Source organism: Pelobates fuscus, chromosome 10 (assembly GCF_036172605.1).
Source record: "Pelobates fuscus isolate aPelFus1 chromosome 10, aPelFus1.pri, whole genome shotgun sequence".
Classification (NCBI taxonomy): Eukaryota; Metazoa; Chordata; class Amphibia; order Anura; family Pelobatidae; genus Pelobates; species Pelobates fuscus.
In genome coordinates, this window is record NC_086326.1 from 91,446,600 (window position 1) to 91,590,778 (window position 144,179).

Genomic DNA, 144,179 nt, shown 5'->3' on the forward strand with positions numbered 1-144,179 from the left:
AGCCTTATCTCCCTACTACCATTTGCCTACAAGATCCTTAAGAACGTTGTGTACCAGAGATTGATTTCCTTGAATCTTACTCTCTGTTTCACCTGCTTCAGTCTGAATTTTGCACTTGTCACTTTGTCGAAGCAGCCCTGACCAAAAAACATCCAATGACTTAATTGTGGCAAAATTCAGCAGTCACTACTCCCTTCTAATTCTCCTGGACCTCTATGATGATTTTGACACTATTGATATCAACTCTTTTTTTCTTATCCTTCACAACTTTGCTTTATAAGACTCTGCTCTTCCCTGGTTCATTTTCTATCTCTCCCAGCGATCTATCAGGGTCTCGTTCTGGTTTTTCCTCTCCTCCGCAACCCCTCTCTGTTGGTGTTCCCCAAGGTTCTGTCCTCAGCCTCCCACTATTCACAAACTATACTGCCTCCTTTGATAACCTAATCGGTTCTTTTGGCTTCCAATTTTACTTCCTACGACACACAAAGCTGTCTACTGATCTTTCTTTATCCCTCTTGATTTATGTCTCCGACTGCCTCTCTATTTCTAACTGGTCATTAGCACTTACATTAACTCTACCTCACAGGCTTGCTGTCTTGGTGTTCTTCTTGATTCCAACCTCTCCTACAAAGCTCACATCTAATCAAATCATGGTGCTTCCATCTAAAAAATATTGTTCGCATCCGCCCCTACCAAACACTGGATGAGGATAAAGTACTTGTCCATAACACTATTGTTTCCCACCTTGACTACTGCACTCTGCTTCCACTAGTGCTATGTGCTTCCACCTTGCCCCACTACAGTCTATAATGAATGCTGTGGCAAGGCTCATTCTTGTCCTCCCACACTTCCCGTCTGTCCTTACATTATCTTTCCTAAAGATATAGGTCTCAATTAAAAATGCTGGTTCTCACTTACAAATGTCTCCATAACATTGCTCCTGTCTACCTGTCCTCACTAATAAAGAACTATGTCCCATCCAAGCCCATTTGTTCAGCTGAAGGCCTGTGCCAATCCTCTGCTTGTACTTGCACCTCTGACTCTCGACTTCAAGACATCTCTACTGCTGCGCTGCTAATTTGGAACTCCATTTCCTACTCCATTAGACTTTTACAAAGTTTCTATTCCTTTGTATGTCTATCATGTCTTGTTGAGATCACTTGTTAGTCCACCTATTGTACAGCTCTGCGGAATTTGTTAGAGCTTTATGAATAATAATACACAAGTTGAATGTGCAGCACTGGTGAATATACTGTTGAAGCTGCTCTAAACTCATTTTATAGGTTGAGCGTTATTCGTTAGAAAAGTACAATACAATATACAAATACGTATGTATTTAGAGCTAAACTAAAATAACCGACTCCACAAATTTAATGGATATAATTAAACATTCATTGTAATACAGGGTATAAATACCAATTATAATATGTAAAATCCTTCATTTTAAATATGTTCCAACTGGTTCTTGAGAGATTATGTGTATGCTATGATCACCTCCTTCAGTAAACCTTCACTCATTTTCTATTCCATTAATTTGTCAAAAGTAATCCACATGTATCGTTATGGAAAACTATTCCCACCTACTATTAAGACATTGGCTTGTTTTGTAGATGAATTGTCTGATGCCTAACAAGACTTGATTTAGCAGTAAAATTGTTTCCACAAATAGAACATGTAAACGTTTTTACTCTTGTGTGAATATTTTGATGTTTGAGAACATTTGAGCTATTACTAAAACATTTTCCACATATAGAACACGAAAATGGTTTCTCTCCTGTGTGAAGCCCATGATGTATTACAAAGTTTGATTTGCTGTTAAAGCATTTCCCACATTCAGAACATGAGAATGGCTTCTCTCCTGTGTGAATCCTTTGGTGTATCACAAGACTTGACTTATCTGCAAAACATTTTCCACAATCAGAACACGAGAATGGCTTTTCTCCAGTATGAGTCCTTTGATGTGTAACAAAATTTGATTTACTGTTGAAACATTTTCCACATACAGAACATGAGAATGGTTTTTCCCCTGTGTGAATTCTCTGATGTGTAACAAGACTCGACTTGCTGGTAAAATATTTTCCACATTCAGAACATGCAAATGGCTTTTCACCTGTGTGTATTCTATGATGGTAAACAAGACCTGACTTATCAGTAAAGCATTTTCCACATTCCGAACATGAAAATGGCCTCTCTCCGGTATGAATCCTCTGGTGTTTAAGAAGTTTTGACTTATCAATAAAGCATTTCCCACAACTAGTACAAGCGTATGGCTTTTCCCCTGTGTGGATCCTTTGATGTATAACAAGATCAGATTTATGAGAAAAGTGTTTGCCGCAGTGGGAGCATGGAAATGGTTTCTCTCCTGTGTGAACTCGCTGGTGTTTAGTAAGGCTTGACTTATCAATAAAGCATTTTCCACACTGAGCACATGAGAAAGGTTTTTCTCCTGTGTGAATCCTTTGATGTGTAATAAGATGTGAGTTACTGGCAAAACATTTTCCACAGTCTGAACAAGACAGACCTTTTCTTTTATGAATTCTCTGATGTTTTAAAAAATCAGGGCTACAATCAAAATGCGTCTGATGCTCTGAATCAACTGCAGGAGTGTTGCTCCTATCACTGTCCTTATTCACTGTTTCTCTATTTGTGTATTCTGACTCTGGATTACCTGTAGTTCTACATATGTCAGTGTCTGTTAAATCCTCTTCACACAAGGTTAATTCCTCCTTTACATGAGTAGATAAACAATCTGTAGTATAATATTCGTCAGTGGAATTATCTTTCTCACAGGAGGCAGACTCTTCCTTTATATTAAAAGATATATAATCAATCTCTGCAGTGATTTTGGCGTCTGTGAGCTTTCCTTTTCCAGAGGAGCATTCTTCCTTTATTTGAATGCATGGATTTATTGTAGGACTGACTTTGCATTTAGGATTTACTAATTGACAAGAGCCAGATTCCTCCTTAATAACAGTAGATGCATATTCTGTTAGTGTAAGTGTGAAAGTGTTTGGAAGATTATTTCCTTCATCTGAGGCAGATTCCTCCTTAAAATCAGTACATGCATATTCAGGCGGAGTATTTGCTGCAGGTGTATATATATTGGCCTTTGTGGACTTCCTTTCTTTACATGAGGCAGACTCCTCCTTGATTTGATTTGATTTACATCTAATCTCTGAAAAGTCTGTTGATGTATACATATCGGTGTCTGTGGGATTGTTTAGGACACATAAGAAAGGAGATTTCTCTTAATACCCCTTGATTTCTTCCTTAGTTCATTTATACAAAAGGAATTTTGCTCTTTGCATACTTTTAATGTTACATTTATCTTCATTTACACAATTCTATGAAAAATCGTGAGTGTCTAATCATTCAGTTGTAACCATGTGATTTGATCCATCTGTTGGGATTAATTAATTTGTGATTATTTTTGCCTTAATATAATAACATAAAGACTTAAAACAAGAAGTTTCTATAACCAAAATTAATAATTCACAATAAAGTAGGAAAACAAAGAACTGAACAAAAAAATACATCACTGACAGAGATATTATATGCACCAAAACAACTTAAGTAAGACATAGATCAAGTTACTCAACTTTTTTTTTTTTTATGCAGCCCTAACCAAACATTCCCTGACTGTGACTCACATAGTCTCCATGAAAAAAAAGTTTCATTTTTAAACTTATCTTATAAGCACAGTGTGCTTTCTTTAGAAGTTATTATCTCTTGCTGTTAAAGGGACACTATAGTCACCCAGATCACTTAAGCTTAAGGAAGTGATCTGGGTGCCAGGTCCCTCTAGGGTTTTCCCTGCCTGATGTAAACATAGCAGTTTCAGAGAAACTGCAATGTTTACATTTGGGGTTAAGCCAGCTTCTAGTGGCTGTCTTCTGGACAGCCACTAGAGGCGCATCTGCAACCCTGGAGGTATTTAATGCCTCCATCACGCAGAGCGTCCATAGGAAAGCATTGAAAAATGCTTTCCTATGGACACTTTGAATGCGCATGCGCATTCCGCTCCGCTGACGTCAGACGGGGGAGGATAGGTAAGGGAGCCCGACGGTGGAACAAGGTGAGTAACTGATGGGGTTTTAACCCCTTCAGCACCACGGGAGAGGGACCCTGAGGGTGGGGGCACACTCAGGGTACTATAGTGTCAGGAAAACCGATTTGTTTTCCTGACACTATAGTGATCCTTTAATTGAACTAAAATCACATAAGGTAACAGCCAAAGGTAATTAAAAAAATCCTATAGTGCCAGGAAAACAAAGCCGTTTTCCTGGCACTATAGGGTTACTAGGCCCCCCTCCCTGCAGGGCTGAAGGGGTTAAAACCCCTTCAGCCACTTACCTGAATCCAGCGGCAATGTGCCTCGGCGCTGGGCCAGGCTCCGCCAACGCATCTTTCCTTCCAACATCAGCCAGCAGGGGAGACCTAATGCACATGGCCGCGCGCGCGTTAGACTTCTCCATAGGAAAGCATTATTCAATGCTGACGTTGGAGGTCTGTGAGGAAGCCCTTTATAAAGTGCCTTTTTAATGGGATACTCTTTACCCATAAAGCACTTCAGCAAGCCGAATTGGTTAATAGGTGTGCAGTGGTTCTTTAAATTATGGTGCAACAAACACAAATTCCAGGTTTTGTTTTGGTTCAGAAATTGGAGAAATGCATCAGTCCCTAAGGAGTTAAGTGATTCATACATATTATATATTGTTTTTTAAAGAACATAAATACGATTTTTAAAATGGGGAAAAAATACATATTTTTTCAGTTTTGCTTATAATAATTTTTATACAACAAGTGCAACTAAGAAAAAAAAAATGCAAAAAAGATACACTTATTGGGTACTGCAGTGGCCATGGTGCTCGGAGTGTTCCTTTAACATTGGAAAGTAAGAAGGTGCCAGGGGACTCCACGCACCATAAACACTTTGAGTGTTTATTAGACATGCTTCTTAGAGGGGAAATGTATGTAAAGTGGCCAAGAATCAGAGCATTTGCTAAAGACATAGTAAGTGTTCATGATAAAGTCGGTTTTTTGTTTTGTAAATTTTGACTTCCTGACAAATGTTCGTGGCAAAAAGTATGCAGGTATTTTTTTTATTGCTACAAAAGATGTAGTTATGGGCTTATTCTTGTTATGATGGAGAGGCATTTTGTTTTGTATTGAAACTGTGAGGTAATCATTAAAAATACACATTCGTAAACATGCCTGGCACTATCTTTTCTTACTGGTCCTTTGGTATTCCAAATTGGATATACGACTGAAGATTTTCTCTGCCATTACTAATCGCTCATTGTTCTACACACAGTGTTCTAGTTATAGCACGACGGTTTAACCCTGTGGGGACAGCAGCAGTGAAATGTACAGAAGCAAATAAAAGAAAAAAAAAGAAAAATCACTCCATGAGTGTGTTCTGCATCAAGAAACACTATTTATTTACATTAAATAATTGTCTGAATTTGCCACAGTTTTCACACTTAAACCAACTTACCATTCACCCATTCTCAGGCATGAAGAATAAAGTTCTTGTTTGTTCATTTCTAATAAAACAATATTTGATATTGTCACATTATTCTCAGTGTGTCTCACAACTAATATATCTGTCTTGCTCAAACACAGTTATACAAACAAAACATCTCATCTTATACAAAACCCAATATCTTCTAGGTGCCTTCAAACTCTTTTAACTGAACAATTGTATTTTATAAAGACAGAAGAAGCCCATGCTTACACAGATACATACCGCCTGCCCCACTCCTGGGTTAGCTTCCCTGCACCATGTGTGCCTCATACTGACAAGGCAACAATGACAGCTCTGCTTTTTCTTATTTATTTTTTTCAGGGCTGTGCGCTTCTTTGTGATGTCACGCCGCTAGCATCGGGGACGTCGCATTGGCGCATTACCTGCCGGGAGATGTAGTTCCATGTTCCAACGCACCTGACTTGCGCTTTCTTGCGGACATTTACAGCGATGGTTTGTAGAATAGGGGAAGATTGCGTTAGCCCGCAGTGTGAATAATGGCCACATATTCCTAGTAATGGGAGGCTTTGGTGGCCGTGCTTGTTTAGGGTAAAAGGTTTCTGTGTACCTTAATGTAAATCCTATATATTTATTAATGGAATTGTCAATACGCTATTAAAAACAAACAAAAAAATTACCTTAAAAGTATCTGCAAGTGATACACATGGCAGACCCTCCCTAGACCAGAAAACGTCTCATTCTGCTAGTTTTTTAATGAATGCATATCCCTGTCCAGAAGAGGTGTGGTATAAAGGTAATTCAGTCCCAAGTATAGCTGCCAAAATGTAAACTATTAAAAACTTCCATGGAAACTTTTGAGGAGATTTATCAAAGTGTGACAGTGTTCAGGGTTCCCAACTATCCTGCTTTGGACAGGACAGTCACATCTGGGGACACCAGGGGAACTGTGCAACAGCGCTAGGACAATGCAGGTAGCACTTTAACAGGATTCTCTGCATTGTCCTGTATGATGGGGGCTGACTGGGAGGCAGACTGTCATCCTGGGGTGCTTGACATGCTTGACCTGGGGTGCTTGGTGTAACTGGTTATGCAAGTGCATCCCAATATTGGGTGGCATGCGTTTACCATGAATATTTGGCACAATCTATGATATGAAATCTGTCCGTTTAACCATCATTTTTGAATATACACCATTTTTCAGGTTGGCACTACAGATTTATTGATCTTTTTATTTCTAAGAGCTTCCTTATTATTCTCTCATCCAGTATGCTGCTGGATACGTCTTACAGGGTTATTAAAGGCTACAATAGCAAACTGGCAAAATTCTCTTAAGTCAGCTATGTGTCCAGTGAGGCTACTCTGGCCGTAAACTTGAACTTCACTTTGAATTCTCACTTTAGTGAATAACCCTCTTAGTGTATTTAGTAGTCTACAGAATCTCTGATAAGAAGGAGCTCTGAACTACTGTACTCTTATCAAATCTGTGTATTATACTGAACAGAACCCCCACATTCAAACTATCCCCAGATAGCTTGGATCTGAGCGCCCAATATATCCGAACAGCGCTCAGGTCCCAAGAACAGAATAAAATTGCCATGGGGTTAAAGTTTAGCAAGTGCTGATGAGAGATTGAGGAGGGACAAAGCAGCCAGTTTAAAATGGTCTGGCAGTGTCCCAGGGACAACGCCCTGCTGGAGAACAATGGACAGGAAAAGGGGGAGGAGAAGAGGCACATTCTCCCATGGAATTAAAGGGGCAGAAACAATGCAATAAAATCCAATATGCCCAAATAACGTTTTTAAAGGGCAAACTCTCTCAGGGGCCATAGTCACAAGGCAAGAGGCTGGCAATTAGTCCTCTCCAGGCACAAGTGGTGAAGGGCACTTCGTCACACATGGGTTTAATTATACCAAGTAGGTAATCAGCTTCACACTCGTGTTGTTCTGTGGGGTAACTTCCTGGCAACCTGCTTAGATTAAAGGATCACTATAGGGTATAGTGCTAAACCCACCATTTAGGTGGCTTGCCCCCCCTTAGCCCTCCTATAAAAGTGTAAAGCTCACCTTATTTCCAGCGCTGTGCGGGTCCGCTGGCGCTGGTTTTGCTGACACTGGCTCTGCCCCCTTTGTGACATCATCAAAATGGTTGATTTTTAGCCAATCCAATGCTTTCCCCGTAGGGCTTTTCTTTCTTGTATTGTAAGACTACAACTTTTTAATTTCAGTCATAACCATGGTTTCGAAGGTCACTATTTTTTCTGAGATCATATGTTTTGGGTAGAATTTAGATTTTTCTTTTAATTTGGTATGTTTTAACTCTTTCTCGTTATTTAATTGGAGTTCTATTGGGTTTTTAGCAAAATACTTTTTTAGACATACATTCCTTTTAACTCCTTAAGGAACAAACTTCTGGAATAAAAGGGAATCATGACGTGTCCTTAAGGGGTTAAACTTATTTAAGTCGATATAGAAGTCAAATTGATTAATAGGTTTGTTTGGAGCAAATTTTAATCCTTTAGTTAATATTTTTTTTATGATATTCTGTTAAATTATTATTTTTATTTTTTTAATTTTTTTTTAAATTCTTTATTTTTGGTATGCAGGTAGGTACAACAGTGCCTGTTTCGCCCCAACGGCATTCGCAGGCTTGTTATTCATTTACATATTATAACAGTTGTGGCTGATTGAGTATGCATACTTTTTAAAATGGGTATGATAACAGTACAGTGAACGTATAGTAAATAACATAAGGCAACATGGATGAATGACATAGCAGGTATTGTGAATGACAAGATATGCTGTACTTTTGCTTTTTTGTAATAGTTAAGGTTACAAGAGTAAATAGCACTATTGTATAGCGTAATAGATATCGTGACATGTCGTTTGAACAGACAACGAGTGCTATGGATTATGCATGTATAAGATACAGTAGTTTAGTTCATGCTAAATTGCAGAATGAATAACTTGGTTAACATTATTGGTATTATCAGGGAAGCCCCCCCACACACTGGTGGCCAAGTTGGAGGTAATAGTGTGAGCTGTTATGGGGCGGAATATACAATCCGCTTAGATGGCTTACAATCAATATGTTCAAACTTAAACAGAACTTTTAGTAACGGCTAGACAACTTGTGAGGTGGAGATACCAGTAAAGGTAAGGTAAACGTGTAAGTCAGCTGGTGTACATTGGGCATGTAAAATGTAAAACAGGCTTGTTAGCATTCAATGAACCTAATCTACTTGCCTGACTGTAACAAATGAGTATGTGTCTAACTATGTGGGCTCTATGAGACTGTGGAGACACATGTGCACTCTGGTGCTAAAAATGTGATAATGGTACACTGGGTGAATTGTATATACACAGAAGGGACTGGCTTACTGCTGGATTCAGAGTCCTGTATGAATGGGTCACCCCACTCCCACTCTCACAACAATAGTCCCACTGTAGGACCAAAGTCCAGCTTTTTGCTGATGCCCCCTCCATGGGGTCCAGGTCACCATTGTGTAGTGTGGTTCCGATTTGGGTCTCAGTTGCCTCTTGTTTTCGCCCTGGTGAGTGCTGGCCTTTCGTAGGGTTGTGTGGCTGTAAAGGGGTGGCCCCCGCTGGCGTGTAGGGTGACTCGCCGCTGGTCTAGGTCTGCCGTTTAGGGGATTGTGTCGGATCGTCCAACGCTGCCTTCCCACCCACCTTGCTGTGCTGGAGCGAGTGTGTATACACTGCGAGGACAGTGAAGCTTTCCTTTGGCCCTGTGCTTTGTGTGGGGCCTGCATCCTGATGCCACAGGCTCGGGTGCTCGTGGAGGCCGGGCTTTTCCCCGCTGGGGTGCTGTGATGGGTCCTGGTAGTCTGCCGCTGCCCATGGCGGTTGGGCCTCCGGCGGTGTGGCCGGTGCTGCGGAGTTGATCTCCTGACGACCCTCGGTCCGTGTGGGCAGACGGTGCGTTGTGCTGGCGCTGGAGGGCGTGTAGTGCCCGGGACAGGCCTGTTCCGTCTCTGCTTCCCTGACCCCTGTGTCATACCTCCATGTGGCAAGGAGGGCCTTGTGAGTAGGCGTTCCAGTTCATTCCAAAATTTCTGGAATATAAGGTCCAGGCTCGTGGGTTGCGGTGGTGAGGGTTTAAGTTCTGCGGGCCGTGGTGTTCCCGCCATGTGGCTGGGCCCGGGGTATCCGGAGTCCAGACTTGGGTGGGGAGCTACAATCTCTGCCTTTACGTGTGTCCAGTTGATGGGGACCGGGATAACCCCCGTCGGTCCATAGGGGGGGGGGAACGAAGGCACAAACTTTGTCTCATAGCTTGCTTCAGCGTCGGGAGAGCGGCCGTCTCCCTCACCGCCGCCATGCTTGTAGGCCGCAACCTCGGGCGAGTCGGAGCCGCTGCAAACATCATTCTGCTTGGTGTCTACACGTACGTCTCGGTAGCCCCAGTCGTTTGGGATGTACAAGAGGGTGGTTGACAGCCTCGGTTCGTCGGTAATCGACGGTGTTCACGTTTGAAAGCTGACGCAGCAGCGACATGCGACTGCTCTGCGGTCAGGCCCCGCCCCCTGTTAAATTATTTTGACTTAAGTTGTAAATCCCTTTCACGGAAGTTGGTTTCTCTGTAACCTCTCCTGCCTTTTTTTTTTTTTTCTCTTGTAATTTAATAATTTAGAAATAGTGAATCTTAATTAAGGACGTTAAAATTATTAAAACGTAAAATCTGGTTAGAATTATTCTTATTGGATGGACATAGGGATGATCAATGATCAAGTATGAGAAATATTGTAGTTGTAAAATTTGCAATGTAATAGGATATCCTGCCTATGAGGATTGTAGCCAGTAGTGAAAGAGTTAATTCAGTGTGATTTGACTGTCAGCCAAAGTTTTTATTGCTTTACACTGTGCTGCTGTGAAATGCTGTGAGGTGCTGTTCTGTATTAAGTTGATTTCAAAGTAATGTCCTGTTGTAAATCTTATTGAAAACTGCATACAACTGTTGCATATAACTGTTGCTATTTAGCTATCTGTAATTGTGTTAAACCACTGCCATATTGTATACTTATGTTATACCTAAATATTCACTGATATTATCACGCATGTTACATATTATTATTATTATTATTGTCACAGTAAATTATATTTTAATAATTAATTTGTGATTAATGTATGAAATAAAATCTTCAAATGAAACTTACTCCAGGATCTAGGAGAATTAAAATAGTGGGTAACTCTCAGTTTTAAATAATTAATCAGGGAAACAGTGCCAAGATATAAATTTTTGATATAATAAAAATTATTAAATTAATTTTTGATAATTTTTATGAAAATATTTTTAATATTTATCACCCCATAAATATCCTCACAACACAATTGAAATCTCCCATTAGTAAGATTTCCCCTTGTTTAATCCTTTCCACTCTTTTTAATACTTTTTTTTTTATAAATCTAATGGGAGAGTGGTTAGGAGCATAGACACTGGCGAGGGTATATATTTTATTATTTATTTAGTATCAAATACCTGCCTTCAATATCACTGTCCTGATGTAACACCTTTACTGAATTTTTTTTTGAGAATTGGATAGTGACCCCCCCTTTTTTTCTTTTCTATTAATGATGAAGTATATAAGTGCTGATACTGATTTGACCTAATTCTCATTACATCCCCTTCTTTCAAATGGGTTTCTTGTATTGCACATAAGTGAATTTGTCCCTTTCTCAGAAATTCTAAAAAAAATACCTCTTGCCACAAGCAATTATTGTGATTATTTGAATATTAATATCTGGTTAATTATTTTTACCTTTGAGCCTATGGCAAGTACCATATCAACAGCAATCCCTCCCTCCCCATTTGTGCACAAAAAAAAAAAAAAACAAAGAAACCCAATTAAAAGAATCCTCTAAGAAATACTCTCCCTGTTCTCCTCAAGGAGTAGAAAATCCCCTTCAGTAGAATCCAGTTTGTGGGTCTAATGAGAGGAGCAAACGCCCTTCCCATCCGTCTAGACTCTGAATCAAAATGGTCCGCAATTTGTGTACATTAATAATTTAAAAGTGCTTTTTTTAATTTACGGTATATCTCCATGTAAAAAAGAAAGACAAAACAGACAAAAAAAAAAGTCTCTTAGGAACAACTTTATCTTTTATCATCCATTCTCTCTCTATCTCCGCCTACCAGCTATATATTCTATATTATATATAATATTATTATATATAATATAATAATAATAATAATAATGTGAACTTACTCATTTAGTCAGTTTCATCTTAGTCTTCATACCCTCTTACATTCTTATATTGTGCATTATAAATTTCATAATTATCCTGTTAATCTAATTTCTTATTGTGACAATTGATTTCGTAATATGTATCCTACTCAGTGACATATTTTAACCCTCTATATAATCATAGCCCTTTTATCATTATACCATTTACTAAACATCTCATGTGTATCACCATCTGACAAATAATTATATTTAAATTCTTATGTCTATATTACCCTTCTTTCTTTGTATACCTTATCATTCCTGTCATGTGTATCGAACATCTATTGAGTGATTGTAATTTAATCTTAGTGACTATTAATTTCCTCATATTTCAATTATTATGTATAAACTTTGTTTTTTTTATCTAGGATCACATTTATTTTGTAAACTTAACCCTTAAATAAAAAGAGGTGGAGATAGAGAAAAAATCAAATAAAAAATATACTAATATAAAGTCCATGTTTATCTCCTATTTCTTTTCCAATATTTTCTTTTTGTTCATCCATTTCTTCAGATCTTCTATATCTGGATAGGATATTCTTTTCCCATCTATTATCATTGGAATACCCACTGGGTATAGTCACATATATTTAACGTTTTTACTTCTTAATATAGCAGTCATTGGAACATATATTTTTCTCTGCGGTCTTGTATAGTTGGATAAATCTGGAAACAGTAGACTTCAGACAAAATGTCTCAGAGAACACTTGTGAGATATAGAACTGAATTGTCTGCCACTGAAGTATTGAAAATAAAAAATATATTTAATCGGTATACGGAACCATGAACAATATAAAACGAACAAACAAAAAAAGGTGAGTGAAAAATATAAATAAACCCACTCAAAAAACAGGGGGGAGGATAGATAAATAGCTCAGGGAGCAAGGGAGAGGCTTAAATGGACGGTATGTATAGTGCTTAAATAGGTGCACACAAACAGTGGCTATCTAGAAGCTAGCTCCTAAAACCCATATAGCATAGGGGACCCCGCCAAAAAAATACTGAGACCAAATGAATACTCAGTAGGGAGGTATATGCTAAAGGTAAGGAGACATACTCGTCACAGTTGAAACGGCTATACTGGAGGATACAGTGACTCAAAGATTACAAAGTAGCTAAATACTGTCTGTTAATAATGAGGTACATCCATAGTAGTGATAGTCGTTATGAGCAGAGCAAAAGCTCTTAAAATGCCTAAATAGATGCACACAAACGGTGGCTCTATAGAGGGTCCCTCTTCAACCCCATGTAGCACAGGAAACCCCCACCGTATGCTGAGATCGAATCAAACCTCTTTGGGGAGATGTAAACTACAGGTGGAGAGGCATCCCAATTCAGACGGCTACACTAGAGGATAAAGTTTACTCAGTATAACACAGTAGCTAAATGTAATCTACTAGTAATGAGGTGCATCCTCAGTAAGGATAGTCGATTAAATTAGTAAAAGCTCTCAATTCCCTACATAACGCTCCAATCAGGCTAACAATCTTCCCCCCTCAATAGCACACCCCAAACCATGTGAAGTGAATACAGTGCTGTGGAATTAAAAAGTCATAGTCTGCCTAACGCGTTTCGGCGCTATAAAGAGCGCCTTTCTCAAAGGCTATCAACGTGGAACTGTCCACGGACTAGTGTTAAATATGTTCTGCAGCCGGGTATTAGCCAATGAACGGTGAGTAGAGGCGGCGTTTATCTAAATGACGTGATCGTTTCTGATTGGTGAATGATCCGTCAATCTTGTATGAGTGCACCACTGACAAAAGGGGGGGAGGGTACAGAGGCGGAGCCAAGTGCCGATCAGGACCGCAAGTGTATTGCGTTGCCAAGGACACTGGCTACAATGTTAAACCCGATAACCAATTGTTCGTAAATGCCCAAAAGATGATCCTACGTAGGATCAATCTTAGATGTAATGCCCTCATGCTCCCCATGGTTCCCAGATGATTAGGGGGGTAGTGCAATAATACTGTATGCTTATTACTTAAAGAAATATTGTCAAATTCTTTCAAATGTGACCTGATTGTCCCCTATAAGTATTTAGGACCTGAGGGTAGGATTTGGACAGTGCAGTGATGCTACAACCTAAACAAGGATAAACGCTACAATGGCTGTCTATAGGTTCCTAAGGTAATTCAGAATTAAATAGTGATCAAATAATGGTGTTGATAATTGTATAAATTATAAGGTGACAAACAAAAATATATATAACCATAGGAAGGATTATCATGATGCAATAAAGGGGGTGAATGTGAATCCTTCGTTAAGGCCATTGGGGGATAGGGTGTCTAACGTCTGAATCCAATAGCATTCACGCTTTTTTAGGATCAGGTCCAGATCACCTCCTCTTTTCCCCACATTGACCTTTTCAACCCCTGCAAATTTAAAGCATCTAGATGTGTCGTCATGGTGTGTTCTGGCATGTCTAGCCACAGGGGTGTCCCTGTCAGATGAAACAGAATGAATATGTTCCATCATTCGTCTTTTTAGGGGGCGTATTGTTTTCCCCACATATTTTTTACCGCATTTACAGGTTAGGAGATAAACTACACCCATTGAATTACAATTGAAGAATTGTTTTATTGGAATTCTAACTGTTCCAGAGGAGTCGGTTATGGACTTGGAGTCTCTATCTATGTAGCGACAGGCTACGCAGCGTCCACACTGATAGGTACCGTATACATTAAGCCAGCATTGTTTGTTTGTATTTCTTTTTGAAAGATGACTTGGTACCAACATGTCCTTTATATTTTTACCTCTTTTAGCTGTTAATGAGACACGTGGGGGGATCACATCTTTCAAATGCTTATCTTGGGTAAGTAATGGCCAGAACCTAGCTAGGATCTTTTTAGCTGTGTCCCACCCTGCATCAAAATTTGCCACACACCTAATGGTTTTAGGGGTGCATGGTTTAGGACTATTATCAAGGAGGACCTCACGTTCGCTTAAGAGTGCCCTTTGGTATGCCTGTTTCAGACATCTGTTCGGGTAGCCTTTGGCTTTAAATCTTGCTCTTAATAAGGCTGCCTTCTCTATAAAATCATCCATGGAGGAGCAATTCCTTTTCAATCGCAAGTACTGTCCCACTGGAATACCCCTCTTAAGGGGATTGGGGTGGTAACTCCGCCAATTAAGCATGTTGTTAGTTGACGTGGGTTTCCGATATAGGGAGGTCTTAATCTCGAGTTGGTCCGTGATGGTGAAAGTGCAGTCTAAAAAGTTCAAAGAGGAGGTACCAATTTCCATCGTTAAACGTAGATTCAAGTCATTTTGATTCAAAATCCCCACAAATTCAATGAATAGTTGTTTGGTACCTGTCCATATCACCAGGATATCGTCTATATAGCGTTTCCAAAGATGGACAAAAGCCATGTAATGCTTTAAACGTTCCGAATAGACGACGTGTTGTTCCCACCAACCCAGGTGCAGGTTCGCATAAGAGGGCGCACAAGACGTCCCCATCGCAGTCCCCTGCACCTGGTGGTAGAATTTGTTGTTGAACAGGAAAAAGTTATGGGTCAAAATGAACTTGAGAAGGTCAAGGACGAAGGTTGTGTGACATGAATGACTAGAGCCTCTTGTTTCGAGGAACGATCCTATGTGTTGTATACCCCCCGTATGAGGTATCGAGGAGTATAGTGCCTCCACATCGAGGCTACACAGGATGGCCCCCTCTGGTACTCTGATTGCCGTGATGCAACTTAGAGTGTCTTTGGTGTCCCTAAGGTAGGACGGCAATTTCTCAACATATGGGCGCAGAATTTTGTCCACGTAGACGCTACCTCTACATGTTAAATTATTTGTGCCTGACACAATTGGTCTTGCTATCAACGGTTCATAACCCTTGTGTACTTTTGGAAGGCAATAGAAGGTTGATATAACAGGATTTTGAACAAAAATACTCATATGTTCTTCCTTAGTCAGTACACCTTGATCAAATGCTCTGTCAAGTAAAGTTTTGAATTCAGAGAGGAATTTTGATGTGGGGTTAGATGGCAGGACTTTGTATGTGTTAGCATCTCCGAGGATCTTTTCGGCCAGCTGAATGTAATGTGTTCTATTTAAAATGACAATGTTGCCCCCCTTGTCTGCTGGTTTAATAATAACATGTTCATTGTCCCTTAGGTCCGTCAAGGCTTTCCATTCAGTTCTTGTAAGATTATCTCTGGGTTTAGCCTTAAAAGTGTCAATGTCTAGATGTTTGATCATATTGGTAGTGGACTCAACGAACATGTCAATATTTTTAAATTCGCGGAAGTTAGGGGTGAATCTGCTTTTTGGGCGCAAATCTGTATATGGTGGGGGGGAGGCATTGTCATTTGATTCTAGAAGGGACACCAGATCAAGAAGGCATTGATATTCTTTTGTATCAAAGCCTAATTCTTTAGCTTTTTTCTCATCTCTTATTTTAAAGAATTTATGAAGTGCCAACTTCCTCCCGAACAAGTTAATGTCCTTTATCCATTCGAATTTACAGAATGGTGGAGTGGGGACAAAAGATAGGCCTTTCATAATTACTTGTTTCTGTGTGTCAGTGAGAGGAGTATCTGAAATATTAATTATTCTGGTGTCTACTTCTAGTAGCGTCTGCGAGTCCTTCCCCGGTTGCGAGTCTGTCTGTACTGCATTTGATGTTCCCCCTCCCGCAGGGGTTGCCCTAAAAAAGACACCCCTTTTTTGAGGATTCCTTTACCCCTCTGAGTGGTTTGTCTCGTTTGGGGTGCTACTGTCTGTTCGCCATCCGTGTCTGAGGTCTCATACTCGGATGTAGTACAGTAATCGGAGTCTACTTTTGAAATTTTCTTGAAGTGTCTGTAAATTCTACCTGATCTGTAGTCTTCATTATCTCTAACGAATTTCTTATGTTTACGTGATTTTATCACATTCTGGTATTTGTTTAAATTCTCTTGTAGTCTCTGTTCTTGTGTTTGGAAGGAAGGGTCGCTAGTACATTTTTGGATTTCCTCAATGGCCGTGTTCACTTTTACATCAATTTGTTTTAATCTATCGGATTCAAATTTTACTAAGATTTCCATATATTTTTTTGAGCATATATTGGATGCGTCTTCCCATTCCTTAAGTAAGCCAGGGTCATCCATTTGTGTATTTGGTGTGGTTTGTATTCTCAACCCCCTTGGGATCATGGACTTGCCCAGATAGTTTTTTAAGGATGTGATTTCCCACCCAACTCTAATCTGTTGTTTGCATAAATTGCTTAGCGTCCTAAATTTATAATTGATATTGTCATTTTCAGTTAGCAGAGTAGGATTGCTATCTGAAAAGACAGATTCGGCATCTATGCACCAGGAGTTAGGTTCTTTTAATTGGGATAGAAAGTTCGCCATGACGAATGTAGGATAGATACCTACTAATGGAAATATACTGACACACTAATAGGTATTAAAACCTCTATATACTAGATATACTAAGAAAAAGGAAGAAAAAATCCCTAGAACAGGGATAGATTCAGTGTGTCCAGTTTATATCTCGAAAGGGGATAACCCTTATAATGTTTAACGAAAAAAGGAGAAAGTGTAGACTTCAGACAAAATGTCTCAGAGAACACTTGTGAGATATAGAACTGAATTGTCTGCCACTGAAGTATTGAAAATAAAAAATATATTTAATCGGTATACGGAACCATGAACAATATAAAACGAACAAACAAAAAAAGGTGAGTGAAAAATATAAATAAACCCACTCAAAAAACAGGGGGGAGGATAGATAAATAGCTCAGGGAGCAAGGGAGAGGCTTAAATGGACGGTATGTATAGTGCTTAAATAGGTGCACACAAACAGTGGCTATCTAGAAGCTAGCTCCTAAAACCCATATAGCATAGGGGACCCCGCCAAAAAAATACTGAGACCAAATGAATACTCAGTAGGGAGGTATATGCTAAAGGTAAGGAGACATACTCGTCACAGTTGAAACGGCTATACTGGAGGATACAGTGACTCAAAGATTACAAAGTAGCTAAATACTGTCTGTTAATAATGAGGTACATCCATAGTAGTGATAGTCGTTATGAGCAGAGCAAAAGCTCTTAAAATGCCTAAATAGATGCACACAAACGGTGGCTCTATAGAGGGTCCCTCTTCAACCCCATGTAGCACAGGAAACCCCCACCGTATGCTGAGATCGAATCAAACCTCTTTGGGGAGATGTAAACTACAGGTGGAGAGGCATCCCAATTCAGACGGCTACACTAGAGGATAAAGTTTACTCAGTATAACACAGTAGCTAAATGTAATCTACTAGTAATGAGGTGCATCCTCAGTAAGGATAGTCGATTAAATTAGTAAAAGCTCTCAATTCCCTACATAACGCTCCAATCAGGCTAACAATCTTCCCCCCTCAATAGCACACCCCAAACCATGTGAAGTGAATACAGTGCTGTGGAATTAAAAAGTCATAGTCTGCCTAACGCGTTTCGGCGCTATAAAGAGCGCCTTTCTCAAAGGCTATCAACGTGGAACTGTCCACGGACTAGTGTTAAATATGTTCTGCAGCCGGGTATTAGCCAATGAACGGTGAGTAGAGGCGGCGTTTATCTAAATGACGTGATCGTTTCTGATTGGTGAATGATCCGTCAATCTTGTATGAGTGCACCACTGACAAAAGGGGGGGAGGGTACAGAGGCGGAGCCAAGTGCCGATCAGGACCGCAAGTGTATTGCGTTGCCAAGGACACTGGCTACAATGTTAAACCCGATAACTAATTGTTCGTAAATGCCCAAAAGATGATCCTACGTAGGATCAATCTTAGATGTAATGCCCTCATGCTCCCCATGGTTCCCAGATGATTAGGGGGGTAGTGCAATAATACTGTATGCTTATTACTTAATGTTGGTGTTGATAATTGTATAACACCCTATCCCCCAATGGCCTTAACGAAGGATTCACATTCACCCCCTTTATTGCATCATGATAATCCTTCCTATGGTTATATATATTTTTGTTTGTCACCTTATAATTTATACAATTATCAACACCATTATTTGATCACTATTTAATTCTGAATTACCTTAGGAACCTATAGACAGCCATTGTAGCGTTTATCCTTGTTTAGGTTGTAGCATCACTGCACTGTCCAAATCCTACCCTCAGGTCCTAAATACTTATAGGGGACAATCAGGTCACATTTGAAAGAATTTGACAATATTTCTTTAAGTAATAAGCATACAGTATTATTGCACTACCCCCCTAATCATCTGGGAACCATGGGGAGCATGAGGGCATTACATCTAAGATTGATCCTACGTAGGATCATCTTTTGGGCATTTACGAACAATTGGTTATCGGGTTTAACATTGTAGCCAGTGTCCTTGGCAACGCAATACACTTGCGGTCCTGATCGGCACTTGGCTCCGCCTCTGTACCCTCCCCCCCTTTTGTCAGTGGTGCACTCATACAAGATTGACGGATCATTCACCAATCAGAAACGATCACGTCATTTAGATAAACGCCGCCTCTACTCACCGTTCATTGGCTAATACCCGGCTGCAGAACATATTTAACACTAGTCCGTGGACAGTTCCACGTTGATAGCCTTTGAGAAAGGCGCTCTTTATAGCGCCGAAACGCGTTAGGCAGACTATGACTTTTTAATTCCACAGCACTGTATTCACTTCACATGGTTTGGGGTGTGCTATTGAGGGGGGAAGATTGTTAGCCTGATTGGAGCGTTATGTAGGGAATTGAGAGCTTTTACTAATTTAATCGACTATCCTTACTGAGGATGCACCTCATTACTAGTAGATTACATTTAGCTACTGTGTTATACTGAGTAAACTTTATCCTCTAGTGTAGCCGTCTGAATTGGGATGCCTCTCCACCTGTAGTTTACATCTCCCCAAAGAGGTTTGATTCGATCTCAGCATACGGTGGGGGTTTCCTGTGCTACATGGGGTTGAAGAGGGACCCTCTATAGAGCCACCGTTTGTGTGCATCTATTTAGGCATTTTAAGAGCTTTTGCTCTGCTCATAACGACTATCACTACTATGGATGTACCTCATTATTAACAGACAGTATTTAGCTACTTTGTAATCTTTGAGTCACTGTATCCTCCAGTATAGCCGTTTCAACTGTGACGAGTATGTCTCCTTACCTTTAGCATATACCTCCCTACTGAGTATTCATTTGGTCTCAGTATTTTTTTGGCGGGGTCCCCTATGCTATATGGGTTTTAGGAGCTAGCTTCTAGATAGCCACTGTTTGTGTGCACCTATTTAAGCACTATACATACCGTCCATTTAAGCCTCTCCCTTGCTCCCTGAGCTATTTATCTATCCTCCCCCCTGTTTTTTGAGTGGGTTTATTTATATTTTTCACTCACCTTTTTTTGTTTGTTCGTTTTATATTGTTCATGGTTCCGTATACCGATTAAATATATTTTTTATTTTCAATACTTCAGTGGCAGACAATTCAGTTCTATATCTCACAAGTGTTCTCTGAGACATTTTGTCTGAAGTCTACACTTTCTCCTTTTTTCGTTAAACATTATAAGGGTTATCCCCTTTCGAGATATAAACTGGACACACTGAATCTATCCCTGTTCTAGGGATTTTTTCTTCCTTTTTCTTAAATCTGGAAACAGACAAATTTTCTCATATTTCGTACCTTTTTTATCCTGTAAATTATTTGACTTCATTATTTGATCTTTAAATCTAAAGGAATTGAAAGACGCTATTATGTCTCTTGGAAGAGACGCATCAATATTTGGTGGCTTATTTACCTTATGGAATCTTTCCATAAAGTTGTTGTTTGTATCTGGTTGCAGGCCCAAGAAAACAAAAAATTCTTCCAAATATTTTTCCATTTTGTATGTGCTCATTTTTTTGATACTCCTCTTAATCAGAGATTTCTTCTACGTGATCTGTCATATTCACTTAGTTTGATTTTTAAAGTCTGCATCTTTTTTTCCAATGTATGGATCTTATCTTCCATTTCTTTATTTTGAAATAGGAACTTCCATTTTTTCTTCATTTTTTTCCAGGGAGTTTGTCCTAGATCTTTTTTTACAACTTCTGATGATGTTGTTATTTGTAACTTGATCTTCTCATAGTGATTTTCCAGGCACGTATTGAGGTACTCTGTTGTAATGCTTCAAACCAATATTACTTGACCATCTGTTTCCAGTTCTCCTTGGGAAAATTCTGTTTGAATATGAATCTGCCTTTCCTGGGCCTTACTTGATTTATACCTCTTATCTAGGTGGGAAAAAATATGACAGTCTTTTCTATTCTTTAGCATCATTATTTTTGTCTCTTTTTGCAGGATTCTTAGTCTCATTTCTTTTAAATGCCATTATAGTTTAGATGGTCTCCCAATAAAAAAAAAACAAAAAAAGCCCTCTCTTTTCTTCTAACCTTTTTCTCCTTTATGTTGTATGTTATATTTTCTTTAACTTCTTCTCTCTATTCCAGTTACATCAATATTTACATTGAGCAGTGATAGAATTTTTATTTTTATAACCAAATAGCCCCGTGGTTAACTATATCAATATGCACTTTAGTATGCTGTATAATATGGAATCTTGGATTTATCTATGGTTCTCTGGTTCCTTCTTTTTCCTTTTCTCCCCTCCCTTTTCCTTTCTCCTCCTTCCTTCTCTTATTTCCCATTTTTTTCCCTTTCTTTTCCTTTCTTTAATTCAGGGTGGGGATGTAGTTATCCACTAATGGGGTTTATCTTTTCATTGAGTTTCCACTCTTTATTTTCCCTTTTCCTTCTTTCTTTCTAAATCCCCATCTTTTCTTCTCCATCTTCATCTTCTGATATAATATGAATATAAGGGGATTCACCACCGTGAATATTTTTTTGTTATCATGTCTTTATCTTTCTCTATTTCTTTCCTTCTTTATAAGTTAACACGTTTAAAAAAAAAAAAATATATATATATATATATATATATATTTATATATAAATATATATTTTCCGGGGGGCGGGGCCTGACAGCCAAGATGGGCGGACGTGTTCCCTAAGAGCTCCTGCACCAGCGGATAAACAAAAGCGAATAGTGCCAAAAATATCCACGATAGCGGCACACAAAGCCCCACAAACAAAGCAGGATTGCACGGGGAGCATACAGATACCAGTCATGTACCACGGCAAACAATGGGCACATGGTCCGGCCACGCGGCCTACATGTGAGCGGAGACTGAAGCCTGAGGGAGGCGGCCGATCCCCTGGCGCGATTCCCGACAAACAAGCGCGGACTACAGCTCTGCTACCCCCCCCTCTGGACCGGCGGGGGATATCCCGGTCCTCGCTGGGGACGGTTACCCCCACAAAGCGGTCTGACCAAACAAATAAAATTGCACTTCACAGTGATAATGGAAACGCTATCAAGATGGCGGCACAGGCGCGCCCGACGCCACGAGGCACTCTCCTTCAGCCACCCAGGCACACCCAGGAGTTTTTTGCCCGGCTGTACCACAACCTATGGACGAAGCTCCACAACAAGGGCCAGTCCTTTTACCTAGCCATAAAAGCAGCAGCGGCATGGATTCGGCCGATTACACGGCGGCGCCTGTGCAGCAACGCAACACGGGCCTCCGGGCCGACCTCCAGCCAAAAACAGAGCCGGGAAACTAAGTGGCGGGAAAGGAAGAAAACCCTGAAACTCAGTCTCGCACGCACCACAGCGGGACCACCAAGCTCACTCACCACACAGCAGCAATGGGAACCGTCCATCAGCGCAAGGCATCCCCACAGATGGCGATCCGGGCGCTCCAGACTCAAGCCAGTGACGGACACCTGCGGAAAGCCTCTCTGAGACGAAGGGAGGACGGGGCCCTACAGCGGCAGCTATCCCACCGTTGTCCTCGGGGCAAATGCCAAGCCCCCATCGCAGAACGACCGGAACGGGTCGCGCAGAGACTAAACGCAGGAATCGGCTGAGTGCTGATAAGGGGCCGTCAAGCTCCATATTACGAGACTCTCGTAAGCCAGCCAAACGAAGCATTTAAAATAGCTGTTTTACCTATATGTTTATATGTCTTGTAGTTTAGCATGGTCACAGTTTAGGATGTTTGCTATTTTTTTAGAGTTTGAGCATGCTGAACGTGTAATCGTAACATAGCACTTGCAGACTGACTTAAAACGGAATCATTTCAACTGTACTGACAATAGCTCTACTCACTGACACCCTAACAGGCATTACTCATACAGATGCAACCTATTTGTGATAAATGCCCTTCTGCCTCCAAGCACCGCTTAACTGACTCCTTCTCACATGCACATTCCAAGAATAAATATAGTAATCCCTCGGGTGTAGAGAATGGCAGAGATTTAACCATATTTAAGAGATAGTTAGCTAATGTACCCTATCAGAGTTAACATTGCATGCTGCCAATTGCATCCCTTTATAATGTCTCCCAGAGCTGTGCACTAGAGCAGATTACTCAGAACAGGCAAACGCTGCTCACTTAATTTAACCTGACGACACATTTTTAGGAGTTACCAAACATACGTGACCTACTGTTTTCACCATGATAATCCTTGCTATAAGTAGCTTAACAATGTACCTAATAGAGTTAACACAACCAACATGACCAGCCGAGTAGCATGTTATTGTACCTTTTATCCTGCGATTACATACGTTACAATACTCGTATATCTACTACCGCTGACGTAACTTGATGCCACACTAATATCTAAGCATGTAACCTTCTAGTATTTGTAATCTCGTTCAATTTGTTGAAGACACCTTGTCAATTAAGCTCATAACAAAAAATTGTGTGCAGATACCCCGCAGACCACAAACTTGTCCCTTTTTATATGAAACGTACGCTTGTGAGAGCTGTTGTGGCTGTGCAAGCAATGTTGTAACACTTTATGCACACCAAAAATAAAGAATTTATAAATAAAAAATAAATAAATAAATAAATATATAAATATTTTCCCTTTTTTGCCATTGTACTTAAAAGAGCACTATAGTGCCAGTAAAACAAACCCGTTTTTCTGGCACTATAGGGTTATTAGGTCCCCCCCTCCCTCGTGGCCCTTCAGCTACTTACCTTAATCTAGCGCTGGGCTCTCTCGGCGCTGGTGACCTCTCCTCCCCTGTCGATGTCAACTCTCGAGTGGAGCCAAATGCGCATACGCGGCCAGTGCCATTCAAACCGCCTATAGGAAAGCATTACTCAATGTTTTTCTATGGGGATCCGAACTCACGCTGCTTGAGTTTAATGCGATTTTCACACTGAGAATCGCGGAAGTGGCCTCTAGTGGTTGTCAGGGAGAGAGCCACTAGAGGCTGGATTAACCCTGCAATGTAAATATAGCAGTTTCTCTGCTGCAGGGTTGAGCTGTAGTGGTCTGGGTGCCTATAGGGGTCCTATAATTCAGGTTTATTACTCTCTTCCACCTCTTCTCTCTTTCTCTATTTCATTCCTTTCTCCTTCTGTTTCTTATCTTTTCTCTCTCTCTCTTTCTCTTTTTTTTTATAGTTTGTCAGCTGTTTACATTCCCCTTAAACTCAGCAATTTAAATGTTAAGTCAGGCAAATAAAAAATAGTAAGTTTATGTCGGAGTATATAGGAGTATATAGGAACTTTTTAATGGGTGTACCCATTTGCTCCTGGTGTCCTTGTGGACTTTCAGTTATACATGAACTTTGACTACTTAGTTCATCAGGACATCCCCACCGCTCGGTGTTATATCGTTGTTAATGGGAAGTACTTATATAGTGGTTAGTGCCATTCTTTATGCACATGTTTAGCACTTTAATTGTGTAGGGATCACAGCTGCGACCGGGCCCAACAATCCAGGGGTACCCGGCGCAATATTTTGCGGCCTCACAAAATATTGCGACGGGGCCGCACATGAACGAGCCCATCGGGTGGCCCATGCTGTTAGGGCCCCCCGATGGAGATGGATTTTCAGGGGGCCCGGTCGCGCTGTTAAAGCGCCGCAGCGATGACCGGGCCCCGGTCACTCCTCCCAGCAATCAGAGAGCCACGCAAGAGGAAGCAGGGGAGGGAGTCAGAGTGGGAACTCTGACTCCCATCAGACTGAGCCCCCACTGGAACACAGGGAAAGTCACCCTCCTGCAAAAGGTAGGAAACAGGAGGGTGACCTAAACATTTTGTATATATGCGTGTTTGTATGTGTGTGTGTGTCTATCTGTGTGTATGTGTGTGTCTCTGTATGTATGTGTCTGTATGTGTGTGTGTGTCTATGTATGTGACTATGTGTGTGTGTATGTGTGTGTCTCTGTATGTAAGTGGATGTGTTTCTGTATGTATGTGTGTGTCTCTGTATGTATGTGTCTGTATGTGTGTGTGTGTCTGTATGTATGTGTTTATGTGTCTGTGTGTGTGTGTGTATGCATGTGTCTGTGTGTGTGTATGTGTGTGTCTGTGTGTATGTCTGTCGGGTGTGTGTGTCTGTCTGTATATATGTGTGTGTCTGTGTGTATGTGTGTCTGTATGTATGTATGTGTCTGTGTGTATGTTGGGGGTATGTGGGTGTCTGCCTCTATGTATCTGTCTGTCTGTATGTGTGTGTCTGTCTGTGTGAATGTGTCTCTGTTTGTGTGTATGTGTATGTATGTATGTGTGTATGTGTGTGTGTGTGTCTGTATGTATGTCTGTATGTATGTGTCAGAGGGGGACCCACGGATCGGGGGGGCATGGATCGGAGGGGACTGATCATGGGGGGCGGGGCCCATGGATCAGTTTAGCACCGGGGCCCCATGGCTTGTGTGTACGCCACTGAACCCTAGTCACTTTAGGGTTTCTATATCTTCACTCTCCTGATACATAAATATTAACACCTTGTTTAGGCGTTTGGCAATGTTCTGCTAATAAATCTGCATTTTTTTTCTTTACATTGAGTGTGGTATAATTTTTTGTATTTGTATATTCAATATTTTGGTCTATGAGGGAGGCCAGGATTCTGATACCTAGTGCTAACACACTTTGTACTTTTTGCCGTTCTTCCCTGTCTGGATATTTTTGGAACTCAGAGTCTAGCTGTCTGGGGGACGGTAGCACCATGCACCTTACTCTCCTCTGCCAGACCTTGCTCTCCACCGTCTCCTATTAAACACCGACCATGGTAGCAAGCCCACGAAGCGTGGCGTGCGTGCGTCACGTCATCGCTCCTCCCCCCATCATCGTCATTGAAGTTATGTGGCCAGAGTATCTTATTATGCCTAGTAGATGTTACTTAACCCCTTAAGGACCAAACATCTGGAATAAAAGGGAATCATGACATGTCACACATGTCATGGGTCCTTAAGGGGTTAATGGGACACTATAGTCACCAGAACTACAGGGTATTGTGTTTGTTCTAGTGAGTATAATCTTTCCCTTCAGGCTTTTTTTGCAGTTAACACTGTCTTTTGAGAAAAAAATGCAGTGTTTACATTACAGCCTAGGGATACCTCCACTGGCCACTCCTCAGATGCAGTGATGTATTTAGTATCTGTGCTGCCCTAGGCATGACGGAACTCGGGCACCCCCTAATTTACATTTGCCCCACCCCTTCCTGTCAATGCCACACCTCTTCCTGTTAAATGACTAACACACACTTTGACTGACAGACACACTCTCAGATACACTGACATGCACACACTGATTTGACACAAACAATCACTGACTCACTCACATACACACAATCACTGACATACACACACAATGACGCAGACACACACACTGACAGGCATACACAATCACTCAGACACACATTCACTGACAGACACACACACACACACACACAATCACTCAGACACAGGCGCCCTCACAGACGCAATCACTCAGAAACAAACACTATTAATAATATTCACTGACAGACACACACACACACACTCACTCACTGACAGACAGCCACACAGTGACAGACACACTGACTGACATACACACACAATCACTCAGATACACACTGACAGACATACATGCACAATCACTCAGATACACACTGACAGACATACACACACTGACAGCCAGACATACACACTGACAGACATACACACAATCACTCAGATACACACTGACAGACATATACACACAATCACTCACATACACACTGACAGACATACACACACTGACAGCCATACACACAATTACTCAGATACACACTGACAGACATACACACACAATCACTCACATACACACTGACATACATACACACACTGACAGCCAGACATACACATTAACATACACACACTGATATACACACACTGACAGCCAGACACACATTCACTGACACACACACACACACACACACACACAATCACTCAGACACAGGCACCCTCACAGACGCAATCACTCAGAAACAAACACTATTAATAATATTCACTGACAGACACACACACACTCACTCACTGACAGACAGCCACACAGTGACAGACACACTGACAGACATACACACACAATCAGATACACACTGACAGACATACATGCACAATCACTCACATACACACTGACAGACATACACACACTGACAGCCAGACATACACACTGACAGACATACACACAATCACTCAGATACACACTGACAGACATATACACACAATCACTCACATACACACTGACAGACATACACACACTGACAGCCATACACACAATTACTCAGATACACACTGACAGACATACACACACAATCACTCACATACACACTGACATACATACACACACTGACAGCCAGACATACACATTAACATACACACACTGATATACACACACTGACAGCCAGACACACACAATCACTCAGACACACATTCACTGACAGACACACACACACACACAATCACTCAGACACAGGCACCCTCACAGACGCAATCACTCAGAAACAAACACTATTAATAATATTCACTGACAGACACACACACACTCACTCACTGACAGACAGCCACACAGTGACAGACACACTGACAGACATACACACACAATCAGATACACACTGACAGACATACATGCACAATCACTCACATACACACTGACAGACATACACACACTGACAGCCAGACATACATACTGACAGACATACACACAATCACTCAGATACACACTGACAGACATATACACACAATCACTCACATACACACTGACAGACATACACACACTGACAGCCATACACACAATTACTCAGATACACACTGACAGACATACACACACAATCACTCACATACACACTGACATACATACACACACTGACAGCCAGACATACACATTAACATGCACACACTGATATACACACACTGACAGCCAAACACACACAATCACTCAGACATACACACACTGACAGCTCCCCCCCCTCCCCTCCCCTCCCCTCCCCAAACATTAACCAATTACTTTTTCTTTTTTAGTTTAAATCCGCCCAGTCTCCCTACCTTTGAGAGTGCTGGGTGTTTTTTTATTTACCTGGGGTCCAGTGGGAGGCAGAGAGGGAGGCAGGGAGGCAGGCATGCACGCGGTTGTGCAGCTAACTAACAATACAGGCAGGCAGCGCTGGCGAGGAAACACTGATTAGTGAGCTCTCTGCTCAGCTCCCTCACGCGCCGCAGACTGATGCCGGGAGCTGGAATATTACATCATATTCTGACTCCCGGCATCACTCTGCGGCGCGTGAGGGAGCAGAGAGCTCACAAATCAGTGCTCCCTCGTCTGCCCGCCTGGATTGCTAGTTAGCCACCACCAGGCTAACAAGGTATTTGCCTGGGCATTTGGGGGAGGCGTTTTTTGCCGCCCCCTGGAAAGTGCCGCCCAAGGCAAATGCCTTGTTTGCCTCGCGGCAAATACGTCCCTGCTCAGATGACTGCTAGAGGTACTTCCTGTGGCAGTGCTGCACAATGTGCAGCAGTTACATTCAGTGTCTCCACCCTCTGCATGGAGACACTGAACTTCCCTCATAGAGATGCATTGACTCAATTCATCTCTATGAGGAGATGCTGATTGACCAGGACTGTGTTTGGCTTGTGCTGGCTCTGATCTGACTCCTTGGCAATATCAGCCAATCCAATGCTTTCCTATGGGAAATGTTATTGTTAATTGCTCAAATGACCCCTTATGATGTGAGCCAAGGAGGCAGATCAGTGGCAGAGCCAGCAGCAGCAGGAATAAAGGTAAGATTTTACTATATTTAGGAAAATAAAGGGGTGGGGAGGCTGGAAAATGTTTTTATCACTATAGAGTCAGGAATATGCATTTGTGTGGGATTCTACACTTATATGTTTTTCTGTTTGGGGTGTGTTTGGTGAAGAATACATGGGAGATTTCTCTTTGTTTCACTTTCATCTCCATATCTTTTAGTGATTGGTATTTTGTGAATGAGAAACATGCATTAATTGAATTTAAATCATAAATGCAATTTGTGATAGAATGTCAAAAAGATGGCAATTACATTAAACATTGACATGGATTGTAAATGTTGTGGAGCAAAGAAAATATTGATGATCTTGATGCCATGGAAGTGGAGCCAGAAGGGGCAAGCAGCAGCGAGACCAACGCAGCATGGATGAAAAGGTGAGTAAACTCACCTAAACAGCCACTTCAGGACTATAGTGTCAGGGATACATGTTTTATCCCTGATACTAAAGTGTTCCTTTAGGGTCCCCCCAAATCTAATAAAAAAATGGAAAAAGAGGTTTACTCACATTTTTTTTCAGCACCCTTACCCAGTCCATGCAGTCGTTTGAGCATCCTCTCGATATGTGGTGCCAACTCTTCTCTTTCCTTCAATCCAATGCTCCTTATAGAGGAGCATTGGGGACAAAACATGCTTCACTGATCAAATGGTGTTTGGTTGTGAGAACCGAGTTTGACTCAGTTCTAAAAGTGGTAGTGCCTCTAGTGGCATTCAGGAAGACAGTCACTAGAGGTATATTTCCAAACTATTATCAGATAATTTGATGACTTACCTTGGGTGGATGCCAGTGCACTTCTGGCACCATAACTACTTTGTCCCTCTTTAGTGGTTATTGTACCAGAAGTGCACTGGCATCCACCCAAGAAAAGTAATCAAATCATTACCTTCTTATCTTCTAGTGTTCCTTTAAGTAGAAGAAACTGATTGCTAAATCAGTGATACAAAATTGCAGTAGTTGGTTGCAAAGTCCAGACAGACACCGACACTCCTTTGTTATCCACTCACGATTGCAGTTGATTCTTTACAGTATTGAATTGAGAAAGAGAGAGCAAAAGAAAGAGTAAGCGAACGAGAGAGGATTACAGCTACCTGTAGTAAGTATGTATTTTCTACTTTAATACCAAAATATGTTTTGCTGTGCAAAGATTGAATTGTAAAACATATTTTACAAAAAAAAAAGATACCACCGTTATTTTTGGGTTCAAATGTATTGCATACGAAATAGATTTATTTTAAACATTATTAATATATCATGTTTAGATTTTTCCTTATTGATAGGTAGCCAACATAATTAGGCTCAAAGGCACAAGAAATCCACAAATACATTTTTACTCCTTACTTATTTATGTATTTATATTTACAAACATCTCTTTTATAGTTATCCCATCCAGTGCATTTTGCAAATATGATCAATTATATACAAGTTGAAGGAACACTATATGCACTATACCACTACAGCCCCGGCACCCTTCCAGAGTAATCTGTCTAACCATTTTATAATGGTTTGACAACTTACCTGAGTACACTGGACATCCATGCTTCATCTGGTCTTCCCCTGTAGCTAACACACTCATATACTGGTTACTAAACTTCTAGGATCAGTGACAGGAGTTTGAGGCACTGGCATACGTCGGGACATAAGTTGTCAAATCATTCTAAAATGGAATGGTGGTAGGAGACAGTGGGGCTGTAATGGTTATGGTGCATGGAGTGTTCTTTTCAGGGTTAACAGAGACTACTTTTATTATTAATTATTTAGGATTAGTTCAACCACCAGTGATAATAAGTGGTCATGGTGGTAAGAGTCTGTACGTGCAGCATTTCTGCTTGAAACGCTGCACATACACGTAAATCTGCACTTTTGTACCTATGGCTAGTAACACCTTTGACACATGTGACTTAGGTAACCCGGAACGCTAATGTCAGTTCTGTGCATATTTTATGTCTGTTGTCAGCATGCACAGCACGCTGGCAACATACATAATAATCTTCTCCTTTGCAGGCAGGGTGCCTGAAAAGGAAAGCTACCTCCCTCCTTAAGTGAAGATCTCTTGCTTTCCTAGAGCCTCTGTTACTTTTTAAAATATTCCATAATATTATCCTAATGCTATTGCGGTGTTAGCTGCGCATGCACATTATGTCAGCAATGCCATGCTCTGTTGGGGGGGGCATGGTGGAGCCTGTCCCAGTGAGGGACATTAGCGCTGGATTTAGGTAAGTGAACTAACCCTCTGTGCACGGGGGGAAGAGAGGTGGGGGGATTGGAGGGAGGGTACTATAGTACTAGGAATACAATTTTGTATTCACAGCCTGTAGTTTCTCTTTAATGATGTATGCCCATTTGTGTTTCTTTTGTTAGTTAGGTTTTGCAAAATTGTCCACGTCACTGTTACATACATCACCTTCATAATATTGATTTACTTATCTGTTCTGCTATTGATATGGGCCATTTGTTTTCCACAATTAACTTTGTTAATATAACTACCTATAAATGCAAGCCCCACCTGAGGGCTTGGCTTCACTGTTTACCTATAGTAAGATATCACTTAATTATTATTTTTTTAAAAGTCTCAATCAGTAAAAAAGGAAAAAGGAGAAAGACAAATAACCAACACCAATATTCTAGTGATGATAATGTGAATGTGTTAAAAGTGAGACACACAGTTGAGGGGAGGGGGAGAATAATCAACACTTATTCTAAAAAAAAAAAAAGGTCAGTATTAACAAAATCGAATTCCTCGTAAGTCAATGGATCTAGAATGGCTAGGGGGAATATAAACTGTAACTCTCTTACTCAGTATATGTTTGCACACTGTATCAATCTAAAAAAAACAACAATGTTTGTGCCAAGACTCAAAACTATCAGTACAGAGTTGTTTAGAATCTGATTTAATCAGAGATATTTTGCACAATAGAGCCATGAATTAAGATTAGATTTTGGTTGGGATCTATCTCTCTGCCAAGTATAATCAAAAGCTTAATATGTATGCTAGAAATACACTGTCAGTAACACAACGTTACTTGTTACCAAAGACATTACAGACTTTAATTAACCATAGGTGATAAAGTATGTAAAGTTGCAAAGGGCCTTTTACATATTAGTCATCTATCTATATATAAAATTTTAGTAACAATGCACAGTTACTGCAGTTGAATATTTCACAACATATAGCTTGAGATGAAATATCAACAACTAATGGCTGTTAAGACTAGAAAAGTGCTCATATAGTCCAAGGGTGTATATATCGTCTGGGCTAGTAGCATGCAAAGGTAATGTGGCAGGGAGCAACGGAGAAATAGGGGAACAGAAAAACAACTCCCAGTTATCTACTAATTCCTATATTGCTACTTAAAGGGAAACTATAGTGCTTGGAAAACAAAGTTGTTTTCTTGGCACTACAGCTTCCTAAAGGTGCCCCTCTCCCTTGCGCTCCACCGGCCCTTCCCCCACCGTGGTGATGAATGGGTTGATAATTACTTTATCACTTACCTAAATCCAGGTCCCTCAGCACTGGTTCAGGCTCCGCCTCCTTTCCTCTTCTGCCGACATCAGCTGGCTGGGAGTCTACTGCGCATGCACGGAGATCTCCGCAATCACATTAGGACTTCCCCCATAGGAAAGCATTACATATTGCTTTCCTATGGGGTTTTGGGTGATGCGATTCGCACTAGCATCCTAATGCTTCCCTATGGGGAAGTATTGGAATGTCTGAGATCCTCTAGATTGATGTGTGGTGATGGAGAAAAGGTAAGTAAATCTACATTTTCCGTGCACTCGGAGAGTGGTTAGACACTTAAACAGCTACAGGGTACTGTAGCATTTGGAATGCTTTGTTTATATTCCTAACGCTACAGTGTTCATTTAAGTTTGACATTAACTTTGAATTCTCACTTTACTGAATAACCCTGCCAAAGTGCATAAAGATATCTGTCAAAAAGGGGGAGTCAGAAAACATATTTCTTCCAATATTTCAATATACATAATTATATAATTTTGTGGTATCACATAAAGATTATAGGAAGATATAACTTACTGTACACTGAACACTAAAAACCAGCCAAGCTCCAAAAAAGCATATGCTTAAAGGAACAGCTTAGGCACCATAACAACATCATCTAAACTAAGTTATTATGATGCCAGGAGGCCCCCGGGCGCACTCTTACCTTAGGGGGTTAAACCGTAAGTTTCTTTGCAAGTGAGTTTTATGAATGGGGAGTCACTGATTAGCTGAAAGCATTACCTGTTCTCTCTGAGCCAATATATGATGCCCCTGCCCGGCAGCACTTCACACTTCTGCCTGGGGGACCTGAGTGTCTGGCTTCTTCAGCATTTAGATGAAGTAGTTATGGTGACCGGAGTGCCCCTTTAAATAATTGTCATAGATACATCATAGGTTTCCATCTTTTAATAAAACGTGGGTTTGGATTATAATCCAAGCTAATCAATATGTTTTTTAAAATGATTTTCATATGTAAAGTATCTATTAAAAATCTGATTAATGTAAGTAATACGTTGCTTGCCCACTTTTACAAAATAAAGAATCATGAAAGTTATCACAGGTATAACATATCAGTTATTGGCAAAGAGTTTGAACAAAAGGTTAATTAAAAAAAAAATTCTGATAATTTTATTGAATTTTTTTATCAATAAATATTTATTTTAGTCAATAAAAATAGTGGGAAAGTGTATTTCCTGGCTAATTGCGGCAGCGTTAAAGTGGATTTTGTCCCTGCTAATATTTGTATGTCAATTTCTTGTTGTCAAATATCTCTATTCTATAATTGTGAAGTGTTGTGGAATATGTTGAGGCAGTACAATTATTAACCCTTTAAGACGGAAGCAATTATCTAACTTCTGAGCCAAAAAAATAATAATAAAAAATAGAATTTGTGCTATGTGTCTGCTCCACCGAAATGTAAGGGTTTTTATTTAAGTGCACCTATATTTATTATATATGTAGTATATTAAAATATAGCTCTTTCTGTCTTTTAAGAACAATAAATATTTTTATTGCTACATTAAAGAGCTTATCCAACTACTACAGCAATTTCTGCTTTTAGAAGTTGTCATGGTGCTAGTAGTCTATATGTGCAGTGTTTCTGCTTGAAATGCTGCACATAGTGATATATTTGCAGTTCTGTGCGGGTGGCTTGATACACACCCATACACGTGACGTGGCAGTCTGGTACTCTGTTCCGAATTGCCAAATGTCAATTCTGTGCAAAAATTATGTCTGTCATCAGAAAGCACTACATACTGGCAATGGACATAATTAGCTTTCCCCTTGCAGGCAGAGACAAAGTGCTGAATTTCCGAATTTCCGAAGTGCACGAAGTGCCAAATTTCCAAAGTGCCGAATTTCCGAAGTGCCGAACCGAATTGCAGAAGTGCAGAATTGCCGAAGTGCTTCGGACTTCTGAAAACGGGTAGGAGTTGGATAGGGTTGGATAGGGTAAGGAGTAGGGTTACGGGTAGGGTTAGAGTTAGGGTAGGGTCAGTGTTAGGTTAGGAGTAGGGTTAGGGTTTGGTTATGAGTAGGGTTAGGAGAAGGGATAGGGTTTAGGTTGGGGTAGGGTTAGGGTTAAGGTTGGGTTAGGAGTAGGGTTAGGGTAGGGTTAGAGTTAGGAGTAGAGTGGAGAAGGAGTGTCTGGCCTTGGTGTGGGCGCTGGAAATACTGACCCCTTATATTTACGGATGGGAATTTACTCTTATAACTGACCACAACCCGTTCATGTGGCTTAACCGTGTCGCGGGCGACAATGGTTGCTGTTGCGGTGGAGCCTGGCACTACAACCCTACAACTTCACCATCTAGTACCAGCCCGGTAAGCAGAACGGCAAAGCCAACGGGTTGTCCTGACCAACAGAACTCAGCTTGTAGCAGAAATCCGGACATCCCCAAGTTGACCCGAAAAAGGTCAAGCTGGGTCTGACGGAGTTTTCCACATGGGGGAGCAGTGTAACAGATGCTCTGTTGCTGGAATTTAATTTTACTTTGTCTGAATCGGTATACGAATCTAACCGAACAGATTTGCCCCAGCTTGTTCGTATGTCGAATAATGTACCGAACACTTGGACCACCCAGAGCAGTCGTGTGCCACTAATTGACCCACTTGACCTTACTAGCGCTTGCTCTAACCATAACACTTGAATGTTCTAAGTGGTTCACTGGGTGGCTGTTGTTCGTATGTACAAACAGGAGGCGGCGACCATCTTGTTTTGTCGACCACGTCCAGCGGTGTTTGGTCGTCGAGTGTATAGAACTATTTTCACTCAACGGCCCGAACACCGCTGAGACTTCAAGGATCACCTGTGTTCGTTCCAAGTCATCTAAAGGAGGCGGCGTTCGGTGAAACCAAACTCCCGAACGAAGGGCACACGACTAGCTTTCTCAAGAACAGTTATTTGTGATATTTTGTTGTATTTGAAGCTCCCGAAAGAGAGCGGCCGCACAACCTGAAATCTATGGAATTATTCTGAGCAGGAGCCTCGTGTGCGGTCGGTCAGAAATAAGACTTCCATAAAAGTCCCGAACCCCTTTACAGTTGGGAGACCACAGGACCTGCCTAGGTAAGCTCATTTCGGTCAGGTCCGTCAGGGGTTTGGCAATAGCACTATAATCAGGTACAAACCGTCTGAGGTACCTGGCGGTCCCCAGGAATGGTCTTGGTGCGAGGTGTGGGCCAGTTAGCGACCGCTTCAATCTTAGCAGGCTCTGGTCGCTGTTTCCCACACCCCACCCGATTGCCCTTGTACTGGACCTCTACCATCCCTAGGTGACATTTGTCTGGTTTCAAGGTCAGGCCGGCGGCCCGAATCTGATCCAGCATGGTCCCATGGTGGTCAGATAACGTCCTCTGGTGATACGGTCTAGCAGATCATCTACTCGGGGCATCGGGTACGCGTCAGTCACTCTCCGGTCATTTAGTCATCCGTAATCCATGCAGAACCATGTGATTCCATCCTTCTTGGGTACCAGAACTATTGTGGAGGCCCAGGGGCTGTCTGAGGGTTCAATAACTCCTAACCTTAGCATTTCCGTATTTCCCCCCGCATTCCCTCTCTGACTGCTTCAGGGATACGGTAGGGAGGCTGTCTGAGTGGGGGTTGCCCTGGGGTTTTTACTTGATGAGTAGCTAGGGTAGTAAACCTGGGTTCTTGGGAGAAGGTCCATTGCTTCTCCTCTAATAACTGGCGTTATCTGCTTCCTCTCTTCAGGGGTTAGTCTGTCTCCTAGTTTCACCTGACTGAGGGGGTCACTTTGCAAATTCTTGTGTAATAAATCAGGTAGGGGTAGACTGTCAGGGTCATCTGTGGCTGGGACACATACAGCGGCTATGTCTTCCTGCCTCTCCTGATATTCCTTTAACATATTGACGTGAAAGGCTTTCTGGATTCTTTCGTCAGTTCAACTGGCAATGATATAGGTGGTGTTGCATAATTGTTCTACCACTCGGTAAGGGCCTTGCCATGCCATCTGTAGTTTATCCTGCTTGACAGGTTTTAGTACTAGGAATTTTTGTCCCACCTGGAACGTACGATGTCGGGCACCCTGATCGTACCACCTTTTCTGTCTCCCTTGGGCCGCCTGGAGGTTCTCCTTTACCATCTTAGCTAGCTGCCCCATGTGGTCCCGGAGTTCCAATACATATGATACGATGGAGGTCCCCTTGTGTTCCGTTTCCTTCTGCCAGTGCTCCTGAATGAGCTCAAGGGGCCCTCGGACCCTTCTCCCACTCAAAGGGGGAAAACCCAGTGGATTCCTGTGGCACCTCTCGATAGTTAAAGAGATGCGGTAGGAATCGCTCACAGTCTTTGTATTCATCTGTAAAGGTCTTTAGCATTTGCTTGAGTGTATTTGAAACATTCACAGAGACTGTTAGTCTGGGGGTGGTAGGGTGAGCTGAGTAGGGGCTTGATACCGCAGATCTTCCATAGCTGATCGGTAAGATCTGCTGTAAAAAGTGTAGGGTATGAGAAAAACAGTAAAATTTGGTGCTGCTATCACCTAGTGTGAATCACTCAACCACACAAAATTAAAGTGCATAAGAAATATTTGGTGAGAGCACTCAATATATACAATTGGAACTTTATTACCAGAGCCGTCCTGGATATATATCTAAAACAGTAAGACATAAAAGAGAAAAGGAACATAGGGTAATATTGTAAAAATAGATAAAATAACCATAGGTAACTGGTTAAACTCACATGCTTCTGAGTCACTTATAAAAGCTGACTCAGACTAAGGGCTTGTATTGGAGATGAAAAGCTTTTAGGCTGGACGTCTTGTATAGATGTAGAAAATATAGATGAGTTATCCCTGGATGTGAACTTTCAATTATTCCAGGATGCAGGATCAAAATAAAACTATTTATTTGATATAAACTCAAAAATATTAAAATTCAAATACAAGTTAAAAATTGTCCATAGGTAATACCACGACGCGTTTCGGCAGTAGAGCCTTTCTCAAGTGGTGCTGTGTGTTCATCTCCAGTATTTTCCTTTTATGTGAGTACGTTGGCGCTCTTTTCCGCTGTGTTTGTGTTCTTTTACTTCCGCTTTCGTCATCAAAAATTGTCCGACGTGTCCCGCACGTCATGACGTCATTCCGGCGCTATTTGCCGGAAATATTCTCGGCACCATTTTTAAAAGTCCTTGTCATATATTCTTTGCCAGTTCTTAATAGATACAGTCTTTTAAACATAAGAGCATATAAATATTATATATAAAACCTTCTAAAAGAGGAAAATAGAAGGGAAAGAGAAATAAATATAGTGTTAAATGGGGAAATAGCTGTACTAAAGAACTCAGAGAAATAAAACCTATAAGAGAACAACAACAAAATCTACAATTGTATATATTGAGTGCTCTCACCAAATATTTCTTATGCAAGATCTGCTGTAAATTGAGTTCCCTGGTCAGAAAGGATCTCTTTCGGAAACCCTACTCTGGCGAAGATCCGGACCAAAGCACTGGCAACAGTGTCTGCCTGGATGTTCGACAGGGCAATAGCCTCCTGGTAGCAGGTAGCGTAGTCCATCACAGTGAGAATGTATCTCTTACCAGATGGACTGGGTTTAGAGAGGGATCCCACCAGGTCAACAGCTATCCTGCCGAATGGTTCTTCAATAATGGGTATGGATAGCAGTAGAGCCTTGGGGTGATCCAACCTTTTCCCCATCCGCTGACAGACGTCGCAAGTCCTGCAATATTGTCGCACATCCCTGGAGACTCCCGGGCAGAAGAAGGTCTGGGTTACACGATGAGATGTGTGATTTACTCCCACGTGTCCTGCTAAAGGGATATCGTTCACAATTTGAAGAAGCTCCAACTGGTATTTTCTGGGATCCACTAGTTGGCGTTTCTGAGATGGGGCTTGCCCTGTTTTATGGGATTCGGTCAATCTGTACACACTATCTTGTTCCCATATAAACCTCTTGTTCTCTAGTCCTGCTTGCTCTGTCTCTGCTTTCTCTCTATATATATGTAGGCACAGTGGTGTACACACGATCCATGGGGCCCCGGGGTGAAAACTGATCCGTGGGCCCCCCCTGCGCTTACTCTGCGCGGGCCGGGGCCGCAACACATGGCGGTGGGCACCTAGTCACAGGGGTCGCACGGCTGCGACCACGGTATGTACGCAACTGCATGCAGATACATACACGTAAAGGACCACTATAGGCACTCATATCACTTCAGCTCAATGAAGTGGTCTGGGTGCCAGGTCCCTCTAGGTTTAACCCTGCAGCTGAAAACATAGTTTCAGAGAAACTGCTATGTTTCACTGAGGATTAATCCAGCCTCTAGTAGCTGTCCTACTGACAGCCGCTAGAGGCACTTCCGTGATTCTCACTGTGAAAATCACAGTGAGAAGACGCTGGACGTCCATAGGAAAGCATTGAGTAATTGTTTTGACCACACACACACTCTCACGAACAGACGCATACACACTAGCTAACAGACACACACATTTACTGACAGACACACACTCAGTAACAGACACACTGACCCTCACTAGCAGACACACACTCAATAACAGACACACACAAACTAACACACAGCTAACACACAGTAACACACACACTCTGACCCTCACTAGCAGACACACACTCAATAACAGACACACAAAAAGTAACACACAACTAACACACACAGTAACACACACACAAACGAACACACTCACTGACACACTAGCAGACACACACTGAATAGCAGACACACACAATTAACACACTCAGTAAGACACACACACACTGACATACAAAAATTAACACACACACTCTAACACACATATACACACACACTCATATATATATTTTTTAGATTTAATCCCCCAGCCTCCCTACCTTTGGGAGTGCTGAGGGGATTCCCTGGGGTCCAATGGGGCTGCTGCATGGCCGGTCCTGCAGGCGGCGAGGGAGCACTGATCCCCCTGTTCAGCTCCCTCATGCACCACTTACTGATGCCGGAGCCGGAGTGACGTCATGTTCCTGCTCCGGCATCAGTGTGGTGCGCACGAGGGAGCTGGGCAGAGAGCGCTCAGGGGGGATTGCTCCCTCGCGCAGCCAGTGACACCACTGTCAGCCTGGGGGGCCCTGAGGTGGCCAGCTCCTGGGCCCCCCAGGAGAAGATGTTGGCAAAATGGTGTACATACTCATGGCATGGAGGGGGTCTCATAGTAGACTGCTCCGTTCGCCTGGTATCAGCGTACTCATCCACCAAGTGGGCAGCTTCGGCCAAAGAGAGGGGTCCTCGGTCACGTATCCACTCATGTAGTTCGGGTTGCAGGGAGTTTAAAAAGTTTTCCAGTAGAAATAGTTGTAGTACCTCTTCTCCCAATACAGCTTGACACCCAGCAACCCAATGTGAGGCAGTTTGATGTAGACTGCAGGCCCACACCATGTATGAATCTCCTCCTCTCTTTTTGGATTGACGGAACCTCTGACGATATGGGCAGAGAGCGCTCAGGGGAGATTGCTCCCTCGCGCAGCCGGTGACACCACTGTCAGCCTGGGGGGCCCTGAGCTGGGCAGAGAGCGCTCAGGGGAGATTGCTCCCTCGCGCAGCCAGTGACACCACTGTCAGCCTGGAGGGCCCTGAGGTGGCCAGCTCCTGGGCCCCCCAGGAGAAGATGTTGGCAAACTGGTGTACATACCTGGTCGCAGGGCGGCCGGGCCCCCTGGTGGGCCGGGCCCGGTCGCAGCTGCGACTCCTGCGAATGCGGTATGTACGCTATTGTGTAGGGACGGGTCTCTCCTGGTTTCCCTCCCAAACTCCTCTGGGGTGTCCCAGGCTAAGGGGTCTCTGTCTACTGTCGTAGTCGGGTTCTCATTAATTCTTACCTGGGTCTCCCGGGCTGGTGAGCTGGTTCTGGCTTGAAGGCGAGTGGTAACTGTGTAGGCAGTAGCAGGTGTAGTGGGGACATATGCAGAGGTTAAAGGTCCCAAATCATTTCCCAACAATATTTCAGCAGGCATATTATCCATAATCCCTACATTCACCAGGCCAGATCCTGCACCCCAATTCAGGTGAACGCGGACTGTGGGGAGGCGAAACACAGCTCCCCCGACCACTCGCACAGCAACTGTGTGTCCAGTGTGTGCCTTTGCGTTGACTAAGTGTCGCTGGACCAAAGGTAAGGTAGCTCCGGTGTCCCGTAATCCTTGGGCTGTTTGCCCATCTACTCGTACCTCGTGCCTGTGGTGCTGACAGTTATCTGGGGAAGCAGCTTGTATTGGGTCAGCTTCGTACAGGACCCCCAAATACTCCTCAAAATTGGCCTCCGTCTCCAAACAGTAGTGAGCAGCTGGGGTATGCTGTGGTGCAGGTTGTGGTAAGGGTCGCCCCCTGGATGGGTTGGGAGGTCCCAAAGGGCAAATAGCAACAACATGCCCTCACTGTTGACACTTAACATTGGATTGGTCCTGGGGATATCTAGGTGGCCCCTGGTAGCAAGATGGGCCTGAGGAAACTGGTGGCCCTTGATAGCGAGAGGGACCTAGGGGAACAGGTGCCTGAAACTCATGGCATGGAGGGGGTCTCATAGTAGACTGCTTCGTTCGCCTGGTATCAGCGTACTCATCCACCAAGTGGGCAGCTTCGGCCAAAGAGAGGGGTTCTCGGTCACGTATCCACTCATGTAGTTCGGGTTGCAGGGAGTTTAAAAAGATTTCCAGTAGAAATAGTTGTAGTACCTCTTCTCCCAATACAGCTTGACACCCAGCAACCCAATGTGAGGCAGTTTGATGTAGACTGCAGGCCCACTCCATGTATGAATCTCCTCCTCTCTTTTTGGATTCACGGAACCTCCGATGATATGCCTTAGGAGTGACGGCATAGCGGGTGAGCAGGGCCTCTTTAACGGAGTGATAGTGTTGAATTTCCTTGTCTGGTATGGCTCGAAAAGCCTCCGCTGCTCTTGTGGACAATTTGCCCGACAAAATGGTGACCCATTCCTTGGGGGTACCTTATGTAACACACATTGTCTCTCAAAGTCGGTGAGGTAACCATCTATTTCCCCTTCTGCCTCCTGGAAATGCGTGAAGGCTGCAAATGGTACCTTTCTACGTTCAGTTGTAGACGCAGTAGTAGTCTCCCCTGTGTTCCCGAGTCATTGGGCTGTTATTAAACGTAAGTGGTACTCTCTTCTCTCCCGGGCGTCAGCTTCCACGGTGCTGAATATTTGGGCAATTTGCTCCTCAGAGGGATTCGGCCCATATATCGCTAATCTTGACCGAACTATTCGTAGCGTTTCATCCTCTTCTGTGATCGGGATATTTGGTTTGGCCCTTACTGCTGTTTGGTCAAGCTCCTGTAGTTTGGCAATCAGCTCTCGCCGTGGTCGATTACTTGCCGTGCGTCCTTGGCTCTCCAGCAAATCTTTCAACGTTGGTACTGATATAGTAATCTTTTAAGCAAACCAATACGTTTGAATGACTATCTGTTCCTGACCAAATTAGAAATAGTTTAAATTGCGTATACGCAGAAGTAAATTCACACTGACACAAGGTTCAGGTTAAATGAAAGAACTTCAGAAAATGTAATGGCATCTGTTAAAAAGTGGGTGCGCAGACCCTTATAAAGGCAAAATTACATCATTGAAAGAAATCAAGATATCAACAAGAAAACATTATCAATTGGCTTAGGTGTAAAGTGGTTAGTTAAATGCCCTTCCCACTGGGTGTTACATCTCATGTCATAGCTGACGTCATGACGTTCTGCTCCAGGTTTCAGCACCATCTTGCTGGCACGAGGAGCTCACTCGATGGGAGGGGGCTTTGGCAGCTATCCATTTTGAGTAACTGGCACGTTAGTCTTTCAAGGTTAGTTCTTCAAGGCCTTTTTAGCAATTATACATTTTATTAAGACTATCTGCTACAATGTTTCACTTAACAGGATCCTAGCATTTCCTGCTGACACACTATTTCTATGAACAAAGCATTCTTGTAAGATTTAAACTATGAGGCCTATGAAAGGAATATAAGAGTATAGTATTAAAGGGGCCCAGTAAGGGTATAGTTTATGAGGGGCCTAATAATTCTACAACAGTCCCCCCTATAAAATGTTAATTACTAAAAAGAATAAACTTTATTTGTTAATATCAGAAGATTTGTTAGCCCAAAGACACATAAACCCCATGACCGCTAACTTGGTGTTAATGCAAAGTGCAAGTCTATCCCTTATCTGACCCTAACAGGCTGCAGCTCATCCGTCAGTACGGCTCTCGAACACTTCACTCCATGGGTATCCCACGGTGGCTTGTCTACCACTTCTCCACACAGTAGACTAACCCATACAGACGGAAGCTGTCCCTTAGCTGTCCCTTCCTAGAATTTCTGCATTTCATCGTCATAGGGGAGAGTTTGTAGCTGTCAGGATCGGGACAGGGATCCAACACGCAGGGTACAAAGAGTGGAAAGGTACGTATACCGGGCCTTAGAATGGCCGGACTAACGTACCGAGAGTAATAGAGAATAGTCAGAGACAAGCCGAGGTCGAGGGAACGAGAAGACAGATAAGCGAGAGACAAGCCGGGTCAAGGGATAACAGAGATAAGCAGGGTAGTACAACAAGCCGAGTCAAAACCAATAGAGCAAACTAGAATACCAGAGCACTGAGTGACTAGACAAGCTAGAACCACGACAGGGCAATGAGCTGAAGTGAGAAGTAAGCTTAAATACCCTGGCTCCGGATGGTAGACACGCCTCTGACAAGTACCGATTGGATATCGGACACTTGAGTGGCAGGTCGCTCGTGATAGCGTCATGACGTCACGTATTGAGCGTCCCGCTAGAAAAGGACGTGGATTCCTCGCGGTCGGTGTTTAAGTGACTGGATGAACCGCGAGGAACGAAGGAAACAGCTCGTTTGGACGGATAAACTACTAAGTCTCTACCTCTTTTAGAGGTAGAGACCTCAGGTACCCTGACAGTACCCCCCCTCTCAGATACGCCCACCGGGCGGAAGGAACCGGGACGAGATGGGAAGCGGAGGTGAAATGCTCTGCGAAGGCGAGAAGCATGAACGTCCTCCTGAGGTACCCAACTCCTCTCCTCAGGACCATATCCCCTCCAGTTGACCAGATATTGCAATTTTCCCCTTGAAATTCTGGAATCAATGATGGAGCTGACCTCGTACTCCTCCCGACCCTCCACCTGAACAGGACGAGGTGAGGAAACCTTAGAGGAGAATTTGTTGCAAATAAGAGGTTTCAACAAGGAGACATGAAAAGAGTTAGGAATGCGTAAGGCAGGTGGCAGAGCAAGGCGATACGCAACCGGGTTGATACGAGTGAGAACCCTGTAAGGACCTATGTAGCGAGGAGCAAATTTCATAGATGGAACTTTTAGGCGAATATTCTTAGTACTCAACCACACCCTATCCCCAGGAACAAAGACAGGAGCCGCTCTTCTATGCTTGTCAGCGTGTTTCTTGAATAACGAGGAATTATGTAACAGAATTTGTCGAGTCTGATCCCATAATTTCTTCAGGTTGGCGACATGATCATCAACCGACGGTATCCCCTGAGAAGAGGAAACCGAAGGAAAAATTGAAGGATGAAAGCCATAGTTCATGAAGAAAGGGCTAGAACGAGTTGAATCACAAACAAGGTTATTGTGTGCGAACTCCGCCCAAGGAATCAAACCGACCCAATCGTCCTGGTGTTCGGAAACAAAGCAACGTAGATACTGCTCGATCTTTTGATTGGTACGTTCAGCAGCTCCGTTAGACTGAGGGTGATAGGCAGAGGAGAAGTTCAATTTGATTCCCATTTGAGAACAAAAGGATCTCCAGAAACGTGAGACAAATTGAGAACCTCTATCAGAAACAATCTCCGAAGGAATCCCATGTAGGCGAAAAACCTCTCTCGCAAAAATCTCTGCCAATTCAGGAGAAGTCGGAAGTTTAGGTAATGGCACGAAATGGGCCATCTTAGTAAATCTATCCACCACCGTGAGAATAACAGTCTGTCTCTTGGAAGCAGGCAAATCTACGATAAAGTCTATGGACAAACAGGACCAAGGTTTCTCAGGAATGTCCAAGGGGTGTAACAGACCACAAGGAGATGTATGAGGTTGTTTAGTCTTGGCACAAGTCTCACAAGCTGCGACGAACTCCTCAATATCTTTTCGTAGTGAAGACCACCAGAAATCCTTGGATATCAGAGAGTATGTCTTGCGAATACCAGGATGGCCAGCTACTTTACTTTCGTGAAAACATTGTAAGAGCTCCAGTTGGAGTTCAGGAGGGACAAAGTTTCTTCCCTCAGGAGTGTTTCCGGGTGCCAGATGTTGTGACTTCAAGATCTGGTCAAGTAGCGGAGAATGGATTTTGAGACTGGTATTAGCAATAATATTGCATTTGGGTACAATGGAGGACAAAAGTGGTTCAACTGTAGCAGAAGGCTCATATTGGCGAGATAGCGCATCGGCTTTAGAATTTTTTGACCCAGGTCTGTAAGTCAGAACGTAATTGAAATGGGTAAGAAATAACGACCAACGAGCCTGCCTGGAGGATAAACGCTTGGCCTCTCCGATATAAGACAAATTTTTGTGGTCCGTTAGAATGGTAACAGGATGTAATGTACCTTCCAATAAATGTCTCCACTCTTTCAAAGCCTTGATAACCGCTAGTAATTCTCTGTCACCAATGTCATATCTGCTCTCTGTACCAGACAATTTTTTAGAGAAAAATCCACATGGATGTAATGGTTTATCAACACCCAACCTTTGAGATAGGACAGCACCTAAACCAGTCTCTGATGCGTCTACCTCAAGTAGGAAAGGCAGGGAAGTGTCGGGGTGAACTAAAATTGGAGCGGAAGCGAAAAGCTCCTTGAGAGTTTTGAACGCAAGAAGAGCCTCAGTAGTCCAATTCTTAGTATCAGCCCCCTGTTTGGTCATATTGGTGATAGGCGCGATAATTGAAGAATAACCCTTAATAAAGCGCCTATAATAATTAGAAAAACCAATAAATCTCTGTACGGCTTTAAGACCTTTGGGTAAAGGCCACTCTAGAATGGACTGGAGCTTATCCGGATCCATCTTAAATCCCTCCCCAGAGATCACATAGCCGAGAAAGGTTACCTGGGTTTGATCAAAGCTACATTTCTCCAACTTGCAGTACAAGCCATGCTGGAGAAGCTTGTGCAAAACCCTCCTGACTTGCTTGTGATGAGTCTCAATCTCACTAGAATGTATGAGTATATCATCTAGGTATACAATGATGCAATCTTGCTGAAATTCCCTAAGAACCTCATTTATCAGATCCTGGAATACAGCTGGTGCATTGCATAACCCAAAAGGCATAACTGTATATTCATAGTGGCCATATCGAGTATTGAATGCTGTCATCCACTCATGTCCCTGCTGGATTCTCACCAAGTTATATGCCCCTCTGAGATCTAACTTGGTGAAAATTGTAGAGCCCTTCAAACGATCGAAGAGTTCGGTGATCAAGGGAATCGGGTAGGCATTTTTAATGGTTATCTTATTTAGGCCTCGATAATCAATACAAGGTCTTAAAGAACCATCCTTCTTTTTAACAAAAAAAAATCCAGCCCCGGCAGGAGAGGAGGACCTCCTAATGAATCCCTTGTCTAAATTTTCGTGAATATACTCCTCTAGAACTGAGTTCTCTTTCGTAGATAACGGGTATACATGACCTCTGGGCGGCATGGTACCAGGGAGTAGGTTAATTTTGCAATCAAAGGACCTGTGTGGGGGTAAGGTATCGGCTTTCTTTTTGTCAAATACTGCCTTTAAATCTAGATACTGAGGCGGAATTTGTGTCTCTGTAGGATTGTCAGAGTTAGCCGGGGTGTTGGTTAAGCAGAGAGGTGAGACCTTCCGCAAGCATTTCTCTTGACAATTCTGTCCCCATGAAATTATCTCCCCTGACTCCCAATTAATAATAGGGTTATGTCTCCTCAACCAGGAGTACCCCAGGACTATGGGAATAGACGGAGAAGAAATGAGCAGTAAGGATATGTCCTCTCTATGTAGGATGCCAACAGTTAAGTTAATCGGTATGGTCTCACGGAAAATAACAGGCTCAAGTAACGGTCTACCATCGATGGCCTCAACAGCCAGTGGTGTCTCTTTTAACTGGGATGGAATAGCATGCTTGGCAGCAAAACCCTGATCTATAAAGCTCTCAGCAGCTCCAGAATCGATTAGTGCCATAGTCTTTACTACTCCCTTTTCCCATTTTAAAGAAACGGGTAACAGAAGCCTGAGCTCTTTGTAGTTGTGAACAGAGGACAAAGTAGAAACACCCAAGGCCTGTCCTCTAGAGAAACTTAGGTGCGAGCGTTTCCCGAACGATTAGGACAATTTAGGCGTAAATGACCTCTGACTCCACAATACATACATAAACCCTCCCTTCTCCTGTACTGTCTCTCCCTCTCTGTGAGATGAGTACTGCCTATCTGCATAGGTTCAGAAATACGTAAGTCCTCGAACTCAGAATTTTGAAAGGTAGGCGCTAGTTTAAAGGAGGATCTACGGGTCCTATCTCGAGTGTTCTGCCTCTCTCTTAGGCGTTCATCAATACGAGATATAAAAGAAATTAAATCCTCCAAATTCTCAGGGAGTTCTCTAGTAGCGACCTCGTCAAGAATTACATCTGATAACCCATTCAGAAACACATCTATATAAGCCTGTTCGTTCCACTTAACTTCTGCCGCCAAGGACCTGAACTCTAGTGCATAATCCACAAGTGTTTGATTGTCCTGTCTAAGGCGCAACAGTAATCTAGCTGCATTGACCTTTCTACCAGGAGGGTCAAAAGTTCTTCTAAACGCAGCTACAAAGGCATTATAATTATAGACTAGTGGACTATCATTCTCCCATAAAGGATTGGCCCATCTCAGAGCTTTCTCAATGAGTAAAGTAATAACAAATCCAACCTTCGCTCTATCTGTAGGATAAGAGCGGGGTTGTAATTCGAAATGGATGCTAATCTGGTTCAGAAAGCCACGACACTTCTCCGGTGACCCGCCATAACGTACTGGTGGGGTAATACGGGAAGAAGCACCTACAGTGGCTACCTCTAGACCTGAGACTGCAGGAGAAATAGAAGGAGTACGTGTCTCCTCAGGTGGGTTACTAGCACGAGACAAAAGTGCCTGTAGTGCTAGAGCCATCTGATCCATCCTATGCTCCATGGCGTCAAACCTGGGATCAGAAGAACCAAGCTGACTGTTTGTACCTGCAGGATCCATTGGCCCTGTCGTAATGTCAGGATCGGGACAGGGATCCAACACGCAGGGTACAAAGAGTGGAAAGGTACGTATACCGGGCCTTAGAATGGCCGGACTAACGTACCGAGAGTAATAGAGAATAGTCAGAGACAAGCCGAGGTCGAGGGAACGAGAAGACAGATAAGCGAGAGACAAGCCGGGTCAAGGGATAACAGAGATAAGCAGGGTAGTACAACAAGCCGAGTCAAAACCAATAGAGCAAACTAGAATACCAGAGCACTGAGTGACTAGACAAGCTAGAACCACGACAGGGCAATGAGCTGAAGTGAGAAGTAAGCTTAAATACCCTGGCTCCGGATGGTAGACACGCCTCTGACAAGTACCGATTGGATATCGGACACTTGAGTGGCAGGTCGCTCGTGATAGCGTCATGACGTCACGTATTGAGCGTCCCGCTAGATAAGGACGTGGATTCCTCGCGGTCGGTGTTTAAGTGACTGGATGAACCGCGAGGAACGAAGGAAACAGCTCGTTTGGACGGATAAACTACTAAGTCTCTACCTCTTTTAGAGGTAGAGACCTCAGGTACCCTGACAGTAGCGGAATGCAGGGCGATGTGAGATCTTGATCACCAATTTCCAGATGAGTAAAGGTTGGTGTCGTTTGGTCTACAGTCTTCTGTAGGAATTTTCTGAGGCATGGGAGGACACAACAAACGAGAAGAGCAAGAATAAAAAGAAAAATTAGTAGAGCCATACCAATATGAACTAAAGCTTTCTGCCAACCAGTCATCCAACCAAACCATTTTTCCCAGGGATCTGTCACCCCAGAATTATTTTTCAATTCTTCTGAGAGTTTATTTAATTTTTCTATGGCCAGGGTGACCTTACCATTAGGGCCTGTGTTTTCTGGAATGTAGGTGCAACAAGTCATGGTGTCGGGTAGTATTTTACATACACCCCCCTTCTCGGCTAGAATCATGTCTAAGGCCAGTCTATTCTGGAAGGTCATCTGGGATGTGGCTTGTAGTTGTTCGGCTAAACCCTGGAGGGCATCCCTGGTGTAATTAACAAAGCGCTGTTGGTTGTAATAGATATAATTTATCCAGTTAAGGTTTTTATTGGCAGTGACTATAGTGAACAGTGATTTGAAACCTACTGCAACTTCATCTCTAGCTTTAAATTCATTAGGTACCCCCCTAGGCACCCCAATGGCATCTATGTAAACGTGTGGGTCAAAACTGCCTTTTACTGGGGTTTCTCGTTTGGCTCTGGCTGGTGCATGTGGTGGGCCGGGTGTATCAGTATGGTTATCGGAAATAATGTGTATGGGCATGATGACTTTAGCTAGGGCACACTCACCCCACCATTCAATCTCCAGTCTAGATCTTATCATTAAATCCCCACATATCCAGTAAATATCCCCCAGTGACCTGGTATGATGCTGTAGCAGGTGTTTGGGGACAGTTCTGTAGGTGGTACAATAACCTTTTGAAAAGTTACCCACAAATTTACCAGTTCCGTCATAGTTGGTATAGCAAGTATAATTACCTTTGTAAATTGTAACTCCATCTGGGGGTTTGACATTTCCAACTAAGAGAGGGTACTCTGCTGTCCATGCTCTGCAGAGGGACTGGTTGGAACCATAATTAAAGGCAAAAAGACTTAGAAAACTATTTTCTATTTCCAAAGGGATAGTTAAGGGGACGGTGCCAAGATGGGGTCGAGCACCTCCACATACATAACAGGCAGTTCTATTATGCTTATTGGCATTATATCTCATCCATTCTAACCACAAATTTATATCATTAAAGCCCGTTTCAGCGGCCATAGTATCTTCAAAAGTAGGGTTAGCAATGGCCATCATGTCCCTAAAGGACTGGATATGTGGTTTCAGTGGATTTGGGACCATATGTTCAGCCCCTTGCCACTCTGGAGAGTGACACATGTCTTTGAGATAAAAATGACCTAATTTGTTATAGGAACCTCTTCTCCAATACATTCCCATTACATATTGATCAGCATCCTCTGGGCCGGGATGCTCAATATTTAACATTAATTTCATAGGTGTACCTCCTCCAGGCTTTCTTAAAGTCATTCTTTGAAGGAGGGATCTACCATGGTCATCTACCTTTGATAAGTCACTTTTTGGTTTGTAACCCCAGGCAGGCCCGGCATTCCATCCCGCCGCCCCCCAATGGTTACAGTTGTGCCCCCACTGTTTATCAACTACACAAACATAGGGGTCTTTTGCTTGTGGTATATCTTTATAAATGGCTTGAATCTGTGATTTAGGGAATGGGCAATCTACAATATCACAGTAATCAAAGGTAAAGGTGGCTACGCGGGTACATGATGAATTATACCAGAAGGTGTACCCACTAGCATCTTTATTAATGGCCACTTGCTGGGCTTTAAGGAGGCCAATCAAGGGGATTAGGTACCAGAAGTACATGGTTGTGCAGAATCAGCTTCCTCTGGAGCGGGTGTCTTTTTGCAATGGGAGGCGTGAATCCAATGTGGCCTACCAGCCAGCTTGACAGAGGTAGCGGTGATCAGGAGAACCTGGAATGGTCCCTCAAATCTTGGTTCCAGAGTGTGTTTTCGCACAAATTTCTTGACTAGGACCCAATCACCAGGAAGTAGACTGTGGTTGCCTGTGTCAGAATCAGGATCTGGAATTGAAGAGAAAACTTGGGCATGGATTTTGTTTAAGGCACTTGCAAGTTCAGTCACATAATCTACTAAAACATCAGTCTGAAGCTGCAATTGTTGGGGAAAATAGCAACCTAGTCTGGGTGCAGTCCCAAATAGAATCTCATACGGGGACAATGAGGGCTTTCCTCTGGGTGTATGTCTGACACTGAACAGGGCTATTGACAAGCTTTCTGGCCAGGGCATTTTTGTTTCTTGTGACATTTTTAACATTCTAGTTTTCAAGGTACCTTTCATACGCTCCACCTTACCACTACTCTGTGGGTGGTAAGGGGTATGAAAAGCAAGAGTCACTCCTAGAGCAGTCCAAATTTCTTTGGTAACTGATGCTGTGAAGGCCGGACCTTGGTCACTTTCAATAACTTCCGGCAATCCGAATCTACACACAATTTCTGTAAGTAGACATCGTGCTGTTGTTTTGGCGGTAATGTTAATCACTGGGTAGGCTTCTGGCCAGCCTGAGAACATGTCCACTATTACTAGTGCATATTCATAGTTGCCACTCTTTGGCATCTGGATATGATCTATCTGGATTCTTTGGAATGGATACATGGGTTTAGCCAGGTGCTTCAAGGGGACTTTAGCTGTTTTCCCAGGATTACATTTAGCACAGATGACACACGCCTTGCAGTAATTATTGATTAGCGTGGTAATTCCAGGAGCTTCATAGTACTTCTGTACAAGGGCATTCATCAGATCTTTTGATAAGTGTGCAGGGCCATGGGCCCACTGAACAACTGCTGGGTACAAACTCTTAGGGAGACAGAATCTGAGGTTGTTGTAATACACTCCATCCTTTAGAACAGCCCCTTTCTGTTTCCATTTTTGTATTTCTTCGGGGGCTACTGTAGCCTGTTGTTCTCGTAAGATCTTTAGATCGGTTGGAAGAGTCTGCAAAGTGAATATTGGAGTTTCTTCATTTCCGGACACTCTTCTTTCCACTTCCTGTGGTCCTCTTGCAGCTTGCTTTGCAGCTTGATCAGCTAGATGGTTGCCCTTTGCTTCATCCGAGTCCAACTTCCCATGTGCTTTTTTTTTTTTGTCAATCTTTGTTTTTATTGAGGCATATGATGGTTCAGTACAGAAAATAAAGTGATGGGTTAATGCATATAAGACATATAGTTTGCATAAGTGTACACAATAGTTGCATGTATTCCCAAGAGTAGCAGCCTCTTTTTTTTTTTTTTCGAAGGTTTAACAGTAGAGTTATCCGTACAGGTTACACAGATTATATAAACACGCTGGAAAACAAATTATATAAACACGCTGGAAAACAATAAGTTGCTTCACATTTACATGGTTTCATGCTAGATTAATTAGGCTTTGAACTTCGGGTAACAGGAGGAGGTACATTTATGCTTACAATGCAGTTTGCAATCCTATGGTACGTCGATAGGTAGGGAATAAGATTAACACGCTTTGCTCACTAGTTACAGACTGAGGGTGCAGACCCAGGAGAGAATTATATAACTACTGATACATTAGTTTGCAAGGTAAGTAAATGTCGGTTATGACAGGTAATTTAGGCCGGTCTAGGGTAAATGAGCCTATACCATTATAATAGGAGAGACTAGAACCTGCTGATTTAGTTCTGTGCTGACTATATTTATCATGCTATGTTGCTAGCTTGCTTAAATCCGGTTAGGTCTCATGTTGAATGGGCCCTTGCTCTGGCACATATAAATTTAAACTTAAAATTACAACGGCATTAGAGAAAAGTGATAAAAGAAAAAGGAAAAAAGTAAGGAGACACGGGCTCTGCTTTACGTATTGTGAGGTAATGTTAGTCACAGTCAGCCAATGCCGCTCGGCCGTCGTTTGCCTGGTTCCCGCTGCTCTGCTCTCCTACCCTGGTGTGTCCAGTCGCAGATTGAGGAGGGTGAGTTAATGTCAGTGTAAGTCCCAGGTAGGAGGTTGTGCTGGTCTGTAATCAGGGATTCGGCTCTCCGTGGCTTGCAAAGTTCGATGTAGGGCTGGGGTCTGTATCCCGGCAGTTTTCCCTTCTGTGTTGCTGGTGGCTTCGCTGGGCTCAGTGTTTTGTGCGCTGGAGGGGTTCTTACCACAGATGCGTGTTGCCGCGCCCTTTGAAGCTTGCGTGGGGTGGTATGGAGTTTGGCGGTCGGTCGGGAGCTAGTCGGTGGTGCCCTCCCGCTCCGGGCCCGTTGTAGAGCCGGCACCTTGCGGCCGCGGACTCGGGGGCTATGAAAGGCCGAGTCCTTCCCTTTCGGGGTAGGTCTGGAGATCCTGGGGTGGAAGGTGTGCCGCCTGCGGCGTACAGGTCTCTGCCTGCGTGGCCGATGCTCCGGGGTTGATCCCCTGGTGGCCCTAGGCCCAGATGGGCTGGTTTGGAGTGTCTTGGGCTGTGGTTGCACGGCTTCGCCCGAGGGCAGCCTGGTCCCGCTCCGGTCTGTGCCGCCATGTAGGCCCTCCGCATCACCGCTCACTAGTAGTTGGGTTCGCTCAGCCTTGTGTCGGGCCGCGATCTTAGCCCAGAAGGCGTCAAATAGTTTGTTTAGGCGGGTATCAAGGGAGTCAGGCGTGTTGGAGCTTCGTAGTGAAGGCCCCGTTTGTCCACGAGGTTGCTTGTCCGCCATTTTAGTATCATGGATTGCTTGCAAGTTTGGTGCTGTTAGTTTCTTCTGGGTTTCGCCAGTCAATGCGTGTGGGACCGGGATAACCCCCACCGGTCCAAAGGGGGGGGGGGGTAGTCGTTTGCTGCGGGTGCTGCGTGCGATTATGGGCTGGGAGAGCGGCCGCCTCTCCGTTGCCCTGCTTAGTATAGGCCCCAGTCCTCAGCTCGGTCATTCCTGCGAGTTTTCCTGGCATATAAGGTATCCCCTTGTTCGCCGGTGTCTGCAGAGTAAGAAGCGGTGTATGAGGGGCCAGTTTAGTTAAGTTTGCCCCCGATTTTAGCAAGTTATCTGCTTGAGGCCTGGGAGCTCTAGTTTCATGCGACTGCACTGCTTCCCAGTCAGGCCACGCCCCCCCCCCCATGTGCTTTTATCTTCAAAACAGCCACTTCTTCTGGAAGTAGGAGGGCATCCATCAGCTCCTTGATTGCAAAACTGTGCTTGACTGGTGTACCGGCGGTAGTAAGAAATCCTCTTGTTTTCCAAATTAGTCCGAAGTCATGAGCCACGCCCAGTGCATATCTTGAATCTGTGTAGATATTGGCGCGTTTTCCTTCAGAGATCTTGCATGCTGAAGTTAGAGCTTGTAATTCAGCTTCTTGTGCAGACTTTGTTGATGGTAGCGATGATGACTCAATAATTTCATCTGTTGTGGTGACGGCATATCCTGTATGATATTTTCCTTCTTCATCAGCATACCTGGAGCCGTCCACAAACAGGGTGATGTCAGGATCTGTTAGTGGATCCTCATGCATGGTTGGTAGGTGTGTTGTTTCCATTTTCATCTGTTCAAAGCAGTCATGGGGGGTTTCTGAATCATAGTCATGCTGTATGACCAGGTCTTCAAATTCTTCTTCCAGAAAGTAACGTGGCCATGCTCTTATATGTTCACGTTCAGTTGATGGATACCTGGCAACGCCTTTTTCTTGAAGTTGTGAAGTATCCATGGTGGCCCATAATTTCGCCATAGGCCCAAGATCACCCCATGACTTAGTCTTTGACTTGGTTACAGGGACATGTGGAATGGCTGTGTCCCAGTGATGGTACAGATGTTCAAGTTCATGTGGCAGTTGGACTAAAGCCATGCTGTTACCTTCAGTATCATAGTAGAAGTTCTGTAAGGTGAATGTTACCTCAACCAATTGAAAAAGTTCATCTTCATAGCGAGGGTCAGGGTTGATGGTTGGTTTGTACCACATGGTGCAAAAAGCATATTCAGGCCCTTCACAGGGAGGCAAATTGGGGAGCAGTTTTGCAAGGGTGTGTGTAAGGAGTAGGACATATCCTTCATCCATGATGAATCCATAATAGGTACCCCCCTCAGGGAGTGGCAGAAGAGTGGACGGGTTTAAAACCTGGCATCTTTGGAGGGTGACGTTGTCAGGTAGTAGAAGACGACACTGGAGTCGAAGGTGTCTGGCAGCTGTGACATGTTTGATTTGGACCTGGTTAATAATTGCAGAAATATCATGAGGTGCCAAAACAGTAAGAGGGTGGCCAAGAACCAGGTCCCCAGTACACTCAATAAGTTCTTGAGCTGCAAAGACAGCACGAAGGCAAGAGGGGGTATCTCTGGCTACGATATCCAGTTGACAGGAGAAGAATCCAATAGGTCTCTGACGTCCGCCAGGACCATGTGGTTGAGTGAGGACGCCTGTAGCATGGCCTTTTCTTTCAGACACAAATAATTTGAAAGGCTTGTCGTAATTTGGTAGGCCAAGAGCAGGGGCAGAGGCAATTGCACGCTGTAGAGTATAGAAGTTGTCAAATGCTTCTGGTGACAGACAGAAGGGGTCTGATTTGAGAGCGTCATACAAGGGTTGCATGAGCAGAGAGGCCTCAGGGATCCAGGCTCTGCATGAGGCCTAGGAAAGCATGTAGGGATTTTGTGGTCTTTGGAGGCAGAATGGCTAACACTGCTCTGACACGATCACGTGTGAGATGTCTGGTGCCATGTGACAGGCACTGGCCTAGGAAGATTACAGTAGGCTGGCAGAATTGAAGTTTGATAAGAGACGCCTTACATCCTTGATCTGCAAGATAACAGAGGAGATCCAGAGAACATTTTTCTGTTGTGGGGACATCATCTCCACAAAGGAGCAGGTCATCTACGTATTGAAGTAGGACAACCTCCTGATGGTCAGACTGCCAGGGGTCAAGGATGGTACTCATAGCTTTTGCAAACTGGCTCGGGGAATTCTGTGCCCCCTGGGGCATAACAGTCCATGTATATTGTTGTTTTTCATGTGTGAAGGCAAACAGGTATTGACAGCTTGGTTCCAGGTGAACACTGAAGAATGCATTGGCCAGGTCAATCACTGTGAAGTATCTAGCAGAAGGTGGAACGCCAGAGAGGAGTGTGTGTGGATTTGGCACAATTGGGGTGTCCAGAACTGCTGCCTCATTTACTGCTCTGAGGTCCTGGACCTTTCGGTACTTCTCTGGTTCACCCTTGGGTGTCTTCTTTTTTACAGGAAACAAAGGAGTGTTACATGGAGATTCACATTTAACAAGGGCCCCTTTTTCCAGTAGTGCTTGGACTTGCTTAGTAATGGCTGCCGCCTGGGCAGGTTTCAATGGGTATTGGGACTTTCTTGGTAGCTTTGCCCCTGGAATGAGCTTGACCAACACTGGTGGGACTTTAAGATGGCCTATGTCCTCCGGGCCTGAGGACCACAAAGTCTCAGGGACACTGTTCATTAGAGATTCAGGGAAATTGTCCCTCATGCCCTCTGCATAACCATGGGGTTTCTCTAGATGGAGCATCAGAGGTAAGGAACACAAGGCTGAGGTATCTGAATCAGACAGGGCTGAAGATAATTCCACTTGGCCATCAGGTGTAAAAGTGATTGATGCCTGCAGGCGGGAAAGCACATCAGCACCTAACAGGTTAATGGGACATGTGGATGACACCACAAAACGGGCAAGCAGACTAGGGCAGCTGCCAACCCGTAAAGGAGTAGTTAATGGACTTTGTCTTGGAAGACCATCCACTCCCACACAGGAGACATCAATATTGGACAGAAATGAAGAATCAGGCAGGTCTTGTTCTCGCAGAACACTTCGGGCTGCACCTGTATCAACAAGGAATGTGGTGGGGTGACCTTCAATGGGCAAAGTAACAGTGGCTAATGGCCCCCCTTGTTCCCCTGCGGATACTGCCATGACAGGGGTTAATGATACAGGCTTGCCAATGTCCTAGTCTTCTTGGGCTGAATCAGGTGAGGGAGGTGCTGGGGCCTTTGTGGTAGTTTTAGGCCTGGATGATATTTGGGGTTTAGGGGGCGCGGGGCAATCACTCCTAAAATGGCCCTTTTCCCCACAGTTAAAGCAGATCCAATCTGCAGGCTTAGTGCCTTTAGGGATCGGTGGTCATGACACCATAAGGGGAGTAGGATGAGGTCTCCTCGGAACCTGTGCAGCTTCTAAGCTCCTGGCAACTAGGAGCAGCTTGTCAAGGGGAACCACTCTATACTCAGGGCGGGCAGCAATAATACCCTTACGTATAGAGTCTTTGATGCCCTGAACAAAGGCACCAGAAAGCATCTGAGCGTGTATTTTGTTGCTGAGTTCAAACCCTAGGTCAGTGAGCACTTGGAAAAGTCTAGCATGAAATCTTTCTACAGATTCTTTTTTTTTTTTTTATATTCTTTATTTTTGATAGTGCATAGCATAACAATTAGCTAGATAATGACATTCCACAAGAGTATAAGTACAAACATTGCATAAGCGATAGTGGTTAGGAAATGTCAGCATACAGCACATTTTTAATATTTTATATTTAAACAGGTGGAATCATAGGTCTGCGCTTGAGTCCTGAGAGAGACTATAGAAGTGCTTGCAGATACTAAACAAGCTTGCTCAATTTTTGAATACGCTGAGATAATGTCTAGGCACAAAACTTATACAATTCTACGTTTTTAGTGCAGCCTTGGGTGTGCACTAATCTAACTGGGTCTAGACATGGGGTATGCTTTTTTTGTTATAAGATAGGTGTTCAGGCTCTATATGTTGTAAGCTGTACACATTCAGAATATACAGGCTGTGTCAGTGTGCCTGAGCTTAATGCCACTGGGTCATAAAGGTAACAAATAATAATGCCATTGGGTTGTGAAGGCAACAAGTAGTAAGAGAAATCATGTGCAACCAAAAAGAAACAAAGAACATGAGGTATCAAACATTCAGTCCACTCCGATCAGCCGATGCTGGCTCTGGAGGCTTGACAGGTGGGCCAGGGGTAGTAGCAGTCGTTTGTGAACCCCCCGACTGTGTGAGCTTGTGTGTAGCTTTGTGCCATTACCTCCTGGGCAGCTGCAGGATGCCAAGCAGTGGCTAGCCCTGTGAGGGGCTGCTTGTGTGCCCGGGTAGTGTGGGTCTTTCGAGGTAAAGAGTGGTGTCCAGGTGATTTTCTCAGCTGGGGCCGTGTGTCAGGTCGGCTGTGGAACTTGCCGGGCGGGTTCTTTGGCGCCGGAATGGTTTCGGGTCTCTGGGTGCCGATGTGGTTATGTAAATCAATTTAGTCCCTAGGGTGGGAAGTCCCAGGAATGCTGTGGGCCTTTGGCAGGGTTCCATGTTGCGTTCCGCCGGCTGCTTTCTGTTTAGTCTCTTGAGCTTGGTTGGAGTGTGTGGCCTTTTCCGGTTTCCCCTTGTGACCATCTTTGCTGTGCGATCCCAGGTTCGGTGCTCAGCGTGAGAGGGGAGCCGATCAGGTGAGTGCCTGCTTGTTTGCGGGGAGGCTTGTTGGAGTGCCCGGTTCGCCAGTTTAAGCCAAAAGGCATTGAAGATAGCCTCCAACTTAGTCTGAAGCTCGGACTGATGGAGGGGGAGGCACGTGGTTTCCGCCATGTTTGGCGCGTCGGCTGCTGAAACAGTCATTGGCTTGTTTGGTTTCACCTCCCCTTCTCTCCGGGTAGGTGTGTGCCCGCTTGGACCGGGATAACCCCCGCCGGTCAGGGGGGGGGGGGGACAGGTTGCTGGCAGGTCATTTCCTCCGGTTCGTGGACTGGGAGAGCGGCCGTCTCTCCCTGTCTCCGTCGCGTGTAGGCCCCAGCCAGCCATCGTGGGTTCCCGATCACCGAATCGCTCGTGGAAAGCGTCAGGCGTATCAGCGGGACCTTCTCTATACAGGTAGGGTATCACGGAAGTTTTATGTCTCGGTTTTTAGCGAGTTAACGGTCCTAGTCGAGGAATCCAGCAGGAGCTCAGCCTTCATGCGTCTGCTCCGCTTGCTGGCTTGGCCCCGCCCCCCATCTTTCTACAGATTCACCTTTTTCCCGAATAATGTCGTTAAGGCCTGCTGCTAAATCTGCAAGCTTATCTTTAGCCCAGGCCCTCAGTTGGTCACAGAACTCAATACCAGACATATAATCTGTGTCACTGGCTAACCAATTAGTACAGAGGTGGCGGGCAATGCTAGGCCAGTAGGCATCTCCAGCTTTAATGGCACAAAGGCTCAATAAGTCTCGCCAAGCGGTGGAATAAGTTTGTTGGATCTGAACTATTGCTCTGTAGAAGGGCATGGGCTGTTTTTCAGGGTCAGGAAGTGATTTCATCAGTGTACTTGCTTGCGTTGGGTTAAAGGTGACATACATTATAGGGGCCTTGTCTCCCTGAAGTCTGCGGCCGAAGGGGTCGTTTAGAGAACGCCGGGATGATTGGGGCGAAGCTTCCCTGGCGTCCGGTGGCATCTGGTAGCCATGGGAGCTAACCGAGTCAGATTCATCTGCTTGTGTCACCCGGATTCCCGGGGGGTGCACTACTTGGGGTGTCAAGGCTGGGGGCAGGAGTGGCACTCTTCCGGCCGGGGCTGCTGGTGTACTAAGTGTCGGTGGTAGCAAGTCATTCGGAAGGACTGGCATAAGAGGTGCTGTGTTACTGGGGGTCGCCATATTGGAGGCGTGGAAGGAAGTGACGTTTGGGTTCAGTGAGGAAGTGGCGGCCATGTTGGATGAGGGCATAGCATGGGCAGGTGTAAGAGGGGCTGGCTGCGTGACTACGGGAGGCACAGGGGAGATGGATGAATAGGGCGGAAGTGACGGATAAGTATATGAGAAGGGCCAAGACATTTGGGTGGAGTAGGCGTAGGGCGGTGGTGACGGGTAGGGACTAGGAAGGGCGGAAGGATACAGAGGATACGGACATGAGGACGCGGAAGGGGAGGGATGAGAAGCGGGTGGAGTAGGAGGGGGAGAGGGTGGAGTAGGCTGGACTGGAGGAGTAGGAGGAGGAGAAGGTGGGACGGGGGAAGTAGGGGAGGCAAAAGGAGGAGAGACAGGCAGAGGGGATGGGTCAGTGGGAGGAGAAGTGGAAGATGGACAGGCACGGGGGCATGTGGGTGAGGATGGCCGGAGGGAGGTCATGTTGGAGGGATGGAAGGGGCTAGAGGGAGATGGACGGGGTGAAGGGTTGGATGAGGATGATGGGAGCTGCGGGACTGATGGTGGGGAAAATATGGATCCATCAGCATTCAGGACTGGGTAAACAGGGGCAGTGGCAGGGAGGGGACTAGGAACGGGAGCTATGGTCAGTTGCTTTTCAATCATTGCTGAAGTGATGCTGGGAGAGGTCACCTCGTGTGCGCCATAACCAGGCGCCGGCTGGGAGAGCTTCCCGGCAAAAAAGTTTTTATGGTACACAAACAGTTTTACACCTTTATGATCAACCTCTTCCTCAATCCATCCCTCTTGCTGAATAGCCTTTGCCACCCGGTACCAAGCCTCCGCTGTCCGGACTAAATCATGATCTAAAAGCTTTCCTTTCTTTTCTGTCAGTAACTTACGCCAGTTCTCTGGCTACAATCTACCGCACGGGGGTACGGCAATTCCACACACTTTAGCAATTTTATCAACCTTTTTAACCATCTCTTCTCCTTCTCTATCTTCCACCAAATCACATGCTAACCAACCCTTATTGGGTTTACCTAACTTCTGTCCCATGCTTCCTATATAAGGCGTCCCAAATATAGAGAAAGAGAAACAGAAAGAGAATGTCTACAGTGCTCGACTGCTACGTAAGAATAAATTCCAACGTATGTCTTCCCAAAACGTAGACTAGTCACTGATTCCGCCTACCCGAGGTAGCCGCGGATTGGAGCGTGGCAAAAAGTGTGTGACCAATCACTTCTCTCAACAAAGAGAAATAGGAGGGGAAAGTGTAAATAATACAGAGAGTAAGATGAAAGTAAACACAGGAATTTGCGTGACAGACAATAAAGACAATATTCAAGTGTAAATACAGTACATGCATCACAGTGCAAATAAGTTCAACAGTTCAAATAAGTTCAAATAAGTTCAAATAAGTTCGACAATAATCCCTTTCCTTTACTCATGTGGCAAAAGCCACCTACTTCAATCCCGTAGTACACCTGCAGACCCACCCGCAAGTCCCACTACCACGTGGTGATGGAGACAGCAATACCTGCCTGAATCCACCTGCCACAAAAGTTAAACTGGAACACCCAGCGTCAGCGCTCGAGGCTGCAGTGTTCCACCTCTCTGCAAACAACAAGCAGAGTAAAGTGGTGTCCAATGAGGCTAGCAGTCAAAGCGACACTTATGGGAAACCCCCAGGAGGCAGTGAGTCTACACCCCTCCACAGATTCCCCCCCTCTTTTTCCTTCCTGCCGTAGCTACTCGGCACCTAAAAGAGGAAAACAGGCAAACAGAAGATCCCCAGGAAAACTTCCACAGATCCACCCCCCTTTTTCCTTACTACCACAGCCACGTGGTACCTAAAAGGGGTAAACAGGCAAATAAACTACCTGGGCACTAAAGTAAGGACACACCAATAAAAGCAAACCCAGGTAACAGATAGTCAATAGGTGCAGGTAAAGTAGGTATTAACAAGTAAGGTGTAGGTTCTCTGGGCAAGATATTACCTGTCTTTGATGTCCTCTCGGCAGCCAATCTCAGACGCTGGGGCAGGTTAATCACAGGGGCTGGAACATACCGGACAGGTGCTGCAGCAAACTCTACCGTGTATTCAGAGGTGATCAATCTCCTTCCTTCCACCAGGATTCATCCACCCTGCGTCTTCTTGGACGGCTGCCCTAGCAGGGCATAACCCAGGCCGCACGGATGGGCGCCAACTGATATAGTAATCTTTTAAGCAAACCAATAAGTTTGAATGACTATCTGTTCCTGACCAAATTAGAAATAGTTTAAATTGCGTATACGCAGAAGTAAATTCACACTGACACAAGGTTCAGGTTAAATGAAAGAACTTCAGAAAATGTAATGGCATCTGTTAAAAAGTGGGTGCGCAGACCCTTATAAAGGCAAAATTACATCATTGAAAGAAATCAAGATATCAACAAGAAAACATTATCAATTGGCTTAGGTGTAAAGTGGTTAGTTAAATGCCCTTCCCACTGGGTGTTACATCTCATGTCATAGCTGACGTCATGACGTTCTCCTCCAGGTTTCAGCACCATCTTGCTGGCACGAGGAGCTCACTCGATGGGAGGGGGGCTTTGGCAGCTATCCATTTTGAGTAACTGGCATGTTAGTCTTTCAAGGTTAGTTCTTCAAGGCCTTTTCAGCAATTATACATTTTATTAAGACTATCTGCTACAATGTTTCACTTAACAGGATCCTAGCATTTCCTGCTGACACACTATTTCTATGAACAAAGCATTCTTGTAAGATTTAAACTATGAGGCCTATGAAAGGAATATAAGAGTATAGTATTAAAGGGGCCCAGTAAGGGTATAGTTTATGAGGGGCCTAATCATTCTACAACAGTCTCTTCAGCTTGTTGTACCAGCTGTCCATCCGTTCAGTGCTTTTTTGGGGATAAAGGACCATCCCACTGCTGCCACCAAATGTGGCGGTCACCTTATGAGATGAGGGGTGTTCACCACCAGATATTTCTTTCTCCCCTAGTGTGAGTAGCACTGTAGTAATCACAAAGCAATCTCCAAGCAGACCATGAATCCGGTATAGCTGTACAGCTCTTAAAAGAGCTAGTGGCTATAGCGGTTTCCTACAATCACGAGATGAGGCTGCGTGTTGAGGGTAATGTGGACTGATTTATTGGTAGCCACACTGGCCTTTTATGCAAGTCCCCATGTAAGGGGCACTCCCACATGGACCTTGTGGGGGACTACAATATAAAATTCCAGACCAATAAAAACAATGTTACAATGTATGACACTCCAACACATAGCATACAATCCCTCTCCTCTGTCTGGGAGATAATTGAGTCAATTACTGTATCAACTCAATTATCTCCAGGCGAAAAAGAACATAATTTACAGACATCCCGAAAGTACCCCAAAAACTCACATAAACTCCATAAAAAGTATATCCCCTGATAGCCCCGATCTGGGTGAGCAACATATCCAAAAATCACCCAGATCGGTTCAGGGGTTCGGGGTTTTTATGGAAGTCTTATTTCTGACCGACCGCACACGAGGCTCCTGCTCAGAATAGTTCCATAGATTTCAGGTTGTGTGGCCAGCAGTGGCGGATCCAGAGCCTGATCTCGGGAGGGGCACTTGTAGATTATTTAAAAAAAATAATCCTGGCACAATAACCACTACAGCTCAGTGTAGTAGTTATGGTGCCAGTAGTGCCAGGATCCCACCCCAGAGTAAGTAGTCATACCGCTTAAGAACAGTTTGACAACTTACCTGGGGTCTGCTGGGATATAGGGCATAGGAGAAGTGGTGTGTGTTAGGGGTGAAGTGTGTGTGAAAGGTGCAGTGTGTGTGTGTGAGCGGTGAAGTGAGTGTGAGTGCGTAAGGGTGACAGTGTGTGTATGGGGGCACTGTATGTATGTGTGGGGCAGTGTGTGTATGGGGGCACTGTGTGTATGGGGGGGTCGTGTGTGTGTGTGTTTGGGGCAATGTGTGTATGGGGGCAGCAGTTTGTGTAGGGCACTGTGTGTGTATGGGTGTGCAGTGTGCGGGGCAGTATGTGTATGGGGCAGTGTTTGTGGGGCAGTGTGTGCATGGGGACAGTGTTTGTGGGACAGTGTTGTATGGGGACAGTGTTTGTGTGACAGTGTTTGTGGGACAGTGTTGTATGGGGACAGTGTTGTATGGGAACAGTGTTGTATGGGGACAGTGTTTGTGGGGCAGTGTGTGTATGGGGGCAGTGTATGTGGGGGCAGTGTGTGTATGGGGGCAGTGTGTGTATGGGGGCAGTGTTTGTATGTGGACAGTGTGTGTATGGGGTCAGTGTGTGTAGTGTTTGTGGGGCAGTGTTTGTGGGGTCAGTGTGTGTAAGGGGGAAGTGTGTGTAGTGTGTATGGGGCAGTGTTTGTGGGGCAGTGTGTGTATGGGGACAGTGTGTGTATGGGGACAGTGTGTGTATGGGGACAGTGTGTGTATGGGGTCAGTGTGTGTATGGGGTCAGTGTGTGTATGGGGGCAGTGTGTGTATGGGGACAGTGTGTGTATGGGGTCAGTGTGTGTAGTGTCTGTATGGGGTCAGTGTGTGTATGTGGGGCAGTGTGTGTAGTGTTTGTAGTGTGTGTATGGGGGCAGTGTGTGTATGGGGGCCGTGTGTGTATGGGGTCAGTGTGTGTATGGGGTCAGTGTGTGTATGGGGTCAGTGTGTGTATGGGGTCAGTGTGTGTATGGGGGCAGTGTGTGTATGGGGGCAGTGTGTGTATAGTGTGTGTATGGGGCAGTGTATGTGGGGCAGTGTGTATGGGGGGGAGGGGAGGAGGGAAGGGAGGCTTTTTAATGAAAAATAAAAAAAAAATGTATTTAATGAAATATATTTATGCCCCCCCTCCCTTCTTACCTTTATTGAGGAGGAGGGGGGACATTTCTGGATCCCTGGTGGTCCCAGTGGGGAATCCCTGGTGGTCCAGTGGTTCCAGTGAACTCTAGCCCGCGCTCCAGGGCTAGAGTTCACTCTCGCGAGATTTGGAGCGTTGCCATGGTAACCGCGGCAACGCTCCAAATCTCGCGAGAGGAGGACCCGGAGGAGCTGCTGGTAACAGCTCCCGGGTCCTCTCTCCCTCCCTCCCCTGCCGGCTGTCAGCACAGTGCCTGCGGACCGGGGAGGGAGATCACTGATCACTCTCCCCGATCCGCAGGCACATTGCAGGGCTGGCGCTTGGGCAATGCCAGCCCTGCACTAGCCGGCAGGGGGGAATCTCGGGGGGGGCAATTGCCCCGTTGCCCCCCCCCTGGATCCGCCAATGGTGGCCAGTCTCTTTCAGGAGCTTCAATTCAACGAACTATCACAAATAACTGTTCATGAGAAAGCTAGTCGTGTGCCCCTCGTTCCTTCGGATGACGGGACAAACATAGGTGGTCCTGGAAGTCTCAGCAGTGTATGACCAAACACCGCTGGATGTGTTTGATAAAACAAGATGGCCGCCGCCTCGTGTTCATACATTTGAACGATGGCCACCCAGTGAACCACTCAGAACGTTTAAGTGTTGTGGTTAAAGCAAGTGTTTGTAAGGTCAAGTGGGTCAATTAGCGGCACACGACTGCTCTGGGTGGCCCAAGTGTTCGGTACATTATTCGGTATACGAACCAGCTGGGGCAAATCTGTTCAGTTAGATTTATATACCGATCCAGGCAAAGCAAAATTAAACTCTTGGAACAGGGCATCTGTTACAATAAACAACAACAGGCTCTTCTAAATCACAGTCAAAAAGCAATTGAAAATAGAAAAATTACCACCACATACTTTCTACAAAAATAGTTGCATCAAAAGCATCAAAGAACTCCATATACAATACCTCAGGGTGTCTATGTTTCAAATATGTACACTTTCATGGCAATAAATAAAACTGGGGTACGTGATAGGCCTATCAGAAGAAATACTCTCAATTTCAACTCAAATTACAAGTCATACAATTGGAACTGAACCTTCCCAAAATTCTGGCAAACCAATGCATGAGGGGCATGGGTGGACTCAGGAAACCCTTGCAGAAAACAACCTGGAGTGTTTTCTTGTAATAACCAACAACAGGCTCCCCTAAATTACACACAAATGTGTGTGTAAAAATGAAAATGTAAAAATGACATTGGCCAGCTTCAAATGTCCCAAATAGAAGATGGGTGCATGATAACCAGCTGTGAAAATTCCAAGTTGGAAAACTGAAATACGCACCCTCCAAATAAGGTCTTTTAGCCACCAGAGAACCAGAGACACCTATACATGGGGGATACCACTCTACTCAGGAGATGTTGCCGAACACATATTGGGGTGTTCTTTAACAGTAACCCTGAAAGTTCTCCGTACATGTATTCTTAAATTGCCATGTGTGTCAAAAAAAATCTAAAAATGTTTTTAAAATTTGGCATAGATTGGTGGTAAACTGGTTGCATAAAAGAGTCAAAATACCCCAAGTTTAATACCTTAGGTTGTTTTCTTTAAAAAAAATCTCTACATGTGGAGGGTTATTCAGGGATTCCTGACAGATATCAGTGTTACAATGTAACATGTTTTTTGGCAGTTGTTGATGCGTAACAGATTTTGGGGGTCAAAGTTAAAAATGTGTGTTTTTTTTTAATATTGTCATCATATTGTACAATGTTTTTATAGTAAATGATATGATATGATGAAAATATCGGTATCTTTAGAAAGACCATTTAATGGCGAGAAAAACGGTATATAATATGTGTGGGTACAGTAAATGAATAAGAGGAAAATTACAGCTAAACACAAACACCGCAGAAATGTAAAAACAGCCCTGGTCCTAAACGGTAAGAAAATTGAAAAACGGTCTGGTCACTAAAGCATGGGTGTACTCAGTGACCACATACATTAAAGTACCACAGATGCAATAAATGTAGTGCCAACAAATGTTAATGAGAAATGCATATGTGCAAATTAATTAAGGTTGCACATAATAAAAAAAAAATATATATATATATATCAGAAGGAATCACCCTTATTTAACTTTATGTTTGAAACTTTATACATTCTATATACATTTTAATAAATAGTATAAAGTATAATAGTATATAGTATAAAGGAATGTGGATATGTTGTCAATATATTGAATTAAGTTAATATGGCCCAAAAATAGCCTCCACCGTTAAAAAAATATATAACCACAAAAAGTGGGACATTACTTTCCAGAAGACCCAGCACAGCCATGAAAAAAGGCATACTAGTATTTGTCTTGGTGTCTTTATGCATTATACACCCTCCTGTTCCTGCCCCATTATAAAGTTGTCAGTTTTAACATTCATCCTGAAATCTGTTTTTTCTCGAGATGTTTTTTGGAGTTGCTTACGGAGTTTACCTACCAAAGGCCATTCATGTTGGTTTGCTTCAAGTTAACCAAATCTTTGTCTTGAAATTTTTTCTAAAGTTATGTAAAATTCAGTAAAATTCAGGATTTAATTCTGATGAGAAAAGGCTAAAAGGGAAATGAAATAGTTTTAGTCAAAATGTTTTTAAAGTAACATGCATCACTTAAAGACGGCTGTCTCATTCAATAGTTTTAACTTTGAAGGAGACGGTTTCCTCACTCTGCAGGCTGAAAAAAAAATCATTTCTAACTTATATTTCTACCTGCTTCTTCTTTTTTATGCTTTCCATACCCACTCCACGGGGGACACTGATCTAAAACCAATTAGTGTCTTATCATCCCTAGGAATGCATGTCTGACAGATGTACAAATGTGCAGTTTAAAGATCTCTTCACCTTGCAACATTCTGACAGGGGGAGAAGAGAGGGAGAAGAGAGGGAGTCTGATGAGTATGACCATGCAGAGCAGGATAAGGTGTCAGGCGTCTCTCTCCTGATGCTGCACAATGATGCCTTATTTCTGTCATTTGTGGACTGATCTGAACAGTAAGACAGTAAGAGGTGTCAAGTGATGCAGGTCCCTTTAACTACAAACAAAATAGTTAATCTTCACTATAGAACTAGTCAGGTGCTCAGCCATTGTTCTTTAACGGAACCCTCCAAGCACCATAACCACTATGTCACACTGTCCACTTATAAAAGTGCATAAATGCTGCCAATATGACCGGATTGCTTCAATCAAAGGTGCAATTGTCAATTATTATAGTGTTAAGAGATATATATGTAAAACACATACAGGTTATAATAGAAATATTAGATATAAATGAAAGAAATTAGAAAAGCATAATAACTAGTATAGTATGTGTGATGGCATATCTGCAAGTAGCTTGGATGTCCCTGCCAAGGCCCCCTTTTCCCCCCTTTGTTCCACAACATTAGCCGAGACTTAGTGAAGGGTGACAAATAAAACACTTTTATACCTGGGTCCACAACAGGGGGTCACCAGGAAAACAATGGGTATTGCATAACATCTGGCGTCTAGATATCTGTACTGGTCCAGATAATTGAATTAGCTGCCAGACACATTGGCTCCTAATAATATTTATACATGAAAACCGAAGTTCCCCTGCCGGCATCTCCAAACCAATGCCATCCATGGGAAGCTCTCTCCAAAACGCAATCAGATCTGAGATGTCCAACCTGAGTGTTAGGCTGCAAAATTTTACAGGGTCTGAAACCCTTACGCTGCCATGGACTAATGTATTTAACACATCCTGCTTTCCTTTATCGCTTTGTACGTTCACTGCAGGGAACAATTAAGGCACACCAGTCATTATGAAGTTCAATAAAGCAGTCCTTTTTTAATGTGTGTGCATCATATTATATGAAACACAGTTTTCTTAGGGGTGTATACAACAGAAGGCAAAATCAACCAATCATAGAAATGCAGTGAAAAAAGTATCATTACTCATATAACATTATGTATTGCTGTTACTACACTGTGCATGTATATCATGTCTTCTGTTAACTGATGTACATGACAGTCTTTGATTTAGGAACCCAATTAAAATTTGCAGGTGCTTAGAAAGAAAGTTATTTTTTCCAACAGCAGGATGTTTATAAAAGATAGTGGAAACTAGTGTCGGTTTGACCTATGAGAAATAAAAGGGAGTTTCTGCTTGCAAAAGATTCCAGACAGGAGAGGAAATTCTTGCTTTTAACCCCTGCAGATGTGGAAAGACTTAACTAAGGCAAAGGCATTTTTTAACTCTTTACTTACCTGTATCTATGACAAGTCCCCCTTTCTGACACTGCAGGAGAATGGGTGAGGCAAGATATATAGAAAATTTTACTTATTACACCTGTGAGACTTTAATTAGTGCTTCACCTCCATTCCCTTGCCGTCTCAAAACCACAGAATCATCAAGAAAGACCTGTCCAGATATTTATAGATACAGGATAATATATATGTTATTAAGTCCACGTCTCATTATGCGAAACATCCGTTGGTTAACATATATATTTATTTATAGCTCTGTATGTCTAGGGGAATATTCACTAAGCATTGCATAGGTAAAACAATTCATTTCCCATCATGAGTTAGCTGGGTGTAAAGTTTTGACTGGGCCGCGACTGTCCTCTCATCCAGCACAGAGTTTCCTGTTTGGTGACTCTAGGACCAAGAACGCCCTCGACAATGATTTACTGAACCACGGCAACTCCGTGATCCGATTAGGAGTTGCAGAGAGCTTGTCGGTTGCTCTCGGAGAGGCGCACCATGCCTCTGTGAGTTTACTGACAGCCTGTGATACATCTTGGGCTTCTGTAAAGGGACTCTAGGCTGCGAGACATACACTTGAGGAGATTAATGTGATGGTTATTATTCTTTTTAGAAGGAGATGGTGGTTGAGAGCCATGGACCAGTCCTAGGTGACCGGGTGGTCTGTCACAATATGTTTTAATATTAGATACAGCAATAAAAACATCAATACATATCACTCACATGCACAACATGAATTGTGCAAAATTCACCTTCATTTGCCATTTTTCAAAGGTAAATTTTGCACATTACCTATTGTGAGTGAGTGATATTTATTTGTGATTTTATTGCTGCATCTATAATGCTCTTACAGCCATAATGATAGCAATGCATCAGGGGAGATGTAGTCCACAACATTTGGAGTGCCGAAGGTGGACTTCCCCAATATATTGTACAGTATTGTAATAATAGATAGAGCAATAAAAACACTATACTGCTTCCATACATTTCTCTTATTTTTTTCCCTTACATTTATAGGAGAACCAGCTACCAATTTTGCTAATTTAAGCTATTTGTATATGTAGCGGCTACCCAGGTAGTGAGAGGGTATCAGCCGTTGGAGACGTCCTTTTTACTGGCAAGTTGCTGTATAGTAATGAAGTTGGTTATTCCCATCCACAAGATCCAAGAGGAGACTCAGGTTTAGCTGTTAAAAAGCAAGGTAATACTGCAGTAAAATCCCCTTCCAAGAACGAGACGAGGCTACGTTTTGAAGGGTCAAGAAGAACAACATTTTAATGACAAGGATTCTCCTTTTATGCGATTCTGCCCATGAAAGGGAGACACCTACATAATTAGGACAGTAACCAATTACAAACATGGTACATCCCACACATTTCCTCCCCTCAGATAAACAGTTAACATAATTATCACACACACATTTTTACCCGAGTTTTGGATGTACCCCAAATACTTGGGGTACATCCATAAATCCAGTATCCCCATATAGCCCCAATCTGGGGGAACAACATATTTAAAAATCATCCCATTCGGTTAAGGGGTTCGGCAGTTATGGGACTTTAAAGTTTTACCGACCGCACAGGCACACTAGCCGAAAATAGTTCCATAAGTTTTGGCCTTGCAGTCGGTCCTCATTCGTGTGGTGAAAAGGCACGAAAATCTTGCCATCCGTGAATTTCATGATGGTCGCTAAAATCCCTGTATGTGGTATAGTCTATCTACCGAACGGTAGCACGGTCGGTGGTTCCAGCACGAATTTACGGTGTTATGGAGGTCTCAGCAGTGTTCGCCTACTCGAGTGTCCGATTTTGGTTCCAGACACTCGACGGCAAATCACCACTGTTCGTGAACTAAGATGGCCGCGAACACGTGTAAAAGTCCCGAAATGGCGGCCACCTAGTAACTAGAACAAAGAATTTGTGCATTTCATACGGATGGTAAGTGCCGACCTAGGAGGTAAAATACCACATAATTAAATAGCAGGGTGGTGTTCGGAAGTTTGTGTCCGTTCTTATACATGCTGAGTCTCTACCGTACGAGTTGCATAAAATAGATGAATGTTGTTAAAACGTCCCGAACTGTGTTAAAAGTAATGCACATGGACCAGGTAAGCACATTCCATTGTGGTTATAGCCTCTGTTAACGTGCATGTACCTGGTTAGTTGTTAAAGGGCCGGTTTAGCAATAAATATTCCCAGGCAAAGGTAAGGTTCTGTTACAGTGTTACAGTATATACTTTTTTACACATTGTAAAAACTGTACACCCTCCCCCCCCCCCCCCCCCCCCCCCCCCGGTGTGCAGGGCCAGCTCATTGGCTAAGACCATCAGCTGATTGCTTTTAAGCTATGAGATAAGCCCTGCACTGCCAGACTTAGCTCAATGCAGATAGCTTTTATCTGCTAGTGGAGGTAACTGATACCCAGTAGACCATTAACAAACAGTTTGACTACTTACAATGGGGGTGCCAGTGCACTATAACAGCAATTTGTGGTTATGGTGCTAGGCATGGTTCTTTTTAAAAATGCAGCATTATTGACTTCTCTTGGTTATAACAGTGTTTTTTTTTAACTGCAAAGGTATAGTTTTAAAAAGTTTAAAATAGTTCTTTAGGTTTTTGATTAATACAGTTTCATACTTTAGAAAATCTTTTGTTTTCTCTTTGTACAGTTATCGTAATGACTTCACCTCCCACTGCACTTACAATGATTCCTCAGTTCAATGGAATACCTTTAACTCAATCAATGGCCCTTCCAGCTGCAACTACAAATCAGTCCTACACGGTTTTGAAAAGAGGGCAACCTAAAGCTCTAGGGGTAAGCTCTAAAGATGAAAAGAGAAAATGTTGCATGGGTTCGAAGAATTACAAAAAATATATGAAATTAAACAAAATTCACAAATAAAATTAAGCAATAAATTAGTAAACATGGATGGAAAAATGGACTAATAACACATATGGCTCAACAAATATAAATGGAATACATGTAATAATGTATAATATTAAAATATTTTCATGGAAAATTTAATTAATTAAATCCAGTACATTTATTTCCCTTGTGGTATGTTTCAGCCCCATTGCTATGAAACCCCTTAAAAATTCCACAATTAAAAATATGCATTCAATTCACCAAAATAGGAGACTGTATACATGCTGCACCATTTAGTCGAAATGGTAAATTGGTGATGCAAACCCTGACACAGCATATCTCCAAAGATGAACCAAACTGAAACAATATATAAAGTGTCCAGGCACACAGACACTGTTCATATGCAGACATTAATAGAAACAAGCCAAAATGACAATGTTTCAATCTGCATTTCAAGAGTTTTAGTGTGCCTGGACACTTTATACATGGTGCAACACAATTAAAAGTATATTATTTCAAAATAATTATATACTAATAAAAGATGATATTTGTTCATTGCAGATGTATTCATCCCTACCCTAGTGGCAATGCTGGGCAATACCCAGTGACAGAACCATCTTTGGTTGCCTTTGTGAAACTTCTGGGGTAAATGTGCACCTCTGGACCATGCAATTTTTGACAATTCTTCTTGGCAATAATTGTTCAGGCCCAGTCAGGTTGGACTGGATCCCTCTAAATTTGCCCCACACTTGGGCCCGTTTATCTTGTCTTCAATCAAACTTGTTTCCCAGTCCCTTCTGACAAGAAGCATATCCTCAATTCCACCCCATTGTGGATTTTAATTGTGTCAGGAATGGCTTGGTTTTAATGGTTAATCTTCACTGGTCTGAGTCACCCATGTGCCATATTCTCTCCGCATATTAGTAATGGGTTGTTCAAAGGTCAGGATATTTTTAGAAGTAAATCCTGATTAATGCTTTTCCAGAACTTTATCTCATACGTGCTTTTATAGCTCTTCATTCTGATATTTCTTTGGAAATTCGCTCTGACAAACTCTGAAGTGTTTCTGAATCAGGTGGATTTAGTTTGAGATAATGTGACACTTTAATGCACACTGGTGGACTCTTTATGATTACAGATATTTGCACTAGAACTTACATAGGCTTTTAACCCCTTAAGGACACATCACATGTGTGACATGTCATGATTCCCTTTTATTCCAGAAGTTTGGTCCTTAAGGGGTTAAATCAAGATGAGTGAATACAACCAACAAATGTACATTTTCTGTGTGTGTTTATTTTTCCCAATGTCACGTAAAAAGTAATATGCACAAAAGAGATAGAGGTTTTGTGTAAGTCAAATAAAACATCTCAATAATAGATATTTGAAATAGTTGAAATTTCCAAGGGACACTGTAAGCATCATAATCACTGCTCAGTGCAATAAGTGGGGTGCAAAAAGCAATATCATATATTAAATAGTTTTATACCACCTGTCTCTTTAATTTTCTTCTCCAGGTATACACATATCATAGGGACAGAGCAATGGAGAAAATAAAAATAAATAGTGTAATATTGCAAGTGAAAATTGGCTATTTGGACAAACAAAAACTGCAGTAATCTTACTAACACAAATGGGAGCTTATACTGGAAAATATCCCAAACTGTAGAACTTTATACCCTTTTTATAGTGTGATACTGCCTGTTTCTTTAAGTGGAATCAGACTTTTCATTTTACTTGTATATTCTCCTGCAGACGGCCATACGTATGTAAAAAAAAAATGAACAAAGCACTGTCTAGTGCAGGTTATCGCTTACTAGGTTGTTTTTTTTAAACTAAATTCTTAATTACAAACTCACATTTTTTGGGAGTGTATGTACTGCGCTCCACATTAAAAGCTTTGTGTGTCTCTCTATGGATGACCCCCCTACTTAATCTTGCTCACAGCGTTTTGTAATTGATGCTGGTACCATGTGGAGCTTTGCCATCCACACGGTGCCTCACTGATGTCATAAAGCATTTTGTCAAATCATTGGCTTTCGGGCGATATCAGGTCTACTGCAATGTCTGCATTTATTTGGTAAATGTTCCCTCCACTCCAGTCTTATTGGGTAGATGGTGCAAAGAGGCATGTCTCATTTACCTGATGGTCCGTCAAACTAGCAACATATGTAGCAGCTTTTCAATACTGTGTTTCCAAGTTCAATTGGTTTAAATTAGGAAACCAAATTCTATTCACATATCCTATAATACATTGTCAGTTTAAAAAATGTGGGTTTAAAATAGAAACTATGTTTCAGTACTGTGTATCGACAAACTTTTATATCTTTCATAATCTTGCAAATAAAATATTTTTAAAACTGTGTAAGTAAGCACCTTTCTTATTACAAAATACATAAAATGTTAAACAAAATAAACCAAAACAAACAGTAATAAAAAACATAAGGATACATGAAATGAAAGAAGGAGCACTTTTAAATTTTTAACTTTTTTAGATTTTTAGAATGCAAACATTATTGCGGCGGTTTCTGTCCTCGCGGGAAGCCACGAACTGCTATTTTCCAGAATGGAGTATGCATCAGCCAGAGAATACTGGTCGTATATTATCTGTTAGGCTTTCTCTTCAAAATGGGCCATTCGATCCACGAATGGCTTGGATAACAGCCCGAACTTCGCGGGCCAGTTTGGTAAATTTCACCTGTAGAGAGGATTGGAGCTCGTGGAGCATTTTCTGGATCAATAAATCCATTGCTGGAACAAAGGTAAATATTGAGATGGAAGTGACATCGCTTTTATCTGTGCACAATGCTGGTGAGGTCCGCTTGTTGGCGCCATCTTGGGCCTGAGCATTCGGTGAAGTCAGAGCTGAGATTTGCAGGTTAGCAGATATCTGCTTTAACTTCTTTCTGGAACATTTGGTCATTATGTTATAGAGTCAAACTCTCTATTTTGCGCTGAGTATTGGGTGACTGACTTTCTTCAAATTGCTGTGATAGGCCGCCACTCCGAGGAGTGAGAAGCTCATGTGTCCATCTTTGTGAGCTGCGAAACCACACCCTTCCCTGAGCGGCCAAGTTTTTAAATAATATGCTCTCCTCTCCAATTTTTATAAATCCTTGGGATCGAAAATGTCACTAGGATCGGTCTCCATTGGGCATTGAATCAAAATGTGAGGATGCACTATGTTTCATATACCTTCTTTTAATATTGTATATGTAATCCTCAATTCTTTTATGGAGAGGTCTTTTTGTGCTCCCTAAATAGTTTAAACCACAATGGCATTTTAATTTGCAAATTACGTTTGATGTCTGACATGTGACTAATTTTCAAATACTATAATGCTTATGTGACGAAAGCAACTTCGCCACTGGTTTTTGGAGGGGCCTGTTCCCATGTTCAAAAGTACTGTTTCTGCCCTTTGGACTTTTAACTGGAACAGATTCAAACATGTGGCGGTGGCAATCTTAAATAGTTGAGTAGTGTTTTGTCGTCGAGTGTATGGAACTGTTTTGGGCATTGGACCATGTGCACGGTAGGGCAAAAATAAGACTTCCAGGAAATTCCTGAACCCCTGAACCGATCTGGGTGATCTTTGGATATGTTGTTCACCCAGATTGGACTATCAGGTGATGTGACTTTTGTGGGGATATGTTGTATTTTGGGGTACCTTTTGGCGTTTGTAAAAATGTATGTTTTTTTTTTCTGCTAAAGTTAATTGAGTTAGTCCATTGTCTTTGTTAATTGTATCACAGGCAGAGGGGAGGGTTTGTGTACAGTAACTGGGAGTGTTAAAATGTAAAACTCTATTTTTCTTGTGCATTTCATATCCTGTGCCCCACAAGGTCCACATGGGCGGTAACCTTGTGGGAAAATGCTGTATAAAAGAAGCAGGTGTCCCATTAAACCTTCAGTTCTACTTGACCCTCAACTCTCAGCCTTGTCTCTTGTTTGGAGGGGCGAGGGGGGAGGGTGGGACAGCTATAACCCCTTAAGGACCGGACTGTTTTTGCGATGTTGTACATTTGCGACCAGGCATCTTTTTACACTTTTGTGGTGTTTGTGTTTAGCTGTAATTTTCCTCTCTCTCATTTACTGTTCCCATACAAATTATATATTGTTTTTTTCAGGACAAAAGGGGCTTTCTTTACATACCATTATTTATATAATCTCATGTAATTTAATTTAAAAAAAATGAAAAACCATGATGAAAAATTGAAAAAAATACACGTTTTTTGAATTTTATGTGAAAAATCTTTTACTCATCTACAAAAGCGAATGAAAAAAACTGCTAAATAGATTCAAAATGTTGTCCTGAGTTCAAAAATACCCAGTGTTTACATGCTTTTTGCTATTTTTTTGCATGTTATAGGGCTATAAGTACAAGTAGGATATTGCGGTTTCAAAACATACATTTTTAAAATGTATCAATAGTGACATTGTAACACTATTATCTGTCATAAATCGCTGAATATCATCCCACATGTACATAATTTTTTTAAAAGTAGACAACCCAGGGTATTCAATATGGGGTATGTCCAGTCTTTTTTTAGTAGCCACCTAGTCGCAAACACTGGCCAAAGTTAGCGTTCATATTTGTTAGTGTGTGAAAAAAGTAAAAAACTAAATTGAACGCTAATTTTGGCCAGTGTTTGTGACTAAGTGGTTACTAAAAAAGACTGGACATACCCCATTTGCAATACCTTGGGTTGTCTTCTTTTGCAAATGGTATGCCATCATGGGGGTAATTCTCATTCCTGGGCTACCATACGCTCTCAAAGGCAACTTAACCAACCTGGGCATTTTCAATGTAAAAATATTTGACCCATATATATGACCCTGTAACTTTCAAAAACGCTATAAAACCTGTACATAGGGGGTCCTGTTCTACTCAGGAGACTTTGCTGAACACAAATATTAGTGTTTAAAAACTGGAAAATGTATCACAACAATTATATCATCAGTAAAAGTGCTGTTTGTGTGTGAAAAATGCAAAAAAAGTCACTTTCACTGACAATATCATCGCTGTGATATGTTTTACTGTTTTGAATCACTAATATTTGTGTTCAGCGAAGTCTCCCGAGTAAAACAGTACCCCCCATGTACAGGTTTTAGGGTGTCGTAGAACGTTACAGGGTAAAATACAGTGATAGCAAATTCAATTCTCTGGACTTTCGGCCTGGGTTGGCAGGCAGGTCCCTTAAATTGCAATCAATAAAATTACTTATTATGTAAAAATATTACATAAATACGCACGTAGAATGTAAATATATATGCATATTTATATATTTGAAGTCTACGTGTATATTTATATAATTATTCATGTAATTTTGTATATGGACATATGAATAGTTTGCATTCTTTTTATTTATTTATATATACATAGATATATATACAATTTCATTCTAAGTGTATTTTGATATAAATATATATATATTAATATCAAAATACAGTTAGAATAAAATTTCGTATAGATATATAATTTTTTTTAATTTTTATTATTATTTTTAATTTTTTACATTTAATTTAAATTATTTATTATTCATATTTTATAATAATATATATATACAATATATATAGTAATTATATATATATTATATATATATATACGTGTGTAAATTAATTATAAGTGTATTTTTATATTAATATATGTACATATTAATATAAAAATACACTTAGCATGACATTATATATATGATATATAGACATATATTATATAGGTATAATATATGTCTATATATCATATATATACACATATATAATAATATTTTTTTTTATTAACTATAACTTTAATTTTTTTTTTATTTTACACTGATTTTACAGTTGCAGGGAGACTGCCTGTCAGCACAGACAGTCCCCCTGCAGGCAGAGACTAGGACACCTATTGTGACCATGTGGTCGCCCTGTTGGGCGATCACATGGCCACAGGGGTCCTAAACCGCCATGGGGAGACTGTCTGGGCTGCAGGCAGTCTCCCCACACCGGGAGCACCGCCGATCGCCGCCGGGGGAACGACGGCGATCGGGTAAGTACATTGGACGGTTAGGACGGTTCAGGACCGTCACCGGTCGGCAACGCAAAAATGCCGATGACGGTCCTGAACCGTCCTCCGTCCTTAAGGGGTTAATCACTACAGGGATTGCTATGCTCTTCATACATGCTCTTAATACTCTCTTGAATAATCCCTAAGCTCTTGTGACAGCTTGTTCCTGTTCCTGCTTCACTCTCTGGGGAAAGAGAGGTTCACACACTAGAACCTTGAGCCTTGTCGTAGGTCCAGGGTGGGTAGGAGACGGCGAGACCCCAACCAAGCTACGGCGGTTAGTGGGGTCTGCGGTGCTTATGGTGTCTGGTGCGGTGCTGATGGTCCTTGGTAAGCACTAGGAGCATTGATTGGCGGACGGTCTGTCACAGCTTATATTACTACTAATGCCTCTATTTTCTGTTTATGGAAATAAGTATGTACACATGGTGAATGGATCTACTGAATGACACTTTAAATTAGGTCATCCAAAAGGATTGGCCAGTATCTCTTGACAATTTGTCTAATAGTTTTCTTTTAATTTTATAGTTAACCATGTAAGGAATGTTTTTAATTATTTTTGTAGTAACATATGTAGTTTAATAAAGGTATGTTTTCTTTAAAATAAAATATGCAATGAATGTTATAAATGCGCAATATTAAGGAATGCTTCTGTTCTCTTTGTTTTCCATTCTTGCATCAAAAGAGGGGGGTTTGTTTAATGTATTCTTATGTTCTTGCTTATTGTTTTTTTTGCGTTTTATGTATTTTAGAATAAGAAAGTCGCTTACCTAACTAGGTTTGTAAGTACTTTTATGTACAAGTGTGTCAATACACAGTACTGAAACATTGTTTAGATTTTAAACACACATTTTTTAAGCCGACAATGTATTCTAGTATATGCGAATAGACTTCTGTTTTCATCAGGTCAATAAGACATGCCCCTTTACACCATCTACCCAATAAGATTGGTGGTAACATTACAGATAGTGCTATGTACTATTTTTACTTTACATGGCTATGGCCGTCTGCAAGAGAATATACCTGTGCTACGAAAAAGCAGATTCCACTTTAAGAAACAGGTATTACAACTCTGTAGATGGAATAAAAGTACTACAATGTGGGAGATTTTCATTTTTAAGCTCCCATTTATGTGAGTAGGGTTACTGCAATATTTTTTCCAAATAGCCAATGGTATCAAAATATTTAATATTTTATATTGCTTTTTCTCAAATAGTGCTCCACCTATTGCATAAAACTTTGTTTAATGTGTGTACCATTTGTTTGGGTTTTGTGTGGTTGGTAAAACACACAAGTGTGAGGCTGCTGACCTTTACAGGCATTTATTATAATATAAAAAGATGTATATGGAATAAGCACCCTGCAGAAATGCTTTCTTATAGATCATAATCCCTGTAATGTAGTCATTAGAGAGCAAGAAGTGCTATAGCGCTGCCCCATGATAAGACGTCAAATTATTTGATACTTATCTGGCTGTATTGGGTGCCCACAGTCCTTCTTACTTCAGTATTAGCAGTATCAATTTTGTACATCGCTAGATGTCATTCATTGTTGCTTAGAGTAGCCCTTTAAGCAGAGCACGACAATAAATTAAAATTTTAAAGATACTCTAAGCAACAATATTCACTATTGTCCTTTTTGTATACCCAGTGCCAGACTAATAACAAAAAAGCAGCACAAGAAAACCTGTCCGCATAGTATACAGATAAACAGGTGAAATAAAATAAATATATATTTCTACAGCGTAAAGGAGAATGTGAACTATTTTATTTTAACCATACGTGTGCTGCAGCATACAGCAAATGTTTCTGTCCCATTAGAGAACTTTTCTCAAGACATTAGGGTAATAGAAACTAAAACGTTGACTATGTGTGCTATTGCATCATCATGTCCGCTTTGAGTGCATTCCTTCTCATTGGATACATTTTAGGTCTTGCAGAGTTATATAGATTCAATGAATTTACTTTGATTCCAAGGTTCAAGCTTATAGGATATCTATAATGACACCTATAAGCTTGAACCTTGGAATCAAATTAAATTCATTCACAATAGTTATAAATTGATCTTCTAAAGCTGAGAATTATTTAATTTTTCTTTTTTTTACGTTAATAATGTCATTTGCATTTGCTTTTTAATTTGTTTTACAATTCAGAGAATATATATACATATACGTGATTTGTTAGTGTATTTGAATGTATGTATGTGTAGTGTAAGCATAACACTTTAAATATATGATTATATTTAGGATATATATCTGAAATAAAAAATGTATTTAACTTTTTAATAGCAGCTCCTTGAAATTAATTCATTCTTTATTGTCTCTTATCATTGCCTGCATTTTTTTTACCCCACTCAGGTAACACAGATTGTTCTGACTTTTTTGCAAATATCTCTGGGAACAGTTTTCTATTTCACCGACCCGTATGATTACAACATCTCCTTATATGCAGGCATCTGTTTCTGGGGCTCAATATTTGTGAGTAGAAATGATCTGTTCTGGTCTCAGAATGCCACAGTACGGCAGTGAATGTTTGTGTCAGTGGTATAAGAGTCAGTTAGTGTGTGTATCTGCCGTAGGCCTCAATTTAATATGTTAGAATAAGCTTTTTAAATGTTTTAATATTTGTGGATAAGCTTCTAAATGTTTTAATATTTGTGGATAAACCTTTAAAAATTTTTTTCAATATATCATAGATATATAAAAATATTAAAAATATTTTATTTCAAAACATTTTAAAAGTTTATCGAAAAACATTAAATCGTTTGAAAGTTTATGCAACAATATGAAATTGGGGCCATAAGGGGAAGGCTTTATATGGACATCGAGGGAGCTGTCATATTTGTGCTCTTCGTTTACAGCTTCCTTGTGCACCCTGGGATGATGCCAGGAGCCGGGACATGATATCACTTCAGCTCCGGCAGCACTAAAGGGTGTGCTTGGGAGCTGTGTATAAAGATTACAGCAGCCTCACTAGATCCCATGAAGAATACACGCTCTCTCAAAGGTCCTACCAGGTTGGCTGGGCTTAAAAAAACTAATTAAAAAACTATAAGTACGATTACTGTGATGAGTGTGTGAGAGAATGTGTGTGTGTATTAGTGTGTGTCAGAATCAGTGAGTGTGTTTATATATCAGGGAGTGTGTGTGTGTGTCTATATCAGTGATTGTATGTCAGTGTGTGTCTGTCAGTTAGTGTGTGTGTCAGTGAGTGTGTATCAGTATGTATCTGTCAGTAAAAGTTTCAGGAATTATGTTTTCTGTAGAAGAAACCAACATAATGAATACAATTTCTCAACAGCATAGCCACATTTACAGTGATTTCATATGCACAATATGTAGTAGGAATAGCAACTGAGTGGGACCATGTACAAATATGCACTAATCAAACGAGTAGCAGAAATTAGGTTGATCGGGTAAACTATGCTTTAGAGTACACTTTTAATTTTAAGGTACAGCATGTTTCTTAGATTAACAAGGTAAACTGTAGCTATGGAGGATTTTTCTTCTGGATAACAGGTAAGTGGTGCTTTGGGAAATAATTGCCTTGTTAGATAGCAGGCTTTGGGAAAATCAGGTACGTTAAGAATCTTAGATGCATTCACTTGTTCTACCATTGGGGGAGCCTGGTAAGCAAATACAGTTAGAATAAGATAGTTTAGTGAGGTCCTGACCTGTTATACAGTTAGAATACGATAATTTAGGGAGGTCCTGACCGTTAGAATAAGATAGTTTAGGGAGGCCCTGTAGACCAAGGTAAATCCAGGGATAGGTAATCCGACAGAGATGCGGGTAGAAAGATAGCATGGATGGTCAAGGAGCAGTCTGAGTTGCCAACAGGGGATCCAGACCCAGTTGTGGGCAGAGGGAAGGCTTGTATGAGCAGGTCAGTGGTATGGAGGTTCACAGGGTCAGCAAAATCAGTTTTTGTGGAGAGCAGGAGTAGCAGTAGTAGGACAGACCAAGTAGGACAGACCAAGAGCAGAGACAATCACCAGACTAAATAATAGAGCACAGAATGGGGTTCACGTGGAGATTACATAGTCCTCAGTTAAAGGTACAGTGTAGCTACATGACAGAGTGTGTAGGTCAATGAGTGTGTCTGTCGGAGAGTGTAAGTCAATGTATATATATTAGTAGTAGTGTGTGCCTGTCAGTGAGTGTACATTGGTGTATGTGTAACAGTGAAAATGTGCGCTTCTGTCACAAAGTGTATGTGTAGGTTAAACAGTGTGTGTTTTATCTACAAAACACCCAAAGAATTTAAAGGAACACTATAGGATCAGAAACACAAATGTATTCCTGACCGTATAGTTTTAACACTACCATGTAGCGGATCTGGCCGCTCTTGCCTCCCTAATATAGTAAAATTTTACTTGTATTCAAGACCACATCTCCCATTCCAATTTGTTTTTTTTTTTAAATATTAAAGAAATAAGAAAAAAAAGTACCTGTGATCTAGCGCCAAGGCCAAGTTCTCCAAGTAGATCTACCCTCCACTGCTATCCTAGTCTGGCTAATAATGATGCTGGAGGTTCAAATACATCTTCAGTAGAAAAGGGCTTTAAATCTGTATGTGCAGCTTTTTAGAGTGACGTGCTCAGTGCTTGTAATTCACACAGGGTAAATTCTTTGAATTAGTGGAGTGCTATCAATTCCATCGGTAGTGGTTATGATGCTTGGAGTGTTACATTAATGTCGAATATGTTAAAGGACCACTCTAGGCACCCAGACCACTTCAGCTTAATTAAGTGGTCTGGGTGCCAGGTCCAGCTAGGGTTAACCCATTTTTTTTATAGAGAAACTGCTATGTTTATCAATGGGTTAAGCCTTCCCCCAAATCCTCTAGTGGCTGTCTCATTGACAGCCGCTAGAGGCGCTTGCGTGATTCTCACTGTGAAAATCACAGTGAGAGCACGCAAGCGTCCATAGGAAAGCATTCATAATGCTTTCCTATGCGACCGGCTGAATGCGCGCGCAGCTCTTGCCGCGTGTGCGCATTTAGCCGACGGGGCGGAACGGAGGAGGATCGGAGGCAGAGAGCTCCCCGCCCAGCGCTGGAAAAAGGTAAGTTTTACCCCTTTTCCCCTTTCCAGAGCCGGGCGGGAGGGGGACCCTGAGGGTGGGGGCACCCTCAGGGCACTATAGTGCCAGGAAAACGAGTATGTTTTCCTGGCACTATAGTGCTCCTTTAACTTTGTTTTAGACAATTTAAATAACATTGTAAAATGACAGCATATACTTTATATTTCATACTTGTGATTTTCATAGACCATTTTCAAGATGATATGTGCTATAACATGTGTTCTTTCCTCTACAGTACATTATTTCAGGATCTCTATCAGTTGTAGTGGAGAATAGACCATCCCCCTCAAAGGTAAGTGCTATGTACAGTTTAATATTAATTTTTTTTTAAAATATACACATGTCAAAGGCAGAGTTTGGCGGTCATCTTGGGCAGACACGTTTCTAGACGGCTCTTTAGTGCAAGTTCTTATTTTCAACATTCTTCAGAGATAATACCAGAAAGGAGGTGAATTGCGTGATTCATGACATGGATATACAGACTCCCTTTTCAGCTACTCTATGCCTTACGCATACCTGTTTCCTTCCCCTACCGCCCTTCACCCGTGGGTGGCAGGTGGGTGCCCTCAAATTACAAAAGGGCTCCATACTCCCAAAGGCACCCTCCAATGGGTGGATATGGAATATGCCATGACCCCAACATGATCGCTGAAAGATATATTATGGTCCCCGAGGGAACTCCTCAACACTTTACCTGACCACCTTATTCACTTTATGCATATGGGACGAGGCACGAAACGTAAGATGGACCAAACCAAATTTTCTTTGCCAGTCCCCCTCACAGCAGTCAAAACCCTCTCCACATGGCTGTCATTAAGACCCTGAAAATCAATGGGCATTACTGATATACAAGACCTATGCTCACAATCCTCTATACTGCCTTTTCCAGAGGTACATACAAAATACAATATGCCAAACTCCTTTATTTTCCCTTATTTACAACTGAAAAGCATTCAACACACAAAAGTGATATTACCACAGGGAGCAACACCTCCTAAAAATGACACACCAAACAAACTTAAAACTTTATCTATTGGTTATAAAGCCTTGTTAGATACTACCCCATCACCCTCTTTTTCTTATGTAGGTCAATGGGAAAAGGAAGGCATTCCACAGCTCACATCTGACCAATGGTTGAAATCTCTTAATGCCCTCAAAAGTATTACACCTTGCTTCTCACATGTTGAGGCTCATAAAAAATTAGTATCTTGCTGGTACCTCACCCCACATCGACTAAACAAAATATACCCAAACTTGACCCACTTATGCTGGAGATGTGGAACTCAAATGGGAACCATGATACATGCATGGTGGGAATGCCAAGAGATAAAACCTCTATGGACAAATGTCCAAACCATGCTTTATGAACTACAAATAACGGATCTCCCAATCACACCCTCCATAGGACTTCTACTATTGTTCCCAGACACATGGTATATAGAGTCCAAACAGTTAACAACCCTAATTATATTAGCAGCCAGGAATCTTCTGTCACTCAACTGGAAATGTACCTATTGCCCCTCCAAGACAGAGCTTATAGAAAAGACATTCCAGTACTATAGATATGAAATATTATCTACTGAGTCCTACACGAAAGCAAAGATCCTAAAGGAGGTTTGGAGGCCTTGGCTTTCACTTATATGCAAACAAGACGCACGAACACAGAGGTGACGGGGTCCACAATATACCAAGACTCCACTAGCCAAACCCACAGACGGAATGGCTGATACTCAAAACCAGACAAAACTAACTTAGACTGTCTATTACCCACCTCACGGCAAAGTTCTAGAAGTAGTGTTGAGGTAATAACCACAGGGCCCACAACTATCAGACTATAGGGTTTCTCTCTCCCCCTCCAGATTCCCCTCCCCTGCCCACAACAATCCAACAATCAAATCCAACGAACACCTGACCACAATGAATACAGTCACAGTAGAGAACTGTTACGGAATACAGAACCAGTTTAGGCAACAGATGATTTAATCAAATAGACCCTAACGCCTCTATCTCCACAAAGGGTTCAGGAAGATGAGGCCCTTACAGAACATTGATTGCATAATGGTTGATTATAGACAATGTATTATTGTTTTACTGTCACTGCTACTAATAAAGCCATGGATTGTACGCATCCTATGTTTTTGTGTCTTGTATCCCTGACTTTCTTGTGAAAATTAATCAAACACAAATATAAAAAAATGAAAAAAAATGACAAAAGAGGGGAGACCTACTGTCTCCTTCTCAGCCCCAACCTACCGCCCACCGCCCATGGCCTTAATTGACTAAAAGGGGAGGGACCTACTGTTTACCCCTTCACCCCACCCATGAGCGGTGGGTCAGAGCCTTAAGTGACAACGGCGGGAATGGACCTATTATCTCTCCCCCAGTCCTCATCCATTGGCAGCAGGTGGGGGCTAAATATAAAAATAAACCCCCCATGTGACTATGGGACCCCAAGTACCTAGTCATCAACCCCAATAAAATAAAGCCCTACCTACCCCCTTTACCTTAAAAATAGTGACGGGAGAGTAATAAACTAAAAAGCTGTAAATTAAAAAATAAATAAATTACTTACCATTAGGTGTCTTCTGTTTTTTTTAAAACCTTCGGTTTTCAGCCCCCCAAAAAGGTAAATCCTCTCGAACTAATCAAGAAAAATCATACTGCACTCCTGTGGGACACCACTTTACCCAGCCTGGCCACTCACTGAAGGACCTAAAAATCAAAGTACTGAAAGGGGTTTTTAAAAATACCCAAGAAAGAAAAACTTTTTAAGCCAGAAAGATCAAACTGTTTAACAGCAAGAATAGTGGACTAAATATTGATTTGGGTTTCCTGTCCCACTACCAACACTTTACATGAACACTCCCCCACATTATCTTACTGTTCTGTCATATGTATCAACACTTTAAAACGCATTCCAATGTTTATTCTATCAATATACAAAGTACTATGTGTAGACTAATGCTTTCCGGTATGTGTGACTGTGCATTTATATTTCTGTATATATATTCTGTATATGTATATGTCATGTGTATGTATGTGTATATGTGTTCATGTGTTTACATATATACACATACGTATGTGTGTGTGTGTGTGTGTGTGTGTATAAGTGTACCATCTGCTTGTTTTTTTGTTTTTTTCACCCTCTCCCCCCTCACTCTGCTCTACAGAAAGATATTTATGACCCTCTGCAAGAATGGTGTCTATTTTCTATCAAACCTGTGTCTTATCTGCACTCATGTCGCTTTAACCCCTGTATCACAACTCAATTTTGATTTCTATGTGTCGTCTTGCTCAGAAATGCTTCAGACTTGAGAAAGGGAGGTTCTCTCGAAAGCTTGTCATTAAAACATTCTGTTAGTCCAATAAAAAAGGTATTACAAGACAAATTTTATCTGTTATTTTTTACATATGTATTAAGGCCTTTTGGCCTGTAATTGTGGGAGGGGCGTATGACTCACCTTCTCCCCACCTTCTCCGTTCGAGGTCAGCGCTGCATGAGAATCCACTTCCGGTTCACATACGGCGCCATCTTGATTTTCAAAACCCCGCGGTTTTCGTCTGGTGTAGCTGTGTCCAGGATTCCTTACAGGTTTTCCGCCCGTCCAGCCACTCACAAACCCGGTCTTCATTGCAGATTAAGTCCACAGGACTTCAAAATTGTAAGTCCGGCGCCTGGATCATTCCCACGGTGTCTCGCTTTAACAACGGCCTTACTTTACGGCCACACGCTTTACGGCCAGGTCACAGGCATATTAACCCATTTGCTTCCGGCAAATTATCGCGGTATACTCAATATGCTGACTGGCGTTTCGGTTCTTACATTCAGCACACTTATCTTTCGTTTTTCGTCAATATCAGTATCTGTATCTGTTTATTTCATGCTTATGCTATTGGTATTTACTCATTCAAATTACGGAAATTCCTTGCATATAATTGTCATGCAGCAAACTCCTTCCTATTAACTATTCAAAAATAAATTTGGTATTTATTTTATGTTCAGTCTATTAGAGATATTGAATTTTAGCTATATTGGAATTTCCTTCATGTTTTCATATATGGAGTTGGCTTAGATAATAAGCTAATTACATTATTTATAGATTTCTCAGATAGTACTTATGTTATAAATTAAAGTTATAAATTAAAGTTATTTAGAAGATTACGTTTCTATCACACTATGTACACACCATGTACACACGTTTTACATGGCACGTATAAATTCTGACCTTTCTTTGTGTACTCAAACGACATACCGAGTACACAAGAACACGGTCTCAAATCTCACAAACTTTCGGGTTGTATCACACGTCTTGATTCAACCACTCATACGTCACGTTTTTTCTGTTTTAGGGGCAAATTTTTCACGTATTTTTACGTCATACACATCTCTTTTGTGGCTTACATCACGGCCTAAGATAGAATGTACTGTTTAAATTCATTTAACTAACTGCACCATACAATACTACAAACACTAGCATTACCAAATCATACACATTAATCTTGTCACCATAGAGACAAATTATACACACCCAAAAACCTTGTTACCAGGGCCATACCACATAAACATGACCAGTCAGGTCACTACCGGTCATAAATTTTTTCCCCTCCAATATATACTGGTAGAAACTCACCACAGCATAGCTAGTCTACATTGGTATCATAGGATCCAATTCTCACACTATCATATCTTGTTTCTATCCCTTTAGGTTTTTCCAGGTTTATTATACCTGTCGCTTCTCAAAAAACTCATACATACAACCAGGTACGTTAAGCCTGCTCACGCCATATATCACATACGGTTCCATCTCTACGTAGGACATAGAGTACTGGCAAATTTTAGGGGTTACAGGCCCAAATAGGTATCTCCCCTCTGGGCATTCTGCCTATCGTTTAGTGGTCCGCGAGGCCAACACCCCGCCTCAACGTTTCGGAGGTAATGCCCCCCGGGCCACACGTGAGTTAGCCGCCTCGCAAATTATAGAGAGGGCGCCACCTGTCACTCCCTTTCCCTGTTTTTCTTTTATTGTCACTGAGAGGCCTACGAACTCCTGCCACTACATTGGGTGGCCTCAATATCCCCTTGCGCCAACGCATAGACAGAGCCTCTCATAGCCACTTGGCAACTAGCAGGGCCTCACCTGTCACCAAAGAACAAGATTAATTTTTCGCCTTCTCCGGCATAATTAGCCTGCCAGTACATTCCCTAGGGTTTTCCACGCTAACCATATATTTTGTCATCTAGTATGTCTCAAGAAGGGGTAGAGGATTTCTCCATCCCGAGCACTCCGGCTAGAGCAAACACCCCATCACAGGAAGAAGATACGGCTAGTCCAGCATCTTTCAGGTCATGGACTATCCCTCGCATAACTAACGAACTCAGGAGACGACAAATCCCTTTTCCTGCAACAGCAAGGAAAGCGGAACTTTACAAGTTACTGCACACCTCAACCGATAACATGGACGCGGGGGAAGGGACTAGCCAGTCTAACCCACGAGACATACATGGCATGCTCTCATCTCTCATGGCAGCTATGAGCAAGGTCAATTCTAGGCTGGAGAAACTTGAATCGGTCACTACAGCCCTCACTATGGCTGGACCAGCCACGGCAACCCCTCCAGCACTGGTTGAGTTGCAATCAGTTTCTCCAGCCATCACCTCGGATGACCAAGAGGTTTACCCTGCCCATATGATACCTGAGCACCTTAAAAAAGATATCATGGAAGGTAAAGATGTCAATCTGGCCTCACTGCTAATTGCCTCCCAGGACATCGTGGAACATAAGACGTACGCTTATGACGATATTTCTGTGGTGGTCAAATCTAGGGATGCACGATTAAATAGGAAGCTAACTATTCCAGAATTTGTTTTAGCTTTTGCCATTTATCGTGATGTTATCTGTACTGTATATCCCCACAGACGTGAGGAGTTTGACTTATATATGCACAGGCTGGTGGACCTGGGCAACAAATATGGTGGGTCAGCTTTCTATGACTACCATAGATCCTTTTCTGCCAAAGTGTCTGGTGCCTTCTCACAGTACGGGGCAAGGGGCAACTGGAGCAAGATTGATACGATCATTTTGTGCAGGCACTTTGCAGGTCTAAGAGCACCGGCCTGTGCATACTGCTCCTCCATGGCTCATACTGCTAATTTTTGTCCAACCACTGCGAACGAACCTACTCCCTCGCAGGGCACTAGTTCCGCTGGTTCTGCAGAAAAAAACCCCAAAGACAAACTGGGTCGACCTATCAAGTTTTTGGGGAAATCCCAAATATGTAATAATTTCAATGTCGGTGCATGTTATTACAGTGGATGTCGGTTATTGCATATATGTTCAAAATGTTTTAGGGCACATGCTAAAACTATGTGTCCGAATAAAATGTACCCTAAGCAATACTTAACTGAGATAAATATTTCTGTGCTCACGGCATTACTGTCACAAGTTCACAACATCCATCTAGATATTTGGTAGACTTCATCATCACTGGTCTATCACAAGGATTCCATACTGGTCTCATACACATGCCTTCAGGAATCCTGGAATGTCCAAATTTACAATCTGCACAACAAAACCCTACAGCGGTTAGCACACTCATAGCCAAAGAAGTGGCAGAGGGATTCCTATTGGGACCCTTTCAGTCCCCTCCTTTTACCACATGGCGGACAAATCCCATCGGTATTGTCACGGGGAAATCTTCCCACAAACAAAGACTTATCATCGATCTGTCCGCACCTCACACCTCTGCCACACCTAGTCTGAACTCCCTTATCCCCTCTGAGGAATTTTCACTTCAATACTCCACCATAGATCACGCCATTACCGCCATCATGCAGGCAGGGCTTGGAGCATGGCTCAGCAAGAGCCATGCCTTCAAATTATTGCCTATCCACCCTACACTATGGCACCTGCATGGCATTAAGTGGGCCGGGCACTACTACTTTTTCTCACGCTTAACGTTTGGTTCAAAAAGTAGACGGCCATTTTCGACGTATTCGCCGAAACACTATGCTGGTTATTATTAAATGTAGCCAGATGCCCTACAGTTATACACTACCTGGATGATTTCTTACTGGTCGAAGAGAATTTTTCCCCTCCCAGTAGCCTCATAGAAACCATCAGTCTTTTTAAACAGGTGGGCGTTCCAGTCTCCCCCACCAAAACTGAAGGACCAGATACAGTCATCACCTTTCTTGGGATCATACTAGACTCAGCCACCATGCAAGCCAGCCTGCCACGCACCAAGATAGAGAACATTCTTACCAACATTAACCTCTACATACACCTCGGTACTTGCAACCGCAAAGAATTGCAGTCTCTACTTGGGTCACTGAATTTTGCCATGCGCATCATACCTCAAGGCTGGGCTTTCATCTCACGGCTCCTATACATGTTCCCACTTTTTAGACATGATGCACACAGGTTACCCCTGGATACCCAAGCCACAGCAGACCTACTTATGTGGAGAAACTTTTTAACCACCTGGAATGGGAAAAGCATGTTCCTCCCTAAATTGTCTGACTCCTCACCTACCGTTTGGTCAGACGCGGTGTCTACCACAGGTTTTGCAGCAATTTACGGGAACGAATGGCTTTGGGGCAGCTGGCCTTCAGAGGTTCAGGACCTGGAGGGTTTTTCCACTACCTCAGCTCTATTTGTGATATATCCCATTGTGGCAGCTGCCGTGACATGGGGGCATCTATGGGCAGGTTCGTCAGTACGTTGCTACTCAGACAACCAAGCAACCTGCCACATCATAAACAAAGGCCAATCTAAATCACTGACCATTATGAGGTTCTTGAGGAAACTCACTTGGCTAGCTGCGTGTCATAATTTATTCTTGTTTTGTGTTCATGTCCCAGGTGTATGTAACACGGCTGCTGACAACTTGTCTCATTTTAATTTCCAGGCTTTTCGGCAAATACTTCCATCAGCTGCACGCACAGCCACGACCACTCCACCTTTCCACCAGCTAGTAATGGACTAGATGCTATCATGCAACATAGCAGGACATTGTCCCAATTAGCACTGTCTACCAATACCCGGAGAACTTACGACAGGGCTTTCCTTTTATTTAAAAGATTCCTGTCGGTACACAACATCACACAACTTTTCATCATGACATCCTTGTTGGGTTTTGCTTCTTTTTGCCACCTCAAACTCAAACTATCATACAACACAATCAAGCTATATCTGACAGGCGTACAACATCACATGCTAACATTACAACCAAACAACTCAAGTTTTATGTCCTCCTACCAGATCAAGAACATCCTTAGGGGTATTCAGAGATCCGAACCCCCACGTACGGCACAACAGCTACCTATAGACTTCAATATTTTTAAAGAATGATCCAGCCTACTAGATTTAAAACCCTTTGCCAACAACACAAATCTTGTTATAAAAACCGCTATATACGTTGCTTTTTATGGGTTTTTAAGACCAAGAGAATTTACCGCCATCAACACAACACAGTCCACTCACATCCTGCTTCATTCACACTTAACAAAACACATGGATTATTATATCTTGGCTCTGCATCACTCCAAAACCAATCAACACGCACCTCCAGTAGAGGTTAGATACTATCCTACCCACAACGAGTGGTGCCCCGTCACATTACTGGACACATATACCCAGCATATCAAAGCATCACCATCTCAACCACTTTTCTGTCTACAAGGTTCGGTACTCACTACCACCACCTTTATGACCCACGTCAGGTCCTTACTTACACAACTAGGCCTAAAATCAGCTAACTATTCGGGCCACTCCTTCGGCATAGGAGCGGCCTCCACAGCATCCAGTGCAAACATTCCGGTACATGTTATCAAGTCACTAGGGCGCTGGAAATCTTCTGCATACTCTAGATACATACCTAACCCGGTGCAGGAAGTTAGAAATGCCTTTCAGGACATCTCTGGTTAAAGTATGTATATTGCTGGTTTCGTAATAAATTTGATTTTCTATTTTTGCCCTCTTTATTTACAGGCCTACCTCATCGTCGGTTCCGGCACACCACAACCGACTTGCTCTTTTAATACCATCCCACACTTATCAGTGTTTGTATCTTCTGTACTATCATGAGCCCTTCACACAAGTATTAAGGCCTTTTGGCCTGTAATTGTGGGAGGGGCGTATGACTCACCTTCTCCCTACTTAAGGGACACCCCTTACCTGGCTCCATACCGTTTGAGGTCAGCGCTGCATCACCCTCCCACCCACTCCTCATTATTAACTCCTTTTTCTTACATTTCTTCTTGGTGGGCCCTCTTTATTTACAGGCCTACCTCATCGTCGGTTCCGGCACACCACAACCGACTTGCTCTTTAAATACCATCCCACACTTATCAGTGTTTGTATCTTCTGTACTATCATGAGCCCTTCACACAAATATATATATATATATCCTTATTTTAGGTAGCGATATATGCCTCTCCTTTGCTTTAGATCCTAGTTATGACCCTGGTATTGTTATATATAGGTGTTGAACTTCTTGGTTTAGTATATGCATTAAGGAATTTGTCATCATAGTAAATATATATTTCATAAATAGTACTTAATCATAATGATATTTACAATTTGGTTACTACTTTTCTAGTTCAGATTTCTAACATGATCTTGTATCTCTTTTTCTCACTGTAGGTCAAAGCATTCCTGGCTATGAATATCATTAGCTCTGTGGTCTCCCTTGTTGCGGTTTTCCTGTGTCTAACTGATTTGTGCATTAGCATTACTAAATGTGATGAAGATGATGATGATTACAACCACAATCATAAATGTAGGGATTATAATTATTATCTCCTAAATGTAAGTAAATATGAATCAGTATCTTATTAAGTTTAATGAATGAATTAATATGATGAAGCATATTTATTGTAAATAATATTTTTACAAATTATTTTCTTTGAAAATGTGTGACAGCTTGTGTGTGCGCACGTGTCATGAGCCTAAATACAAGATAAATTCTAGTGGGGATAGCCTCAACTAAGAAAAGGTTCATAAGATTCTATGGGGTTTATTCACTAAATAGAGAATTGTGATTAATTCAAAACTAAATGTTAACTGTAAGGTCATATAATTGAACTTAAAAATGTCTCTAGTTCAGCTGTTTTACAGTTTTTATCTTTTTTATCCAAGCTTTTACAATTTGTTTTTCTGTTTGTCACAATGTATTGTTTAGTGAACTCAAGTGAGCATTTATATGCTGTCAGTTGTGTGTGTTTATTTATGTACAGTGACTATAGTAATACTTGTGAATGCAAGAGTGCCTGTTAGGTTTGTGTGTGTGTGAATGTAGTGATGTATCTGTGTATAGCGACTGCAAGTGGTGTCAGTGTGCATTATTTGTATGGTCTGTCAGTGTGTATGCAGAGGTCTGTTTGTTTGAAAAAAATAAAATAAACGTGTGTTTGTTGGAAAAGGGACCATCAAACACATGTGTAAATGCAGCTACCTAGAGGGTCTATATGTGTCAAAGGTGCAGGGGTCTTTATTTTCAAAAGGTTGCTGTGTGCTATTGCAGGAGTCTACATAGTCGTATGTGACTGCAGGGTATATGAATGCATTGTGTTAATTAGATATTTGTGGTGTGTGAATGAAATTTGTGTGTGTGAATTAAGTATTAAGGGTATGTAGAAGCTTCCTGTGTCCCTCAGTATGTCACGTTCCATCTCTATCCATGTCAGCTCAGACTCTGCGTTCACTTCAATGTGTTTTCTCTCTTAGTGTTGACACAAATTCTTTTATTGCGTTTCTCAGCACCTTCAGATTTCTCTCTCACCTCCACCTGCGGTTCGAAGCCTGTTTTACTATTTGAGACCCACATAAATACTGTCATTGTTTCAGCTATTTCTACCTACATTCAGGGCCGGTGCTTGGATTTTTAGGTACATAGGCGAAGATGCATTTTTCACACACTGTCACTCACAGACACACACGCTGTCACTCACAGACACACACACTGTCACTCACATACACACATCACATACATTCACAAATTATTTTATAAATAGACATTTTCCACCCAGCCTCCCTACCTGGAGAGCTGGTGTGGATGAGAATCATTCCCTGGGGTCCAGTGGGGCTGCTGGGCGGCGTGCGGCAGTGATCAGGCGCGGCGAGGGAGCTCTAATCTCACCGCTCTGCTCCCTCGCGGGCTGCCTACTGATGCCGCGGGAGCCGGATTATGACATCATATTCCGGCTCCCGCGGCATCAGCAGACAGCGCGCGAGGGAGCAGAGCGGTGAGATTAGCGCTCCCTCGCCGCGCCTGATCACAGCACTGCTGCATGCCGCGCCGGGGGTCGAGATGGTGGCCTGGCAGGAGGGAGCACTTCCCTCCTGCCGGTCACTGAAATATTGCGCCCCCAGAGCCCGTGCGCTCTAAGGCGGCCGCCTGTGCCGCCTGTGCCGCCTTATGGACGCACCGGCCCTGCCTACATTATTCCCATCACGTGGTCTGGTGGTCTTCATGCAGTATTATCAGCTACAATTGCCTGCATGTTCCCCTGCTTCCCTGTGGTGATTTTCCTATGACTTAATTGTTCCACACAAAGACCGGCTGTTATGTCGTAGAAGTTCCTGATAATAATAACAACAATGTACCCACCCATGAAAATAAATATAGTAAACAGTTGGATAACTTATTCACCGTTGTAGTAGTAAGTCTTTAAATGTAACCCAGATGTAGAGTAGTATTATCAGTTAAGAAGGAACCAAGCCAGATTATAACCAGGTAAATCAGCCCAAGACGTGGAAGTGCAAAATTAGAAAGAAAGTCCTTTAAAACATAGTCCAGGTCCGTAATCCGTTGAATCAATCAGTTAATTAAGGAGTAACCAGAGAACCAGTCAGCGATCCAATTCAGGGATATACAGAGAATATGTCTGAATTGAGGGAGTGAAAGAAAGGAGATGAGTTTAAACTTGCCGAACTCAAAACTGGGATGTCATTCCAAAGCTAAACTTTAGTTTAAAGTGGGGTGATTGTGTCAGCAGTGGGAACAGTGGGGTTCTTTAGCAGTGAGCCAGAAAGTAACAAGGGAACAACATTGTGGGACATGGTCTGAACACAATGGTGGTGCAATGAGATACTGATGGCCTGCGTTTAAATCCCCACGTTACATCCACCAGAATCCTCTAAAGGCACCAACACCTTATATAACGCAACATACTCCACCCGATGGGCTACCTCATGAAGCTACGAGTTTAGACTTAATTGGGTAAGACATTTCATTGGTTTCTCTATGAGTATGCTTTAAATATTATAATTTGCAGGCAGACATGAGTCTTGTCTTACAGGCAATGGGGTCAGAGGTAGAAGTAGAGCCATCAGATAGTATAATTTGTAATGGTTTTTCCACAACAGGAATGTTAAGGCGCATCAATAATCTTTTTATCCAACCCCCCAAACCTTCAGATAAAAAAAGAAAATGGAAAAAACATTAGGCTTACCAGGTTAGTTCCTTACCAGAGCTGGCAATTTAATTTAATTTTGAAGAAGATAATCTGAAGACCACAGTAAAGGCATACTTTTTTGTATTCTCTTGCTGCGTATTTCTTCATTTCTGATAGATGTAACTTTCATAGGTTCAGGTTTGTGATATTCAAGTTGAGGCAGAGATTTTGCACTTGGACGTAATTGAGGTATTTTTGTACTCGGTGGTATTATTTCTTTAGCTCTTCCTAAACATAGATGCCCCTAAGAGATTCAGGAATACCTTTATGGGCTAAATCATCTTTTAATGTATCGGAAAGTCTGAGATTATTTTGATACTTCAGAACCAATTAATTCCATATAGTTTCAGACACCCAAGGCCTCAACTGAGTTATATAATCTTCAACAACATTGTGTCACAGAGTAACAGTATCCAAATTGGTTTCAGCTGTGTCACATTAATAATACTCATACAATTTTGCCATTATCTTAAAAATGCATCTGGACTTGTAACCGCAGCCGGTTACCCTATTTACCAATATAATGTCTTAAAGCATAGAATTTAGGAGGGTTAACCGTACAGATATCTCAGCCATAATAGTATATAGTTAGTAAGAGCTCCTCTATTTAAAATATATTAATAATTGAGAATACAATATAAAATAGGGATTGTCTTGGAAGCAATAAAGTTTTGTCTTTTTAAATATTTTATTACATAAAAATATAAATATAGACATATAAATCCCATTACAATAATTAATAGCAGACTTTATAAGATTAAAGTATACGCTTGCAATATCAGTAAAATGGAATAACATACCCCGTGAACATGTCAACCTCTCATTCATGATAAAATGGAGCAGTGTCTCTGTCTCCAAAATCTCTCCTCTGTGTCCTAATATTAATAAGTTCACATATTTATACCTTAGATGTTCAATTAGGTCATTTTAGGACCTACCTTAACTTGGCAAAGATACAAGGCCATAATTTGGTCATGTTACATGGGAACATCCTAACTATGTTTAGACTAAAATGTAAGGGTACACAAGATGTGGGAAATTCCCTGTGAACTTTGTAGGCAAGGATAAAATAGGTTCCATATGAGGAAGAGATGAAGCATCAGATAAATTGTCAATTTGGGTTTGCATGTCATTTTCATTTCTTCCATTCTAGTTGCATTATGTTTGTACCATTATTCCATCTGAAAACTGTAAAAAAAAAATTCTGTAAGTTTCTGATGTAACCTTGTGTATTATCTATAAAACAACTAACAAAACACAAAAATCTCTACATAGTGTGTTAACACCCTTATATATGAAAAGTACTTTAAAAAAGTACTTTAGCACCTTTCTTAAACAGCAAAAAAAGAAACGGTATTTGGGAATCAGCTAAGCATCTAAAAGGGATAAGATAAATCAAACATAGCGTAATATAGTTAGATACAATAAAATATACACTCTTGAAATGCACTCACAGTGTGTATGAAAATCTGTGCATTAGGGTGCCTCCCCTGATTAAGGCTGGGGGGGGGGGGCTTATCACCTTCTTTTAGCTCCTCCTGCTAACATTGTGGTCCATGATTTATAAGAAAGCTGGAACACTTACCATTGCACTTTGAATTAATTTATTAGGTGAATTTTTTTGCGGGGAATGCCGTCCTGTGTTCTGGCGCCATTTTTATTGCGTTATACCACTCTCTCTCATGTTCGTGATTACATGGCCACTTCTTTGTGCATTCCAGTGCAAATCCCTTTATTTATATTAACCCCTAGACAAAGGTGTGTTATAACCTGGAAAATGCTTATTTTATAAAATAACATCCCTTCTCTAAAAGATGTGCCCTCCCCCCCTCCCCCCCCCCCCCACTTCTTGTGCCAGTGTGCCTATGTATTAAATTATCACATACATTGATATGGAGGAAGGTGGCAACACAGTGGATGCTCAGTTATGGGTCTGATTTGCCCTGCCAAAGGTTCATGCGATCCAGGTACACCTCCGGTACAATTCCTCCATTTGTCACACTCAGGCAAGATTAGAGTTAGGGTAGAAGAGGCAGGCAAACTTAGAAAGGGATAGGGCTAAATGGTGCTCAATAATTTGTCCCCAGTCTCAGCACCAAGCATACAGGAACTACAGTCTTCTGTGAGCAATTGTTAGAATCTATGTACTTGGTTTGCAGTCAGCTAAGATGATTTTTTGTCAGATGGGGACATCTAATGGTGAATTTAAGTTATTACAGCCTGTCATTTTCTTACTATATTCTGCCTTCCCTACACCTTCATGCAAAGAACAGTTTCATATATTTTTAATAAAAATTGTTTTATTCCCAATCCTTATGTCACCCTCATTCAGAAGGAATTTTGGTAATTGTAAATACAGTATTGTTTATTGTAAAACATATAAACCTTCCTATTCACAAACTAATCTGGAACCACACGTTCAAACATTCTTATTACTCTGGCTGTGTATTTACATATTGTGCATTCCATTAAATCCTATTATAACATAGTTGTTTTGTATTTAAATGCATTCAGGTATCTCCTACATCTTTCAAACACGCTTCAAAACACATTTGTTCAATTTTACTACCTTCACAGATATTTGGACCTACCATACTAGGCATACTAGTATGTATGTAAATTTTCTGGCACTTCAGCCTAGTCTTAGGTGGGAGAAAGCCCAACTCCTATCCTCACAATGGTTTAGTTGGTATAGTGTTGCTTCACTCTGCCTTGACCTGTCATGGCCAATCTATCTTGAATCTTTTAAAAGTCACAGAGAAACAAACAACCCACCACATTGCTCAGTGACCACATGCCCAAATCATAGACAGAGCCTCTTAAGCCAATAGGCACTAACATGGCCTCACCACACACTATGTTCAGATAGCTTTTACCTGCTTGTCACTATTTAGATGGTCAGCTAACTGGGGGGAGGAAATGGGAATTATGTTACTTTAGAGTTCATAGGTAAACAACGTGTATCTTTGTTGGAATATCTGAAGGCTCAATGCATGGGGATGACCTACCCCAACCTGGTTAAGGAAAGAAGTTCGGCTAACCCCAGTTACATCAGGTTTTTTAACTAGCCCCAAGATGACTGCAGACCTGAGATGTAGAAACTTCACTTATATCCTGCTGACTGCAGGGATGTGCACCAGAGCTGTTGCCCATGAATTGAATGTTCATTTCTCTACCATAAGCCGTCTCCAAAGGCGTTTCAGAGAATTTGACAGTACATCCAACCGACCTCACAACCACAGACCACGTGTAACCACACCAGCCCAGGACCTCCACATCCAGCATCTTCACCTCCAAGATCATCTGAGGCCAGCCACCTGGACAATTGGTTTGCATAACCAAAGAATTTCTGCACAAACTGTCAGAAACCATCTCAGGGAGAATTGTATTGATGGCAGATGGCCGTGACGAGATCCTGAGGCCCATTTTTGTGCCATTCATCCACGACCATCACCTCATGTTGCAGCATGATAATGCATGGCCCCATGTTGCAAGGATCTGTACACAATTCCTGGAAGCTGAAAACATCCCAGTTCTTGCATGGCCAGCATACTCACCGGACATGTCACCCATTGAGCATATTTGGGTTGCTCTGGATCGTTGTATACGACAGCGTGTTCCAGGCCCTTCCAATATCCAGCAACTTCGCACAGCTATTGAAGAGGAGTGGACCAACATTCCACAGGCCACAATCAATAACCTGATCAACTCTATGCGAAGGAGATGTGTTGCACTGCCTGAGGCAAATGGTGGTCACACCAGATACTGACTGGTTTTTGGACCACCCTGGATCCCCCCAATACAGTAAAACTGCATATTTTAGAGTGGCTTTTTATTGTGGCCAGTCTAAGGCACACCTGTGCAATAATCATGCTGTCTAATCAGCATATTGATATGCCACACCTGTGAGGTGGATGGATTATCTCAGCAAAGGAGAAGTGCTCACTAACACAGATTTAGACAGGTTTGTGAACAATATTTGAGAGAAATAGGTCTTTTGTGTTCATAGAAAAAGTCTTAGATCTTTGAGTTCAGCTCATGAAAAATGGGGGCAAAAACAAAAGTGTTGCGTTTATAATTTTGTTCAGTGTATGGATCTTTGAGTGTTTCTGTTTGAGTGAGTATCTGTGTGAATGTGAGCATGTATGAAGGTGAGTGTGAGTAAGTAAGTAAAAAGAGGCTGTAGAGATATAAAAAGAAGGTTAATATTTGGAGGTAAATATTGGGGGGAATATGGGCATGTAAATGGAAGAGCGTATTTGACATTAGAATATTAATGCAGGAATTATAAACAGGCTGGTAATTGGTTTGAGTATATAAGTAGAGTATATAAGTAGAGTGAGGAAACAGAGAATATAAGAAGAGTATATAAGTAGAGTAGTGTAATATGCACTGCACATTAATGTGCAGTAAGTATCAAAATGCTGCAGTAATATGCAGTGTTTGCTTATTACGCAGCTCCGCAATTATTTGGAGAATGTATTAATTAATCTCAGACAAATGTAGTGGGTCCCAATCTGTCATTCTGCCAAGGGCCCTGGGAAATCTTAATCTGGCTCGGCCCATAATTGTGCATTGTGTTAGGATTTAGCTAATATTTTTATGCATATAAGTATTTTCTAGACTTTCTTTAAATCTGTTTTTTTTTCTTTCTTTCAGAGAAATAGAGCAACCGTTTTGTCATTTTTGATTATTGCTTCTCTCCTGCAATTCTGTGTGAGTGTTTCTCTGTCTATCTTTGGCTGTAAATCTTTGAAACGTGACTCCAAAGCTCCAACACAGGTAAGAATACATTTTAAAATAGGAAAACATATTGGGGACCCTTACTAAAAGGTTGATTACATGATGCTCTGCACCATGTCTTGCCATCAGGGGCGGACTGACCGGTCGGGCACTTCGGACATGGTCCGAGGGCCCGGCCGGGAGGGGGGCCCGCCATCAGGGGGCCCGGCCGCCCCTTTAAATGCTGCAGCCGCCTGAGCGCTCTCCTAAGAGCGCTCAGGCGGCTGCAGATTCTCCCCTCCCCTGTAGCATGGCCGAGCAGCTTTCCGGTCCGCGGTGCCCGGCCGGAGTGATAGGAAGGTGCACACTGAGTGTGCACCTTCCTGTCAGTCCGGCCGGGTAAAGGAAACAGAAACTCCTGTTCCGCGCGGAACAGAAGTTTCTGTTTCCTGTACCCGGCCGGACTGACAGGAAGGTGCACAGTGTGCACCTTCCTATCACTCCGGCCGCGGACCGGAAAACCGCTCGTCCGCGCTACAGGGGAGGGGGTAAAAAGAGAGAGGGAGGGGGGGTTGAGAGAGGAGGGGGGGTTAAAAAAGAGAGAGGAGGGGTTAAAAGAGAGAGGGAGGGGGGGTTAAAAGAGAGAGGGAGGGGGGGTTAAAAGAGAGGGGGGGGTTAAAAGAGAGAGGGAGGGGGGTTAAAAGAGAGGGGGGTTAAAAGAGAGAGGGAGGGGGGGTTAAAAGAGAGAGGGAGGGTGGGGGTTAAAAGAGAGAGGGAGGGTGGGGGTTAAAAGAGAGAGGGAAGGTGGGGGTTAAAAGAGAGAGGGGGGTTAAAATAGAGAGGGGGGGTTAAAAGAGAGAGGGAGGGGGGGTTGAGAGAGGGGGAGGGGAGGGTTAAAAGAGGGAGGGGGGGTTAAAAGAGAGAGAGAGGGGGGGTAAAAGAAAGGGAAGGTGGGGGTTAAAAGAGAGAGGGAGGGGGGTTAAAAGAGAGGGGGGGTTCAAATAGAGGGGGGTAAAAGAGAGAGGGACGGGGGGTTAAAAGAGAGAGGGAGGGTGGGGGTTAAAAGAGAGAGGGATGGTGGGGGTTAAAAGAGAGAGGGAAGGTGGGGGTTAAAAGAGAGAGGGGGGTTAAAAGAGAGAGGGGGTTAAAAGAGAGAGAGAGGGGGTTAAAAGAGAGAGGGGGGTTAAAAGAGAGAGGGGGTTAAAAGAGAGAGGGGGGTTAAAAGAGAGGGGGGTTAAAAGAGAGGGGGGTTTAAAAGAGAGAGGGGGTTAAAAGAGAGAGGGGGTTAAAAGAGAGAGGGGGGTTAAAAGAGAGGGGGTAAAAAGAGAGAGGGAGGTATAGAAGAGAGAGAGGGAGGTAAGAAGAGAGGGAGGGAGGTAAGAAGAGAGGGAGGGGGGGTAAGAAGAGGGGGAGGGGGGAGTAAGAGGAGGGCAATTGCCCCCTTCCCTGTCCGCAGGCACCGTGCGGGCAGCCGGCAGGGGAGGGAGGAAGAGAGGACCCGGGAGCTCAGCCTGCAGCTCCTCTGGGTCCTTCTTGCGCGAGCACAGATCGTTGCCGCGGTTACCACGGCAACGTTACGGCTCTTGCGAGAGTAAACTCTAGCCCTGGAGCTACGGGATAGAGTTCACTCTCAACACTGTGACCACCAGGTATTCCTGGTGGTCGCAGTGGTGAGAGTGAACTCTAGCCCAATAAACACACTGCCCCCACACACCATACACATTCACACACTGCCCCCTATACACACACACACACTGCCCCCACACAGACCATACACATTTACACACATTGCCTCACACACACACACATACACTGCCCACCCATACACACACAGCCCCCCATACTAACATTGCCACACACATACACAGCCCCCTCGTACACACATTGCCCCACACACCCTACACATTCACACACTACACCCCCTCACACACACTGAACCTTTCACACACACACTGCACCCCTTACACATTGCACCACTGCTCCTATACCCTACTACAGTCTCATATCCCAGCAGACCCCAGGTAAGTTGTCAAACTGTTCTTAAACGGTTTGACTACTTACTCTAGGAGGGGGGCCCGGCCCTCCTGGCACCATAACGACTACACAGAGCAGTAGTGGTTATTGTGCACCAGTTAGGCTTAAAGCCAGCAAGCCACAGCCTGCCAGCCAGCAAGCCACAGCCTGCCAGCCGCAGCCAGCAAGCCCACAGCCTGCCGGCAGTAGCCAGCAAGCCCACAGCCTGCCAGCAAGCCCACAGCCTGCCAGCCACAGCCAGTAAGCCCACAGCCTTCCAGCAAGCCCACAGACTGCCAGCCAGCAACAGTAATTAAGGTAAGAGGAGCCAACTTGGCCTAGGTATCAGCGAGCTATGTTGTGTTGCTATATTGTGAATAGGAACCAGAGTGTTGGAGAGACCCCCCTCCAGGCCCCATTAGACTCCATTGTAGTCTCTAATGGGACCTGGGGGGTATTCTTTCTAACACACTCTCTAAAGGACACTGAGATAGCCTCTGCTAGAAAGACCCCCCTTCATGGCCCATTAGCCCTCAATTGTAGTCTCTACTGGGGCCTTGAAGGGATTATTGCACTTTTGTTCCTTGTGTCTAAAGATTGTGTAGGGTGTGGCTGGAGGCGGTGCATGGAGGCGGGACATGGGTGGCGCTTGCTGCGGAGTATGGGTGGGGCCTGTAAGGGGGCCCTTGATTTATTTTGCCCGGGGGCCCTGTCCGCCCCTGCTTGCCATGTAGTCATGGAAACAAAAACGATGCTGAGGTCCTTTCGACAAATATTGACTAGGGTAGCACCTACACCTCATGTGAAACAAGGCTTTTATGTATGTAGTAAGGGCCCTGCAGCTGCCTCCACTACAGCTTCATTATGTTTTGGTGGGAATCTAGAGTGTGGAAGTTCCCAAGATGAGTGGTTCCTATCCCACACCAATGGTCTGGGGTTTGTCAGCACTTTGAAACAGAATTAGGAAATACTTGGACTATTGGGGTACCTTGTTAGTGGGGCTTTGCTCTATGGTACTTCCTGTCCCTAAACCCCTATGTAAACCCAGAGTCAGCTTTACATTTCAGGTGCTTGTAGGCACAAAAATATGAAGCTCCCCCAAAAATAAAATAATTTGTAAAAATACTTTTCTTACTGTTTACATTCTTAGTAGGGTTTACCCGAACGGTACTGACATGTACATGTATATATTATGTAAAAGAAGATCACAGTGGCACACATAAATAAATTCAGTTTATATTATACACTTGTGAGTGCTACTGAAAATGGCCTTTCGGTATGCATTATTTTACATATGAATGCCTGTGGCCTTGTAGCACACTTTATAATAAGAAGGCCACTGGCACTTCCAGTCATAAATAATGGTGTGTACTAGAATGCCACTGGCACTCATAAAGATAACAATAGATGTCTGCCAGAGGGCCATTAACACTTATTACATGTATATATTATCACAGCCACATATCTATTGTTTACTTTTAGTGCTCTTGCACTTTAACAACTGGCAAGAGTTCATGTTAATAAATATTTTGAGTACATTTATTTAACTTGAAACTAGTGCATGCTGAGTACAACATCACTGGGACCACTTTCACTAAGGCAAGTGGGCCTACCCACTCTATGACAGTGTTCCATTAGGAGTAGATCATAAGGTAGGCCATTGGCAATAGATTGAATAGTGCAAGAAGCAGACCTTTAATATCCATAACTGCCTCAATAATCCCTCTTAAATGTAAGTTCTCCTCGATCAGTGCTTTTTCTGAGATAAATCCAAGAGCCTAATTTTATATTCCAGTGACAGATATATAATCTGTTGATACTTGGGATGCTTTAAATGGAACCTATATTCTCAAAAATGACAATTGTTTTTTCCCAGATCAATTGGTTTCTTTCTATCCACCCTCTTATGTCCAGCCCCTCATTGCTATTAATAAGAAATAATGATTACTTACTTTGCTTCCAGTACTGAAACTTCTCCACTCATGAATGCGGACGTCTTTCACAATCGCGTCCAATTCAGTTCTTCTCATAGAGAAGCTGCCAAGCTGCTGTTATGATATACACTTCCACAGATCATGTAGTTGATATCTAGGAGCACCTTGCATGCCTGTGGTGCATAGTGATACTGGCTCATATGGAGGTAGCTGCAGAACTACTGCCAATGTGGTTGCGCTGGGGCCTACAAGCCAAGGTAGATGGTGCACCGTGCACCCAACTTCAGGGGCCTGATTGTGTGCTGCTCCCCTTTAAGAGCGCAGTGTGTTTTTTCTAATATTAGCAGCCTGGGAGAAAGAGAGAGCTGGGAGTAGATGCCAAGGCAAAGAGGAAGGGATGTGGTCCAGGTGAGCATCTGAATGGACTCCATGGAAGTCACTCCATGTATCCAGGTGGAGATCTATCTCTTTGTCAACTTTGAGCTGGGGAGCAAAACATTTCTTGCACCAGGGCCCTCTCTACTTTAGTTCCGCAACTGAGTGTGGGTATAGAGGCATCTGCTGCTACTTAACTTGTCTAACTATGAAAAGAGTATTGCCAAATGCATGCTCCATTCTCTTACCCACTGTGCTGGTGCAGAAGAACGTTGTCATTTCATGCAAGCAAGAGTCTCCAGTTTAACCCCTTAAGGACAGAGCAGGGCTTTTATTTGACATCAACTATTCATATATGAAACATAATTCGTTATGAATAAAATATAACAAACTTTGGAAATTAAGAATGTTTAAAACATTTTTATTTAGTTATGCATGGCATTTTAACTAAATGTCATAATACTGTTAGCAGTTACTTTAATAAAATACACATATTTGTATTCAGTGATGTCTCATGAGTACAATTGAAGCCCCATGTACAGGTTTTATGGTGTTTTGGACAGTTACAGGGTCAAATATAGAATGTTCAATTTTTTCAGTTTATATACATTGAAGTTTGACAGATTGGTTAGAACAATTAGAACAAGAACAATGCATCTTATTTGCATAGACTTTTTTATAAACACATTTATTGTAGTTTACAGACCCATTACTGTGAGTATTATTGCTTCGGTTACACACTCAGACACAAATAATATAGAGCGTCTAGAATAGATGGAGATTAGGATAGAAACAGGGCTGCCATCATAACTTTTGGGACCACTTACACAGTTCCCTGGGCTTGCATCAGAGTCTTCCCACAGGGCCCACCCTGAGTACAGTATGTGGCAAATGTGTGGTATGTGTGTAAAATGGATGCTGAGTGTGTGTATAGTGGATACAGTGTATATGTGTATAGTAGATACAGACAGTGTGTGTTTAGTGGATGCAGAGAGTGTATGTTTAATGGATACAGTGTTTGTCTGTATGTGTAATGAGTGAAAAGGCTGTGTATAGTGGATGCAGTGCTTGTGTGTGTGTGTAGTGGGTGCAGAGGGTGTGTATAATGGATGCAGAGGGTGGATATAGTAGATTCAGAGTGTGTGTATAGTGGATACAGTGTGTGTATAGTAAATTCAGTTGTTTGTGTAGTGGATGAGGTATGTGTGTGTAGTGCAGTGTTTCCCAACCCAGTCCTCAAGGCACACCTACCAGTCCAGGATTTAAGGATTACCCACTTTTGTCTAAGGTGTTTTTTCTTTTTTTTCTAAAAACACCTGAGACAAAACTGGGTAATCATTAAATCCTGGACTGGTAGGTGTGCCTTGAGGACTGGGTTGGGAAACACTGGTGTAGTGGATGTGGTGTGTGTGTAGTTGTTGCAGTGTGTGTGTAGTGGATGCAGGATATAAACATAGTTGATGCAGTGTGGGTTTGTGTAGTGGATGCAGGGTGCGTGTGTGTAGTGGATGCATGGTGTGCATAGTTAATGCAGGTTGAGGTTTTGTGTAGTGGATGCAGTGTGAATGTAAAGTGGATGGTGTGTGTAGTGGATGCAGTGTGTGTTCAGTAGATGGGGTGTGTATAGTGGATGCAGGGTGTGTGCATAGTTGATTCAGGGTGTGTGTAGTGATTGCATAGTGTTTGTATACTGGATGCAGAGAGTGTGTGGATAGTGGATGCAGACAGTGTGTGCATAGTGGATGCAGAGAGTGTGTGGATAGTGGATGCAGAGAGTGTGTGGACAGTAAATGTAGTGTGTGCGTTTGCATAGAGGATGCAATGTGCATAATGAATGCAGACTGTGTTTGTGTAGTGCATGCTGTGTGTGTTTGTGTAGTGGATGTAGTGTGTGTGTGTGTGTGTGTAAAAGTATAGGGTAGGTAAAAGTATAGGGCGGTGGGCAAAACTTTTATTTTTTATTGTTTAACGTTAATCCCTGGCCAACTAGGAGGAACATTACACTTCCTGGTGGTCCAGGAAAAACACACATTATGCTAGTTTAGTATGTGTAACTATGGGTAACTAAAATTATAGATCAGTAGACATTGCTTACCTAGATTTCAGTAAGGCTTTTGACACTGTTGCACATAGAAGGCTTATCAATAAACTGCAATCTTTGAGTTTGGATTCCAATATTATTGAATGGGTAAGGCAGTGGCTGAGTGACAGGCAACAGAGGGTTGTAGTCAATGGAGTATATTCGAAGCTTGGGCTTGTCACCAGTGGGGTACCTCAGGGATCTGTACTTGGACCCATTCTCTTTAATATTTTTATTAGTGATATTGCTTGATGGTAAGGTGTGTCTTTTTGCGGATGATACTAAGATATGTAACAGGGTTGATGTTCCAGGAGGGATAAGCCAAATGGCAAATGATTTAGGTAAACTAGAAAAATGGTCAGAGTTGTGGCAACTGACATTTAATGTGGATAAGTGCAAGATAATGCATCTTGGACGTAAAAACCCAAGGGCAGAGTACAGAATATTTGATAGAGTCCTAACCTCAACATCTGAGGAAAGGGATTTAGGGGTGATTATTTCTGAGGACTTAAAGGTAGGCAGACAATGTAATAGAGCAGCAGGAAATGCTAGCAGAATGCTTGGTTGTATAGGGAGAGGTATTAGCAGTAGAAAGAGGGAAGTGCTCATGCCATTGTACAGAACACTGGTGAGACCTCACTTGGAGTACTGTACACAGTACTGGAGACCAGGGCCGGATTAACATAGGGGCTGATGGAGCTGCAGCTCCAGGCCCAGGCCCATGGAATAGGCCCATTGATTAAAAAAAAAAAAAAAAAAAAAAAGCTTGGTGGAAAGACGAGACAGGGGGGATATGATAGAAACATTTAAATACATAAAGGGAATCAACACAGTAAAGGAGGAGACTATATTTAAAAGAATAAAAACTACCACAACCAGAGGACATAGTCTAAAATTAGAAGGACAAAGGTTTAAAAATAATATCAGGAAGTATTACTTTACTGAGAGGGTAGTGGATGCATGGAATAGCCTTCCAGCTGAAGTGGTAGAGGTTAACACAGTAAAGGAGTTTAAGCATGCGTGGGATAGGCATAAGGCTATCCTAACTATAAGATAATGCCAGGGACTAATGAAAGTATTTAGAAAACTGGGCAGACTAGATGGGCCGAATGGTTCTTATCTGCCGTCACATTCTATGTTTCTATGTTTCTATGTGTTAACAACAATGAAAATGGCTTACCTGAAAAATATGTACTAAGTGCAAAACACAATTTTGAATAAACTAGCACAAACCAATCAAGATCAATACATTTGCACACTTAACCACTGTAACACTCTACTATATAAAAATTGCATCTCTAATGAATAGATAATGGAATGCATAGATAATTGAAATCGGTTTTGAAGTCAACTTCTGCACAACTGACTTATAAAGGTCACTGTTCTTATATGATGCAATATCTTTTACAATCATTTAAAACCAGACAAGAAATGTTGTTTATCCAAAACAAAATCTAGGCACAACATGTCAAGTCCAGGGCAGACTACAAATGGTAAATGGGTATGGCAACGTTTCAGCTAAGCCTTTCTTGAGTAATTTCCTTCAATAAAGAAGATACATTGCCTAAAAGGTTACTTCAAGTTCCATGATCACACAAGAGATTTAAAGTGGTCTTGGTGTTTGTAGTCTGTATGTGCAATGTTTCACTACAAACCACTGCACATACAGAGTATAACACCTTTGCTGCTGGAGGTGGAACTCCACCTCTGACAACATCATTGGAGTTTCATTAGCCATCTTGGAATAATAGCTCAGGGCCGGCTAACGTCATTTCTGTGCATATTAGATGTCTCTCATTATCATGCATAGCATAGCATTTATTAAAACACAAATATTTGGTTGGAGTAACCATTTAAGACTTCTGAAGATGGAAATAGCCATGTAAAGATGGTGCAAAACTCTGAAGAACTTAACACTCATATATTGTGAGTACTTTAGATGGCAAAGAATACAGGGGCAACATCTGCAGCATGACAGAAGTCCAAATGCGGAACTTTATGCTCAACAGAAAACATCTCATGGTCAATCAAATGGGAACCAAAGTTCAACTAGTCTGCTAGATGGAGGACTAGATAAATCAGAATGAGCAACAATTACCAAGTACAGCTCCAATGGAAAAAGCTCTGAGCAATCCCAAGAGATTTTTTAAATACGACCGATAAAATCCACTCACCAAGATAATCCACTCAACATGTTCTCCAGATATGGATGGAAAATCAAATAATACAAATAATTCCCAAGCACACCAAAGATATGAGTACAAAGATAATTGTATTCCTTTACATGTATATTTAATGAATAAATTAATTGTGCACAACAAAGGTACAGATAATACCATTAGATGTGCAGAATCGCATACATGTTTACTAAAGTGCTTAATGCATAAAGTAATACAAAGTCAAAGGTGTAGAATACAAATAGAAGTGTTAAAAACACAGAAATAAAATTGTCAAGAACACAGGAATATGTAACCAGAGCAGGGGACAGAGGGAGTAAAAGTACATAAAATGAAATGTGCAGTGAAAAAAAATCACAATTACGTTATAGCTCTAAAACTGAAAAGAGGGTCACCAATCCTCTCTTAGTAAATAGATATGCAAACCACACTTATATTATTATTATTATTATTATTATTATTGCAATTTATATAGCGCCAACAGATTCCGTAGCGCTTTACAATATTATGAGAGGGGATTTAACTATAAATAGGACAATTACAAATAAACTTACAGGAAACAATAGGTTGAACAGGACCCTGCTCGATCGAGCTTACATTCTATAGGAGGTGGGGTGTAAAACACATTAGGACAGGAATTTGCAATCAAATAAGGTGGACTGCCCTTTAGGAGAGGGCAAGAGACAGGTATGTGAGGTATTGGTTAGTCTTGGAGGCCATAAGCTTTCCTAAAGAGATGGGTTTTAAGGCACTTCTTAAAAGATGCAAGACTAGGGGAGAGTCTGATGGCGGTAGGCAGGCTATTCCATAGGAAGGGAGCCGCCCGCGAGAAGTCCTGCAAGCGCGAGTTGGCCGTACGAGTGCGGACAACGGACAGGAGGTGGACACGGGCAGAGCGGAGAGACCGAGAAGGGACATACCTATGGATCTGTGAGGAGATATAAGAGGGGCTAGAGTTGTTCAGTGCTTTATAGGTGTGAGTTAGTACTTTGAATTGACTCCTATAGCATACAGGAAGCCAATGTAAGGACTGGCAGAGGGGTGAGGTGTGAGAGAAACGACTAGAGATGAAAATCAGTCTAGCAGCAGCATTCATTACGGACTGTAGGGGTGCAGTACGGCTTTTGGGAAGACCAATCAGGAGAGGGTTACAGTAATCCATGCGGGAAATTACTAGAGCATGGACAAGCTCCTTGGTAGTATCTGGTGCAAGAAAGGGGTGGATGCGGGCTATGTTTTTAAGATGGAATCTACAGGATTTGGCAAGATGCTGGATGTGAGGCTCAAAGGTGAGACCAGAGTCAAGTATGACGCCAAGACAGCGCGCTTGCAAGGATGGACTGATGTTGGTACCACAAACTTGAAGGGAGAGCGAAAGAGGAGGATCAGTATTAGGAGGAGGAAAGACAAGGAGCTCAGTTTTTGGATGGGTCGAGGGATGTTCTTTTTAGTATAGGTACTACAGTGGCATGTTTAAGGTCAGCAGGGACGATGCCAGAAGAGAGCGAGCAGTTGAAGATGTGTGTTAGAGAAGGCACGAGACAAGTGGAGAGAGATCTGATAAGGTGAGATGGGACAGGATCGAGTGGGCAAGTGGTGGGGCGAGAGGAGCAAAGAAGAGCAGCCACCTCTTGGTCAGTAGCTGGGGAGAATGTCTGAAGGGTAGGAAAGGCATGATTTATGTGTGATTGAGAAACAGAAAGGCAAGGAGGGGAGAATTCTTTCCTTAGCTGTTCAATCTTGTCAGTGAAGTAACATGCAAAGTTATCAGAAGTAAGGTTAGTTTTGGGGGTGGCCACAGCAGGGCGAAGAAGAGAATTAAAGGTGTCAAAGAGACGCCTGGGGTTGCGGGAACATGAACTAATGAGAGAGGAAAAATAGGACTGTTTGGCAAGGGCAAGGGCTGCACTGTATGAACACAATATAAATCTATAATGGAGAAAGTCTGATTGGGTACGAGACTTCCTCCAGGAGCGTTCAGCACAACGGGAGCATCTTTGCAGGTAGCGCGTTGATTTAGTATGCCATGGTTGGGGGCGGGTCCTCCTCGAGGTGCTGGTTTGGAGTGCAGTGGGATTCCAGGAGCTATAATACGACACAATGGTAAAAATCAATAAATATATACCAAAAAAATTATAAAAAATTGAATAAAAATAATACATGTATTGTCCAAGAAATATCCACTTAAAAGAACAGTCCCACAAATAGGAAAGGTCCAAAAGAATAAATCAGTCCATAGAATGTAGCATTGGGTAAACTCACTATGTTATGTGTATGGGAATACACAGCCATGGAGCTGTTGTGGCAATAATACAATTTACTGAGAAACAATAAATATACAAGCCAAATATATAATAAAAACTAAAAAAGGTGAGGGAAATGAAAAAGCAACAGAGTACAAAATCAACTATCCTCTAAAAATTAGAGAATGAATAAGAAAAAGAGAAGAGTGCTTCTTAGAAAAATCAAAACATCTTTAATGCATTCGTAAAAAAAATCAATCATAAAATAATCCTTAGAAAAATAGTATAAATCAATCCTTAAAAATAGCATAGAGGTACCAGCAAAAACTCAGGATATGGTGCACATTGATCGCTGCAATAATTTTCCTGGTGGATGGGATAGATGTGAGATGGAATCCTTGTTGTGTGTGGTCCGCCAATGAGGTCGGCGTGCGATCCACACAGCGTTCCAGTCAGAGCCTCACACCCGGGTCTGTTCCACCGATATTGGAGAGAACAGATCTTTCGTGTCTTCACATGTGTATCTCGAAGTCAGCTTGTGCACTGCTATGTTTAGCGTTGATAGGTAGCGTCTACCCACTGAAAAGTGGATCTATTCGCTTTTCAGTGTCCTATTATAATTTTTTTTCTTTATCTCTTTTTTAAAATTTATTTTTATATTTATTTTATTTATTTTTATTATTCATATGTTATATTTTATTTTTATTTTTCTCCTTTTTCTGTTTATTTTTACTTCTCTTACTATATATACTATATAGAATATAGAATACTATACTATATTCTCATTTAACACAGTGGCGGTTTCAGGGATCGGGCAACGGGGCAATTGCCCCCCCCCTGAGATTCTCCCCTGCCGGCTAATGCAGGGCTGGCATTGTCCAAGTGCCAGCCCTGCAATGTGCCTGCGGACCGGGAAAAGAGATCAGTGATCTCCCTCTCCGGTCCGCAGGCACTGGGCTGGCAGCCGGCGGGGGGAGGGAGAGAGAGAGGACCCGAGAGCTCTTACCTGCAGCTCCTCTGGGTTCTCCTCTCGCGAGCACGGAGCGTTGCCGCGGTTACCACGGCAACGCTCCAAATCTCGCGAGAGTGAACTCTAGCCCTGGAGCGCGGGCTAGAGTTTACTGTAACCACTGGGACCACCAGGTAATCCCCACCGAACCACCAGGGACCAAGAAATGTCCCCCCTCCTCCCAGTAAAGGTAAGAAGGGGGGGTGGACATAAAGTATATATTTATTTTAATAAAAAAACAAAAACAAAAAAAAAGCCTCCCTACCCTTCTTCCCCACCATACAAACACTGCCCCCCATACACACACTGCCCCACAAACACTGCCCCCATACACACTACACACACTGCCCCACAAACACACACACTACACACACTGCCCCACAAACACTGCCCCCATACACACACTACACACACTGCCCCACAAACACTGCCCCCATACACACACTGCCCCACACACACTGCCCCCATACATACACACACTACACACACTGCCCCACAAACACTGCCCCTATGCACACACTACACACACTGCCCAACAAACACTGCCCCCATGCACACACTACACACACTGCCCCCATGCACACACTACACACACTGCCCCCATACACACTGCCCCACAAACACTGCCCCACAAACACACACTGCCCCACATACACACACTGCCCCACAAACACTGCACACACTGCCCCACAAACACTGCCCCCCATACACACACTGTCCCACAAACACTGCCCCCCATACACACACTGCCCCAAACACACACACACTGCCACTCTCACATACACACTGCACCACTCACACACACACACACACACACACATACACACTGCCCCACACATTCACTGCCCCTAACACACACACTGCAACCCTGACATACACTGCCGCCCTCACGCACTCGCACACACTTCACCACTCACACACACACACTGCACCTTTCACACACACTTCACCCCTAACACATACCACTGCTCCTATGCCCTATATCCCAGCGGACCCCAGGTAAGTTGTCAAACTGTTCTTAAATGGTATGACTACTTACTCTGGGATGGGATCCTGGCACTACTGGCGCCATAACTACTACACTGAGCTGTAGTGGTTATTGTGCCTGGATTATTTATTTAAGCCCTTAAGGACACATGACATGTGTGACATGTCATGATTCCCTTTTATTCCAGAAGTTTGGTCCTTAACCCCTTAAGGACTGAGCCAAATGTACAAGTTGTGAACAAAACAAAACGTAAACAAAACCTGGCATTTACGCTATATGTCTGTCCAACCGTAATTCACCTCTTTCATATTAAATGCACCCCCCCCCCTTATTATATATCATTTTATTCAGGGGAAACAGGGCTTTCATTTAATATCAAATATTTAGCTTTGAAACATAATTTAATATGAAAAAAATGGGAGAAAATAAGAAATGTTGTTATTTTTTTTAGTTCTACATGACATTTTAACTGTCAATGTCATAATACTGTTTGCTTTTACTGCAATAAAATACACATATTTGTATTCAGCAAAGTCTCACATGTAAAACAGTGCCCCCTATGTACAGGTTTTATGGTGTTTTGGGAAGTTACAGGGTCAAATATAACACGTTACATTTGAAATTGAAATTCACCAGATTGGTTACGTTGCCTTTGAGACTGTATAGTAGCCCAGGAATTAAATTTACACCCATAATGGCATACCATTTGCAATAGTAGACAACCCAAGGTATTGCAAATGGGGTATGTCCAGTCTTTTTTAGTAGCCATTTGGTCACAAACACTGGCCAAAGTTAGCGTTAGTATTTGTTTGTGAGTGAAAAATGCAAAAAACGCCAATTTTGGCCAGTGTTTGTGACTAAGTGGCTACTAAAAAAGACTGGACATACCCCATTTGCAATACCTTGGGTTGTCTACTATTGAAAATGGTTTGCCATCATAGGGGTAATTTTCATTCTTGGGCTACCATAGGGTCACAAAGGCAACGTAAGCAATCTGGCGAATTTTAATGTGAAAAAAATGAAACACAAGCCTTATATTTGACGCTGTAACTTTTGAAAACACCATAAAACCTGTACATGAGGGGTACTGTTGTACCCGGGAGACTTCGCTGAACACAAATATTTGTGTTTCAAAACAGTAAAAAGTATTGCAGCAATAATATTGTCCGTGTAAGTGCTGTTTGTGCATGAAAAATGCAAAAAACTTCACTTTTACTGGCGATATCATCATTGTAATACATTTTACTGTTTTAAAACACTAATATTTGTGTTCAGCGAAGTCTCCCGAGTAAAACAGTACCCCCCATGTACAGGTTTTATGGTGTCTTGGAAAGTTATAGGGTTAAATATAGTGCTAGCAAGTAAGTAAGGCAGGTCCCACTAATTGTAATTAATTAGGATACCTAATTATGTAAAAATATTACATAAATATATGTGTAGAATTAATATATGTATATATATACACATGTGTATATATACGTATATATATATATATAATTTTTTTATATTTTTATTTATATATAGGTATATATATAGTAATATATACGTATATATTTATGTATATAGATATATATATTATTTTGTTCTACGTGTATTTTGATATAAATATATATATATATAAATATCACAATACAGTTAGAACAAAATAACACACATCTATATATTTTTTAATTATTTTTAATTATTTTTTAAATTTTATTTTTTTACGTATTTACATATATTTTTTTATATTATATATAGATATATATAACAATAATTATATATATATTTAATCAGTATCAGTCTACGTGTAATTTGATATTAATATATATAATTATATATATATTAATAGTAAAATACACCTAGACGGTGTATGTGTGTGTATGTATATGTGTATATATATATATACTTAGATCATATATATTTATAATATATATATATATTATCTAAGTATATAATTTTTTTTTACACTTATTTTATTTTATTATATTTTATTTCCAGCCAGCAGGGGGACTAACTGTCATTACAGTTAGTCCCCCTGCTGGCATTGCTGCAGCCAGCTATACCAGCCATGTGATTGTGAGGTCCTCGCAAGGACCTCACTCTCACATGGCCCGGGGGGGCTGAAGAGGGCGGACGTGCTGCCGGGGGCTCCCTGGGATTCCCCCCAACCGCGATCGCCGGCGTGGGATCACCGGCGACCGGGTAAGTAAAAAAAAAACGGAGGGCGTACAATTACGCCCAGCGGCGTTTAGAGCCGCTTTAAAAAGGACGTAATTGTACGCCCTCCGGTCTTAAGGGGTTAAGGGGTTAAATAATTTACAAGTGCCCCTCCCGAGATCAGGCTCTGGATCCGCCACTGATTTAACACCTATTTTCTATATTGTATTTTTCCACACTGATGCTTCTTATGATATCCGCAATTTTATGATATATAACCAGAATTATATTTGATGCATTGTTATTTGTAACAGCTGGTTCATATGTTTCAAATATCCAATTAGGTATATTAATATCCCCACATATGCTTTGCCAGTTATTTCAATCCTCTGATGAAGTGAGGCTATTCCCTCACGAAACGCGTAAGGCATCTAGGCATACTGCCGAATAGATCCGCCTTTCAGTGGACCGACGCTACCTTGCAACGCTCAACATAGCAGTGCACGAGCTAACTTCAAGATACACATGTGAAGACACAAAAGATCTCTCCTCTCCAATATCGGTGGAACAGACCTGGGAGTGAGGTTCTGACTGGAACGCTGTGTTGAACGCACGACGACCTCACTGGTGGACCACACACAACGAGGATTCCATCTCACATCTATCCCATCCACCAGGAGAATCGTTGCAGCTATTTTTAAGGATTGAAAACAGAGAAAGGTTGCGCCAATGATAAAAATATATAACCAGTAAAAGACTGTACAACAATAAAAATAATAAAAAGAAATATAATAAAAAAGTTCCAATGTGTGTCCGAAGATCAAATGGTTTTTAGTCTCTAAATCCGCTGTGGGGGTGGCTTCTCTAGTTGTTATGGTTCACACCGTCTTGTAATATGGAAGACACAAGAAAAGAGGACCAATCGTGCGGAGTGTATTACAGTAAAACGTAGTAGAATTAGATCTTAAGTATTACACTCACATTTAGATGAGCTATAGCCAGCTCTGGGTTTGTAGGCATACAGCGGAACAATCCCCGCTTATAGGATTTGTTGGTGCTTGTTAATGCTTGTCCTTCAGGGGTTTGGTCCAGCTTGCAGGAGAAGGAGATAAAAACAGCAGATAGTGCTCTCTGATGGTATTTTAAGTGATGAATAAAATAAGATAGAATATACTCACAAAAGGAGTGCAGGTCTCACTGCACTTTTTGGATAGCGTTAGTGGTATAATCCCCACTTCAGGATATGTAGTATAAAAATGCCAGGAAAAATAATAAAATTTATAGTTGTGTATAAAAAATGATAATGGTGCATATATCTAACCAAAAAATCATTTATTATTTAAAACACAATATAAAATAACCATAACGCGTTTCACCGCTGGGGCTTTATCAAAATGGTTTTACATGTAACCTGGCACAAGAATAGTTTAAATAGGTACACTAGTACTTTAAAGGTACCTATTTAAACTATTCTTGTGCCAGGTTACATGTAAAACCATTTTGATAAAGCCCCAGCGGTGAAACGCGTTATGGTTATTTTATATTGTGTTTTAAATAATAAATGATTTTTTGGTTAGATATATGCACCATTATCATTTTTTATACACAACTATAAATTTTATTATTTTTCCTGGCATTTTTATACTACATATCCTGAAGTGGGGATTATACCACTAACGCTATCCAAAAAGTGCAGTGAGACCTGCACTCCTTTTGTGAGTATATTCTATCTTATTTTATTCATCACTTAAAATACCATCAGAGAGCACTATCTGCTGTTTTTATCTCCTTCTCCTGCAAGCTGGACCAAACCCCTGAAGGACAAGCATTAACAAGCACCAACAAATCCTATAAGCGGGGATTGTTCCGCTGTATGCCTACAAACCCAGAGCTGGCTATAGCTCATCTAAATGTGAGTGTAATACTTAAGATCTAATTCTACTACGTTTTACTGTAATACACTCCGCACGATTGGTCCTCTTTTCTTGTGTCTTCCATATTACAAGACGGTGTGAACCATAACAACTAGAGAAGCCACCCCCACAGCGGATTTAGAGACTAAAAACCATTTGATCTTCGGACACACATTGGAACTTTTTTATTATATTTCTTTTTATTATTTTTATTGTTGTACAGTCTTTTACTGGTTATATATTTTTATCATTGGCGCAACCTTTCTCTGTTTTCTACCTTGTATTCTATGTATAGAGGGTTAGAGGGTTACCCTCTATAAGGTCGCTGCCTGTTCAATATATTATTAGCGCTAACCTACACCCCTTTTTTTTTTTTTTTTTTTTATTTTTAAGGATTGATTTATACTATTTGTCTATGGATTATTTTATGATTGATTTTGTTACTAATACATTGATGTTTAGATGTTTGGATTTCTTTTAAGAAGCACTCCTCTCTTTTTCTTATTCATTCTCTTATTTTTAGCACACAGTTGATTTTGTACTGTGTTGCTTTCTCATTTCTCTCCCTTTTTTTATTATATATTTGGCTTGTATATTTATTGTTTCTCAGTAAATGATATTATTGCCATAGGGGCTCCATAGCTGTGTATTCAAAATAACATACCTTAGTGAACTTACCCCATGCTACATTCTGTGGACTGATTTATTCTTTTGGACTTATTTGTGGGACTGTTTGTTTATTAACTATTTTATTAAGTGGACATTTCTTGGACAATACATCTATTATTTTTATTCCATTTTTTATTTATTTTTTTGTATATATTTATTTATTAGAGTTGGATCTAATTTTTTATCTATTGATTTTTACTATTGTGTCGTATTATAGCTCCTGAAATCCACTCATCTTATTTATATAAGTGTGGTTTGTATATCTTAAGACATAAAGTGTTTTAACCAAAAAACCATAACACATAAACAAGATATACTGACCTAGGGCTTGGAGACCAAAACAATCCCAATGTTTTGGTCCTTGACCTTTCTCAATGTGTGATGCGCCTGCCTCATCCATACCCATAGGGATGCAGCTATAACAGAAACTGCAAGAAAAGAGACCTGGAAAAGGAACAGAGCACCAGTACCAAGTGCCCTGCATTATCTTGTTTGGCTACACTACAAATGTTTTACACACTCAAGAGTGGATGGTCAAGATGAAGGAAATTGCAGATAGATGCAAAGATGGAGATGGAGTAATAGGCACGAGTGGGAGGTAGATGGAATAAATACAAGTGGGGAATTGTGGTATGGAAAAGATTAGGGAGTAGAAGAGGCATGAATGGGAAATTGGGGGAAAAAGAAGCAATGATGAGGAATTGGAAAGGGGAGGCACAGGCAGGGAATTAAGGATGGGAAGCAAATGGGGCATCTGAACTATACTGTCATGGAAAAAATAAAGTACACCCTCTTTGAATTCTATGGACATAATAATTATAATCTGTTCCTTAGCAGGTCTTGCAATTAGGTAAATACAAATTCAGATAAACAACACATTACATATTACACCTAGTCAGGATTTATTTAACAAAAATAAAGCCAAAATGGATAAGCCATGTGTGAAAAACTAAGTATACCTTATGATTCATTAGCTTATGGAAAACCCTATAGCAGCAATAACTTGAAGTAATCATTTTCTGTAGGACTTTAACAGTCTCTCACATCGTTGTGGAGGAGTTCTGGCCCACTATTTTTTACAATGTTTGCTGGCATTTGCTTTTGTACAGCTCTCTTAATGTCCCACCACAACATTTCAATCGGGTTGAGGTCTGGACCTTAACTAGGCTGTTGCAACACCTTGAGTCTTAACTTTTTCAGCCATTCTGTTGTAGATTCGCTTGGGATCATTTTCCTGTTGCATGACCCAATTTCGACCAAGCTTTAGCTGTCAGACAGATGACCTCACGCTTATGGTCCACTCAATGACTGCAAGGTTCCCAGGTCCTGTGGTGTAAAAGGTGTTTGTGCTGATATGCTGTGTTTGGTTTTCACCAAACGTGGTGTTGTGTATAATGGGCAAACATCTCCACTTTAATCTCTTCTGTCCATAGGAAATTGTTCCTAAAGACTGGTTTGTTCACATGGAACTTTGTAAACCTAAGCCATGCTGCCATGTTCTTTCTAGATAGAGGCTTTCTCCTGGCCTTCTAAAATAAACCATACTTTGATGGGAGCAATTGCTTCTCCTAGATCATTACTGATTTCTTTCCACCTTGGCACTTGTTAACATTCACAAGAATGCTCCAGTCCAGCAAATTGCTAAAACCTTGGCTTTTATAGAGGTAGTCACACTTGCTGATGATCAATTAATCAAGGGCATTTGATTACCAGCACCTGTCTGCTACATAGTCTCTTAATTCCTATGAAAGCAGTAATGGTGTACTTAGTTTTTCACACATGGTTTCTCCATTTTGGCTTTAATTTTGGTAAATATATCATGACACTGTGTACTATGTCGTGTGTTGTTGTTCATCTGAGGTTGTATTTTTTTAGGGCCTGTTAAGGAACAGATGATTGTTATGTCCTGACATGTAAAGCCATAGGCCTAACCATATACTTTCTTTTTCTTTATATTTATATGAAACCAAGAGGGCTGCACTAGCTTGAACATGGAAACATTATAGGGAGCCTTTTGTGCCAATTTATACAAAAGTTTATACAACTGTTTAGTGAAGGAGCGAGTGCGCTGGGGATTTTGTATGATATTTATATATGTCTATGTATTTATATGTGTGTGTGTGTGTATGTTTGTATTTTGTCAATTCAGTACCTAAATTCGCCTCAAGTAATAAAAAAAAAATAGCAACTCAAACTGAGTGACTAAACCTTTTTTATGTGTTTGTATTTATTGAAGGTGTTGCATTTTATGAAATTTACATTTTACAGTTGTTTTAATGGAAACATATCTTTAAAGCTCTCTACATTATGTTTTTTCCCATCAACACATGTTTAAATCAATATAATTTCATTATGTATTTGTTTTTTTATACACTTTATCTCATCTATCCATGCCAGGTGCCTGTATTGCAAAATGATTATGAATTTTCTGGACCCAACGTTATCCCTGGTTTTGGGAGCCCACCCCCATACACATACCCAAACCCAATGCAAAACATGGAGAATAATGGTATTGGGATGCCTGTGATTTACGCAAGTGCACCAGCACCAGAACCAACAAAAATGTAACTAAGTCTAACTAAAGGAATGGGAGCAAAAACGTACCCAACTGCAGTTTATCTGTATACCACAATAATATAATTTTAACTGTATATCGATGAAAAATCTATTTCAATCTCACCTTTCTTTGACTACTGTTATTTTTTTGTATTTTTTTTATTGCATAGCTTGGATTTTAATCATAGGATACGTAGCACCAAATGATAGAATAAAACATCTGTTTGTTTATGTTTATTGATAAGTAAAGCAATAAAAATATGTAAAAATTTACATTGTTTCATTTATTTGTTACAGGAATATTAAAACGTATCAACTGTTTTAATGATTGTGTAAGCCCTTGTCTACTTAACAGGGTCTGAAATATGAACACAGAAGCAAAAATGCTTCTTTTTTTTTGTTAAATAAAGAATATATTTGCTAAAGAAACGTGCAGTGTGAACATTTTTAGTTATTTCAAACCACTTTGGCAAACTTTTTTCTTTTACTTTTGGGCAGCCAAATAGTAGGGGAAATACTGTGTGCATGTGCTGGCATGCAAAAATGGCTACAATATTGCTTGACCTTATGGCTACTCAATAACAGGCATTTTTGCAATGCCAATTCTGAGTTGACAAATTGAAGTTATTATATGTCTGGATTAAAAGATAGGACATGCGAAAAGTTAGTTGTAAAATGAATAGTGATGTCCCGAACGGTTCGCTGGCGAATAGTTCCTGGCGAACATCGCATGTTCGCGTTCGCCACGGATGGCGAACATATGCGATGTTCAGTCCGCCCCCTATTCATCATCATTGAGTAAACTTTGACCCTGTACCTCACAGTCAGCAGACACATTCCAGCCAATCAGCAGCAGACCCTCCCTCCCAGACCCTGCCACCTCCTAGACAGCATACAATTTAGATTAATTCGGAAGCTGCATTCTTTTTTTTTGTTTTGTATTATTTATTTTTTGTGTTTGTGTTTATTATACATTATCCTCCATAGCCAGTAACCTGTGTTTATTATACATTATCCCCCATAGCCAGTAACCTGTGTTTATTATACATTATTCCCCCATAGCCAGTAACCTGTGTTTATTATACATTATCCCCCATAGCCAGTAACCTGTGTTTATTATACATTATCCCCCATAGCCAGTAACCTGTGTTTATTATACATTATCCCCCCATAGCCAGTAACCTGTGTTTATTATACATTATCCCCCATAGCCAGTAACCTGTGTTTATTATACATTATCCCCCCATAGCCAGTAACCTGTGTTTATTATACATTATCCCCCATAGCCAGTAACCTGTGTTTATTATACATTATCCTCCCCATAGCCAGTAACCTGTGTTTATTATACATTATCCTCCCATAGCCAGTAACCTGTGTTTATTATACATTATCCCCCCACAACCAGTAACCTGTGTTTATTATTCATTATCCTCCCCATAGCCAGTAACCTATGTTTATTATACATTATCCCCCCATAGCCAGTAACCTGTGTTTATTATACATTATCCCCCCATAGCCAGTAACCTGTGTTTATTATACATTATCCCCCCCTAGCTAGTAACCTGTGTTTATTATACATTATCCCTCCCATAGCCAGTAACCTGTGTTTATTATACATTATCCCCCCCATAGCCAGTAACCTGTGTTTATTATACATTATCCCCCATAGTCATTTATCGTTGGACCTAGGCAGCATGATGTCTTAGGCCGGCCCAGAGAGTGAGTGAGTGAATAATATAATATATATGTTCAGAAACATATTAGTAATATATGTAAATCGGGTTCATGCAAAGAGGGTGAAAAGGTATTAAAGAAAAACACACTTATTGCATCAAATTTACAAAGCCAAACTTTTAAAAGCTTTCCTCATTTCTTTCTCGGGATGAGGAATATCTCGGTTGTAGACTGAGGATTTCCATCTGCCCAATCTTTTAATAATATGCACTGAAGTGTCCATGGGCGTAGGAACCCCAAAAAATCTGGGGGGGATAGCATTTTTACTCACCCGGTATATTCTTATTCCGTAAACTAGGAGTTGTTTATCCCATTGTACAGCGCTACGGAATTTGCAGTCGCTATATAAATGATTAAATAATAACATAAAAGGGTCACTACAGGGAAGGGGTTTTACTTACCCGGATACAGCGCCAGGATCCTCCTGATTAGAACCACCCCTACCCTTCCCATGAATTTTAGAACAACCCCTATCCCTTCCATGCACAAAAGAACCCCACCTACCCCTTCCATGCATATTAGTACCCCCCTAACCCCTTCCATGCATATTAGTACCCCCTAACCCCTTCCATGCATATTAGAACCCACCCTACCCCCTCCATTCATATTAGTACTCCCCTAACCCCTTCCAATAATTTTTCTACCTCCCCCCTCCTCCCATCCATATTCGTAGCCCCCCTAAACCCTTCCAATTATTTTTCTACCTACCCCTCTCCCCCTATCCTTATTAGTAGCCCCCCTAACCCATTCCAATTATTTTTCTGCCATTTTAACTAACGCCAGTGCTGGAGTGCCGCCGTTTTTACATTAAAAGGCCTGCAGGGACAGGCTATAGACACCAGAACGACTACATTAAGCTGCAGTGGTTCTGGGGACTATAGTGTTTCTTTAATGTGAGGTAAATTAGAGATTAGTGCCACGAATAATATGCTAGATTGCCTACTTACAACCAGATGAGGATGATGATGGGCTCTAGCTGCAGTCTGGCTCCACTGGTCTGGTGTAGAACAGGCTCTCTGGAGGCTGTTTGTAACTGTGGTCACAAAAATCAATGTTCTGGGAGAACGGGAAGCAGCTCCATTTTTGGGGGGCCCTTTACACAGCTCAAGGTCTGGGTCCCAGGGTCCACCTTCATGTTCCACCAATGAGTTTGTTCACAGGGGGTGGAGTGTGTAGGGGATGTCCTGATATGTGTGTAAGGAATGCATTGTGTGAATCTGTGTTTGTATATGTAAGGGCTGCAAGGTGTGTTTCTGTGTATGTACGGGATGCAGTGTGTGCGTCTGTAAGGGGTGCATTGAGTGTGTACAGGGTGCATTGAGTGTGTGTAAGGAATGCATTGTGTGTTTCTGTGTGTGGGTTGCATGATTGTGTGATTGTGTGTGTGTGTGTGATGGATGTAAATCTCTCTCCCTCCCTTGTCACTCTCTTTATCCCCCTCCCTCTCTCCCTTGTCACTTTCTTTCTCCCCCTCCCTCCCTTGTCACTTTCTTTCTCCCCTCCCTCCCTTGTCACTTTCTTTCTCCCCCTCCCTCCCTTGTCACTCTCTCTCTCCCACTCCCTCCCTCCCTTGTCACTATTTCTCCCCCTCCCTCCCTTTTCACTCTCTTTCTCCCCCTCCCTCCATTGTCACTCTCTTTCTCCCCCTCCTTGTCACTCTTTTTCTCCCCCTTCCTCCCTCCCTTGTCACTTTCTTTCTCCCCCTCCCTCCCTCCCTTGTCACTTTCTTTCTCCCCCTTCCTCCCTTGTCACTTTCTTTCTCCCCCTCCCTCCCTTGTCACTCTCTTTCTCCCTCCCTCCCTCCCTCCCTCCCTCCCTTGTCACTCTCTCTCCCCCTCCCTCCCTCCCTTGTCACTCTCTTTTTTCTCCCCCTCCCTCCCTTGTCACTCTCTCTCCCCCTCCCTCCCTTGTCACTCTCTTTTTTCTCCCCCTCCCTCCCTTGTCACTCTCTCTCCCCCTCCCTCCCTTGTCACTCTCTCTCCCCCTCCCTCCCTTGTCACTCTCTTTTTTCTCCCCTCCCTCCCTTGTCGCTCTTTTTCCCCCTCCCTCCCTTGTCACTCTCTTTTTTCTCCCCCTCCCTCCCTTGTCACTCTCTTTTTTCTACCCCCCTCCCTTGTCACTCTCTTTTTTTCTCCCTCCCCCTCCATCCCTTGTTACTTTCCCCCCCCCCTCCCTCCCTACTCTCTTCCTCCCCCCTCCCCTACCTCTGTTGTAGTGTGGCCAAGCTCTGTATGGTCCGCGGGTACAGGGAGCTTTTGTTTCCTGTACCCGGCCGGACTAAAAGGAAGTGCACACTCAGTGTGCACTTCCTGTTAGTCCGGCCGGGTACAGGAGACAGATGCTCCCTGTACCCGCGGACCATACAGCGCTCGGCCACGCTACAGTGAGGGATTGACAGGAGGGAGCGCTGAGCGCTTCCCTCCTGTCAGCCCCTCTCCTCATGCTGCGCCCGGGCGGTGCGCCCTCATTGACGCACCAGCCCGGGCAAAGCTGCAGCCGCCTGAGGCTCTCTACAGAGCGCTCGGGCGGCTGCAGCATGAGGGGGGCCGGCGGATGATTTGCTGGGGGGGATGCGTCCCCACCATCCCCCCCGGTTCCTACGCCCATGAGAGTGTCAGTGTTGAAGGAGACCGAAGCTGCCCCTATTCTAAATGAAAGACCCGAGACATGGATACAACCCAATCTTAGGAGTAGTGTTCTGATGTAGAAGATGAATTTAGCTGTAGTCAGAGGGATTCAGTGAGAGTAGTGGTGAAATGTGTGTGGCATGACTGAGTGTGGTTAAGTAAGAGTCAAGTATTTTAACTAGGCACTAGTTCTAGGTGGGATAAAGTGGTATAGCGGATGGATGAGTAGTTTGGTTCGTTTTAGAGGCTTGTAGAGAAAGTATATAGTGATCATGATTTTTAGCAATATCTAATATTTTTAAGGTGGTCCCAGTGCCACCACTCATATCTGGTGTCACAATAGCTTGCATTTAAAAAAACTAAAACTTTTTTGACTGTAATATAATAGCAGTCAGTTTCCTTCACACGTGTGCGTTTCAGGGCCTGCCAGGGCACAGTGTCACACCAGTGCAACTCATATCTGGTGTAACAGTAGTGTACATTAAAAAAAAAAAAAAAATACACGGGGCTTGTTGTCACCTTTCGGTGGCCCTTGGTGTTGTACGTGGCTGGGTGGACGAAGAGACCTTCAATGACATCAGTGAGGACAAGGAACGGGACATGGCTAGCTTGGTATCCAACCTTGTGCAAATGGGGAGTTTGCGGTTGTGCAAATGGACTGTTTGCGGTTGTTTGCGGTGCGTTAAACGGGGAGTTTGGTCTGTCACTGTGAAGCGGGCGTAACCCTTACACTACCTGATCGATACAACATCATACCTGATGTTTTAAAGCACGTTATTCCAAACAATTTAGGAATGTTAGGTGATTAATACCCTTTATGGATTAAAACCAGACTCTGCATCAACTATGTCATTTTCCATGGGAGTTTTGCCATGGATCCCCCTCCGGCATGCCACAGTCCAGGTGTTAGTCGACTTGAAACAACTTTTCCATCACTATTGTGGCCAGAAAGAGTCCCTGTGGGTTTTAAAATTCGCCTGCCTATTGAAGTCTATGGCGGTTCACCGGGTTCGCCCGTTCGCGAACATTTGCGGAAGTTCGCATTCGCCGTTCGCGAACGGAAAATGTTACGTTCGCGACATCACTAAAAATTAATCATTATATTTTTGTACAAATAATAAATGGAGAGCATGAGTCATTTTAAGTTAAAAATAGCAGATTTATGCAAAAATCTAAGGAAAAAGTCAGTGGCTGTGGCATGTACTTACGTCCAGCCGTACAGCCCTTCTCCTACCTGGTCGGACCGGATGGCATCGGGAAAGATACTCACCTCTCTCGAGCCGTGCAGCCCTCCTCCTGCCTGAACTCACCTCCTCCTGACATGCAGTACAGCTGATCCACCCAGCTGAGCGGCAGGACTACCTTATATAGTGTAGGCATGACGCCATGCTTGTTCTTAAAGTGACCACGTCATCATTGCGATTTTAATCTATTTTGAGTAACAATTATGATGTGGACCAGTCAGTACACAGGTAAGCCTATTTTTTTTTTTTTTTTTTTTTTTAATTTGCATTTTATTGCTTTTGCATATAAATCTTACAACATGACCAATATATGGAAAGAGTAAAGTAAAATATAAACATCATATAATGCTGTGTATGGGTCCTTATCTCAATTCTTTCTAACATCTGAGAAACGTTAAGGATACATGATAAACATTAATGATACACGAGAGCTATGTAGATTCTGAGAATTTAACTCGTAATATCTAAGGTTCTAGTAGAGTGTCTCTAGACTTTTAGTTGTGTCTTCGGTCTCTTGGCTCTGATGGGGGGCTTGATTTGCCATCCTCATGAGATATATCCTTGCTGGATCAATTCAGGTGGTGTTTCCCGAGCTCCGTGGCTTTTGCAGCGGGATGTTCTTAATAGCCGCGGAATCTAGTCTCCATCGTGGTGCAGTGTAGCCCTGAGCCATTGCGGTCGGTTTGTCGTGCCCCTTGGGGTCAGCTCGTTTCTTGGGTATAGGCTCTGGTGGCGTTTGCTGTCTTCTGTCTGCTAGTGCGTTGAGGCTTCGGAGGAAAGGTTCTGGATCCTCAGAGGAGGTGAGGGTGACTTGTCCTTCTCCCGACCATGCTAGGAGTGATCCATCCGCTCCCCATCGGTATTTCACGGAATTGTCTCTCAGTCTCTTTGCTATGGGTGCTAGCTTCCTCTTTTCTGCTAGCACTGCGAAAGGGAGATCGCTGTATATCGCCAGTACGTTGTTTTCGTATTGTATGGTTTGTAGTTCCCTGGATCTGGCCATGATTGCGGCTCGCACCGCTATGTCTCTTGTGAGAGCAATTGTATCTCTCGGGGCGTCGCTGGGTGCTGCAGCTGACTTTTTCACCCTGAATGCTGCTTTTATGGCGGGGGAGGCTGCACAGTTGCTGATTCCCAAAGCTGCAATCATGTTCCTGACGAACTCCAACAGTTGCTCCCCCTCTACAGACTCTGGGATACCCCTGATGCGGATGTTCCTTTGTCTGTGTCTCGTTTCGAGTAAAGTCACTGCCCGCTGCATCTGGCGTACTTGTGCGGTAAGGTACGCTATTTGGCTGCTATTGCCTTGTATGTGGCTGTCCCTAGCGGATTCTCTCTCCTCTACCTCTCTCACCTTTTGGTGTATAATCCCCATTTCATTTTGGGCCTCTGCCAAATCCGCCTTCCAGACTTTCCTTAGGTCCGTTAGCAGCCTCTTGATGTCCCCTTTAGTGGATGGGGATGAGTCTTCTTCCGACTCCGAGGTGTGGGGGGTCTCCCCTTGTGCGGAGGAGAGAATCGATTCCTCTCCCTCCTGAGATTCTTCAGAGGCTTCTGGGTCTGTGTGGGCCTCGGGCGCCATCTTGGGCTGCGGCCGCGGTTCAGGCCTGCTAAATGAGAGCCTGATATCTGGCATATGAGGGGGCTCGGGACGTTGTCTTTGTCTGTTTTTGCGTCCCATTTCGCTCTCTGGGGGTTCGTGGTTCTTGTTCTGTGAATTAGGCTTCGTTTTTACGGCTTTTTTTCTCTTTTATTGTGGATTCCTGTCGGAGCTCCACAGATAGACGTCTGGTTCAGTGCTCTGCCGGCCACGCCCCCCCCACAGGTAAGCCTATTTAACGCTTGCTTTGGCCCATATTCATTTCCCTATCGTGGTTTCGGAAAAGATCCTTGCTTTGTGCTCCTAGTGATTCCCTAGTAATTTTCTGTGTTTGACCTCGGCTTCGTATTTGACCTTGTGATTTCTGGTATCCTGACCTGGCTTCGTATTTGACCTTGTTATTTCTGGTATCTTGACCCGGCTTTGTATTGACCTTGTAATTTCTAGTATCCTGACCCGGCTGTGTCTTTACTTTGTGTATTTCTGTATCCTTAACCCCTTAAGGACCAAACTTCTGGAATAAAAGGGAATCATGACATATCTCACATGTCATGTGTCCTTAAGGGGTTAAAGGGGCACTATTGTCACCCAGACAACTTCAGCTCAATTAAGTGGTCTGGGTGCCAGGTCCACCAGCTTTTAATCCTTCAGAGAAACTGCTATGTTTACATTGAAGGGTTAATCCAACCACTAGTGGCTGTCTTCCTGACAGTCGCTAGAGGTGCTCCTGCGACAATGGATGCAAAATTCACATCCAGTGTGCAGAATGTCCAGAGGAAAGCATTGAGAAATGTTTTCCTATGAACTTTGAATGCGCGCGGCTCTTGCCACGCATGCGCATTCCGCTCCACTCGGAAGCTGACATTGGCGGGGGAGGAGAGATCACCAGCGCCGAGGGAGTCCGGCACTGGATAAAGGTAAGTGGCTGAAGGGGTTTGAACCCCTTGAGCGCCAAGGGAGGGGGACCCTGAGGGTGGAGTGGCCCTAAAGATGCTATAGTGTTCCTTTAACCTTGATTCTCACTATATTAAGATGTTAAGTCCGGCCACTCTAAGGCTCAGTAATACGCCTTTTGGATCCACCTTTTCCTCTTCCTCTTTCCTGCATGTTGGGGTACAGCTTCCATGACAGTGGGCAATTGACCAACCAGCCACCCACCCTTCCATCCTGGCATGAAGATTGCTTTCCAGCACATCCAGTCTCTAGTCTCAGTAACCGACCTTTAGTGTGGAAAAAATACCATGTCCTATCTGCTTCTGCCAACTGTGTCTGTGAAGGTAGTAGGCATTGTCACATGGCACAACTCAGCCAAGCAGTACAAAGCCAAAAAAATGTAAATTTAATTATTAAACTAAAAAAATCCAACCATCATTCTAACAAAATTAAGAATTTATTCACCACAAATGAGGTTACCAATTTAGCACTTAAATGCATAGCTTAGACTGATTATTTATCTAGAGGTTGCAGTCTTATTTTTTGATGGACTATGCTAAATGTATCAATTCTAATGCTACAATTAAATAGTAGTTGCTACTGTTAAAAGTGCCAAAGTATGTGTAACAAAGCCTGCTTACTGTATCTGTATAAGGTGAGATCTTAGAGTTAAAGGACCACTTTAGGCACCCAGACCACTTCAGCTCAATGAAGTGGTCTGGGTGCCAGGTCCCTCTAGTTTCAAAGAAACTGCTATGTTTACACTGAAGGTTAATCCAGCCTCTAGTGGCTTTCCCCCTGACAGCTACTAGAGGCCGATTCCGCTTCCGCGATTCTCACTGTAATAATCACAGTGAGAAGACGCTGGACGTCTATAGGAAAGCATTGAGTAATGCTTTCATATGGGCTGTTTGAATGCGCACACGCACTCTTGCCGTGCATGCAGGGCGTCTAGTGCGGGGCAAATGGGGCAACTGCCCCGGGCCCAGTTGCTCCTGGGGGGCCCCAGAGCAGCTGCCCCGTGGGCCCCACGATTTGCGCAGCCCCCATGTACCCGGCGGTGCGGCTGCACAGAGCCGCACCGGCCCGCCAACTAAGGAGGCCCCCAGGTGGCCCATGCACTAATCATGTGTAAGCAGGGGCCCAGTCGGGCGCTGTGACGCTTAAACAGCGCGACCGGGCCCCTTCCTGTACCCTTCCTGTACCGGCTGGGAGGAAGTGAGATAACAGCCGCGCGGGTGGAGAAAGGCAGGGAGGAGTGGAGTTTCAGAGGAGAACTCCCAACTGCCTCAGCCTGCCACTGGACCATGGAAACCACACTCCAGAAAAAGCTAAGAACCTGGATGGTGGCTAAATGTATGTCTATGTGTGGGTATGTCAGTATGTCTGTGTGTGTCAGTATGTTTGTGTGTGTGTATGTCAGTATGTCTGTGTGTATGACTATGTGTGTGTCAGTATGTGTGTGTGTCTGTGTGTCAGTATGTGTGTGTGTGTGTCAGTATGTCTGTGTGTGTGTATGTCAGTATGTCTGTGTGTATGTCAATGTGTGTGTGTGTGTGTCAGTATGCCTGTCTGTGTGTATGTTAGTATGCCTGTGTGCGTCAGTATGTCTGTGTGTGTCAGTATGTCTGTCAGTATGCCTGTGTGTGTGTGTCAGTATGCCTGTGTGTGTGTGTCAATACGCCTGTCAGTGTATGTGTCTGTGTGTGTTTCAGTATATCTGTCAGTGTATGTGTCTGTGTGTGTATGTATGTATGTATGTATGTGTGTGTGTCAGTATGTCTGAATGTGTGTCAATAGACATATTGACACACATTCAGACATACTGACACACACACATACATACATACATACATACATACATATATACATATCTGCAAATGTTTTAATATATCTGTCTGTGTGTGTATGTGTCAGTAGGTCTGTCAGTGTGATTGGGGGTTGGGCGTAATTGGGGGTTTGGGAGGGGCAGGACCTAGGGGGCCCAAGAAAATGCTTTGCCCAGGGTCCTATTCATATTATAGACGGCCCTGCGCGCATGCGCATTCGGCACTGACGTCGGCAGGAGGAGGAGAGTTCCCGGTGTTGGAGAAAGGTATGAAAGGTTTTAACCCCTTCAGCCCAGCAGGAGGGGGGCCATGAGGGTGTGGGAGAGGTGGGACACCTAATAACCCTATAGTGCCAGGAAAATGAGTTTGTTTTCCTGGCACTATAGTGGTCCTTTAACAATTTAATATTATACTCTCATTATATTATCAGGCTGTATATCTTAATAGGGGGGATTTTCAATAACACTGTTAAGCGCCCAGTTGTAACTATAACCAACTTGGGATTCACTGCAGTGTAATACCCCAGATATTTTCTAAACTTGTAATCGTTCCATCTATCAAATATATTACCTAGTTTTGACCTATGAAAAAAATAACATGCATGTTTTTCATATTGTCACATCAGTGCCATATTGCAAGTATTCACATAGATTTTTACTTTTCAGACCACGTCAATGTTGTATATTTGTTACTCCTAGATATAGACCTTAGTCCCCTCTGTATTCTTTAGAACTTATACTTAGTTTCCAAGAAAGTTTTGTTCCCACTTGGGGATTTTTGATAAAAATAATAGCAGAGAGAAAAAGCGAAGGAAAAAAAGAGAACAATAGTAGAGATAGAAAGAAAGAGAATGTCACCAAGGGCTGTTTCTCTTCTTTTAAAATGCTTGCCCTTGTAGTGATTTCCTCTGCCTTATATATATATATGTTGAGAAAGGGTTTGCTGCTTGGTGGATTTACTACCAATGCACCATAATTGTGCTTAACTATACTGCACACAATACACAGTGAACTGAGCTTCGAACACGTGCACAGCACACAATTAAAGAAAAAGTATTTGCAAACTGATTCTTCAATTATGCTTTATACTCCCTGAAACACTACAACTGCCACACTCAGGATAGCCAGGATGCAGCCACACACTGTATATATTACCGAGGAAATAGCTTGCACTTTCCAAAGTACAAGCAGTGACACGGAAGCACCATGAATCAAAGTGGGTGTACGTGAAACTGGCAGTAGAAACTAGGGAAGAAAAACTTTTATTTATTTATTTATTTATTGTCAGGGTACCTGTCGTCTCTACCTCTGTGGAGGCGAGACACTTGGACGTTCTTCCTTACAAAAGGGTTGAATCACTCGTTCCTCGCGGTTTCCTCGGTCGTTTACAAGCCGGCCGCGAGGGATCTACTTCCTTTTATGACGCGGCGCTCAATAGCCGACGTCATGACGACAACCCGACCCGATCTGTCAATCAAGCCCCAAGCACGAATGAGGATTCGTCGGGGGCGTGATTACCTGTTTGGAACCAGGGTATAAAGTAGGGCTTTCTACATTTGTTCATTGCCCTGTCGTGGTTCTAGCTTGTCTAGTCACTCAGTGCTCTTGTATTTTGTCAGTCTCTTTGGTTTTGACCCGGCTTGTCTGTTCTACCTCGTTTACCTCTATTACCCTTTTGACTCGGCTTGTCTCTCGCTTACCCGCTCTCTCGTTCCCTCGACCTCGGCTTGTCTCTAGACCATTCTTTGCTTACTCCTTACGTTAGTCTGGCCATTCTAAGGTCCGGTATACGTACCCTGTACCTGTTTGTACTCTGCGTGTTGGATCCCTGTCCCGATCCTGACATTACGACAGGGCCAATGGATCCTGCAGGTTCAAACACTCAGGTTGGTTCTTCCGATTCTAGATTTGATGCCATGGATCACAGAATGGACCAGATGGCTCTAGCGCTGCAAGCGTTATTATCTCGTTCTAGTAATCCACCGGAAGAGATGCGAGCCACGTCCATCTCCCCTGTAAGTTCAGGTCTAGAAGTAGCCACTGTAGGTGCTTCTTCCCGTATTACACCCCCTGTACGTTATGGTGGTTCTCCGGAGAAGTGCCGTGGTTTCTTAAACCAAATTGGTATTCATTTTGAATTACAACCTCGCTCTTACCCTACAGATAGGGCAAAGGTTGGATTCATTATCACACTCCTCATTGATAAGGCTCTGAGATGGGCCAATCCTCTGTGGGAGAATGATAACCCGTTAGTCTATAATTATAATGCCTTTGTCGCTGCCTTTAGAAGAACTTTTGACCCTCCAGGTAGAAAGGTCAATGCAGCTAGATTACTATTGCGCCTTAGACAGGACAACCGAACCCTTGTGGATTATGCACTAGAGTTCAGGTCTTTGGCGGCAGAAGTTAAGTGGAATGAACAGGCCTATACAGACGTATTTTTAAACGGATTATCTGATGTAATTCTAGACGAGGTAGCTACTAGAGAGCTTCCTGAAAATTTGGAGGATTTAATTTCTTTTATTTCTCGTATTGATGAACGTTTAAGAGAGAGACAGAACACTCGAGATAATACTCGTAGAACTTCCTTTAAACTAGCTCCTTTTTTTCAAGGTCCTCAAACCACTATCCCAGTTTTTTCTGAACCTATGCAGATAGGCAATACTCGCCTCTCAGAAGAAGAGAGACAGTACAGGAGAAAGGAGGGTTTGTGTATGTATTGTGGAGTAAGAGGGCACCTTCGCCTAAATTGTCCTAATCGTCCGGGAAACGCTCGCACCTAAGTTTCTCTAGAGGACAGGCCTTGGGTGTTTCTATTTTGTCCTCTATACACAATTATAAAGATCACAGGCTTCTGCTACCCGTTTCGTTAGCATGGGAGAAGGGAGTAATAAAGACTATGGCATTGATAGACTCCGGAGCTGCTGAGAGCTTTATTGACCAAGTTTTTGTTTCCAAACACTCTATCCCATCTCAGCTAAGAGACACCCCCTTGGCCGTTGAGGCCATAGATGGTAGACCATTATCTGAACCTGTTATTTCTCATGAGACTATACTTGTTAATTTGACTGTCTGCATCTTACACGAGGAGGGTATATCCCTTATGCTTATCTCGTCCCCTTCTGTTCCTATAGTTCTGGGGTATCCATGGTTAAAGAAACATAACCCTATTATTGATTGGGAGCTAGGGGAGATAACCTCATGGGGTCAGGCTTGCCAGAACAGGTGTTTACAGAAAGTCTCACCACTTTGCGTAGGTAATACACCGGTTAACTCCACCCAGTCTACAGACTTACAAATACCGTCTCTGTATCTGGATTTAAAGGCAGTCTTTGACAAGAAGAATGCTGATACTTTACCCCCACACAGGTCCTTTGATTGCAAGATTAATCTCCTACCTGGTACTATGCCTCCGAGGGGCAATGTATATCCTTTATCCATTAAGGAGAACTTAGTCTTAGAGGAGTATATCCGTGAGAATCTAGACAAGGGATTCATTAGGAGATCATCCTCGCCTGCCGGGGCCGGGTTTTTTTTTTGTGAATAAGAAGGATGGCACGTTAAGGCCTTGCATTGATTACCGAGGTTTGAATAAAATAACTATTAGAAATGCCTACCCAATCCCTTTGATTACTGAGCTCTTTGATCGTTTAAAGGGTTCCAAGATTTTCACCAAGTTGGATCTCAGAGGGGCGTATAACTTGGTGAGAATTCAGCAGGGAGACGAGTGGAAAACAGCGTTCAATACTCGATATGGGCACTATGAGTACACGGTAATGCCTTTTGGGCTCTGTAATGCACCGGCAGTATTTCAGGATCTGATCAATGAAGTTCTTAGAGAATTTCAACACGATTGTGTTATTGTATACTTGGATGATATACTAATACACTCTAGAGAGATTGAGACCCACCACAGACAAGTCAGAAGGGTATTGCGCAAACTCCTACAACATGGGTTGTACTGCAAATTGGAGAAATGTAGTTTTGACCAATCTCAGATAAACTTTCTTGGTTACGTGATTTCTGGGGAAGGCTTTAAGATGGATCCGGATAAACTCCAGTCTATTTTAGATTGGCCATTACCCAGGGGTCTCAAGGCCATTCAGAGGTTTATTGGATTCTCCAATTATTATAGGCGCTTCATTAAAGGATACTCTTCCATTATTGCCCCTATTACCAATATGACCAGACAGGGGGTTGACACTAAGAATTGGTCTACTGAAGCTCTTGTTGCCTTCAAGACACTTAAGGAACTTTTTGCTTCTGCACCAATTTTAGTTCACCCCGATACAACTTTACCTTTCCTACTCGAGGTAGACGCCTCAGAGACAGGTATAGGTGCCATCTTGTCTCAAAGGTTAGGCGTGGATAAACCATTACATCCATGTGGTTTTTTTTCCAAGAAACTATCTGGGCCTGAAAGCAGATATGATATTGGTGACAGGTAACTACTATCTGTTATCATGGCTTTAAAGGAGTGGAGACATTTATTGGAGGGGACCTTGCATCCTGTTACTATTCTGACGGATCACAAGAACTTGTCTTATATTGGGGAGGCCAAGCGCTTATCCGCCAGACAAGCTCGTTGGTCCTTGTTCCTTACCCACTTCAATTACGTGCTCACTTATAGACCTGGTTCTAAGAACTCTAAGGCCGATGCTTTATCTCGCCAACATGAACCTTCTACTATATCGGAGACGGTTTTGTCTTCTATAGTTCCCAAGTGCAATATTATCGCCAACACTAGCCTCAGGATTCATTCTCCGTTGCTTGCCGAGATTATGAAGTTACAACATCTGGCTCCTAGACAGAGTCCTGAGTCACGGTACTTTGTTCCTGCTGAACTCCAACTAGAATTGTAACAATGCTTTCACAACAGTAAAGTGGCTGGGCACCCTGGCATTCGTAAGACTTGTTCCTTAATAGCTAAAGATTTCTGGTGGCCTTCATTACGTAAAGATATTAGGGATTTCGTTGAAGCATGTGAGGTCTGTATGAAGACTAAACGACCTCAGACGCTTCCATGTGGGTTGTTACATCCCTTGGAAATTCCCGAGAAACCATGGACCTGTTTGGCTATGGACTTCATTGTCGATTTACCTGTTTCTAAAAAGCAGACTGTGATTCTCACGGTGGTTGACAGGTTTACTAAGATGGCTCATTTCGTGCCCTTACCTAAACTTCCATCTTCTCCTGAATTGGCTGAGATATTCGCTAAAGAGATTTTTCGTTTACATGGGATACCCTCCAAAATTGTTTCCGATAGAGGTTCCCAATTTGTTTCCCGTTTTTGGAAATCATTCTGTTCTCAAATGGGTATCAAATTGAATTTCTCTTCTGCCTATCATCCCCAGTCCAACGGAGCTGCTGAACGTACTAATCAAAAAATTGAACAATATTTGCGTTGTTTCGTTTCCGAACACCAGGACGATTGGGTTGGTCTGATTCCTTGGGCGGAGTTCGCACACAACAATCTCGTTTGTGATTCTACTCGTTCTAGCCCCTTTTTCATGAATTATGGCTTTCATCCTTCCATTCTTCCCTCGGTTTCCCCTTCCCAAGGAGTACCGTCGGTTGATGTTCATGTGGCCAATTTGAGGAAGTTGTGGGATCAGACTCGACAAATTCTTCTGCATAATTCCATGTTGTTCAAGAAACACGCTGATAAACATAGAAGGGCGGCTCCAGTCTTTGTCCCAGGGGACAGGGTATGGTTGAGTACCAAAAACATTCGCTTGAAGGTTCCTTCTATGAAATTCGCTCCTCGTTACATTGGACCTTACAAGGTCTTGACTCGAATTAACCCTGTTGCGTATCGTCTGGCTCTTCCATCTGCCTTACGCATTCCTAACTCCTTTCATGTTTCCTTGTTGAAACCCCTAGTATGTAACAAATTTTCCTCCACTGCATCATCTCCTCGCTCTGTTCAGGTTGAGGGACAAGAGGAGTATGAAATCAATTCCATCATCGATTCTCGTATATCTCGGGGGAAGTTACAATATCTGGTTGATTGGAAGGGATATGGTCCTGAGGAGAGGTCTTGGATACCTCAGGAGGATGTGCATGCGCCTCGCCTCCGCAGGGCTTTTCACTCCCGTTTTCCATCTCGTCCCGGTTCCTTCCGCCCGGAGGGCGTTTCTGAGGGGGGGCGGTACTGTCAGGGTACCTGTCGTCTCTACCTCTGTGGAGGCGAGACACTTGGACGTTCTTCCTTACAAAAGGGTTGAATCACTCGTTCCTCGCGGTTTCCTCGGTCGTTTACAAGCCGGCCGCGAGGGATCTACTTCCTTTTATGACGCGGCGCTCAATAGCCGACGTCATGACGACAACCCGACCCGATCTGTCAATCAAGCCCCAAGCACGAATGAGGATTCGTCGGGGGCGTGATTACCTGTTTGGAACCAGGGTATAAAGTAGGGCTTTCTACATTTGCTCATTGCCCTGTCGTGGTTCTAGCTTGTCTAGTCACTCAGTGCTCTTGTATTTTGTCAGTCTCTTTGGTTTTGACCCGGCTTGTCTGTTCTACCTCGTTTACCTCTATTACCCTTTTGACTCGGCTTGTCTCTCGCTTACCTGCTCTCTCGTTCCCTCGACCTCGGCTTGTCTCTAGACCATTCTTTGCTTACTCCTTACGTTAGTCCGGCCATTCTAAGGTCCGGTATACGTACCCTGTACCTGTTTGTACTCTGCGTGTTGGATCCCTGTCCCGATCCTGACATTTATTAACTGTTCCTACGAAGCTCCCTTTGTTGACTACTGATACTATCCTCACCACCCCAGTCCCCTGCTAAAGGGTGTTGGTAGTAGAAGTGGAGGAGGTTGCACTAATGGTAGGTTGTGACACTTGTACAGAATCAGATACAGGACCAGTGAACCTGCAGCCTACCCTTATACATTCTTGTTCTGATTCTACCCTCAGCAATATAGACTTGTGATATTTTAGCAGATGTATTTTCATACTGGCTTTAGTGAAAGGACTTTTCACTCGTCCCCTACTCATTTCCTTGCTAGACAATTTGCACTATGCAAGTAAGCCTTCTTGGAGGCACTCAAAGTGATCCCAATCTTTGCTTTGTAATACATTAGCTTTCACAGTTTGGCTAGCATCTGCTGAAGATGCAAGTCGACTTGGAGATGGTGGTGGAGTAGATGTAAGAGGCCAGTGCACACTAGCTGCTGGACTAGGTACTCGGCTGCTGCCTGTCGTCTCCACAACTCCAGTCCTCATAGCTGAAAAAACTTGCAGAAGCCATGTCGGTAACGCTGACGAGGAATTGGGGAACAGATCCCTTACACTTCCTTTAATTTTGTTTTGTAATTAGTACATGACATAATGGTGGGTTTGTTTTGTTGTGTATTATGTAAACTAACACAACTTTACTCAGCAAAAATATGTGTTTGTGTTGCAAAATGGGTTGGTACTTGGTGGATTTACTACTGTGATATTATTGTGTTTGATGTTGAACACTGAAACACTGCACAGTGCTCGCAAACTTGCACAAGATATACTGGACTGAACTCACTCAGAAAGAAACACTTTGAACAACTGTATATTAGTAACCTAGTCTCACCCAAGGGTTAATTACAAATTGTTAATCTCCTATCTCTCACTCAAAGACAGTAGCTAATAGCTAAATACACCTGCAAGCTGTAGATTGCAAATATTGAAAGTACAATTTAGGGGGCAGCGCCTTATTAAAAACAAATAACAGCAATGAAGGTTTCATAAAGCTTTTATACAAAATGTGCTTGTTCTTTTCTTGATATCTTAATCTCTGAAATCTCTCTTGTAAATTATTTTTAAAATGATTCTCCTTTACATATTTCCAATAAATGTTATTATTGTTTATGTTTATTATCTACAAGTAAGATACCAGCAAAGAGTTCATTTGATGTGATTGCGTTTTTAAATGTGAAAACTGTAATAATACTATGATGTCATTGAACATTTTAAAGTGTGTTAGTTTTGAGAATTGTATATTGTATGTTGGCATTTTTGTTTTTTACCTGGTGCTTCTCTATATATTTTATCTATATAGCTTTACACTGTAATTGGCATTAAACTTGTGGGGCCTTATATACTTTAAGATAAAGTATACAGACTTAATAAAAGGAGCGGTGAGGGATGGTAGCCTCATCTTGAGAAAGCCCTCTAAATGCGGTGAACTGTTGTGTATTTGGTGGTGGATCATCTAAAGTGAGGAACCAGCATAAATGTGTTGTACAAGTGGCGGTCCAAAAAGTGATAATATTTAGTCTTAGGCATAGTCTCATATCAATATAGTGTAAGGATCCAATTTTTAAGTGTGTGTTTATATTTGTTATATAACATTGTTGTAGTAAATGGATCTTTTTTCATTTTTTGTGTTCTGCAAGCAACACTCTTTATTATTATTTTTTAAACAATAAAGGGCCCATATGCTACGGGAGTGTTACTATTACAAGTGTACCTCTAATGGACTGTGGAATGAAGTATCTCTTTTTTTTTCCTGCCGGCACCAGAGGAACTTTCATTTGAACTAATTTATTAATTAATTTATTATTATTATTTATAAAGCAACAAGAAATTCCACAGTGCTGTACAATGGGTGGTCTAACATACACTTATTTCTAACCAGATGAGTTGGACACACAGGAACAGGGGATCGAGGGCCCTGCTCAATGAGCTTACATGTTAGAGGAAGTGGGGTATAGTGACACAAAATGTAAGGGTAGGGTAGAAAATTAGGTTGCTAGGATAGTATTCACTGAGGGCTTAGTGTCTTGTTTTGATGACAGTTGCAGGAGAGGAATCAGGGTGAGTGGTGACAAAGCTGTTCACAATTTAATTGATATGCTTTCTTAAAAAAGTAAGCTTTCAAAGATTTTTTGAAGGAGTGGAGACTGGGTGAAAGTCTAACTGAGAGGGGAAGGACGTTCCATAGGAATGGTGCGGCCCTAGAGAAGTCTTTAAGGCGAGCATCAGAAGTAGGAGTACAAACAGAGGTTAGACGTAGGTCTCCGGCAGAGCATAGGGGCCTGGATGGGACATATTTTTGTATTAGTGAGGATAAGTAGGTCAGAGCAGCATTGTGTAGAGATTTCTAAGCAAGTACCAGGATCTTAAATTGAGCCCTATATCTTAAGGGAAGCCAATGAAGGGACTGACAGAGGGAGGAGGTGTAGGAGGTGGAGGCGGACAGGGAAATGAGCCTCACCACAGCGTTCTTTATAGACTGTAACGGGGCTAGTTGGAAACACGTAAGACCACTGAGAAACAGATGATAGTAGTCAAGGCAAGAGAGGACAGTGGCATGGACAAACACCGTAGCTGTATCAGGCATTAAATAGGGGCGGCTGCACGCTATGTTTTTGAGATGGAAGCGGCAAGTTTTGGCGATTGATAGGACATGAGGGGTGAAGGAGAGGTCAAAGTCAAACAGCGAGCCTGTGAGGTAGAGCTGATGGTAGTGCCATGTTCTTAGAGGGAAATAGACAAGGGAGTAAATACACTTGAGGGAGGGAAGTACAGAAGTTCTGTTATGGACAGCTTAAGTTCAAGGAAATGAGCAATCATGCGGTTTGAAATATCAGAGAGGCAGTCAGAGACATGAGTCAAGAGGGGTGGTGAGAAATCAGTGGAGGACAGATACATCTGCATACAAATGATACTGGAAGCCGAAGGAGATTATGAGTTTACCAAGGGAGGCAGTATAGATTGAGAACAATAGGGGACCAAGGACAGACCCTTGGGGATCACCAACAGAGAGGGATTTAATTCTTATAGTTAATTTACCACTTTGTATGAATTATTAGAGCACTATACAACTGCAAGCTAAACCTAGTCTCACACAAGAATCAATGACCAAGACTGAACAAGAGGAACATTTTTATCCCTTTGTTACTAAGTGAACAAAACTGCCTAAAAGAAGAATTCTGTTTCTCCAAACAGTTAACAAAAATACCAAAAACGTTTAGCAACAGTATATAACCTAGTCTTACACTAGGAACAATGACAACATGTCAATGCCCTATTTCCCACTCAAAATTGTTTCAAGAGTCCCTAGCAGTAGCTAATAGGTAGATACAGCTGCAAGCTAAGCCTAGTCTCACACTATAATTAATGACCCAGGCAATCTCCCAATCCCACACAAGCACAAGAAAGGTACTGCTGGCCTGTCTCCCTCAGTAGCTGCAGTCAAAGTGTCTAGGCAATTTTTGCTTGCACGTATAGATTGTTTTCGGGCTCATTCTCCCTCCCATCTATTGCTTAATTGTCACGTGATCTGTGAATTGAGTTTACATTTACTGGCCGTCCACGAACCATCAAGCATCTTTTCTGCTACTTCTTAATTGGACAAAAGATCCAACCCTCTTGTCCATCACGGAAATCTAAGCTACTTACTTTCCTCTGAATCAGGAATGAAAATGAATATGTTTGGGCTTGCACAAGTAAGTTCCCCTGAGATTCTGGCATGGGTAGGCTCAGAAATGGGAATTTTGAACAATCACCTGATCATCCCAAGGTCAACCATAAAGCTCAGGCTGAAGTTACATTTCTGTGATAGTGCATTTTGTCCTCTTGGTCAAGATCCTCTGGAGAAGAATGTGATAAGTTGTTTGTTCTTGAAAGTTGCCAAGAGATCGATTACTGGCCTTCCCATATCTTGCATATCCCCTGAAAGATACTTGTCGCTAGTTTCCATTTTCATGTGTTTATATAATTCCTGCTCAGACAGTCTGTCACTTTGTTCTTGTTTTTGAAAGGTGGATAGCTGAGATACCTTTCTGGTATAACTGTGCCCAGAAAATGATAGGTTTGGTCTCTTGAATTAGTTTCCGGCTTTTGGTTCCGCCTTGGTGATTTATATATGCCATGACTGTGCTGTTGTCCGCTTGAACTTTCACCCATTTGTTTTTCAGGGCAGATTTAAATGCAATAAGGGCTCTGTACATTGCTCTCAGTTCCAGGATGTTCAACAGTAACTTCCACTTGTTCACCCACCATACTCCTTGCGCCAGATGTTTGTATTGCGCACCTCATCCTTTTCTACTTGCATCTGTTGTCAATATCTTCCATTTCAGATCTTCCAGTAGAAATCTTCTCCTGATGCTCTGTTCTTTCAACCACCATTGAAGACTCAATTTCCCTTTTTTGTCATCTCAATTGATTGGTTCCAGTTTTGTTATTTCTGATTGAATTGTATTAAGGAGTTTGTCTGTGCTGGTCTTAGGTTCCAGTGCGCCCATCTTATCAGGCTGATGGTTGATGATAGAGTTGCTATGATAGAGACTCATGTAATCCGAAGCCAACATTTTCCGATATGCTACTGCCAATTCTACTTTGCTAAGTAATCTTGCCATCCTGACTTCTTTTTTATATGTACATAAATCATTATACATAATTTACAAAATCCTTATTAGTACTATTCCATTGCCATAAATGTTACCAAAGTCCACACTTGCTTGTAGCCGCATAGAGGGTCAAATAAACCATGGTGTACACGATATTATTAAATTCAATTTAACATAGAAAGAAAATAAAAGTGAAAAAGAAAACAAAGAAAGAAAATTAAATAAGAGAAAGTAAAGGGAGGGTTAAGGATTGGAGCTAGATTCTATAATAGTTACACCAAAAAACTGTAATGCGTCATGCTTCCATAAAGCTTTATAATGAAAAGATTTGCAATTATACAATAATGAATTCTCATAGGGACCTTCTCAGTACTCTCCTAATTTGGATTTTCAACCTTAGTTGTATTGTACATTATTGTATGTCTTGAGTTATGGACGCAGCTGTCGGTTCATACTAATCATTAATTACTTATATACCAATCTTGACTTATTGGTTTTCAATACTATTTTTTATATATCGGTCCCATTTAGACCAAGCTTCCTTCCAAAAATTGTGGGGTAATTTGATTTGTGTAGCTATTTGTTTGTAATGTTTAGTTGTTTCTATTTGTAATAATTTGTATACAGGTTGTTATATTGGGTGAGTTTTCCTTTTTCCAGTTTTTTACCTATAACTGTTAGCGCTGCTATATTTATATGGTATATTAAATACTTAGAATACAAAGTAATATTTTTAGGATAAAATTGTAGCAAGAATATTTCAGGAGTTCTAGGTAGAGTTATTCCTGTTATTCTTGTACATTATGTCAGCCCAAAATTTTATTAAACTTGAGCATGCCCACCAAATGTGCAGCATAGTACCTACATCCCTTAAACATCTCCAGCAGTTGGCAGATACAGTAGGGTTACCATGTTTTATTCTAATGGGTACCATGTACCAATGTTGTAATATTTTCCTTGTGAGTTCTATATGGCTTGTGCATATAGTCAGGGCCTTATGTCCGCGTAAAATCCTTATCCATGTGGGTTCGCTTAAAGTATGTCCCATTTCTTTTTCCCATAATTTAATGAATGATGTTTTATTAGTACTAATAAAGATTTTGTCCTCTGCATATAACATAGAAATCAATTTGTTTGGTTTCTTTTGTTTCAAACAGTTTTTTTTCCAATGTCTGTCAGCTGCTGCCCATTTACATTCATCCAAGTTTTTACATTATATTTTGTAAGCAAAGAACGCATTTGTAAATACAAAAACTTTGTTAATTCTGAAATATTATAATTCGTGTTAAGTGTGTTGAAATCAAGAATTTGATTTCCATTAATAAAATGATATATGTATATATATATATATATATATATATATATATATATATATATATGTGTGTGTGTGTAAAACCTGAACGCTGCCTTATCTTAAAGTTTAACAGGCTGGCTGTAGTGTGCAAAAGGGAGATCAATTGATGTTTGTGTGCAAAATTGAGATCAATTCCTTAGGGTGCGTAGGTTCTGCAAATGCCTCATGAATGGAGCACACTACGATATAGATGGGCAATTAAAGTAAATTAAACCTCATAAAACATTGCTACTACAATTGCCCATCTCTACATCTGATTCAGGATATGTATAACTTGTAGAGATATGGAGATATGAGTATACGCTTGAGAAGGTCCCGAGATGCTGGTTTCAGCTTTACAGAGGAAATAAACTGAGGCATTGTAAGGAGGAATGCTGAATTCATTTTGGGATATCAGAGCAGCTACTGATGTACTTTGACTTTTGGCGTTGCTCTCCTGCTCTCCTGGTATTAATCCTTTTTATTTCTTTCACTGACTTGTTATTTTTTTTTCTAATGGAGTAAATAAAAAAATTGCCCATTGCCCAATTTGTGAGGCATTTGTAGACCCTATGTATCCTAAGGAATGATATCCCTTGTATCTGTTATTATTGAGTGGCACTTATTCCACTCTTATCTTGTGAGTAACATCAATATTTTAGTTTTAGATTGTCATCTTTATTATTATATTATTTATCTTTAGTATTGTTCTGCACTTTTTATATTTCTTATAGGTTCCAAAGATTTTATATAAGCAAATATATTTTTTTTTATGTGTGATGTGCACAGTTTAGAGAGTAATACTTTGTGTGGAGTATCAATTAGATAACAGTTTGCTTTATTTCTCTGTTGATTTTCACGCCCCGATCCTCTTTTAGATTTGTTTTTTGTACTTTGTAGTCACCAAAGTTTTTTTGGGGGGTTTTATAAAAATTTTTGTATAAGATTTATTCACATTTTGCTTTGATCAAACTTAGCGCCTTAGCACTATGCAAGTATTTTCTCTTATGACTGGAGTTTCCATTGGGTAATTAGCTAATCCCGCAATGGCATGAATAGATGATCTCATGACCTGTTGGCCAGCAACCCTCTTACCATCAATGAGATGTCCATCCTCATATGCTCCTGCGTGGTGCCGTTAGAACATTACTTTGTCTTCATTCTCAAATTCCTTGCTTCCTCATACAAACGCCATGTAGGGGGATACATGCCCAAGTACAGGATAGGCATAGTAGACAAAAAAAGTCCAAGCGCCCGTGTTAATTACAGGTAATGTAGAATGGCTGCCTATAACTAAAAACAGTACACAAATACATGAAATTTACATATGGGGTATGGTAGTGATCCACCAAACTAAAACTAAAACTCCATTAAAGAATGATAAAAATTCATTAAAAAAAATAAATAAATAAAAAACAAATAATAAGGAAAAGTACAACTATTGTAAAATAAGATAAAAATATGAGATATGGCAAAAAAAATTGAAATAGAAATGTCACAAATCATGTAAAATATAAAAATATAAAAAAATATAAGAACAAAATAGAATGAAAGTAAAAATCTAAAGTAGAAAAATCTATATATGTAAATATAATTTTTTTTTTTTTTTTTTTTAATTGTACGAAAAGGTTTGCAAATGGTGGATGACAAGCCTACCACAATCACGCAAAAACATGCCAAATCCATTGTCACATTTAATCCACCAGTTGAAAATGTTTTATGACAATAAATCTAAAATGACTTCCTTTGGGACAAATTCTTAGCTCTATTTGAGTTGAAAACTTTAATTGTTTTCCTGGCACTGCAAGTCCCCTCTCTCTCCCACCACCCATCCCATGTTGCTGAAGGGGTGAAAACCCCTTCAGTGACTTACCTGCGACCCCAGCCGATGTCCCTCGGTGGTGGTTTCGGGTTCGCCCACGCTCCTCCCCCTCCGAAGTTATCCAGCAGGGGAGACCGATCACGCATGCGTGGCCGCCGGCGGGGGAGACCTAATGCGCATGCGCGGCAATGCCGCACGCGCGCGCATTAGACCTCTCCATAGGAAAGCATTGAAAATGCTTTCAATGCTTTCCTATGGGGAATTGAACGACGCTGGAGGTCCTCACATAGTGTGAGGACGTCCAGCGACACTCTAGCACAAAACCTAAAACCTGTGCTAGAAACCAGGAAGTGCCCTCTAGTGGCTCTCTAGTAGACAGCCACTAGATGAGGAGTTAACCCTGCAATGTAATGATTGCAGTTTATGAAAACTGCAATAATTACAGCTGCAGCGTTAAGGGTAGTGGGAGTTGGCACCCAGACCACTCCAATAGGCAGAAGTGGTCTGGGTGCCTGGAGTGTCCCTTTAAATGTATTTAACTCAAAATGTGGGCTCATATTACGATATTATTATATCTGTTTGAAT

The 144,179-nt window shown here is 42.3% G+C and overlaps 2 protein-coding genes across 2 annotated transcripts; one reads left to right on the plus strand and one right to left on the minus strand.

Moving 5' to 3' along the window:
* Positions 1-1,355: 1,355 nt before the first annotated feature.
* On the minus strand, positions 1,356-5,836 carry LOC134575925 (zinc finger protein OZF-like). The gene is made up of 2 exons (XM_063435382.1): positions 5,750-5,836; positions 1,356-3,400 (listed from the first exon to the last, which is right to left on the minus strand). The coding sequence occupies exon 2, from the start codon at positions 3,198-3,200 to the stop codon at positions 1,587-1,589; it is 1,614 nt and encodes a 537-aa protein (XP_063291452.1). The 5' UTR covers positions 3,201-3,400; positions 5,750-5,836; the 3' UTR covers positions 1,356-1,586.
* Positions 5,837-29,896: 24,060 nt separating this feature from the next.
* On the plus strand, positions 29,897-119,241 carry LOC134575503 (membrane-spanning 4-domains subfamily A member 4D-like). Its single transcript, XM_063434813.1, has 7 exons — positions 29,897-29,915; positions 70,545-70,690; positions 79,138-79,257; positions 82,100-82,156; positions 91,509-91,673; positions 98,981-99,103; positions 118,981-119,241. The coding sequence occupies exons 2-7, from the start codon at positions 70,553-70,555 to the stop codon at positions 119,149-119,151; spliced, it is 774 nt and encodes a 257-aa protein (XP_063290883.1). The 5' UTR covers positions 29,897-29,915; positions 70,545-70,552; the 3' UTR covers positions 119,152-119,241.
* Positions 119,242-144,179: the final 24,938 nt, after the last annotated feature.

Excerpts from the sequence above, each read along its gene's own strand:
- LOC134575503 (XM_063434813.1), top strand. The coding sequence starts at position 70,553 with ATGACTTCACCTCCCACTGCACTTACAATGATTCCTCAGTTCAATGGA. Across the intron at positions 79,258-82,099 it reads GTTTCTGGGGCTCAATATTT|TACATTATTTCAGGATCTCT; the intron begins GTGAGTAGAAAT and ends TTTCCTCTACAG. Across the intron at positions 99,104-118,980 it reads ACTCCAAAGCTCCAACACAG|GTGCCTGTATTGCAAAATGA; the intron begins GTAAGAATACAT and ends TATCCATGCCAG.
- LOC134575925 (XM_063435382.1), bottom strand. The coding sequence starts at position 3,200 with ATGTATACATCAACAGACTTTTCAGAGATTAGATGTAAATCAAATCAA.